Source organism: Dromiciops gliroides, chromosome 6, assembly GCF_019393635.1.
Source record: "Dromiciops gliroides isolate mDroGli1 chromosome 6, mDroGli1.pri, whole genome shotgun sequence".
NCBI classification, from domain to species: Eukaryota; Metazoa; Chordata; class Mammalia; order Microbiotheria; family Microbiotheriidae; genus Dromiciops; species Dromiciops gliroides.
Window position 1 is genome coordinate 6908055 of NC_057866.1, and position 113012 is coordinate 7021066.

The 113012-nt window shown below is 48.4% G+C and overlaps 1 protein-coding gene and 1 non-coding gene across 10 annotated transcripts; one reads left to right on the forward strand and one right to left on the reverse strand.

Moving 5' to 3' along the window:
* Window positions 1–4274: 4274 nt before the first annotated feature.
* Window positions 4275–104995, reverse strand: PPP6R3 (protein phosphatase 6 regulatory subunit 3). Of its 9 annotated transcripts, XM_043973400.1 has the most exons (28): window positions 104885–104995; window positions 93682–93814; window positions 77020–77224; window positions 69160–69305; window positions 63613–63779; window positions 58987–59216; window positions 56389–56575; window positions 53102–53239; window positions 51080–51145; window positions 48264–48376; window positions 43716–43829; window positions 39669–39798; window positions 36984–37136; window positions 35241–35390; window positions 33892–33956; window positions 32911–33026; window positions 31526–31611; window positions 27067–27153; window positions 23557–23654; window positions 21831–21885; window positions 20881–21011; window positions 19467–19588; window positions 18658–18811; window positions 16522–16628; window positions 15652–15802; window positions 13774–13791; window positions 13402–13524; window positions 4275–9867 (listed from the first exon to the last, which is right to left on the reverse strand). In XM_043973400.1, the coding sequence occupies exons 5-28, from the start codon at window positions 63622–63624 to the stop codon at window positions 9816–9818; spliced, it is 2658 nt and encodes an 885-aa protein (XP_043829335.1). In that variant the 5' UTR covers window positions 63625–63779; window positions 69160–69305; window positions 77020–77224; window positions 93682–93814; window positions 104885–104995; the 3' UTR covers window positions 4275–9815. The 9 variants fall into 9 exon arrangements, with proteins under 9 accessions (XP_043829335.1, XP_043829342.1, XP_043829340.1 ...); XM_043973407.1 differs by lacking the exon at window positions 77020–77224 and having other exon boundaries at window positions 23557–23603; XM_043973405.1 differs by lacking the exon at window positions 77020–77224 and having other exon boundaries at window positions 23557–23636.
* Window positions 104996–105497: 502 nt separating this feature from the next.
* TRNAA-AGC lies at window positions 105498–105570 on the forward strand. The gene has a single exon. It is a non-coding gene; the product is annotated as a tRNA-Ala (tRNA).
* Window positions 105571–113012: the final 7442 nt, after the last annotated feature.

Sequence of the window (113012 nt, forward strand, 5' to 3'; positions counted from 1 at the left end):
AAGTTAAATGAAGTATAGTTTAGGGAGGGAGGGTAGCTCCTAGTAGCTAGTGGGATCATGAAAGGTGTCCTGTAAATGATGCTTGAGCTGAATCTTTTTTTTTTCCCATATAAATATTTTATTATTTTCCAGTTACATTTAGAGATAGTTTTCAACATTTGTTTTTATAAGATTTCTAGTTTCAAAATTTTCTGCCTTCCTCCCCAGGACAGCAAATAATCTGATATAGCTTATATATGTACAATCACAATAAACATATTTCTGCATTAGATATGTTATGAGAAGAATCAGAGCAAAGAGGAAAAACCTCAAAAAAAAAAAAACAAACCCCAACAACAACAACAAAAACAATAGAAATAGTATGGTTTAATCTGCATCCAGATTCAACAGTTGTTTTTTTTCTGGATTTGGAGAGCATTTTCCACCATGAATCCTTTGGAACTATCTTGGACCATTGTATTGCTGAGAAGAATCAAGTCTATCACAGTTGAGCAACACACAATGTGGTTAATACTGTGTACAATGTTCTACTGGTTCTGCTCATCTCAGTCATCATCGGTTCATGCAAGTCCTTCCTGGTTTCTCTGAAATCCGCCTGTTGAGCTGAATCTTGATTCTAAGAGGTAGGACTAGGGATCAAGTACATCCAGGTACAGGGGATGCTGGTGAAAAGGCGGGAGAACAGAGCAGGTGCCATAGGGGTAGCAAAGCAAGCCTAGTCTGGCTGGATAACAAAGAGTGTTAAGTGGAGTAATGTATAACAAGGCTAGAAAGACAGACTGGGGCCAGCTTCTGAAGGGCTTTAAAAAGCCAAGCAGGGACATCACATTTTATTTTAGAGTCAATAGGGAATACCTGGCTTACTTTGTAGGAGTGACATTGTCAAACCTGTACTGAAAGAAAATCACTTCAGCAGCTGTGTACATAATGGGAGAAGTCTTGAAGTCTAGACAGCTGTATGGTAGTGGTTAAAGCACTGGGCCTGGAGTTAAGAAGACCTGAGTTCAAATCTGGCCTCAGATACTTATTAGCTGTAACCCATGGCAAGTCACTTAACCTATCTGCCTGTTTCTTCAACTGAAAGCAGGGATAAGAGCATCAACTTTCCAGGCTTGTTGTGGGAGTCAAATGATCTTTGCAAAGGACTTAGCAGTGACTGGCATGAAGTAGGTGCTATGTTAGCTGTTAGGAGGTGGTTGCAATAGTTCAGGGAAGAAAAGAGAATTGGGTCAGGTTTGGGAGATATGTACACAGAAATGCAAGATCTGGCACCTGATTAGATATGTGGAATGAAAATAAATTGGAAATATGGGACTGGAGCCCCGAAGAGTAGTGGGGAGCAGAGATTGATTTGGGAATATATTTTTTTCTTTGCAACGAACATTAATTTTATTTTTTCCAGTTACATGTAAGGGCAGTTTGCAACATTCATTTTCATAAGATTTAGAGTTCCAAATTTGTCTCCCTCCCTCCCTTTCCTCCCCCCTCCACAAGACATCAACCAGATTATATATGTACAATCCATAAGTGCTTTTTATCAGTTCTTTCTATGGGGGTGGATAGCATGCTTAGCCCCTTGGGATTGTCTTGGATCATTGTATTGCTGAGAGTACTTAAGTCATTCACAATTGCTCATTGAACAATACTGCTGTCACTATGCACAATGTCCTCCCAGTTCTGCTCATTTCACTATACATCAGTTCATGAGTTTTTCTGGTATCATCTTGTTTGTCATTTCCTATAGCCCAATACCATTCCACTACAATCATATACCACAGCTTCTTCAGTCATTCCTCAACTGATGGACATTCCCTTGATTCCCAATTCTTAGCCACCACAAAGAGTTGCTATATTTTTGTACAATTTTCCCTTTTCTCTTTTTCACAATTACTATTGTTAACTGTTTCCCTCCATCCTATTCCCTTCCCCATGATATTTACTCTATTATCTATCTTCTTTCACCCTATCTCCCCCTCTTCAAAAGGGATGTTTGTCCCCTCACCCAATCTGCCCTCCCTTCTTTTGCCCCTCTCTCTTTATCCCCTTCCCCTCCTATTTTCCTGCAGGGTTATATTACTCCACCCAATTGACTGTATATGTTATTCCTTCCATGAGCCAATTCTGATGAGTGTTAGGCTCATTTACAGCCCAGATTAAATAGATTACCCCACCCATTGGGTGTGTGTTTTAATCCCTCCTTGAGGCAATCGATGAGTTTAAGGTCTTTGAGCCTATTCTGGCAAGTGTAAAATTCATTTACTGCCCTGTTCCCCATTTCTTGCCCCATTCCATAAGCCCTTTCCTGTTTTTTTTTTCATGTGGGATTTCATCCCATGCTACCTCTGCCCTTCCCCTTATCCCAGTGCATTCCCATCACCCCTCACTCTAACCCTATAGATGTCATCACGGGGCAGCTAGGTGACACAGTGGACAAAGCATCCACCCTGGACCTAGGGGGATCCCAGCCAAAACCAGGCCTCAGACACAAGACACTCACTGCCCTACCCCAGCCATGTCCCCCAACTTCAAAGTTGCTATTCAGTTCAGGTCTTTTCATCAGGAATACCTGAAAGTCCTCTTTTTCACTGAAGTCCTATTTTTTTCCTCTGAAAGATTATGCTGAGCTTTGCAGGGTAGATTATTCTTGGTTGTAATCCCAATTCCTTTGCCCTCTGGAATATCATATCCCATGCCCTCTAGTCATTTAATGTAGAAGCTGCTAGATCTTGTGCTATCCTGACTGGGGCTCCACAGTACTTGAATTCTTTCTTTTTGGCAGCTTGCAGTATTTCCTCCTTGACCTGAGAGCTCTGGAGTTTGGCTATAATATGCCTAGGAGTTTTCCTTTTGGGATCTCTTTCTGGAGGTGATCAGTGGATTCTTTCAATTTCTATTTTAGCTTCTGCTTCTAGAATATCAGGGCAATTTTCCTTGACAATTTCTTGGAAGATGATGTCTAAGCTCTTTCATTGATCATGGTTTTCAGGCAGACCAGTAATTTTCAAATTCTCTCTCCTGGACCTATTTTCCAGGTCAGCAGTTTTTCCCAGAAGACATTTCACATTACCCTCTATTTTTTTTTTTAATTTATTTGGATTTGCTTTATTGTGTCTTGGTTTCTCATAAAGTCACTGGCTTCCATTTGTTCAGTCCTAATTCTTAGGCAATTATTTTCACCAGAGAGCTTTTGTATCTCCTTTTCCATTTGGCCAATTTGGCTTTTCAAGCTGTTGACGTTTTTCTTATGTCATTCTTGCATCACCCTCATTTCCCTTTCCATTTTTTCCTCTACCTCTCTAACTTTATCCTCAAAGTCCTTTTTGAGCACTTCTATGGCCTGAGACCAATTTGTATTTTTCTTGGAAGCTTTAGATATAGGGGCCCTGATGTTGACATCTTCCTCTGAGGGTGCACCTAGATCTTCCTTGTCACTTTGGATGTTTTTTGGAGCGATCATGTCATGAGTTCGAGAGCTCACTGCCTTTCCTCCACCATCTTGGCTCCACCCCAGAAGTGATTTGGGAATATTCTACAGAGAGCTAATAATCAAAAGCATGGGAGTGGATGAGATCACCTGAGGACAGTAGAGACAGAAGGTGGCCAAGGGGAAAATCTTGGAAAACACCCACATTTCAGAGACAGGAAAGGGAGACAGAAGAGGCTTCAGGGAGGCAGGAGAATGAAAAAAGGCAAGGAACGAAGAGGATGGCCAATAGTGAGATACTACACAAGTCAAGGACAAAGAGCAAAGGGCACTGAAGGAGACTGATCATTAGTGAGCTGCTTTAGTGTGAATGGTGGGGCAAAAAGACAGGCTATGAGTGGTTGAAGAACATGTGCATTGCTCTAAATAGAAATTACAGAGCCTGAGAAGGCTGGCCTCAGAATTCCCAGCCTATGGCTTTATTGTGCCACTCTGGGTGTAGCTGTGAGGAGGAAGTAGCAATTCACCAACTAGAGCTTGGCTTCTGCCAACAAGCAGAAGCCCCCAACTCGAGAGGAGATAAGGAGGTGGAGGATGACTGTTTGCTTCCTTCTACCCTGGGCTGTGTGAGAGAGGGGGCAGGATGGGGACCATTAGGGTGGAGTGGTAATCGAGCACCTTCTTTTATATTGGAATGAGGAGAAAGCATTAATGGTCCTGCCCTAGTTACGCCATGAGGAAATGATAAGGAATGGACTAGATTTTAAAAAAAGAGAAAAAAAAATGGACTAAGATCAAGAGACTAGATTTTGAGTTTGCGCACACCTTAGAAATAATCTTCTACAACCCACGCATTTAACACAATTTTATTTTCAGTTCTGAATTCTCTCCCTCCTCCTCCTCTTCTCCCACCCACTGAGAAGGCAAGAAAAACAAAACCCATTACAAACACAGTCACCCCAAACAAATCCTTGCATTAACCATGCCCCCTAAAAGAATTTTTAAAAAATACAGTTTAGTCTGAGTTCCTAAGTTCTCTATTTGGAGGTGGATAACATGTTTCCTCATGAGTCCTTTGGAATGATGGTTGGTCACTGTATTAAAATTGATTATTCTTCACAATGTTGCTCTTACTCTATAAACTGTTGTCCTGGTTCTGCTTACTTTCCTCTGCATCAATTCATACAAGTCATTCCATCTCAGTCATATACCATAACTTGTTCAGACATTCCACAACTGATGGACATCTCCCATAGGCTCCAATTCTTTGCCACCCCAAACATGTTACCATAAATATTCTGGGTCCATTTCCATTTTCTTCTATCTCTTTGGGGTATAGACTGAGTAGAGGTTATCACTAGATCAAAGAGTATGCAGTTTAATAGTTTGGGGGGGCAGTTCCAAATTGCCTTCCAGTATAGCTGGACTTATTCATACCTCCACCAACAATACATTCATCAGTGCATCTTCTTTTCCACATCCCCTCCAGCATTTGTCATTTTCCTTTTCTGTAACCTTAGCCAATCCAATGGACTTGAAGTTATTTTAATTTGTATTTCCCTAATTATTAGTGATTTAGAACATTTCTCATACAGCGATTGATGGATTTGGCTTCTTCTTTTGAAAACTGCCAGCTCATAACCATTGGCCTTTATTATCAATGACTTATTCTTGCAAGTCTGACTTAATTCTTTATATATCTTAGAAATGAGACCTTTATCAGAGAAACTTGTAAGGAGTTTTTCTTCTAGTTTTCACTGCATTGGTTTTGTTTGTGCAAAAGCCTTTACATTTTATGTAATCAAAACAATCAATACTATTTCCTGTGAACCTACCTCTTCTTTGCCCGCCCCCACCCCCGCCATGCTCCAATAACTTACTGCTTCTGATGTCACTCATCATGTTTAATTCATGTGCCCATTTTGAGCTTATCTTGGTATACAGTGTGAGATGACGGTCTATACCTAGTTTCTACCAGACTGCTTTCTCCTAGGAGTTTTTGTTGAATAGTGAGTTCTTGCCCTAGTAGCTGGAATCATTGCATTCTACAAGTGAAAAGGCAGAGACACAATTAAAACCCAGGTCTTCAGACTCCAAATGTAGCACACCCTCGCTGCCTGGCTTTGAGGGAAGAAACGAGATGGTGGCTGGAGGGGGTGAATGGCTCAAGGGAAGGTGGGTGGGGTTTTTGAAAGATAGGGGACACCCGAGCACATGTATAGACTGAAAGGGGCTACAAGAATAGGAGAGACTGAGGATGCAGGAGAGGTTCATACATTTAGAACTGGAGGAACTTCAAAAGCTTTATCATTTTACTGCCTTATTTTACCAACGAAGAGACAGGCCCATAGGGGAAGGGACGCACAAACATAAAAGTTAAGGTAAAACAGCTGAAGTGGCAGCCTGGGATCCAACTCCAAATCACTTCTTTCCATTGTGATGCCCTGAAAGGACAGTTCATAGAGTCAAGGACGGCAGAGGCATTCTGAAGAACAGGGGGAAGAGAAGAATCTGAAGGCCAGGAAGTCAGTCCAAACACATTTATTAAGTGCCCACTATGGACCAGGCACTGTGCTAAGGCCTAGGAAAACAAAGAAAGTCAAAACAGTCCCTGCTGTCGAGAAGCTCAGCGTCTAACTGGAACAAATAACGTTTCTGCTTCTGTGTAGAGACGAGATACAGACAGGATAAACCAGAGATAATCGAGAGAGGAAAGGAATTAACGGAATTAACCTCGTGCAGTCACTGCTTCCCAAGGGCCCTCCCTTTCAAAGCCTGACTCGGGTATCCGGCTCCATCGTCCTCCACTGGACGTTGTAATCTGCACCAGGTTGGCGTTCAGTGCTCTGTTCCTGCCTCCCCAGAGGCCCGTAGGTAACTTGAGCCCCAAACTCCAACCCAAGAGTCAGGAGCTGAAGCAGAATCCCCTCTAGGCTCACCGACTAACTCACTCCCAACACACGGGCTCTTGGGGCTCCCAGGCTGGACATGCGGTCTCTAGCAACCCGCAGATCAGAGTTCTGAGTAATAAGCTTAACTGGTGCCGTGTCCTCCCAGTATCTTGTTGAGCTCCAGAGGCCCAGAAGCAACCAGAAAAGGCGGGTCAGCAGGAATTCTGCAGAGCAGGTGACCTGAGGGGTGGGCACCGCTGGCCTTCATTAAGAGCCATGATGGTGGCTGGCCGCATGGACACTATGGAAGAAGGCCTGGCTAGGAAAGCCGACTTCTGCTACACGTGGAAAAAATACGCCGGGTCTTCAGGCTCATTTACCTGGCAGGAAGGTGAGGATGCTAAAATATTCTCCTGGGCTAGCTGTGCCGACCCCTGTAATCTACCATGCAGGAAACTTTGTGATTTGTGGTAGTGAGGACTGTTTTAGAGGCAGCAAGGCAGAGGAATGGACGTGGAGTCAGGAAGGCCTGGGTTCAAATCCTAACACTATCTGTGGGACTCTGGGCAAAGCACTTAACCTGTCAGTCTCTCCTTCCTCTACCTGCAAAATGGCAACCCCAGGCGCAAGTACAGTAAGGTGCTACACAAATGTTATACACCAGCAAGGAGCCATTAGCTTTCTCACTCCAAAAGGCATGAGATTCTTTCTAAAAGCATATGACTTATCAAAGGAAGAGCCACCAGCCTGATTCCATCTTGCCTGCTAACAAGCATCAATTGAGCGCTTACTGGATACAAGGCCTGCCTGGCCCAACAACAGAAATGCTTCTGCCGGGAGTTCTGATCTAAATGGGAAGACAAGGGGAACATCCGGAGCAATGAGGAGTCAGATGGTCTTGGGCAAATGGCAAAGAGCCCAGACTATTGGCCCCAGTGGACGGCACCCTGGCAAGAAGAGAGCACAGAGGACAGATAAAACTGGAAACATGGTTATGAAGGCCTGACTTTGGAAGACCCAAGTGCTGGCCTGAGGACTCAGGCAGGTGGACAGAACCACCAAGGCACATGTGGAGTTGTGGGTTCAAGGAAGGGGAGAGCCCAGGGAATGATCGCCTGCCTGCCTGCCTGCAGGAGCCGAGACGCTGAGATATCCCTGTGGTCATCCAGCAAGCCGCCGAGGGTCACACCCCTACCTGGGAGACGGGAAGGAGAGCCAGACAAAGGCTAAGAGGGCAGAGTTCTTGCAGAATTTCACCTCGGACTCTGAAGCAACACACAAAATTACTCAGAAGACTGTCCAGAAGGCTCCGAGGCAAACGATGCTCAGTCCCTGAATGCCGGTTCTCCCCCCTAGCCCCAGAGGCCTTTTCCATGTCCTGCTGTTCCAGTCTGGCTGACCATCATGCAAGGAATGCCAGAACCTCCAGATGAGAAGGCTTCATCTTCTTTCACAAACGCACTTCCTATGACTTCGGTCTCATGACGCAGGATGTTTTCCCAAAGCAGAGAACACGCAGCCATTGAAAAAGAAAACACCAAGCAAGGGGATGAAAACCCGTCCAGCCTCGTACCATCCTGGCGCCTTCTCCTCCTCCTGTCTGACCCTCCACTACACAGGAAAACCCCCAAACTCTGCCTCATGGGGCCACCTCATGGTAAGGGGAAGGAGGGCCCCGGCAGCCTCTCGAGCAAGTCCACAGGCAGCTGTGGAACCCAAAGCAGGATGGGGACGTGTTCCAGCCAGTGAAGGGAGGCACAGAGTCCAGCCCCTCCCCTGGTCACCACAGTCATCCTTCCAAAGGCCTCTGGGCGCACGGATTGGATCGCCTCCAGAGGACAATGGTCACTGTTGAAAGGGCCACTCCCAAGTCCACCTGGGCAGGGGCAATGATGACCCACCCGGCCTAGGGATCTGAGCTCTCAGACTTGAGTCCCTCCATTCCCAGAATGGGTGGGGCTGCTTCTGGACATCCCTGGGTCGTTTCGATATCATTGGAAATGGAAAAAGGAATAAGCAATAAGCCGTCATACATTTGATTTTTTTTTATTTCTGTATGTAATGTAATGTTTAGGCACGCTGCTTGGGAGGCTATTTCTAAAAAATCGTTGGCCATCGTTCAGAGTATCCTTTTGGTTTTAAATACTGGTCAGGAAAAAACAAATGACGTAAAAATAGGTGAAGAACTTTCTATTACAGAAATGAAAAATTGATTTGCATCTAAAAGTGCAAGAGGTAACGTAGGAGTGACCCCTTCACCAGACGGACGACACGGCGACATGCGGCCCATCTCTTCTGCTGTTGGAGAAGGCGGGTGGATTTTTATACTGACATAGAAAATTATAAATTACAATGAATTAGTATCCATAATCACTATATATACACAAACCAGGTCTAAAAAAATACACTGGCTTAGAATTTACGAGTGAAAACTTCACAAGGTACAGGAAAACAATGAACATGCTCAGGTGCCCAATTTTGATTTGTACTTTGAAAATGCTATGCCCAAAAAAAATGAACGCATGCTAATTCCATTAGCAGTGCGTGCACTGACTCCTGTGATTTGCCTAATACGAGTAGAGTACTATAAATATGCAGATTGTTCTGAAATGTTCATTTGTAATGCTTGGTTAACAAGGTACAATTTGGTGAATGAATGGGTTAAAAGGCAGGTGAACTACCAAAAACCAAAAGAACAAACCCAAAACCCCAAACCACAAGCCATACATATCCACTCCAAATAACCTAGTGTTTCATTGGCGTGAGGAATCATTTCAAGCAAACAAGACTGAACAGAACATATGGCTTTACAGTAACATCAATTTGTCAACTAAGTTGTAGCAATAAATACTTAAAATCTCTACCAATAGACTTACATTTTGATCTGTTTTAAACAATACAGAAAACAGTTACCAATTAAAAACTGGTTATAAAAAGAACACCCAAAATTTCTTATTTAAAATCACTTTTGAGAGTCAGAACAACCAAAATAACCCTTAGAGGGCATTTCAATCCTACAACTTCTTGCCAACCTGGAAGAAAAATGAGTTCAGAATTTTGTACAAGGTGAAAAAATGTATGAAAACGGCCTAAAGACTTTGGTCACACTAATTGTCAAATAGTCATGTCTCAAATACAATAGATCTGTGAATTCACTTTTATAAAACTAATCTTACAGCCATTTGAACTCTAGTATTCCTACTATTATTACAAGGGGGGCAAGGTCTTTTTCCACAGGCCACCCAGGATTCCTAACAATACAATATAAACATAGGCAAAAATGCTTGGTATCTGTCAATGTGCAAGATTTTTACACTTCTGAATTTCTCTGTACAATGTCTTCAAATCTAGAATATAAACGTTGCTGGTCCTGATCCCTCGCAAAGTTAGTGCAGCAGTGACTGGCTTGGACAGGCTCTGGATGAAATCCTCAATAAACACGTTTTTAACCCATGGCTATCAGTCTGGAGTCCTCAGTCAACAGCAGGAGACATTACATATCATACAGGGCCGTTAACAGAGGTCTCTCCTAAAAGGCTTGGCTGATCAGTCCTAAAGAACCAAAAGAAAGACATTCAGGGCACTTGAATCAGACCCATTGAGCTGAGCAGAAACATTTACACTTGGAATCATCCATGTGCTGGGGTCTAGGGCCAGGAAGCAGCATCTGGGGAGAACAGGAAGACAGGGGGCCCAGAGGAGGAATGTCACCTAACTCAGTAAGTTGTGGGGACAGTCCCTGCCCCTGAGGAGCACACCCCCAGAGGGAGAGTGGACTGATCCCTTGAAGGACCCAGAAAGGCCTCAGGAGAGGCTGGAAGGGCAGAAGAGGAAGTATCATGTGGAGGGAACAAGGGAAATAAGATGAACTAAGACTACAAAGCCAGATCTGAGGAGAGGAGGATTCCAGCTATTCTCCTAGAGGCAACCAATATGGAGCCACTGGAGACTTCTGAGTCGGAAAGTTCTGCTCTCGGTCCAGCCTCATCTGTGCTACTTGTGAGGCCCCTGGGAGGTCTCTCCCCAGCGGAAGAGGGACTGATGGCTTCGCTGCCTGGCACTGGGGTCACAAATTCCCATGGTACTGGGAGTGTTCTGATTGCTGGGTGAGTCATCTCATCTCCAGGTGAACCTGCCTCCGGTACTGAACTTCAACCTAACATTAAGTCGGGGACGGTGTTCAGTCTGGCTTCTAGAGGCTCCCCCTAGAAGGGTCAATTCTGGAGCCGGAGGAGGACCAGGATCCCTGGAGGGTCCTGAGAGGATAGAATGAGCAGCTGCCAAGCAGCTGAAAGGATTTTCCTTGCCAGCAGCCCGCCACCTCTGTTCAGACATCCGAAGGGAATCCTGATGGACCAAGGACCCGACTGCTTTGAGACTGAACCCAAGCACCATTATGGCTTGGCCCGAAAAGGCTTCATCGAGCCCGCGAGGGAGACCTGCCAACCCTGATTCCAAAGGAGTCATTCTGTGAGTAAGGAAAGCAGGGGGACCCTTCCTGCCATGAGGAAGGACAGGTCCTGCTCCAGCCACTCCTATCCAAAGGGAAACTGAGGGAACCGCTGCTTAGCTCTATACCCTGGGGACTTTGGAGGTGGCTCAGCTCTATCAGTGCCCACCCACAAGAGCCAAAGGCGCTGGGCTTCAAGGTGGGCAACAAAAAGGGCTTGTTGCCCCAGTGGTGCTATAGGAACCTGGTGGGTGCTTGTCCTTCATTCTCCAAGAGAACCATGACATTAGGGGGGATGTCATGACCTGCACTCAACTGGACTGAAGTGAGGGAGGGCTGTGCTAGGACACCCACCTCACTTTCCTCCAGAGCCATCTGGGTCCAGTGGCCAGTTATATAACAAGATGGCTGGAGATGGCCCCAGATGTTTAAGGCCATTGGGGTTAAGTGACTTGCCCAGGATCACACAGCTAGTAAGTGTCTGAGCTGAGATTTGAATTCAGGTCCTCTAAACTTCAGGGCCAGCGCTCTACCCACTGTATCACCTTGCTGCTCTACAGGAACTTAGTATGGGCCAGGGGAAAGGTCATCCCAAAGGTCCCCTGGAGATGCCTTTTGCCACCAAAATTCCACCTTGGGAAAGGGTCACAGAAACCAAACTCCTTAGCTCCTCTTCCTTCCTTCTTCCTCTCAATGATTCTAAGAAAGGAGGATAATGAAGGCCACAGCCCATGCCAAGGACTTGGGGCACGGAAGGCAGTATCCAGACTTCTTCCCCCAAGGGCTCGGCTTGGTCAGGGAGCCGGGAGGGTCAGTGGACTTCAGAGACCCATTGGAAGCTTGTGCACCAGGACGCTAAAGCCCATCCCTCACCAGGGGTCTGAAAGGCCCACAGGAGACAGTGCTCTGCAGAGATGGGAGCTAGTGCTCTTCGCGGGGCCCAGAGGGGTCAGCAAAGGCTGGGAGGAGGCCCTTTCACTGAGTTGCACGGGACAAGACTTACTACTGCTAAACTGGGAGGGCCCCCTCTCCCCAGCTTATCCGCCACTAACACCTTTGGCCTGGTGCAGTATCCCAATAGAACAGAAGGCAGAGTCCGCCGTGTGCTAGCACCCTGCATGCCCAGCACTGTCTCTTGTCTGTGGGCACCGGCTGCACCCGGGTGCCCTGCCTCATGAGGTCAGCACTCCACCTGCCACAGCAGTGTCCAGCCATCAGACATGAAGGAGAGAGCCGGCAAAAGGCCCACGGGCATGAGAAGGAAGAGGAGACAGGCCAGTCCGCTCGGCGTTAGAGGGCAGATGGAGCAAAGTGCAGGGGGGAGAATGGGGTATGGATGAACCCAACCCCTCTGGTTTTTCACAGATGCCCCCAGTATCTGAAGACTGTGTCAACACACCATCATCTACAAATTAAAGCGGCCTTTTTCATCAGTGCTTCCTCCACACCCCCCCAAAAAAACCCTTCCCCTGCCTTGATCCCTCCCTTCAGGAAACAGGGCATGGGGTGGCATTCGATTTGGTAGAGAAAATGCTGGGCTTGGAGCGCCCTCTGGTGTCTGCTCCTGGTCACGTCACCCACTCAAGGTAAAAATGAACTTTTCTCCCAATTTAAGCATCTTCCATGTCATTCTGCTTCTCCAATTACTCCAGCTGGTTAAAGGTCAGTAAATAACTAGAAAACAGGTCTTCAAAGCTCAGACAGGGGATGGGTGTCAGAAAATCGGTTGGTATAAGCGCTACTGACAGCTGACCAAGCAGGAGTGATTCAGACCACTGGGAAACAGAAATTACATCCAAATAAGGCAGAGATGGGATAGACGCGCCACACCCAGGTCAGAGGTCCCTCCCCTGACCCTCCCTCTACCCAGCTCTTAGAGGCCCTCATAGGCATCTCAAACTCCAAAGGAACTGCTCTCCTCTTCCTCCCCCCCACCCCACCCCCCGCCCCGAGGCCACTTCCGCACCAGCCCTGACTCTGCCCTCTGCAGGCTGACCCTTCTCCAGCCAGTTCGTGCCCGGCTCTGTGTGTTCTCCCCTCTCTTGCTCTGCATCGCATCCTCAGTGATCGGCACACAGTCGGTGTTTAATAAATGTTCCCTAACTCCTGGACAAGCCTGGAGCAGCGAGCGCACGTTTCGGGATGCTCTGTGCCGCTCGTGTCTGTGATGCCAGGCTGTGCAGGGAGCAAGGAAGGGCTTGTGAAGGCTGAGCAGCGACCGTGAGGTCAGGCCATGGAGACCAGGAGATCCTTCTGTGGAGCGCAGGTCCCTGAGCTGTCCATCACCACCTCCTCTGTGAGCTTCTCCATCGGTCTCCGGGACATTGGCCAGTGAGGGGACAGTGGTGGCCACTCCTAAAAGCCTCCATGGAGTGTTGCGGCTGTGTCTCTGCTCTGGTAAGCCCCGAAGGCTTTGTCCAGGGATGCTGCCCCTAGACAACCGGCCTGGGCAGAGGTGGGCTTCCTTGTTCTCACCCACGGCTGCGTGTCCTATCAGGGCCACCTATAAACAAGGCTTGGCCTCCCTCCAGGGCTGACAAAAGTATATATGTATAACCAAGAGAAGACGCCTCCCCATAGGCCCACCCTGAGAAGGTAGACGTGGGGTGTGTCTGGCGGCCCCCCCTCCCTCTTACCTCTGCTCTGGGCTCAGCCCGGCTGGCTGGGAAGCAGCAGGACTGGCATCAGCACCTTCCGTCCTCTCCTCCACCACATATTTACAAGAAGCATCTTGAGAGGTAGACAATTTTCCTTCTTCGCTGCAGGAGAGAAGGTAGAGCGGCCATTAGGGCGTCACCCAGACCCAGGAGAGCGAGCGGGGCTCGCGGGACAAGGCCACATGCAATGGCTTGGAGGACGGCTGCCGTGGCAAGTCCAAGCAGCAAGCTCTGCATGCTCGGGGAGGGGACAACAACAAAGGCCACACACAGGCACAGGGAGACGCACGACAAGGAGAACCACGAGGGGGTGATGGGAAGCCGCTGGCTGTCACAGGAGAGCGTACATACCGATAGGATTTCAACACTCTGAAGCCAAGTGTGCAAAATAGAAAAAGAAATGTATAAACATTTCAAAATACTCTCGGAAATTAGGGATTGGGCACAACATATCCTCTACCGTGCATGGGCAAAACGTTATCTTTCTAGAAACAGACGGGTGAAGGTGTTACCTCAATCTGTTTGAAGGAACAAATAGCGGTGGTTAGAGGCGGCCCCCAGCCGCGCCCCAGCTCGGCCCCTGCCGCTCCTGCCACGGGAGGGGGGCCCCAGCACGCCCCAGGAGGGACAGCGAAACTTTCTCTTGAGGGGCGGGGGGGCGCACCTACTCCTCGACCCTCATTCTGTTACCAACAGAACAAACCCACCGAATCAGTCTCTGCCCTCAGCTCAGACAGAGAGAACTCGGCACACGAGAACACAGGCGACAAGAACACCACACGCGTTCACCAAACGCAACGGGCTTCTCAGGGCCGGCATCCGATTGGACAAACACCGGACGTGGCACAGATGGATGACTATAGCAAACGGGGGGGGGGGGGGGGGGGGGGAATTGAGGGGGTTGGGGTGGGGGCAGGAGAGGGTGCGTCATGCACACACAGGGGCTCATCCCCCCCGGAGCCTCCAAGGCTGATGCAGCACGGTCTCTATAAGGAAAAGCTGAGCTGGGAAAATCCACAGGGATCCTGGGGGCCACCCAGCCCAAGCCCGCCCCGGCACATCTTCTCCCCTCCAAGTTGCTGCACCTGATTCCAAGAACCTCCCTCAGAACACCCCACAAAGCCCAGCTATGTCTCCCCAAAGGAACAAAGGCAGCTGTGCCTCCTATACTTTTTCCCTGGGGGCCCCGGGGTTCTAGGCTTGCATCTTGGCTGTGCCAGGTCTCACCTGGGAATCCCCCCGAGCAGCCCCCAAGGCTTTTATCTACATCCGAGATCAAAGGTTCAGGAGCCAAAGGTCGCCTCTGTCCAGGCTAACAGCAAAGCCCCAGCTCCGCCCTCACCCACACTTCTCTAACCCGTCATCACGGGCTTGAAGCGCCCCCCTGCTTCCTCGTCCTCACCCCATCCCCAGCCCTCCCTGGGGTGACACAGCCTAGAAACCTGTGGGGAGTCTAGGTCTTGGGCACAGGTGAAACTGGGCAGACTCTGCCCTCAGGCCAATCCCCTGAAATGGGCAGGAGCGCCCAGGTGGGACCCAGAGGGGCTTTGGAAACAGCAGCAGCCGCTCTCTCTCCTCTCACGCCGGGCTAACCAATCACTACCTCAGTCAAGGATGACCCGAGGCTGGCTATTTTTGAGGAGTGGAACCCCCTTGCCCCCACGGCCCCCAGGAGCCTGCAGTTCACAGTTTACCTCAAAGCTGGCAGGCTGCTTCTCCTCACATGCCATCAGTGAAGGGCCCTAGAGGCCAGCTGAGCCAAGCTGCCTGGCCGGGAACCTTCCCCACCCCCCTGACCGGCATCACCCCCTCAGCTGAGCACACACATCTATACTGTGTTCCTTTCTGGGGGACCTAGTACTACAGGGCTTAATTATTTGGGGGGGGGTGGTCAAGGGGAAAACCTCCACACGACCCCCGGGGTTCCTCCATGCTGCCGGAAGCTGTGACCACCAAGCGACCAGACCGCTCTCCTTAGTTGCTACTTTTGGCTATTTCTGAAATTAAAGCCCCCCCCCCCCCCCCACAGATCCGGCTGGCCCTGCACCTAGAACCCGAGAGATCACCATCCCTGGGCCTGGCAGTGAGCCGTGCTTTCTAGGAGCAGTGCAAGAACGCACTCCCAGAGTGGGCTTCTGGGGGATGCGGAAGGGGCCAAAGAGCTGCCGGTGCCCCGCCCGCTGCCCTCCTCCCTGAGCCCGAGTGCCAGCACACTCCGGGGATGGTTACCTTTTGAAGACGGCAGTTTCAGTTTTAGCATCTACCGTAAGGCTGAGCGTCTCCTTCATGCTGCCGTTCATCACTGTCTCCGTTACCTTGTCGGCACTTTCTGCATCATCTTCTCCATCAGAAGTGGCGTCCATAGCAACACTGCCTGGGGCTAGAGAGAGGATCCGGCTGAGAATGCCATTTCTCTCAGAGGTGCCGGGTGTCCTGTGGCGTGTCCTGTGAGTGGCTCCAAGGGAGCCAGGACCCCACGGGCACCACCCCCCTGGCAACGACGCACACCACAAATAGCAGAGACGGGCTGTGGTGAAGAGATGACCCTGGCCTCTTCACTTGTACGTGGTGCTCCCACCCCTACAGGGCCAGGGGACCTCCTGACGCTGGGCACCCCGTGACAAGAGAGCTCGGTTGTACCGCTCTTGGTCCAATGTAACAGCCACTCCAAAAAATCTGAAAAACTGCACAGTTGAGAGACTAGGGAAGAGTAAATGAATTCTAAGGGAACCTTCTAAAGATACGTTACTAACTCTGAGAGGCAGAAGGGGGCGCCACCTCACACACAGCATGGGGTCTGGAGTCAGGAAGACTTCTCTTCTGCGGTTCAAATCCAGCCTCAGGCACTTCCTAACTGTGTGACCCTGAACAAGTCACCTAACCCTGTCTGCCTCAGTTTCCTGTAAGATGTTCCAGAGAAGGAAATCTCTGCCAAGAAGACCCCAAGAGAGGGTCACGACTGAAAACAGTGGGAGCACAAACACAAACCGGTCAGGTTACACAAGCTGATCAGAACACCTGCTCTGGGAGGAGCTCCCCTCCCTTCCCCAGGTCCCCCTTGAGAACTCTGATGATTCCTAAGGGCTGCCTGGTACTTACCCTCTGGGGGTGCCGTCAGGGCCGCAGCGCTGGCAGTCAAGGGGTCCACTGGTTCAGTATTGGTTTCCATTTCCACTGGAGAATTACTCCTTAAAGAATCCTTTGTACTTTTAAGAAAAAACATGTTTGGGGAATTAGGACACATTCTCCATCAATCACTCCACCACCCACCATTTAGTAAGTGCCCACTGTGTGCCAGGACTCGAGGATACAAAGACCCTGTCCTACAGGCTACAGGGGAGACCACACAGACACAACCTAAGCACATACGAACAGAGGGCTGAGTGGTCCAGGCTGGAAGGGGTCGTGAGAGGCTCATCTCAGGACCGGGGGACCGCCGAGGTCCAAAACGGAGAGATGGCAGTGGCAAAAGCACAAGAAGACTGGCCACCAGCCCCTTCCTGAGGCATGACAAGGGGCTACAGAAGGACTGCTTGACCTCACATGGGAGGGCCCAGGAGAAGTTTCACACAGCCCCTTCAAGCCAGCCCAGGGGACTCAGAAGGACCTAGTCAAGGCCCTGCTTCCAGGGAAGCATTATAACAGACCATCCCGTTCTTACACAGACAGTCAAAAGCAGGCTTTTACCTTCTCGGCACCAGAGATGTGAAGTCCTATTCTGGTAATCTAAGCAATGAGGCCCCAAAATGGGAAATTCAAAACCCAAAGAGAGGTTCCAAATCTCATCAGCGGCCTTCCCCACACAGGTTCACGCTAGATGGGTGCGCAGCAAAGACCAAGCAGACAAAGGACCACCTAAAGGGTCTACAACCCACCCCCAGGAAGCAGACTGTGTGCAGCCCCACGGGAGGAAAGCAACAGTGTCATGTGTCCTCCTTCACAGGGCCGCGGGGAAGAAACACGACACAAGCGGACACACCACACGGGTCTTTTGTCAAATTTGTGTCCTGACCCTCCCTGGGCTTCGCTGCCTCAGTTTCCTGGGGAGGGCTACCTAGTAAGGAAAGACCCCTCTCCCGAGGACCAGTTTTCTTCTTGTCTCACCCACCAGGGATAAGTGATGAAAGTGCTATCTTCCAGATGGCCACAACAGCATTTCCACAAGCAATAAGTGAAAATGATTTCCAGTATTTAGTTAATTACAGAAATTAATTACAGGCAAAATAGTGTTGTAATAAATACATTTGCCAAATCAACTTGCAGGGCAAACGTTGGGCAAACGTTAAGCCCACGAATGGCGCTCAAATTCCCCAAGAACTCAGCAAGAACTCCAAGGCAGAATAAGGTGTGGTATTGGAGAGCCACCAGGATGCCAAGCACTCATCACCCCACTGAGGCCCCCATCTCACAGGTTAGCCAGTGGGGTGAAGTCCATGGAGAACTCAGCACGATACCCATCTGGTCTAACCTTCACAAGGTCTGAATCAATGAGCCTCGAGAAGCCACCAGCCGAGGACAGAACATCAGTGACCACCCCCCCTCCCCCCCTTCAAAGAAGGCCAGAAGGCCAGGACGGGCCATGGTTGTCCCCTCACAGCTCCCTGCTGGAGTCTGCTGCTGCCCAACAGCTGGGTCCCCACATAGGCTGCCACTGTCACTTCCCAGTGGCTGATGGGGGACGTGTTTCCAAAGGGGCCGAGCAGAGATAAACAGGTTCCCTTTTTTCGTTTTAAATCTAGAAGTGTCATTAATACACAAGTGATCCAGGGGGATTTGGGAGCCATATTAAAACACCCACAGAGAATACAGACATCCCCAGCAGCAGTCAGCAAAGTGCGACTTAGAAGGTGTGAGAGAATTCAAGAAAAAACCCGTTTCCATGTTTACCTGTCCCCACATCCCCACAACGCCTGGAGTGTCTACACTGAGCCCTCTTGGTCACGGGGCTCTCTTCCAAACCACCTCGACACAGGCTTTTAGCCTCGGTACTGGCTGCACAACCCAGGATGCTGGTTTTTAAAACCCATCTGATTTCAGGCTCCGGATCCTGGACCCAGGCCCACCTCTAACGCTTCAGTGCAATCCTTTTTGGCTTATTAATGATGCTCTTACCCCCAATTCTCACTTCATGATGACATGAATGGGGAGATGACAAGAAAATACACAGAAACAGTCTAATTGATGAAATAAGCCCCTCCCCCAAAGGAAAACCAGGTGGGTGGCCCACACACTCACCTCAATGGGGATGTGAACTCAGAGAACGAAGCCCAACCAGTCTCTTTAGTTGGCATAGGTTCTTCTGTGTTCCAAACGTCAGACCCCACCGAGTCAAGGCTGGCACCGTGTGCTGTCTCCATGGGCACGTCAAAGTTGGCTGACCAAGTGGGTGCTACGAAAGGGGGCAAAGCCAGCATCAGCAACAAAGGAGAATGGCTGAAGCGCTCCCTGACACCTATGTTGGGTCAGGCCCACATACTCTCCTGGGGTTTGGTGTTCATTGCCGGGTGGCCCCTGGGCTCCTGCACAGACCTCGGCTTGGAAATATGCATGCACCTGCTCCTTAGAAGGGGCCCAGGGAAGGCAGGAGCACAAATGGTGTCGGGCACTGTCAGGACTGACTGTCCATTGATCATGGTCCAGCTGACTTTGGAAACCAAATACGTCAGTTTCTCTCAGTGACATCTCCTTGGACCCATGACCCCGAGGCAGGCACACAGACCCTGTCTGGGGAACATGTTTGTAGGAGACACAAGGACTAAGGCACAGCCCAGCGGGTGAGAACACTGAATGAGACTGACCTCTGGGAACATGACACAGAGAAAACCTGGTGAGTATCCAGGAACCCCAAATCTGACAGTGCTCATCTGAGGGCAGAGAACCCTGGATTTGGGGTGTGGTGGAGACCACGCCTGTATGACTCTGTGCCAGCAGGGGGAAGAGGAAGGAGATGGGGGCCAGCAGCAAGTGGGCATCAGGAAAGGCGGGCAGAACGTTTCCAGAACAGACTCTGCAAGCTCAGGGAGGATAGAATGAAAACCACTCACGTTCGTTCAAATCCACTTCCATTTTGTCCTCTGGGTGGGCATTGCTGGAGTCAAACAAATCGTGTTTCGCTCCATCTTCCTCCTCAGAGTCTGTACTTTCTTCGCTGTCTGTGCTCCCTGAACTGAAGGGAGAAACGTTACGTGCTCAAGGTTCCCGACCGACTGAGTCATTTGCTCAATACAGAAAACTCTTTAAATGACCCCCCCCCCAAGGAAGGCAACAATAAAAAGAAAGGCTTCCCTGCAGCACAACCCTACAAATGATGACACCAGTAAATGAAAAGTCCAAACACAGCTGGTCTGCCATGAAGGGCAAAGACCCCCTGGGGTTCCAGAAAACAAGTATGGACACGGTGTGGGGAGGGGAAGCAGTGGTGTGGAGCACCTTCAAGGCTCCTGGCTAAGGCCACCTGCCGGCTCGATGGTTCCATGTCCCTAGCAATGGGGGCGCTAAGTAACATCTTTAAAAAAAACCAACCTCGGCATCAATAAAAATGTTTCTCGAAGGCTAGGGCACTGAGCAGTAGCACACTAGCTGTCAAGGTCATTCAGGACCAAAGTGTATGCACAGCTGATTCTGGTCATAATGCGAGGTCTGCTGACAATACAAATTGCAAATTTTACTTATCCTGTCATTTTGTTTTGACCAGCATCAGAGTTCCGTGGGATTATAGGAAAATATGGGGTAATAAAAAGAAGAGAGAAAAGGTCCTGCCATCCTGGAAGTTGGCATTCCACTTGGGCAAAGGCAACAGAACTTGAAGGAGAGCCCGGCTCTACAGTGGTGAGCTTCTCTGCAGGGTTCACATTCCTCACTTCTCACAGCGCCCTCATGCACCACACTCCACCCAAGGATGTCAAGTCCCAAGGACCGGGAAAGCCCTTCCATTCCAGCAGCCAGGGTCCAAGCCCAAGCGAAGGTGACTAGGACAAAAGGGAGCTGGCCGGCTCCTGCCCACTCCCTTCCCGTAGACCCTCGAGGAGAGAGCAGCTGTTCACCATCTCTGTGGTGCTTAAGGGAGGATCCCACCAGCAAAACCAGGCATCTGGGAGGCATCTAGATGATGCCCTGCAATCCTGAACTGTGGACCTAACGGTCTAGAAGACAGGCCAGCTCCCCTAGACTCTCATTCACTGTCATGGGGCTGGGACATCAGGGCAAGTTTGATGGAAATCCGGGGTCAGGGGTGACTCAACAGTCACTAACTGTTATTAAGCTGTTAGGAGGCAGGATAACAGAGCAGAAGACCTTACAGGGGAACTGGGGGCCAATCACACCCCAGAGCCTCAAGCTTCCCCATTTGGAGAAGGGGCTGGCTGTGGAAATCACCAGAGTAAGAGCTGGATGGGCAGACTCTCTGAGCTGGGGGGGGGGGGGGGGCGGGGGCGGGGCGCACCAGGCTGCACCTCTCACCTTGACCGTCTCTGGGACTCCGGGGTGAAGGCGACGTGCTTCTCTTCCCAGATATCCTCCTCATCAGAACCCCCATCATCAAACTGCTGTATCCTCTCTTTACAGCACGCTTCAAACAAGGCGATATTTCCCTAAACAGAAACAGGAGAGAGAGATGACGGAGAGGAAGCGCGGAAGCCGTGACATCGCGAGGCGGCTGCTCCTCTCCCCATAAGTGCAGCTCGGTCTGGGGCTGTGTGAAGGGTCATTCGGAGAAGCCCTCACTATGTTCTGAAAAGGCGTCCCTTTTCCTGTCTCCTCCACAACTGAGCCCAGCCCACGCACAACAGGAAGGCAAAGAGCTGACATGGCCTTCCCCGGAAGTCACCGACTAGACTCACAACTAGGAGCCGAGCCCCTTCCTGTCTCCCTTTCATCTAGCAGGATCGTCAACCTCACTCCCAAAAGTGCCCCCCGCCTGAGCCTGAACAAGCCACAGGTGGAGCACAGCGGTACATCACCTGACGCTCTCTTCAAGCCTAGATGGTAAAAACAAGGGGCTGTTCTTCCTTCATGGAGAGCACACGATCCTCCCGAGGTGTGCGGCCTGCAGTGCTGGCTTGCCCCAACTATCCATCTCTGCACACCCTTCGCCACCAGGGGCACACATCAAAAGACAGTCCTCTGTGGTCACAGAGTGTTTCTGTCGGTGCTAACTGGTTCTAGGGGAATGAAATTACTGGCCCTGACCTCACCAATGCTGTTCTGCCCACAGCCCAGGGGGCTCTAATGCAGGACAAACACCCGAGGGCACCCTAGGGGGCAGCCGAGTCCAGGATGCTTGCACAAGAATCTTTCCAATCAGGTGAATGTGAACCGCCTGGCCAGACTGAAAGCCACGTTTTACTTCCCAACTTCCTTCCCTCCCCTCACCATCTCTCATCATGTCTCACAGGAAATGTTCTACTCACACTTTCATTTGTATTGAGGGTAAAGTTGATGTCTGACACCCGATCAAAAGAAACACTGCAAACAAAATACAGGTTTATACATTTGAGTCCCCGTGAACAAGGAGTCATCTTAACTCCACCATATACAGAGTCCTGTTAAAATGCTCACAGTCCAGAGTCACAGAACTGTACCATGCTGCCACACACGCCCCCTTTCTCAACTACGACCTGGCATAACGCCTGCTACGCCTGCCTCCGGATGGTGAGAGGCGAAGGGAAGAGTGTGGCACGCACACAGGGACGGGTTAGCCTCTCTCCTACATTAACTAAGCACGGCTCTGCTACTGTCTGAGACCGAGCAACAATCGGGAGCAGAAGGTACAATCTGAAACTGCTCATACATGCCCAGGTTGCCCGTGGGTCTGCACCCTGACCCATACACCCAGAGACACAAACACGCCCACCCATGAAACTACACGGGGTGAGAAACTCAAACTCCTTAATCACAACTTGCTAATCAAGATGGGGCCCACCACCTCAACCCCTTGTACAAGGATTCCTTAAAAGGTACCTCAGTGCGTGCAAGTGGAGGGGCAGGCCTCTGAGGGAGGCGATGCACTTTAAAGACCAAATCTAGGGAGGGCCCCTGGGGGACAGTGTAAGGGCATGGGGAGGTGCAGAGGCAGCAAGATATCTTCCCCCCCTTCACCCCTGCACTGCTCACACAAATCCCTTCTTGGGCACCACTATGGGCTGTCTGGGGCTCTCATCCAGTGGCCAAGCCACTCCTTCTAGGCTGGTCTGGTTCCATCTCTGCACCAGCCTCCTCAAACTGCTGACCCAGGAGACCCAGGCAGGGTTTCCTTTTTCTTGGGCACCTCCTGGAAACAGTGGGCGGCCCTGATGTCCTCCCTCCGCCCCAGCACACCAGCAGGCTCTCCCCAGCAGACGGGCTAGAGCAGCTCTGAGATAGGCTATGAGGCTTTGAAATAGGGGACTGTGTGTGGCCTGCTTGTGCATGTTCTATTTAATCCCTACGAACTGATGTCCGGGGAAGGTTTAAAAAAGGCTCTTACAGACATCATCTTGTTTGATCCTTACACCAACCCTGGGAGGTACCGCCAGAGATCCTTCTCTTCATTTTACAGGTGCGCTTAGAGTTGGGCAGTGACTTGTCCAGGGTCACTCTGATAGTCAGCACCAGAGAGTGGATTCTGATCCCAGTCTCCTGACCCATTTTCCACCCTCCCCTATCACTCCGTGTGCACACAGCCACCGCCACTGTGGTCGCCTGGTGAAATTAGACAATAGGATGTTGACACACACGGCCCTTTTTGGTTCTGGGCCAGAACTGGGGATTTCTTAGTGGAGAGCATTCCAGTGAAGGGAACATGCTCTCCCACACCAGCCGGCTCTCTGCAGCTCAGCCTCATGGAGCTGCCTCGACACCAAGAGGGTCGACTGACCCATCCAGGTTGAAGCATCTACCCTGTTGTCCAAGGCAGAACTTGAACCCAGATCTTGGGCCCCTCCATACAAACCCTGCTCTCATCGCATGACCTACAAGGAGTGCTTCCTGTTGTGCTCCCCATAAAGAGGGTTTGCAAGGGGGTGAGCAGCACCGGGTGCCCCAAGCAATGCCACCCACGCTGCTCCCGATGAAGCCATGTAGCCACCCAACACCACACCAGGGAAACACAGCAGAGTGCTGCACGAGACAGACACGGACCTTGGGGAGCATACTCACTTGCCAATGTCATCTTGATCTGCAAACTTCTCATCATTGAAGCCAAACTGGTCAATAAAATTGGACGTCATTTGTTGCATCTGATAATCAGAAAAGGCCTGGCAACCCCAGGACCAACGACAGTGACATAATGATTCTAAGAATAATCTCAACACTATTTGCCCATTTCTGCTCCAGAAACACTGAATCTCAACACGGGGATTGTCGTTCTGGAGAGCAGCTTCTTTCCCCTTTAAAGCAGTGCTTATTTCAGACATGGCTGCACAAGGCAGGCTTTGGGATCTGTCCTGTCAGCGTGTAGAGGAGCCAAGGCCCCAACCCACCCCCCAGGAACACTGCCCACATGATGTCTACATCATTCCCCAGCAGCCACGCTCGGCTCGACTGACAGATTCAAACCCCGACGTCTGGGCAATTCCCTGCTCCCCATTACTCTAGACACACCCCGCCTGTCTTCCCCAGACAGCCCACCCCCCATGCAACTATCGCTATAATTCAACATGGGACAAGTCTTTGTAAAAGGGTTAGGAAGCACGCACACAGCAGGAAATGCACGATGTCCATTCCAGCTGCCTCTGAGAGTGGGTCGTGAGGACAGACCAGGACAACGTGGGTGCGTGTGCCTGCATTTGGGGCAAATGCTCTGGGGCTGCCTCAGATCCTCCTGGGGGCCAGGGATCAGACCACTGCTTCAATTGCCTCAGGAGGACAAAGTGACAGAAAGTTTGGGGGGAAGGGGATAATACGGCAGAGATGTTCTCCCCCCCCCCACCTCAGACTAAGGGGATCAGGGACTTCTAAGAGCCACACAACGGAGCTAAGGAGGGAGTTTTAAAGAGGCCCCTCAGGAAGACTCCAAAAAGGTCAAGTGCAGATTCTTCCAGGATGTTCTCTACACACCGCCCTCTGGGAGTGAGGTGCTTAGTGGAACTTTGGCAATCAAGTGTGTCCTAGTCAATGGATCTGGGAAGAGGGAGGGCCAGCCCCCAATAATGGTACCTCAGGTGCCATAGGTGGTCACTAGGGGAAAATGTCACTAGGCCTCCGTCAGTGCCTTCCATGCTAACCACCCAAGGAGCCACCACCTGGGGGCCCTCCACTCTGGCCTGGGGGCCCTCCCAACTGGCTCCGCCTACCCTCCCCCCCCCCGGCCTTTCTGTACTGGGGGAAGGAGCTGGGTTGTTAAATTCACTGACCACTATAGAGACAGGGCTTTGTGAGTTTCTGTTCAATGAGATTTTTCATTGAAGAGAATGGGCTGAAACTAGATCAGCAAAGCACGGTGCTTACGAGCTACTTCTGTTATCAGAAGGAACAAAGAAGCTTGCATGTCTAATATTCAGACGGACATTCTTAGCTCTGTGGTTATCCATTGTGAGAAAGAGAGTGAGCCACAGACGGTCCAAACTAGCAGACAGTGTCCATATTCCTTTTTAGGGAGAATTCACAAAATGGTACGAGGTTTCACTCACCCTCCCATGAACCTGAACTGACCATCCCCTATTTCTCCCTCTCCCGTCTCCTTGGAGTTCCAGTACAGTCTAATTTCCCAAGCTGCCCTCTCACACAGACATGCAGTGACTGGCCCGTGTATGGACAAAGGACAGGGATTATGGGCATCCGGGTTGCTGGGTTGGGAGGGCTAGTTGGCCAGCAAAGGGATTTGGCACAGGAAGCCTTTCTAGAACCCTATTTTCTGACTGAAAAGAGCAGTGACCAAAGCAAATAATCCCTAAGAAGAATAAAAACATTCTCAGACTAGTCACCAGCCACTTGTGGTTGGCTGAAAACCCCCACAATGGAGCTATAATATGGAAACAATTTTACTTAGGATAATTGTGATTTAAACATTATAAACTATTCTCTGTACAGTTAGATACCTTCTACAAACCACATTTAATACTTGATGCCTCACAGAATTGTATGAGCAAAAATAAGGTCTTTTTTCAATCCAAGAATTCTAAGTCTGGAGTTTTGTCAGTTTGAGGTTTGGAAAGAGGCATTCCCAGCCCAAAGGAAGGAAAGAGCAATTACACCCTTCTGTGCACCTTTGCTATAGAGTCTAGGGCTGGAAAACCAGCACTGCTCTCAAAGATTTATTATCATTTATAAAGAGCTTATTAACAAATATAACGTGGAAAAGCCATAAGAAATTGCTACAAACTACAAACAGGTAGGGATAAAATAAAAAATGAGTCTGGGACTGAAATTCAAAGCCCAGAACACGAGAAAATATGACTCTTTTGTAGTGGGAGGAATAGGAAGTGCCCTGTGCGACAAATCAGCAGTCACCACAGTGACAATCTCCTAAGAGCTCACAGCCACGGACAGTACTGCTGGGCGAGGTGAGCTTTGATGGCCTGTCAAATTGGGCTGGGGATCCACCAAAGCTAAGAAGCAAGATGCTGCTTGGGCTGTAAAGAGTCCACAAGGAACCAAGACTTCATGCACTGAGCAGTGAGACAAATGGAAAAGGGACTCAGAATGGACAAGAGGGCGGTGCCACACACTGTTCTTGGGCCATGCTGAAGAGAACTGAACTTGAATATTCTCTGGGAAAAGCCGGGCAACCTTCCCACTCAGAAGGAAGCTGACCAGCTTCGGGGCTGAGCTGGAAGCCTGACAGGAAATGAAGATGATGGATTTAAAGTCTAAGCTAGACCCAGCACAATGCTAACAAAGGAGAAGCAGTTTGGAGTCTTGTGATAAGGAAGGATACATAGTTTGGGGTCAGGAGTTCTATAAATGTTGTCTCTGTGCCTTCTCTAGGTGTAAACGTGTGAGAGAAAAGCAAAAGTCATGCCACAAAAGAGGGAGGTTTGGGGACAGTTTCCTCACCATTCCATGGGGTGTCTGCTCAGACGGGTGCAAGGGCGTCTGTCACGAGTTCTTCACGTTTGGGGCCCAAACTAGACTTGGCAGCACTGGGCTTAAGTGTGACTGAGATTTAGCATGAGCGCAGACTGTTGGGGGGCTTACCTCCCTCCCAAGATGCTGGCTGGCTGGCTGGCACTAAAGCCACCCTTCATCCATGTGTTCTTTTTTTACAAAAAGAAAGATCTTTATTTTTATGGACTGGGGCAAAGCTGCTGCTCTTTACTTAAACTACTGAGTGGAAGGGAGAGTGAAAAATTTCACTTATGTTTTTTCCTGAAATTTGTTTTACAAGAAGCTTCAGTCATCCTTCATAGCCATCCTTCATCATTCAAAGTAACTTTAAGAAGCATCATCAGGACTTCGGTGAATTGAAGGTCCCATGATTTGTTAACATTGTCTAACAATATTATTTGGAGCTGATCATTTAAAAACATGCCCTCAAACACAATCAAAATAAACATATTCCCTTCAGATACTACCTTGGGTCCCCCTAAGAAATAGCATTATGAAACAGAAGTATTTGCATCGATATTTAAGCGTAACAGATTTATAATCTCATGAAGACATTTCTTAAAAGGTTAACCTGACTTGCCATCCAAAATCCCCAAAGCAAAAACTGCGCACGTCACTCACTTGCTGTAAAGAAGAGTCCTGTGGGAAACCCGTCTCTTTAAAGTCAATTTCATCATCACTGGATGAATGAATATGGCAGGTTGTGACCTACGTGTGAAAATGGACACAGCTATTTAACACCAGGAGTGAAACTGTAATTAGGAAATAGGCACATTAGTTTTTCTATTAAAATATACACAAGAAAATACACAAACAGATGAAACCAAATTAGGGCCTGATGACAGTTGTAGCACCATGAAAAAAAACCTCCCCCCACCGCCCAGTGAACCCAACGATTCTCAGCGGCAGTTTCTGCCCCCACCTTCCTTCCTCTGCCCTGTGCTCTGGCCCCAAGGGCTCATGGCACTCTCATCACCACCTCCAAGAAGCAGACAGAGAAGCCAGAGCACATCTAACTCAAGTTATCTGGATTTGCTCCCAACAGCTGCTCTGTCAGGGAAGGAGCTCAGAACGGTTCAAAGAAAATGATCACATACAGACGGAGGTTGGGTAAAATTGCCCTCTCCATCTCCCGAGCAGGGAGGCCTGACTCAGTCGTTAAATGGCCATGTGGCCTTGAGCCCTGTGTGCACTTGGCCCCAGAGTTTAGAAATGTACTATCAGGGCACAACTGAAGGTCTGGGATGCCAACGATCATGGCCCAAGGGGATGCCTTTGAATCGGGACATCTGCCAAAGGGCTTCTCAAACCCAGCAAGCTTTGCTAGGTCTCTTAAGAACTGAGTGCCCAGGAGCCCTCTCCAGCCAGCCTGCCTCACAGGAAGCTGCTTCCATGGGGCGAGGCCAGGGCGGAACCCACAGAAATGGACTCATTTTGGGTGGGGGTGGGGGTGAATGGGATCCCACCCTGTCTCCATTGGCCTCGATCCCATTTCTCAGGCACAGCATCCTGGCGGTCACACACAAGACCATGGAGCTCTCCCACTTGGGCCAATGCCAGGTAAAGGTTTATTTACCCAGATCTCTTGAGTCTAACAGTCAGATCTCAAGCGTATGACCAATCATCATAATGTTGACTAAACAGGCACTCCAATTAAACTGTATGACGTGCCTGATTTTAAAAGCCCCTCCACTCCTACCCCAACCCTGACAGAAACTCATGCTGACCTCATGAACAATCAACATGAACAAAGAGAGGCGGCTGGTTTTTCCTCCTTAACAACCCGCCTGGTTATCTACCCTCTGTGCCTCGACTGTGTGATGCCGAAGAAGGAGCCAGGTGCCCATGTAGGATGCCTGTGCCCGTCAGATGCTGCTGCTGGGGTGCACATGGTGCACAAGGCGGACCTGTGTGCAAGCCCCTGACTGCACTCTAGCAAGAGCCTCTCCTGACGTCCTATTGATGAAGGCATGTACGGCTCTGTCTCTCCCAGGAACTGCTTGCTCAAATGAAGCCAAAACGCTTTCTCCCCCTTGTTATTTGCTCTTCAGCTTAAAAATTAACTTAACTGGAGCAGCTAGATGGCACATTGGATAGAGCACTGGCCCTGGAGTCAGGAGGTCCTGAGTTCAAATCCAGCCTCAGACACTTAACACTTACTAGCTGTGTGACCCTAGGCAAGTCACTCAACCCCAATTGCCTCACCAAAAAAAAAAAAAAAAAAATTTAACAACTCTCTAAAATAAAAACTTGTCACTAACTCGATGGAGGAAAATCCTAAGCAGATCATCATGATGAATCTCAAATCTGAGCCTCTGAACAGCTGGGGCAAAGGGCTCATGGTGGGCACCCCCTCACTGGCATCACCATGTGCTGAAGCATGAGATCAGTGAGCCCACTCAAGCCTCCCCACTTTTTCCCACCATCCCTATCAGGAGGCCAAAACGACTCCCTTTTAAATATCCTATCTGCATCTTCCAGAGGCAATAACAAAGGTGTTGGGAAGCTTCACCACTTCACCTGACAAGTGACTACAGAAAGGCCTGGGGCGTCAGCATCTCAATAAAAGGCAACTAAACATAGCTTTCCTGGCAACAAGGGCCTGCCTGGGGGCAGCCAAATACCACCATGAAAAAGGGGTCCTGAGTGAACATGATGGGCTGGCTGATCCAGGACCTCAGGCAGGGTCACTCATGCTTGCTGGAGGGGGCCCCTAGTGGTGCCCCTGGGCCTCATTTTCTCCCAGCAACTCTAAAGGAACTCTGCAGGACAGCTAAAGGATGTCATTCTAAGTGGAAAATCTAAACTTCCCTGGCTTTAGGCTATATTACCTAATTTTTACACAATTCTGGGGGAAAGCCTATTAATTCGAGCTTTACTGGAAATCCTTTTTGTTTCAGATGATGTTAAAATCAGTTTACATTCTCACCAAACCTATGCTGGAGGAAAGAAACTCTGCTCCTTCCCCAGCCAAACACTGGGCAGAGACCTGAACATAGGGAACCAATGGCCCCTAAAAATGGAAGAGAAGTCCAGACCTGCATTGACAGCTCCTGCCTCAAGATCACAGAACACAAGAGGACAGAGTTTTGTTTTGGGAACATTTGGAGATGAAAGCTCCATTTGTTTAAAGGCTTAATTTCATTCAATCAAGCAAGTGTTTATTGAGCACCGACTGTGTGCCCAGGACGTGTCAGGTCAGTTGCACTGTTTAAGGTGGACTATTTACAATGTTCCGGTATGAGTGCACAATAGAGGGAGCGCCCTCCCAGCTGGGAAAGACTATCTCCCATCCGTCCTTTATGGGGGAGGAGATCAGAGGGGTCACTGACCATTGACTAAACTCTTACTTGTGTGTGTATACAGACAAAGCTATCACACATACAAAATTATACTACAGGATTACCTTGTGGTCAAAGAAAAAATACTTTGGAAACGATATCCTGCTAGGGTTGCAAGGGAAGTCATCTTGTGCAGAGATGAACACAAAACCCAAGAAAAGTCCCCTTTGCCAAGTTCCCTACGCTCTTCCAGAAGAAATCGAGATTTTCATCCATTTCCCACAGACCATAAACTGACCTTCCTCACAACCTCCATTTTCTGCAGCCCCAGGCATTGGCCCAAACCTTTTTTGAATGAAGAGGAGCCTTCCCCTCCCACCTGACCCCCGACTTGCCTGCCTTCTCCCCCAGAACACCCTGAAGGGCTCGGTGTCCTCCACAAAGCTGGTCACTGTCCTAGGGAGGATCGGCATCTTTGACTGTGACACAGGAATGCTTTTGGGAATTACTGGGGAGAGGAGCTGCCACGTTTGCTTCATGACAGGCTCTCTAGCTACCAGGGCACTACCCACCCACCTGCCCATCTCTTAGCTCCTGCTTCTAACCCACCAGGAGAGAGAAAGAGTCAAGGCAAGCTCTGGGGAGGGCCCACAGAGATCTCCTGCTTCCCAAGGGGATCCACACTGCATTTGGAATTGGGGGAGCTGAGGAATAGTGGAGATCTCGACTTGAGGAGGCAGAGACAGAGAAGAGAACTTGGAAACGTCTCTTCCAGCTTTCACGTTGTGGTTGGGTTGCCTGAATTCAGGGTGGCAAATGGTGGTCCTGCCCCTGCTCTAGGCATCCAGGCTCACTGTAGGCTGGCACGTGCTCTCAGGGAACACAACTTCATCAAAAATCACATCAAGTGAAACCCATGCCGGGGTCAAAATGGCTAATGGTACATTCTATAGAACACCACAAATGATGACTTTTTTAAAGTCGGGCACTCTTCCTAAACAAAGCTAACAGAGGTGCCAACATCAGTGGTTTCACCCAATTCATGCTTCCTCTGAATACTATACTTTAAGGAAGCTCCAGGGAATTCTGGGATGTAGCTGCTATCCTCAAGAAAAGCCAATGGAGCTGCTCTGGAAAGTCCAGGAAGGGCCTGCCTCGCCTCACTGTCCTGCTCTGGTTTGGGGCCAGGAAGATGGCAGGAACCAAACAAAGCACAGAGACACAGCCACAAGGATGTCTGCACTCAAACCTCCCCACCTGGGAGAGATCCAAAGTTAAAAATAGCTGACAGGAGGCTTAAGGACAGAATGGATGCACCACTCCCCGATAAACCAGAGGATTGTTAGCATCTTAAAAGTTTAAAAAAAAAAAAAGGACATAAGACAGAGAAGAACAGGTGCTTTCTTCCTTCCCCTTTTAACCAATCCATCCTTGGTTTAAAAATATTATCAGGGGGGCTGCTAGGTGGCACAGTGAATATAGCACCAGCCCTGGATTCAGGAGTACCTGAGTTCAAATCTGGCCTCAGACACTGACTGGGTGTGGGACCCTAGGCAAGTCACTTCACCACTGTTTGCCTCAGTTTCCTCAACTGTAAACCAGGGATAAGATTAGCATCTACTTTGTAGGGTTGTTGTGGGGATCAATTGAGATGATATTTGTAAAGTGCTTAGCCCGGTGCAGGGCACAGAGCAGGTGCTATACGAATACAGGCCATTCCTGCTGCTGGGATCATCCATCCCCCAGATGTGAATGAATGACCCCTCGACTCAGCTGCCACACTGCCTCATCCAACCTACCAGGTCTACTGTGTTCCGTTTGTTTGTCTCCCCTAAAGAGCTGCTGCAGAAGGTTTCCCATCGTTCTCTGGTGTCATCTGGAAGCTCTGTGAAATGGAGAGAGGAAAGTAGCTGCATCACCGGGCAGCCCCACTGCGTGCACACATGCAGGCTGCAGAAAGAGCCGATGATTGCCCAGATCGGCTACTTCCAGGAGGAGAGCATAGCCTCACCCGAGCTCCTGCCTTGGCACTGGCTGTCCTTGCTACGCTAAGGATACCAAGACTCCAGTGTAACAGAAAGACTTGAAGGGACAGATGAGGCTGCTAGGGGGCACTACAGTGCACAGGGCTTGGAGTCAGGAAAACCCAAGTTCTAATCTAGTCTCAGACACTGAGCAGCTGGGGAAGCCAGGACAATTCACCCAACCTCTGCCTACCTTGGTTTCATCTCTAAAATGGGTGTACTGACAGCACCTCCCTCCCCGGGTTATGGTGAGAATCCAATGGGGTCCTATTTGTAACGGACCTAGCAGGGGCTCAATAAACACTTGTTCCTGACCCCTCCAATGGTACAGCATAAACTGGGGACAAGCCCCTGAATCTGAGGGCAGGAGGGGCCTCTGCAGTCCCACAGGCCTGGATGAGCCCCACTCCTGGTTCGCCCCTTGTGGGAGAGTCCTCCTGAAGTGTCCAGGACCAAGTTCCCTGGTGCCCTTTTCACAGAGACCCTCCAAAAGGTGAATGACAGGCTGGCCAGTCGCTGGGCAGATAACGCACTGACCTCTCTACAAGACAGACTGACTTTCTATCTTGGAAAAAAAAAAAAAACAACAACCCTGGCCACAGCTATCAGGGCGATGTGTGAGGTGACTCAAAGCTACAAAACAGTTAACGCCAAATTACCTCAGGAGAGAACAACCAGAGGGACCCTGAGAGAGGTCTGAAGGCTAACTAAAGAGGACAGATTCCCCCCCCCCTCCCCCAGGCCAGCTAGGGACAAGCAGAGAGGGCAAGGGAAACCCAGACATTCATCTGGGAGCAATCATGGAGCTGGACTCCTTTGGAAGCCTGGTGAGACCTAGGCCCACCTCAGAATAATGTGTACCGGGGATCCCAAAAGATCCTGAGAAGAAAAAGAGTTCTCAAGATGCTGGGTTCTTTTTTTCTGAAGGGCCAAGAAGAAGCCCTGCCCTAGCCTGAGCTGCCTGACACCAGACCAATGATCACCTCCCACAGCAGATTCCCCAGGACAGTCACCGGAGCAGCCCAAATCCGAAGCTGTGTGCTCAAAATGGGAATGCAACTGAGAAAGAAAGCACCCAAACAATGGGAGAGCAGGACTGTAACACCAACTTCCCCCAGCCCACGCTCGGCTCTGAGCGATGCGGGCTGTTGCAGACTTGCCTTTGAGCAGCTGCTGCACTAACGTGCTGTTTGGCCCCTTGTCCGTGCTGTGCACAATACAGTTAGCGATCCTCGTTAAGTGGCCCATGTAACCGTGGCGTCTTCCTCCTTCAGCCCTGGAAGAGAGAGGACGATGAGTCTTGTGTCTATTAAAGCCGAGCAGGGAAACAATGGGTGAAATTAAGAAATGATAACGTTTTTAGAGAGAAGGTGATGTGGGACACGATGAGGGAAAGTCACATGGACAGAGGGGAAGGGCTGGGGAGGGAAGCCCCTTCATCCTTCTGATTCAATGCATTTTCAATGTGTTAAACCGCCTTCATGAGTTAGGGTTTATATGGTGAAAAGATCCTCAATGCTCAATGATGTACTTTTCTTTGGGTTAAGCTACTGATTCAAGTTTAACCAGACCAGAGAAAAAACTCTGAGCAGGCTCTAAGCAGCTCAAGGCAGATTCAAAGTGTACCTATATTTTCTAAATGTCCTTCCAGCAAGTTTGTGCAATGTTTTTCCAAAGCTAAGGAAGGAAAGTTCTTGTTTTCTATTAAAGCCAATTCAAGCATCAAGTAACAAACAATAAAGATAAATGTGGGTACCGAGACCAGAAAAGTCCCCAGTATCTGCCTTTCCCTGTAATCCCAGGGACTGTTGGAGGCAGAAGAATCACTGCCCTGGCATGCCTGACCTCAAGTCAACCTCACATCTGAAAGTCACCCTACATGAACCCAGGCCCACCTGATCTTTCCACATGTGAGCAGAGGGTAACTGTTCCCTTCTGCCTCCCCCAGAATCCTCCCAGGTCTACCTCTCCCTATTCTTCAAGCTTCAGTGCCTCACCTATGGACCCCCAAGTGTGTGGGGGCCATCCACAGCCTTTAGGCCCAGTTTCAGATACTGAGAGCTTTCTGGAGCTTACAACTTACTGCCTAATTAACTCACAATCTAAATCCAATTCCAAGAGAGAAGAATGGGATTACTCACTGTTTCTTCTCATTCATTTCCCAGGCTTCAAGGATTCGTTCCACTAACTGGCACTTAAGAAACAGCTGGATTTTTTAAAGAAAGAAAACAAATTCCAGTTAAGATTGAGATGTTTTCTCCATAAAACTACACTGCTTGTGAATAAAGCAGTTTTAGTCACAATACCATGTCTAATTGAAACATCTAACAAAGGAGAGAACACACCCTTTAAGCAAAACTGACATGACTATAAGCAACATAAACCATTCCCAGACCACGACACACAGAGGGGCAAATACAGGCCTTCATTTCAGAGCTCCACCAGCAATGCATGTGCCTGTCTTCCCCAAAGCCATCATCATGGACAAATCCCACGTGCTTTCATTTTGGCCAGTTCAGAGGGTGTGCGCTGAGACATTGGGGGTGTTCTGATCAGCAATTCTTTATTATTAGTGGCTTGGAGCATTAGTTCACGGGATTGGCAATAGTGTACAATGCTTCCTTGGGGAAGCACTTCTTTATAGTCTTTAACCACTTATCAAGGGGGGAAGAGCTTTTACTGCTACATATGTAAACATATGGATGCAGTGACACCCACATACATACATATATGTCTATATTCCCCCCAGGAGAACATTTCCCTTCTATTGCAAGTGCATTAATTGTGTTTGTGCAGATGTTCAGTTTCATATAATCAAAGTTATGTATTTAATCTTTTGCAACTGCAATAGCATCCTACTTTGTGGCTGAAACCTTCCAGATAGATTGTCTCCACCATTAGAACGTGAGGGCTTTGAGATCAGGGACCGTCTGGCTTTTCTATTTCTATCTCCAGCGCCTATCATAATGCTTTGTATAATAGTAGGCACTTAATAAATGTTTAATTTATTCATTCAAATACAGGGCTTCTCATTTCAGCAAGTCCAACCCACCTGGAAGTTCATAGAGAAAAGACTTGCTTCTTTGGAACTGAGATCAACTGAGAAAATCAAGCCAAGAAGGAGACTGACCAAAACACTTGTTTTTAAAGGGAAACGGGCTGTGGCAATAAATGAAAAACGACAGCCCAAGCCTGAACTTCTTTCAGAGAAGGAATGCTAAGTAAGCCAAGCCAACGAGGGCTACAGAGAAGCTGACCCACTACAGGTGAGAGGCAGATTTAGAAACAAACTGCTCTGGGTGAGGGCTCAGCCCCCCTGGGACCAGAAAGCAAGCACTGGAAAGAACCCTCAGAGGCCGACCCCTACCCAGACATGGCAGCCAAGGCTTGGGAAGATGAGGGAATCTGCCCGAACAAAGGGAGGCTCCCTCCCGGTCATCCCCTCATGGAATCCCCACAAAAAGGACGCATGGGAAGAGAGGGGTCTTACGTGTCTCAGTAAAAGATTGTCACCAATGGGATCTTGATCAGTAACAGTGCCATTTTCTGGGCTTTCCAAAGGACTCGCAAGAATCAGGGCAATACAGATTTCTACTTGAGTATGTAGAAAGTTATTCCACGTATATTTGAAGAACATGTCCTGCCAAAGAAAGAGCTTTCTTTTACAACCCCTAGTCCACCATGCAAACGATGAATGTAAAACACAGTTTCACTACAGGAAATCCAATCAGCAGCCATGGGATGTCTACGAAGTGAGAATGGAGGGTCTCAGCATAAATCACACTTGAATGAACAATCAGCCTGGAAGGTAGAGAAGGTCTGTCCACGTGAGGGGCCCATGAGTCTTTTCACAGAATCTCAGAGGAGGAGCATGAAGCATCCGGCGATGATAAGCTCCCGACGGGAGGGGTTTTCAATGAGAGGTGCACACGGTACACATGCACACAACACACATCGCGCCATCGCAGCGGCCAGCCCTGCTGAGCAGTGTGATCGCTCCCCACAGAGCTTCTGGTCTGCAAAACTTGCAGCATCAGCCAAAGGCATGTGACAAAGGAACCTGGGGAACACCTTGCCTGTTCACAGACAGCCTGGGAGCCATGCTCTGGGGGCGGGGGCTGACCCAAAGAATAAAGCCTCAGTCAAATTCTGACATTCCAATCAGGGACTGAAAACAATCCTACCAATAGGACCACCATCAGCCCGAATTGAATGACGTTTGTCTTCTGTGTGCTGAGCAGCCAGAATTCTGTGGGCTCTGGCTACAGACAATACTAATTAGAATGAGAGAAGAAACCAAGTCAGAGAACAAAGGTACGGTTGCCTCTTCCCGACTCCCCCCAGTGGGGAGAGGTGGAGAAAAAGTCACTGCTCTTCCCCCTTCAGCAAGCTGGGGTCTATGTAAGGCACAGCTTACTTTGGGGGTCCTTGTGTTGGCTGTTTGTTTTTGCCAAAATGCTGCTGAGAATAAGAGCATATAAACGCCTTCTTTTCACTATCCCTCGTATCAATATTAGATCATCTGAAAGAAGCCATGACGTTTCTCAAGCTCTTGAGTCGAGCAACGAAAACAAGTCAACAGACGATGCCCATGTGAATTTCCCTGGCCTGAGCAATCAGCCAGGCAACCAACCAAAGGCAGAGAGGAGGCAGCCCTGACATCAAGGAACCGATACTCTGTGGAGGGAGTCCACGTGTCTACATATAAGTGCATGCGTGTCCGCACACCAGTACATACACGCTACTCCCTAGCAGGGGAGGAAAGGCCTCATGCTGGAGATGGTCCTTGGGCTAAACTTCACGGGGAACAACCAGTGAAAGGGCACGGTGATGGGGGGTTATGGGTAAGCCACCAAGAAGGCCACTGCAGCTGGGCCACCAAGCGTGTGAAGCACTGACCTGGTCAGATTAGAGATTCAGAAAGAATTCGTTGGCTGTGTGGAAGGTGGAGTGGACAAGGGAGAGACTAGAGTCAGGGAGGCCCAGAAGTGCACATAAGACCTCGTGGCCGTGAGTAGAAAGAAGATGCCTGGGGGAACTTCACAGTTCAAGGCACACCCTCCCCAGCCTCCCAGCAAAGGCTGTGGACAGAACAGCCCCCGTGAACATGGACAAACGGACAGACGGGCTGTTGGGGAGAAAGCGTTCTTCAGAAGCGCTCTCCAGTAGAGCCAAGAGCAGAGTGGCATTAAGTCGTGTGGGCCAAGGGGAAGAGAAGATGACCAGCCCTTACCAGTATCACACCAATGCTGTTGAGTTCCATGAGGTCCACATTGACACTGTTTGTGTTGGTCTGTAGGAGGCTCGAGATCAGTCGGATCACATTTAAGCGAGTGTTCCCCACAGGAGGGTCCAACACGCCCCACGTGGTCTTCATAACACTTTTCTAAAGAGAAAAAAACACTACTGACCGCAACTCAATGTATCACTTTCCATAAACTAACTGGTGCATAAACTGGTTCTAATCTTTCAGGGCAAAAAATTTAATCTCTGGGCCAGCATTAGCAGCCCAGATTGATTTCCACTAAGCTCATTCACAGGGCCACACAGACATTAACTTAGGAGTGACCACAGGGTTGTTAAATCAAGACAAGCAAAAAACTGTTCTCTTGTTCAAAGGACTTGGGGCTGAAAGGGCTTAAAAGTCAGCAAATCCAATCCCTTCCTTTTGCAGATGGAACATGGGGCACATTTTCTATAAGCCCAGCCTCAAAGTTACAAACAGAAATCTAGAAATTGTACAGATAAACTGGTTAAAAAAAAAAAGTTAACTCTTCACACCCCATCCTATCAGCAAGCTCTGTTCCACCTCCTTGCCACTCGCCATTCTTTGTACCAGTAAACTTCTTTCCCCTTTTCTATGTGCCCACTCCCCCTTTTATATTCAGTGTATACCAGCTTACAACAGAATCTGGAGGCTTTCAAAATAATGAACAGCTAACCACCTTACGCTAGAGGCCAGGGAAATTCTTAAGAGGAGGAACTTGGTTGGGAACAAACTGACACCTTTATTTCAAGGGGACCCCATGTATTTTATTCTGGGCAGATAGAAATCTTGCTTCTGAGAAGGCATCCACAGACTTCTTGGGGCTGGGCCCAAGGGGTCTAGGCCACCAAACAGGTAAAGAGCCTGTGCTTCACAAAAACACCCCCACCTACTAATGGACTCTGTTCCCTCGCAGGAGACGGGAGGAGCCACTGACTGGGGCAGCCAGCCTTCTTTCAGGAGCACAGCCCCACAGCACAAGGCCCAGAAGGCCGTCTCTATCAAAATCCCTGGAAGCCATCCAAAAAGCATATCACACAAGACTAGTTCAGACCAAAGTAACTTTCTGCCCTGTCTCAGAGAGGCAGCTGTGTGCTCAAAAGAAAACCCCTAACACAAGGATTTGGGCTGGGATGACAAGGGCTGCTTCCCTACCGACCCTTCAGAAGGGTCACGGATCCCCCTTGGGACATTCCCATTTAACAGCAACACCCTGTGGCTCGCAATCAAACCACTTTAAGGAGGCATGTCAGTCACTGCTACTTTGAGCTTACCCTCGCTGTTCATTCAAAAAGGACTTAGACAGATGAAAGATGAAAACTTCAAGAAGTCTCATACAACTGATGATGAGTGAAATGAGCAGAACCAGGAGAACATTGTACACAGTATCATCAACATTATGTATCAATCAACTGTGACAGACTTGATTCTTCTCAGCAATACAACAGTATAAGATAGTTCCAAAGGACTCATGAGGGAAAATGCTCTCCACATCCAGAAAAAAAAAGAACTGTGGAATATGGATGCTGATTGAACTATACTATTTCTTTTGTTTTTGGTGGTGTTTTTCTTTTTTGAGATAGTCCCTTTTTTACTCTGATTCTTCTTTCACAGCAAGACTAATGCAGAAATATGTTTAATGTGATTGTATATATATAAAACCTATATAAGGTTGCTTTATGTCTTGGGGAGAGGGGAAGGGAGAAAAATTTGAAACTAGAAATCTTATGAAAACAAATGTTGAAAACTATCTCCATATGTAACTGGAAAGTAATAAAATACATTTATCATTTTAAATTTTTATAATTTTTTTTAAAAGAAGAAGAAAACTGAGTCAAAGAACAGAAAGTTCCACTTGTGGCATTTTCTACACTAGCTAAAGAAGCACAGTCATTCAAAAGAGCCTTGTTATCATGGGTTCTATCATTAAAGTTGTTTAAAAATGTCAGTAATGGGGGCAGCTAGGTGGCACAGTGGATAAAGCACTGGCCCTGGATTCAGGAGCACCTGAGTTCAAATCCGGCTTCAGACACTTGACACTTACTAGCCGTGTGACTCTGGGCAAGTCATTTAACCCCCACTGCCCCGCAAAAAAAAAAAAAAAAAAAAAGTCAGTAATGTATCACAAAATACATAAATAAACCATTTGAAAAAAAAAAAAAGAAGTCTCATACAGTCCCTGACAATTTCTTGCTCCCTCAATAAGGGACCTTTGAGGCAATTATGGCTACCCCCATCCTTATTACAGCATACGCCTCCTCAAAGACTGTCCATTTCTGAATGACAGTCTCAGAGATGAGAAGTGAATGCACCAAAATAGGGTAAGAATTATTTTTGAGGCATTATCACATTTATAATCCAAAGATTGGTTCTTGGAGAGGAAACCTCCCTTTCTCCTCCCCTAAGTCTCTCCAATTCCACCAACGAAAGTAATATACAGTTCATCAAACAGCTGATCAGAAATTAGGGAGTTTTGTGTCAGGAGTAATCAGAATAGCAACTGTCAGGGTGTCCCTCATGCTCCGGAGCTAGATTATTTTTAGCATGTTTACTCACAGCTAAGTGCAGGAAAGCAAAGGAGCTTATGAAAACAAGATTTACCCACAGAGATCAGCACAAGCAGACCAATGTCTCTGAAGTACATGGACTTACCTTGGGTGGCTCAAGCAGGAGTTCATGGAAAGCCGAAAGTCTTCCTCTTATGGCTTCTAAAACACTTTTGTTGACTGAATATGCTGAGTGACTCATGCCTGGTGGGCAGATTTCTATATGGCCTTCAAATCTTGAAATAAAGCAAATTCATTTGTCTACTAATATTTCAAATCAAATCATTAAGTTCTTTGAAAAAAAAATTAAAATATGACCAACGTCCTTCTAGATATGACCTTGAAATATTACGTCATAATTTTGGGATGAAGAAAGATTAGTATAGTAGACACAGACTAGTAGACATTCAAGGCCTCCCAACAGGGAGGGAACCAAGAGCTCTTTCTAATCTGCCAAATGTGGCTGGGGCTACACCAGATGGATATTCTGGCTCTGAGGCGCTAGGAGCCAATCAATCAATAAGCATTTATTTAGCACCTACTATGCGCCAGGTATTGGGTGCTGGAGGTACAGAAAGAAATGAAACAACCCCTATTCCCAATGACTTACATTCTAAAACATTCTACAAATATTCATCTCAAAGGTACAAATTAGTGAGAGAGGGGAAAAAAGTTCTTGGCTATCAAGCAGTTTATCAGCTAATGGAGCTGGCGGGTTTAACAGGACCCCAGCTGTAGGAGGCTGAAGGAGGGCTTCTTGTAGGGAATGCCCCCAGTCCACCTATTCTATCAGAGCAGGCAGACAGCTGACTCACTAAATTGCTGAGTCCAACCTCCAGCCTTCCCCAGGCTCCCTGCTAGGAAACACTGCAGGGGCAGGAAGGGCTACTGAGTCACTCCTCAGGGAATCTCGGCCAGCCCCGTGCTGATGGCTGAGAAGCATCAATGCCACAGGGTGCGTGAGAAGCACAACTACATCATACTATTTCTTAGTCAGTAATGTTCATCAACACTTTAGACATCTTACAAAGTGATAAGAGAGGGTCATTTTTCATATTTCTAAACTATCCCCAGTAAGCGCTAATGGTATCCAGCCACAATCTCCTCCTCTCAGGATGACCCAGACAGCTAATGAGACTTGGGCACCACCATCATCACACTGTTAGAAAATCGCAGAGACAGGCTGTGAAAGCTCTCAGCTTCTCAAAAGCCCACATAAATCACGAGCACTTCCACAGATCACCAACAAAACCCAGTAGAAGAGCTAGAAAGAAAAATCCCATTCAAAATAACTGAAGACAGTAGGAAATTCTGAAAGTTCTTTGAAAGCCTGCTTACCAAGGCATACATAGAAACTCCATGAACACAATTACAAAACACTCTTTACACAAATAAAAACAGATGTAAATAACTGGAGAAAAATGACTTGCTCATGGATAGACCAAGCCAATATAATAAAATGGCAATACCAACTATATTAATTTACTTATTCAAATGTCACACCAATCAAACTATTTCCAAATTATTTTACAGAGATAGAAAAAAAGTCACAAAATTCATGTGGAAGAACAAAAGGCCAAGAATATCAAGGGAATCCATTTTTAAAATGGGAAGGAATGAGGGTCTAGCACTAGCAGTTTTCAAATTATGCTCCAAAGTTTTAATCATCAAAATAATCTGGTCCTGAGTTAAGAAACAGAGAAGTTGATCAATGGAACAGATTAGCTACACAATATACAGAAACAAATGAGGATAGTAACATAATGTTTGATAAAACCAAATATTCTAGCTATTTGAGCAAAAACCTACTATTAGACAAAAACTGTTGTGAAAAGACAGAAACTGTATATAAAACAACATCTCACACCATATACAGAGAAAATATTCAAATGACTTAGAATAAAAGAATAACATCATAACCAAACTAGAGTAGCATGGAAGAAATTACCTGGGAGATTCATGCTGGGGTCGAGTTCATGACCAAATAAGAGATCGAGAAGTTCACAGAAGGTAAAATAGATAACTTTGATTACATAAAATATAAAAGGTGTTGCACAAACCAACCCAGCTAAAATGGGAAGACAGGAAACTGGGGAAAAAACCATTTACAGTGTTTCTCTAATAAAGGTCACATTTCTTGAATATATAAGGAACTCCATCAAATTTATAAGAATAAGAATCATTCTCCAGTTGATAAATGATAAGGAATATGGACAAGCCGTTTTCAGAGAAGAAACCCAAAATATCAATAGCCATGTGGAAAAACTGCTCTACATCACTCATTAGATAAATATAAAATAAAACAACTCTGAGATACAATCTCATGTCCATCAAATTGACTAAAACGACAGAAAAAGAAAATGACAAATGCTAAAGAAGATATGGGAAAATAGGTATACTACTGCACAGCTGTTGGAGCTGTGAACTGGTCCGACCACTCAAGAGAACAATCTGGAACAAGCCCCCAAAGCTATTAAATTGTGCATACCCTTTGGCCCAGCAAAACCACCACAACTATGTCTGTATCTCAAGGAGATCAAAGAAAAAGGAAAAGCACCCGTATGTACAAAAATACTGATAGCAGCTCTTTTTGTGGTAACAAAGCATTGGAAATTAAAGAGATGCCCATCAACTGGGGAATGGCTGAATAAGTTGTGATCTATGATTGCGATGAAATACTATCGTGCTCTAAGAAATGATGAGCTGGATGGTTTCAGAAAAACCTAGAAAGACATGCATGAACTGATGCAAAGTGAACAGAGCCAGGAGAATATCCTACCAGGAACAGCAACGTTGTAACAATGATCCCCCATGAAAGACCTGGCTACCCTGATCAATACAATGATTCATGATCATTTCAAAGGACAAATCTTTAAACAGGAATAGAAATAGCACCTATGTTAAAACAGCTACCTAAATAAGAGTCCTTCCGACTGAACAATTAAAGAAGAAACAGGCGTGTTTCTGTCATCTTTGTCACCAGCCCAAACACTTCTCAAATTGCAAGTCAGAAAGTCCTTTAAGAGAAATGATTTGTAACCAAACAAGGAATCGAGGTGAAAGAGAAGACAGATGACTCTGAGCCCATTAAATTGAAAAGCCTTTATGTAAATAAAAGTGATGTAATCAGAGTCCAAAATACATAGTATTCCAGAACTAAGAAAAAATTTCATTCCACAATGGGTGGGAAGTGAAAAGATATTCTCAATAGAACTTCTACTGGGAACTGTACAAAAACGATTCATGGAAACCTTTAATAATCATGTAGAAAAGAGTGCTCTAATCAATAAGAGAAATACAAACTGAAACCACTGCATCTATTGCAAATTGGCAAAAATGACAAAAGATAAGAAAAGTCAATGTTGGAGGGATTGTGGAAAGACAGACACAGCAGCGCCCTGTTGACAGAACTGTGAACTGATCCACCTATTCTGAAACACAATTTGAAAACATGCAAAGAAAGTACCTAAAAGGTCCCCTTGAGTCAGAAATCCCATTACTAAGTCTATCTCCCAAGGAGGTCAATGCCACAAAGGTCAGACTCAACAAACTATTTATAATAGTTGAATTAGAACAAATAAAGCCTATGGTCAACTATTGTGGGGTGGCATCTAGGTAGCGCAGTGGATAGAGCACTGGCCCTGGATTCAGGAGGACCCGAGTTCAAATCCAGCCTCAGACACTTGACACTTACTAGCTGTATGATCCTGGGCAAGTCACTTAACCCTCATTGCCCCGACCCCTGCCCCCCCCCCCATTGTGGACAGCCTTAACACAAAGTCCCCAGGGAAAAGCAGCAGCAGAGAAAAAGTGAACTCACCCCCCTAAGATCACCACTGTTCTTCCAAAGACCAGGCAAAGCTAATGCCCACGTAGTGTCATTCACCCAAAACTAACAATAAACTAAGAGGTGTTCAAGAAGAAAAACCCTGAACAGCAGCTGAAAAGAAGGGCCCTAATGAGCAGCATCCAGACAACTAATGGGGATGCTGGGGACGACCCCCAGAGGTGAAGGACTGTTTTTTCTCTTTTGGCTGAGTGGGGTAGGAAACAAGTGACTGAAAACAAAACATTACCAATAAAGATGAAGGTGAAAGGCAGAATGCAAAAAAGGGCATCAAACAGACCCTCTGGAAAGGCAAAGCAGTCTTACGTTGGCCGCCTGGTCTCCAGCAAAGTCAGCAGTATCTGGATCGCACTGACAATCGCCGATTCGTTTTTTTCCTTGTGAAAAATATTTGACAGAAGCTGTTCGATAATCTCTTGCCTAGGAACAGAAAGAGCAGGGAAGCACTTTAAGTACCATGCAGCACGAGCCACCTTGAAAGAAAGCAGAGAACACGTTCGAAGGGGGCCTGGGTCGGTGCAGCAGCAGTGGAGGGAGGTCTGGAGGCAGAAGGTGCAAAGAGGAGTTAGAGGGCCGCCCAGGCTTTTGGCGTCAGCTTACCAAGCCCAGAGTGGCACGGATGAGCAGGTCGGCACCTCCTGCATCCCCCAGGGGATGGAATGAGAAGAGGCTGGTGCAGGTTTCTTTCATAAAATGCAATTTCTTTTAGCTACTGAATGTCTCATACCTTTTCAGAGCACATGTAAAGAATAAAATAAGGGGGGCAGCTAGGGGGCGCAGTGGATAAATCACCAACCCTGGATTCAGGAGGACCTGGGTTCAAATACAGCCTTAGACACTTGACACTAGCTGTGTGACCCTGGGCAAGTCACTTAACCCTCACTGCCCCTCCTCCCCCAAAGAATAAAATAAGGACTGGATGTATCCTGCATGTGGATAAAAGGCTCAAAGTCTTTTATTTCTCACTGTTGGCAGGGTGGAGATCAATTTTTTTTTTTTAACTCATTACAAAAAAACACCTAAAAGGGCTATAATCTAAATGCCTCATTTCACCAAAACCCGAAAGCCTCTAAGGTACAGCGTGGCCCTCCTCCAAGTTCTCCAGCTTTCCAGCATGACTGGCCCTGTCTAAAGCAGAGGGGAGAGGGGGGAGTGGCAGCAAGACTTAGGCTCAGATCCTGCCTCTGGCCACCAACAAGATTCCTCATCTATAAAAGGGAGACAATCCCATTGTCTCATAGGGTCATCATGAGATCCTACAAAATGGAGTCTCTCAGGCTTGACCATTGTTATGTTAAGAGCTGTCAGACACTGCCTCTGATTTCTTATTAGCCTTGTCTCTTGCCAGGCACCTGAGCAGAGACCCCAGAAGGCTTATTCCAGGCCATGGTCGCACCACACCCCACTTTTAATGAATGGGCAGCAGGCAATCAACCTTGCCTAATACCGTCTCATCCCTGGCCCTGTCTGCACTTCTCTAACTTACAGGGATAAACAGGAACCAGTATAGAAAGACACCTGCTCGGTCCCATCTCCTGGAATGAGTCAGCTGACCAAAGTCCTCAGATGGCTGTTTAATTCAACCCCCCTCTCTCCTAGGAGCAAACCTCCCTCCAAACCACTTCAGTTTCCTATCTAAAACCAAATACATCTGTCTTGCGCAGCCTTGAAAGCAACCCTGCCCTCTCCTGCCAGGCCATTCACCCACCCAGGGCCGTCTGGTCTGGCTGCCTCATTCAGGGGCATTCTCCACCTACAGCAGAGCATCCAAGACGGGAGTGAGTCGAGTGACCTTCACCGTAACTGTGGCACTTCTCAAAAAACGTCAATGGCACCTACTAAAAGTAAGGGGGGCCTCATGGTAAACAGGCACAGCTCAAAGTCTGAGACATTTAAGAGCTATCCAAGGGAAAAACTCGAGTCACCTGACTCAGCCCCCCCCTCGGAATGCCAACCACCTCCACTGATGGTCGAGAAAAGACCCAGAGGCAGAAGAAATCATGTTCTGACAGGGCTCCAAGAGTGTTACTGTTATAGACAAATTTCCCAAGATTTTTATCGAGAGACTAACAGCATTTCTGAGCTGATTCTTGTGAGAAGGATGGAGGGACATAGGCTGTTCCAGACACAGACAGAGCTGGTTCCAGGTCTACACCCAAAGAGGAATCACTGATTGACTGGTGCTACCATGAAGGAGGACTCTGGTGGGGCTCAGGGGCCGCAGGCTTTGAGATAAAAGGGGCCTGAGATGTCACAGAGTCCCCTCTCCACCTTTCACCAGGAGGTAACTAGCTGAAAGCCTGAGGCAAAGTGACAAAACCAAGTTTAGAAATGACTACACAGTAGGTAGGGTTCAGTTGGGATGGGAACCCAGGTCAGGCCTCTCTTCACTGCTCTCCCTTGGCTCAAGACACAGATGGAAGATTGACCAACTGTGTCCTCTAACCCACGAGCCGTCGGTTCTGGCTTTGGGTCACTGACAGTCGGGACCTCACGGGACACTTAAGGACATGAAGCTTCACACACTTCCCTCATACAAAAGCGAGAGCACAGCTAGAGGATAATTCACCAGGGAGGAATCTGCGACTTCAGTGGACCAGGCTCCAGGAGGCAGTGGCGGCATTCTGTGGTGCAAGGGGCTCTTGTGAGCCTGGCCTCCAGCGGAGCAGCACAAAGTCTGGGGCAGGGGGTGGATGCTAGGGTGGGGAAGGCTCCTCCTCAGGGGACTCAAGACTGCATCTGGTGAGGAGCAGCCGCAGGAAGCAGGAAGCAGATGACAGCCACGCCCGAATCCCTGAAGAGCTGACAGGGATTAGGTTTGCTCGGCCTGGCCACAAAGGGCCCAACTAGGAACAATGGTGGAGAGTGAGAGGAGGAAAATATAACTGAGTAGAAGGAAAAATATGCCTGCAGAGCAAGCTGCCCACCTTAAAGCGGCGTGTGCTGTCCAGGGAGTGGAGGTGACCCTGACCCTTGTCCCTGCTCAGATCGAGTGATTCTGAACCCAGGGTACACTGAGTTTCTGAGAGGGAGAGATGGGGGGGTGGGCACAGGAGGGGGGCAGCTGGGTGGTGGTGGATAGAGTGCCGGGACTCAAGTCAGAAAGGCTCATCTTCCTGAGCTCAAATCCAGCCTCAAATGCTTCCCAGCTATGGGACCCTGGGCAAGTCACTTAACCTTGCTTGCCTCAGTTTCCTCATCTGGAAAATGAGCAGAAGGAAAAAATGGCAAAACCTGCAGCATCCCTGCCAAGAAAACCCCAAACGAGGTCATGAAGAGCTGGGCCTGACTGCACGTGTTTGTGCATGCGTGCGCGTGAGTGTATATGTACATACACTGTTTAACTTTTTGTCCCTGTGAGAAAACAAATGTTTTCTCAGCAAAGACCAGGAGCCCCAGACACTAGGGGCTTTTCAGCCTCATTCAGTAGCGTAAGCATTTGTTCAGCCTCGCCAGGGCTGGGGAAGCACTCGCCCCACACAGCCCCTCCTCCCCCATCTTTAAACCCTGTGCCTCTCTGGCTTCCTGAGGGGGCTCCCTGGCACCAAGGGCCGACTGTTGTTCTCAGTCCAAGTCCCCTCTTGGCGGCCGGCCTCTGGAGTGCTTCGGAGACTCTCCTGGGGAGATGCTACAGGGACTAATCACTACACAGCAGTTAAGCCTGTGGAGCCCAGACCCAGCCACAGCGGCTCCTGAAGCACAGAGAAAGGAGCCGCTGGGCAGAAACTCGGGGAGAGCAGGGGCTCCAGCAAAGGTTTACTCTCCTCAGTCTGATCTCCTAACCCAAAGAATGAACACTCCAGGAGCAAACAGAGCCAGCCACACTCGGCAAACTTTCCTCACTTTGCCTCCTGACCTGGGGGGGGCGGGGGGGGGGGGGGAGCCTGCTGACCTGGGCCTTCCCTAGTGTTGGGAACTCCCTAGTAAGGAAACGGCTCTGGGAGAGAAGCTCAAGAGGGTCAAACGAATCTGGGGTCAGAGGTGGAGCAAGCAAGCAGGCCCTCCTGGCCCAGAGGCCTGCTTTCCACAGGCCAGAATGCCTTCCTGGTGCCTTCTCGCAGGAGAGATTAACATCACTTTGTCTCTGAGGGTTTTCTCCCTCAAGCCACCCTCGATATTAGGGCTGTGACCCACTTTAAAGAAAAACAAGGCCTGTACTTTAGAAATCCCTAGGTAGCCAAGGTGAGCTAACGGGGCAGCCTCCACCTTTCCACTCTAACTCCCCTCAAGCTAGCAGTTGCCAGGGGATCCGTCCAAGTGATGCTGCCTCGCAGGTGAGCTCCCAAGGCCCCCAGGACACCCAGGGGCAGACCGGCTACAGCACAGATCACAGGAGTTTATCTTTCTCCAACCTGAATCAATCAAACATGTCACTTTGATAATGAAGGTCACTGGGAAAAATCAAAGGGAAAAACCAGTGCTTTACAAGTTTAAAAAGGGCTTTCGGGGACATGGGAAGAATGAACTACAAAAGCCCCAGCCCAGAAAAGCAGAACCTCTGAGAGTCAGATTTAAAAATGATCAAAGAATGGAAAATGGCACTGGCCACAAGCCATGTGCCATAAGCAGGAAAGTCTGCTGGACAAAACTTCTGTCCCAAAGCTCCCCCACATTCCCACAGGAGGCCAGGCCACTCACACTGATGAGGCAACCTGTGTGAAGTCAGTGTGCTGACTTACCAAGGAGGAGCGCCAGGGGCCTCAGAAGACAGGCTCTTTAGGAGGTCTTCCTCAGCCCCACAAATTTAACTCTTCAACAAGGTATATGAAAAAATAAAGAGTAAACAAAAGCACAGCCCCCCCCCCCCTGTTGTCTCTGGGGCAGCAAGAAGGACACACAACACAGAGAACGTACTTTTCTAGAGTGGCAAGCAGGGGATCTGGTTCTGGGCTGTTCTGGACTTGTAACATCTGGTCTCTGCTCAGACGGATAATTTCACAGAGCGACTGCGAGGCGTTGGAATGCCGCTAAGGAGAAAAGCACAGTTTTTAGCACCCTCCCCCTGAGAGGAGGGAATTCACAACATGTGTGAGGGGGGAGAGGGGGCATGCACAGTCAATCATTCCGTTGAACCCTGACCGCAGCCCTAAGGAGGAGAGAGGCCAGGCCGAGAATGCCCCACTGCAGAACTCTCTGGGAGGTAACCATCAGTCACTGACATCACCCAGTGGCCCAAGGAATGGCAAGATGGGCTGTTATGAAGGGTCTTTGAACCAGGGCCCGCCCCTCCCAGAATATACTCCTTGTGATATGACCAGCACTCTCCCCAAGTCATACGTTCAGACAATGGCTGGAGCCCAAAGCCTCAGGGCACAAATCTACCCTCAGTCACCCAATACAGGCACAACGACGACAATCCAGTGTAGCAGAGACAACGTTTGCACATCTCAAAACTGAGACAGTCTAGCACAAAAAACAAATGGAAAGCCACCCCAAGTAACCATCCACCTTTTCATGTTAAGCTTCTTTGGAGTCAGAGAACCATCCACAAGGAGAGCTGGTCCTCTCCTTGGACAGTTGCCAGGACCCAGAATTTACCCACTGGTCTGGTGAACAATCACCTTCTTCTGCTCAAAACTATCAAACAAATGGCCCCCAGCCCCATCACTCTCCATGGCCCCCATGGCCCAGGCTCCCAAAGTGAACTCTTCCCAGGGGCAATGAATGGTCAGAGTGACCCGGGGTCGGCACCTTCCAAATTGAACTGCAAGCTGAGGGGGATATTGGGGCTTCTGCTTTCTTTATAGCATATGCACCCCTAACCCCCAAATACCAAGTGATTGCACTCAGCAAATATTCGATGGCAAAAATTAAAGTTATAATTCACTCATGTTATGCTACCCTGTCCCTTACAAATATTTATAATTTATAATAGACAGAATGTAAAATACCCACTGCTGGTGCTATATTACTGGGGCGGGGGAATCTAATCCCAGAAGCACTGATTAAGTAGCAGAGTCAAGAAGAATGCTGCATTTGAAATCCTTAAAAGCTGAATTCAAATCCAGCCCCAGACCTTACCAGCTGAGTGACCTTGGGCAAGTCAATTAACCTATATGCCTTGGTTTCTTTGTAAAACGGTAACTAATGGCACCTCCTCTCCCTAGGACTGTTGTGAGGATAAAATGGGAGAATATAGTCATCTCTTCTGCATTGTGGGGGTTAGGAATATGCTGCCCTTGCGATCTGGAAAATACCCATAAAATTTTGGGCCCTCCCTCTCTTCACACCAGAGAAAAAGTCTGAATTTTTTTTTCTTTTGTGGGGTGCTGACAGAACCTTATTGTAAAGTTAAGGGTGCTATTCTACATGTATTTTATGCATTTTTGAGTTTCTAAACTTTTTGTGCTGTCTCTTGGACTTTGCATGTTGTCTGGGGCTTCCACAAGCTCCCTGCCAAGTCCCCTTTAATTTATTTTGCTGCCCCTCGATCTATCAAAAGCACGCAAGAAAAGTCGCCATGTGGAAAGATAATGGTGTGAAATGCCTGCAAACCTCCAGGTCCCACGTAAATACCAGCTACTTCCAGCACCTACCATGGTTGTGAAACAGAGATTTTTCTTTTTACTTGTTTCCAGTTCTCAATTCCCTCCCTAAGTGCCCACTGTGTTGAAGACACTGGAGAAGCTGCACCAATACAGCCCATGATTGACTGCCCCAGGCAAAGGCTGCTCTTTGTTAGTCCTTCTGGAAACCACAGTTGGCACCAGGGCCACATTCAGGCCTCCCATCTCACCGGGCCCCACAAGCCACGCATACCTTTCAGGCGCTAGGAAAGGCCCCTCTGAAGAACCCATTCCTAACACCCGCTGGTCAGACCCTTGCCCTTTTCCCTCCCTATGCCCATATGCCACTCATCCAAACATTCTGTTTTTTTTTGGGGGTTTTTTTTTTTTTTTAAAGGACATTTTATTGCATGATTGCTGACGTTTTGGGGGGTTTTTTTGGTTAGGCAATTGGGGTTAAGTGACTTGCCCAGGATCACACAGCTAGTAAGCGTGTGTTAAGTGTCTGAGGCCGGATTTGAACTCAGGTACTCCTGACTCCAGGGCCGGTACTCTATCCACTTCGCCACCTAGCTGCCCCATGAATACATTTTTAAAAGAGTTGCATAAGGCTCTTCTGTCAGCAGGACAGAGGTGTCAATCTACCTGGGCATCTCTAGTCACTGTCACAACCCTAAGAGGCTGAACACTGCATGCCATGGGAGCCGAAGGACAATGTAGTTCAGCAGCGATCGAGAGGAAGATATTTTATGCTCTGTCACCTGCCTGCTGAGTCACGTTTCAGGACATTCCCTGATCACTGGAAACCACCCCCCCCCTCCCGCTTTAGGTCTTCCTCTGGTTTCACCAGGGCCTGGGGATGACCTAAGATGATCCCAAAGCTGTCAGGTTCTACAGAACTGGAAAGGTTTTGGAAACAGGTCTAGTCATTGATCGCATACACTTTTTGTCCAAGAATAACAAAGTTCAGAGAGATCAAGTACCAGGTTGTTTTCAAGGAAAGGCCCTGAAGGCCCACATCAAAGACCTATGTTAACACTGTGACACGTCCAAGAAGCTGCGGGCTTCTGCAATACTGAATGACCTATGTTCTACCTGTACCAGCAGGAACAAGGTCATTTGTAAAGACAAAGCTCTGCACGCTCACAGAACAGGAACACTTACATCTTCTTCTTGACATGGATGGACGATTCCCACAAGCCTCTGGATAATTTTCTCCTCGTTTAACCACTGTAAAACACATGATATAAAATTTGGTCATCATAGTAAGGAAGGGCTCTTGGTCAAAACCCAATGAAGAGAAAGCATATTTGAAAATACTCATCCATCAGATGTAAGCATATTCCATGACTGCCCACAAGGGTTCCCCAAAGAAAATGCCAGTGAACACATCACTATCAGCCCCAAGAACTCCCCCGAGTCTAACCCCAATTATCAAAACGTTACAACTGGACACAAGCATCATGGGATCGCTCACATAACTAGAATATAGATTAGAATCCACCAGAAAGGCTACTGTGAAATAACAAGGGGGGGAGGACCCTGGAAGAATGCATACATCTGTGGGACCTTCAGTAAGAAGAACAAGCAAAAACAGCATCACATCCCAAGGTTAAATGGTTAAAAGAAACTACCTTTTGTAAAACTTTATAGTTAAAGAAAACTGAGTCATGTGGTAAGTATTTTTAGACATCGACTTCAAGAAAAGGCTATTAAAAAAAAATAAAGCAGGAAGAAAGTTCTAGCATCATGTAGTCCTGGGCTGAAACATTTAGGAAGTTGGTTGGACAAATCACCTACATAATCCTTTGTTCAGGAGGTGTTTATCTGAGTGAAATGGGTATCCTTGGAATCACTTCTTTTAACCTTATTTTATTTACCCATGAGAAAACTGAGGCCTTTGCTTCTTGCTTTGATTATGACAAATTTGTTAGAATTTAGGATTTATAAAATAACGATAAACTTAGGGAAATATAAACTGGGGATGGGGGTGGGAGGGGGGAGATGATTCCAAGCAAGGAAGGGAGACAGCTTAGAAATGAAGAAAATATAAATTTCATGGGAGAGCTTATTTAGGGGAAGCAAAGGCCCGTGCCACAGAGCTATAAGGGAAAAGGAATAGTGCACTAGAATCACTAAGTGCTGGGTTTGAGTTCTGCTTCTGGACCACCCTGGCTCTCTCACTGTCCCATGCTTCTCAAGTGCTCTAAGCTGTCTTGGTAGAGGGAGGCATGTTACAAGGACTTTCCTAGACCTGTTTAGTCACAGCCAGGTCCCAAGCTCCCCTCTAAGGTGGGAAAGCAGGAGAACCCCAACAGCTGTCGTTGAACAAGAACAGTTAAGGGTGATGAGATAAGCGAGCTGGTCCAGCCAGCAGGGATGGCAGGCAGGCTGGAGAGGGCACACGTTTGGCAGCTGGAGGGCTTTAGGGTTAGCATCATCAGGCCCTTTATAGGGAATGAGGGAGTTCGGTCTTTATGGTTTTCTCTAGCTCCAAATTTTGTGACCCTAAAATATAAGCAGTGCACATAACTACGAAAGCCCAAAGCCTTGTACAACCTATGGGAGCCTGCTGCAGTTGGCTATAAAAGGAAAGGAGGGGGAAGACAAAATAGGGTTAGACTTCTGTTCCTGAAGGGGAAAGCATGAGCCAAAATGATTAATGGACCGAATGCCACAAAAGCAAATGTTCCTTCAGCCCAGGGACCCGTCAGGTACATGGAACATGTAATGCAGAGGTCTGACCACAGAATGTCCACAAAGACAAACTGCTCAGGCCGCAGGCATCGGAGGCTTTCTACAATCCGGCTCCTGCTGGCCCTGACAGCATGATCCTCCCCCTTTCTCATGTCTGTTCCTGTCAAACTGGACCATTCATTGATGCTGGCTCTGGGGCCTTTGCCTCCACCTGCATGACACTGCCTAAGTCAAACATTTCTGAGCCTCCATCTTTTGAATGGAGGCATTTGAATGGCTGGCCTCCCACAAGGAGATAGCAACTTTTCCAAAAGACCACCAGAAGCTCCCTGGGCCTGGGGTAAACACCTCAGCCTGGTGCCAAGATCCCACCTTTCCACCTCCCCAGGGCCTTCTGGGCCTGAGACATCTGGCCATCATCATCATCTCCTCACACGTGGTGTTGCCCTCCCCCGACGAGCAAGATGCATCTTGCACAACTGTACTCACATTCAACACGTCTTGCCTGGGCTGTGGTGGCTCGATACAAGTCAGCAGCCTGAGCAATAAGTCCATGATAGCCGACGTCCCGATGTGTTTTATGATGAGGTCTACAAAGTCGTGCTTCTTCTTTAAGAAATCCACAATCTGAGAGAAAGGGGAAGAACCAAACCACAGACGTGACTGACCCACTCTCAGGTCAGTTGGAAGAGACAAAGAACCACAAACTGGCCAGTGCCCGGGCACACCTCATGCAGGCACACGTCTACTCTAACTGGCTCACAACTGGCCCAGGCCAAATGCTGGCATCAGCTTGGGACAGGAGTCGGCCTTCAGATGGGGAAGGGACAGCGTAAGCGGCAGAGGCACTCACTGCTCTCCTATATCACAATTCAGTAGAAATTAATCTATGCCAGGAATGCAAACAATGGAGAGCATGAGAGTAAACGTAGGCAGCCTGACAACCCAGCCAGGGGTTCGTGACCTTGTCAACTCACTGCCTGACAGGAAGAGCACAGTGGTTGGTCACGTATGTGCCCCTTGGGAGCAAGGAGACCGCTAGGCCGGCTTCCTGGAAGCTACAGCTTCTGTGCAGGGGGGCCAAGTCCTCTGCCCTGGGACTGGCTTGAGCTGAAGGTTTTAGCTAAGAGAGACAAAGGGAGCAGCCCCTCAGTGCCCATGAATCACTTCATATTTCTGAGCCAAAGATACTCTTTTAACAGGTTTATTTTATTTATTTTTGGGGGGGGGAGGGCAAGTGGAGTTAAGTGACTTGCCCAGGGTCACACAGCTAATAAGTGTTAAATGTCTGAGCCTGGATTTGAACTCAGGTCCTCCTGAATCTAGGGCCAGTGCTCTATCCACTGCGCCACCTAGCTGCCCCTAAAGATACTCAAAGTACAAAAAGACAGGTTTTCACCATCTGTTACATGATGGCTTAAAACCTGGTGAATCTACAGATGGACAATTCCAGGGAGGTGGGTGGCTCAGATCTTTCCAACTGGACAGTCAGCTTCATGTGGGGAAGGTTAGAGGCTCTTGAGAATGTAAGATTAGCAGTGAAGGTCGGGAGAAGTTTGATGGGAAGGGGCACTGACATTTCCTAGGATTTCCTAGCACAGTCTGAGAAACAAAGGCCATGGGATGCACTGAATGAGAGAAAGGAGCTCACTAGAGGTGGATTTGGGAGGAGTACCACAAGGCACATGCTAACCTACAGCCCAGAAGGAAGAGTGAGGAGTGGGGCTATGAAGACACACTCGCCTTCATTTTCTGCAACACCTTTTCTCTAATAGCACATTAATGGGTCCTTTTTCAATAGAAGAGGCACAAGGGGTGTCCAATATGCTGTAAGACGGGCCTACCTGGTGGGCCCAGGAAGGGAAGGGAACCCTGGCCTGCTCTGGGAACAGGTGTCACCCCTAGATCCAATACCCTCCCTACCCCACCCCCCATCTCTTCTAAAAGGCTCGTGTCTAGATGTGCTTGGTGATGCCCAAGAAACAGGAGAGGGTGCAAGCATTTCTGAGCAGAAAAGATCGCAGCTCATCCATGGGGTTTGATTTACCTTCCAGATAAACCTCAAGCAATCCTCTGGTGGAAATGAACTCAACTCCATCTTTGGTTTGAAAGCTAATCCGATCTAAGTCCCCAGAACCTAATTCAAAATAAGCCAAAGGGGTGAAGGACGGGCTCAAAGTCTGAGCAAGTTTCTTAAGGGCCCTTTAGACAGGAATGACAAAGCCAATGCTCCCAAACAACTTCTCCGTCACCACAAAGCTAAAGAGATCTTCCTAGACTGAGGCGCCAGTCACTGGTTCTTCTTCCCAAACAGGGACCAAATGGGAATCCAGGAAGACAATGTCAAACACGTGAGCCAGCTTCTTCTCCAGCCTGAATCTGGTGCCCCCTCTGGCTTTCTCAAGGCCACCACTTCCTGAGGTTCACTTGACTCCCTACCCCCCCCAACTGAACAGCTCCCTCCTTCAGTAAAGTCCCCTCCCACAACACAAAACTTCAAATCCATCAAACAGATCACCGACTCCCACTTCAGGGAAGCGACCACCTCATACTGCAGGCACGGGAGGGGCTGCCAAGACCAGCTGTGGCTGATGGGGGGGGGGGGGGGGGGAGGAAATCACCAGCTGCAGCTTCGTTCTGGAGGTCTGGGCACCGTGGGGTTGGCCTCACCCTAACATCATGCAGTGAAGGTTCTGGGTCTGAGTCAGTAGCTGAGCGCTTCCCAGCAATCTTTTCCACAGCTAGCTGTTCTCTCTTCTCTCTAGCCCACAGAGACTCCCAAAGCTCCATATCACGGGGGCTCGTCCTCACAAACATGGCTGCGCACTATGGGCACCGAAAGGAGGCTGGGGGCTTTGGGAACAAATCACCAACCCCACCCCCTTTGAGGAGGTGCTAGGGACACCAATGAGGACATGACAGCTAGAAGGCAGAACAGGAGCCCTCGAATGTCCAACAAAATGGGGAATGGGAATGAGCTGCCTTTGGAAGCACATAGCCTCACATTTCAAATCAAGCATGTTCACTCACTAAAAACAGTCCTTAACTCCAGTGACCTTTAGGAACTTGACCTTGTTAATAATAAGCAGCAAGGCCTGGAGAGGAGCACCCCGGTGGTGCAGACACATTTTGGTGAGCTCGGAAGGGGATGGAGGAGAGCAGTGCACCCTCCCTGCCCACTAGCTCCAGCACCAGCATATTGCCATCAGGCGTCACGATCACAGAACGGATGTCACGGCATTTTCGGACAGTCTGACGATACAGTCTGTTCCCCGAGTCTGTATGGCCTAAATCAGAAGCTTAAGCAGACCCATCTGGAGGCCTTCTTTCTAGAGAGTTCCTGAAGCACAAGGCTCCTGTTCTCTGTCCAAATGTCATAGGGGCAATGCAGCAACAAATACCCAAATTTTACTTCTGGTCCATGAGATACTGCAATTGCTCTCTGCAATGACAGCTTTCCGAAGCTCCACTCAGTCACCATCCAGTATCCTCACAAAGAGAAACTCTCCCTCAAACCTGCACACACCGTTCTCCACCCAAGCATCTGATATCTCCAGGTTCAGGTGTGCTTTATCACCCAGTGGAAAGGGTTATGCTAATAACCTAAGTGAGAAGTGCCGGTCTTAGAATAAGCAGTGAACTCAAGCATAAATGATCAGGTGTTTCTATAGAGGATTATTTAAATTTTCATCAAAACCAAAGACAGATTTAGAAGACTAAAGCAAACAAGCCAACTTGCTGGCAAAGTCACTTACCTTTGGGAAAAGAATATTTACCTGTTCTGGTTTTCGGCTAATAAGGATACTGAGCACCTTGCTGAAGAAACTGGCAAGTAACGGGTTCAAAGGGGAATCATTCAGGAGGAAGCCGTACAGCTTCATTAGCAAAGATTCATCTTCTCCCAATCTATCATTCATCTGAGAGACATCGGAAGTGAGCAATTCACAAGCTAGATTTGGGTACCTAGGAGAACAGAACACTCCTATCATCAGATAGTCACAGCTCAGTGGCACACACAAGCACACACAATAATACAAGTTGGAAAGGTTTTCTCAAAGTTTCTGTAACCATTCAAACCTCAGTTTGCAATCTGAGCAAAAGTTAAGATACAACACATTCCCGTGGACATTAGACTGCAAGTCACTTTGTATGACGTGGGCCTTCTGAAGCAGTGCACCAAAGAATCAAAGCTTCTGAGGTCCAGGAATCCACCACGAGATACAGTGCTTTAAGCTAACCAGCAGTGGCCAAACCGGGTCCTGGTGGTTGGCAAGAAATGACACTGGCACTACAGGGGTGACTCCCAACGTCTCTTAGAAGGCCTCTGGATGCCCCCTAGACCCCGAGGTCTCCTTTCAGAATTCTTGGGGCCAGCTCCCACCCTGACAGATTTGAACATCAGTAAAGTAGGAAGTTTTAGAGGAGGTGCATGAAGTACTCAGTGAACATTAGGTCTCAAGTAAACCAAATTTCAGTGTCCCGCTCAAAGGCAGGGACTGCCCCAAACTTCAGTGGGTGCTCAGGGGCTCTGCTCTCCCTTGTTCCCATCCCTCGAGGAGGGTACAGAAGTGAATGGCCACCCCCTTGCACAGTAACTGCTCACACTCACACCCCGTGCAACTTTCCATCCAGACACCAACCTAAAATAAACAGTACGGAAGGCACTGTCTCTATCCTGCAGGTGAGGAAACCAAAGTTCAGAAGCGTTCAGAGAAACACTGCCGACACCCATGCTCACGCCAAGGCCTTGTGTCCTTCCTCTTACCATATACCCCTGCCTACTTGGCAAAGAACATGGAGTCTACACTCAATTCCCACACAGTGCTGGGTATTCAGAGTCGATTATGTCTCTCCTTTCCCAAACACAAGTCACACTCTCCTCAACCGAGAGGCCAGGAAACAGCTATGTCAGCTGCTGCATTGAGCACGGGGTAAACACATCTGGGTGGCTCAGAGCCCAAGAACTCCATTTTAAACTGAGGAGGTGGAAACAAAGTCTCTTCTCGCTGCTCATAACCCCCTGAAAGACAAGTCTCTTTGTTTTGTTTTTGGTGTGTTTTGGTTTTGCAGGGCAATGAGGATTAAGTGAGTGACTTGCCCAGGGTCACACAGCTAGTAAGTGTCAAGTGTCTGAGGCCGGATTTGAACTCAGGTCCTCCTGAATCCAGGGCCGGTGCTCTATCCACTGTGCCACCTAGCTGCCCCCAAGACTTGTCTTAACAAAAACAAACAAAAAAGAGGGCAGTTAGGTGGCACAGTGGATAGAGCACCGGCCCTGGATTCAGGAGGATCTGAGTTCAAATCTGACCTCAGATACTTGACACTAGCTGTATGACCCTGGGCAAGTCACTTAACCCTCACTGCCCCACTGCCCCCCCCCCAAAGAATTATCCATCACCTAAAAATGTAAGCCCAACTTCCTAACCCTTGTAAGCCCATCCCCCTGTCTAAGCTACTCAGATTTCCATTTAGGTTTTATGGCAAAGATAACAAAGTTTTTGAGAGGCCACCTTCCTCAATGGCACTGGCCCCCACTTAGACAGGAATGTTCTCCTCCATCCCCGGGGGGAACGCCCCATGATGCTCCAGCCCCACAGCTTGCTGGCCAAATTGGAAAGGAGCTTCATAAAGTACCAACTCTGACCTTTCAGCTCCCCGAGTCCATCCTACTGCCCCTGGACAAAGTGGTTCTAAACACCAATGGCACGAGGCAGGGACACCTGTGTTTCATTATCTTCCTGCCTATAGGCATAACAAAAGTCCGCTTAATGTTTCATGATAAATATTCAGTTGTAGAGGGATTCACATCCATGCAATTACCTGCTTCAGTCTGCTTAATCTAGTCTTCCCTTAAAGCTCTGAATGGTTCTGACTCAATCTCTCCAGTTAGTTAAAGGCCAGAGTCTATTCTACTTGGTTCTAAGTCTTTAGAGCTCAGGACTAGACAGAAAAGCATCCAAATTCTGGCTTAGATTTGTGCTGTGTGGTCTCGGGTACTCATTTAACTTCCATCTCCCCACCTGCAAAGCGGGGAAAAGATTTGAGTAGCCTTAGCATGTGGCTATCTGTTTCAGTGTCTACACAGCCCTCTGCCCTCCCAGGACCCCCTTAGAACCAGATTTGAGAACACTTCCGTTTTGGTTCATGACTCCCACGGACTTTGTTTTAAACATGAAACTTGCACCCCACCTCTACGCCTCAAATTAAGATTCTCAATCTCTGCAGTGGGGCCTGAGCCCATATACGACCCACAGGAGAGCTGTGAAAGCACTCCAGGAGCAGCTCCCCAACACTCTCTCTACAAATAAATTCTCAAGGATCATGTGGCTTCATCCCTTCTCTTTCCACTCCAAAGCGAAGATAGATTTTCTTACTTGTATCTGATCTTTTCATCCATGTCTTGAGGTGGTTCTTCTATAATGAATGAGACTAAATCTTCAAGACATTCTGCCTTCAACAGAAACTCAATAAGTTTGCGGTTCTGAGCTTTACATTCTTGCAAAACGTCTTCCTCATCCATTAATTCCTTCAGTGTTACATCTTCTCTCTCTAGAAGTGTGTCTATGTGGGATGACGAGTGAAGGTCAAATTTCCAAAACATGGTCTGAAGAAATGGAAAAATATTTCACAAAATAACTCCAACTATTACAATGTTCCCACCTTTCACACAATCAGTTCAGTTTTACAGCCCCAAATGCCAATGCATTACATATAAAATAAACTTTTAATCCAAGTTAAAACAATATATTTAATAGATGAATTGGATCTCCCACCCCAGGCCCTTCTCTCCCCAAAGTAGATTTTTATTTTTTAAACTCTTTGAACTTAAAAAAAAAATCTGAATGTGGATGAACCAAGCATGACATGTTTTTATATGCAAGTTCAAGGCTATAAATATAACAGGAAAAATATGCCATTAGCTGACTCCAGCTATGGCATGCCTTCCCTCAGTATAGCAACCACATGCTGCTAATTTAGGCATGAGATTTAAAACAAAACTCTTCAGGTCCCTTGTTTGAAGGCATACTTGTTTCTACCTAGGCCATGTTTTCTGCAAGTGTACCCTCAGACAAGTGTTCACTGAGCTCAGGGCTAGGCACAAAGGGACAGAAGAGAAACGGGACAAAAGCCCCTGTACTCAACCACTCTAACTCTGCCCAAGGGATTTTGGAATATTATGGAATTCCTGAAAATAGTTCAATTTTCAATCAGAGAAACCATCAAGATACCATCTTTTGTGATTTTTTTCAGTACTGTTTCTCAGTGAATATGAAGAAGTCATTTTTTCCTCCATTCTTGAGACAACCCAAGCAGCAAACCTAAAAAACAAGCCATTCCTCAGCCCCAAAACAGCCTTCACTGAACAGTTCACTGCTACAAAGATGGGGGAGGATAGATATCTACTGGAGACAACTTCAAATCACACACTAAAGTAAGAAGTCCTTATTTCCCCTAAAATGAGCTCTATGAATCATCCTCACAAGTAAGACGTGAATAAAGCAGCTTGCCTTGATAACCTTGGAATCTCAACGACCAACTAGGGCCCCGAGGTCTTTAAACAAAGAACCAAAGAAGGGAGAATGACAAATCATCCCCCCTCGAACTATATTAAGGACAGAACCTTCCATCACCCCTGGGTAGTAACAGCTCTAAGATGGTGACTATTTCCTAGAAGGCACAATCTCTCCCAGCTAAAGACATCACCCCAAAGGCAATGAGACTGCCATCGGCGGGTCCCTTCATCCATTTGGTTCGACTGCCTCACCAGGCTTACCTGGGGCAATGCACAGACAGCTGATTCACAAGGAACTGTGACGGGACAAGCCAAGACCCCCACTTCCAATCCTTAAATCAAAGGGCCTGTGAGTCCCCATCTGGCTACAAGGATGCTTCTTGGGACATTTGGTTGTTACAAGCCCTGCTTGGGAGCTCACACAGAGAACTAAGGTCCTCTGCTTGGGGAAGGGACAGAATAAAGACATAAAAGGGGCAGAGAGAGAGAGAAGTTAAACATTCAAATGCTTGTTTGAAAGAAAAGAAAAAGAAAGAAAACCCAGCAACCAGTCTCTAGCTGACAATATAATTCATATAAAATGAAGGCAACCAACGTATCCCCATTCTCTCTCTCAAGAATACAAACACAAGCACACACATGGGCATTTGTACGTGTGTGCGCGCGCACACACACACAGGAAAAGATAAAACAGGTAAGAGAATAAACTCTTTCCCTAAATTCCTTTATATCACTAACATACTAATTACTGTTTTATTGTTTAAGATTATTTTCTGATGTCTCTAAGTGCTACATAAATGGTAGGCACAGAGGGCAGGCCCAATGCTAGGACTGAGGTCCTTCACAGATTAGGAGATGCTGAATGCCAATGCCGGGGCCAGAGGATGTGAGGTTTGGCCACAGCAACTGTAGAAGACAACCGTGATAGAGAGGCCTTATTAATGCCTTGTTTTTTAAATAACCATAAAAAGATCTATTCTTGATGTCAAGTTACAGACAAACTCGATTTTTTAAGTGATTCGGATTAAAACGGCACATTCAGGCCATTTCCACATTTGGAAGGAGCTGCTGAAAACCTTCCTGCAGAGTTTTCCACCGTCCTTTCCTTTTTACATAATAACACTGATCTGTTCCTCAAAAGTTGACAACACAATCTGTGATAAAGGAATCACTTTCTCAAAGGGAAATGAAGCCTGTAAGGCTGTCTTTAAATGAGGACAAGGGCTCTGCTTTTCTCAAGACAGGGATATTCACTGACTTTTAACACCGGCAGCTTAGAAAGACAAAAGGTCTTCTCAGTGAGCTGCAGGTTCTCAATTTAAATTTTCACAGTTAAGAATCTGGACCATTATTATGGAGGACACAGAGAAACAGTAACCTGTCCATGGTCACACAGCCCCTATACCTGCCTGTCAGAGGGCCTCTGAGCCTGGCACCCTGGCTGCCCCTCACTTGGTTTAACTACTGGATCCTTGATGAGGGCTGTTAACAGAGTTGTCTTTCACATATATCTAGAGAAGCCCTGCTAGCCTCAAGTTAGCAGGGTCTCTACTTTTCCCACTCTGTTCTATTATAGAAAGGGAACTTCTAGGCTTCCTTATCAAGTGAGATGGCACTGATCAGGCCAGAGGGGCCCCAGAGCCACTTCTGCCACCCAGCCTCCAGGGGCTCAAGGCAACAACATCAAAGGCTCAATGGCAGTCGCTAACCTGCCTTGGAAGAAGGCATTTTATCCTTGAGATCGCAGAGGACTACGGTACTTGGAACCAAAGGCTTGGGAGATGGACCCGGAAGCAGGCCAATTACAAACTTCCTCTGCCTCAGCTTCCATTTTGATCTTTGCATTATGGTGGGTCTGAACCTCTGACACCAAGCGACTCCAGAAAGACAGCACCAAGTACCATCCTTCCCAAGTGTCTCTCAAGGGGAAAGAAAAGAGGGATTAACCTGAAATGGTATCAGACCTTCACATACATTCATTTAATTGTTCTAAAAGAGTTACAAGCAACATCTCCCCCTAATTCAAAAAGCACCGAGCCACAAAACAGCCTCTCTCAGGGGAGGGGAAGGGGAAGACAGCTTCTCTGGGAACCGTGACAGCCAAGAAACAGAAATAAAATACTGATGAATTACAGGCAAAGAACACAGCAGGTCTTCAGAGCTGTTTTGCTGTTGCATGCTTCTGGGCTAGCAAAGGCTCCTTCCACCAAGTCCCATGGCTGGAAAGGTGAGCCAACAGCCTCAGTTTTCTTTCTTTCTTTCTTTTTTTATTGGGGGGGGGGGTGAGAAGAGATTGACCCCATAGCTTCATGTCCCTTCCTACTCAATATGTTTTTGGTTTTTTTTAGTGAGGCAATTGGGGTTAAGTGACTTGCCCAGGGTCACACAGCTAGTAAGTGTTAAGCGTTTGAGGCTGGATTTGAACTCAGGTACTCCTGACTCAAGGGCCAGTGCTCTATCCACTGCGCCATCTAGCTGCCCCCCTACTCAATATGTTACCCCATACTCCTGGGAAATGTTTTCTTCCCCATTCAGAGACAGACAGACAAACAGGCAGGCAGAAAGGCAAACAGACGCAGGCAGGCAAGAAGACAGACAGATGTGCAGGATGACAGGCAGGCAGATTTTTTAAAGGGTTCTGGAGACAGCATGGACTAAAGCAGGGCTTCTTAAACCTTTTCCGCCTGTGAACCCTCTTCACCTGAGAAATGTTTAAATGACCCTGGGTATCTAAGCATATAAACTAGGTATACACAACCTTTAACTGTTGCCCAGTTTTTGGTGACACCCACAGTTTAAGAAAGTAGGGCCTAGAGGAAGGTCCTGGGCCTTCACTACACACACCCACACCTCTCTTCCCTAAGGCTCACCTGTGGATCTTTGGGGGAAAGTTACTTTAGGGAGCAATCTTAGGTAAAGGAAGACAAAAGAAATATAAAGACCTCACCTAAGCATAGATGGTAGCCGTCACCAATGACTATCATCCTGGGTTGGCACGTTCTTCTAGAGAGAGCTCTCCATGCCACAGAACTATTGGATGCAGAAAATTCAATTCCTCCTGGCCTCGAAAAGGCTACTATCAAAGAAGCCTTTGGGGGTTCACGGCCCTGAGAGCCATCAGGACCAGAACTCTGACCAGACCCTCCCACACTAGAGAGCAGAATGTACACACACAGCCACATGTGAACACGCACACACGGCTGCCTGCACCGGTGCACAAGCACCGGTGCAGGCCCATACACAAATGCACACATTCACGGCACACACAGCAACGGGATAATTTGTTTTCATTGGATAAACCTTTTTTTTTAATATCAAATAATAAAGCTGGTAGGAGACTCGATTCCCTGATGTGAAGGTATTTATGATAGACGCCTGTCCACCATTAAAATAAATGAAAATGACAGAATTGTGTATTTGTACACTAAGTGAACAAAGACATTTCCAAGGAAATGTAAAAGAAAAATTAAATAATGAAGAAGCATACTACTGCAAACATGTCCCTGAGTTCTTTCAGAAACTCCCTCCCGGGCGAGCTGCCATTAAGGGCTCTCTCTCTCTCTGTCTCTTTGTCAGCGGGCCGGGGCCAGGCCGGGCCGGGGCCAGGTGCAGAGTTCAGTTTATTCCGTCACTTTTCAACAGGAGCCCAGGTCCCTTCGAATAAGGAAAAATAACACCATAAAATGTGCTAGAGGAAGCTGTTAGAATCCTGGTGGCACAATGACTACTGTAGCAATGGGGAGGGGAAAATATCTTAAAAGCAGAACTGAGGGGCAGCTAGGTGGTGCAGTGGATAAAGCACCAGCCCTGTATTCAGAAGGGCCTGAGTTCAAATCAGACCTCAGACATTTAACATGTACTAGCAGCTGTGTGACCTTGGGCAAGTCACTTAACCTTCACTTCCCTGCCCTCCCCCAAAAGTTTCTTATCCTTCAGGGGCAGCTAGGTGGCACAGTGGATAAAGCACTGGCCCTGGGTTCAGGAGGACCCAAGTTCAAATCCGACCTCAGACACTTGCTAGCTGTGTGACTGACCCTGGGCAAGTCACTTATTCCTCACTGCCCCACGGGGAAAAAAACAAAAAAAACCCAGAAAAACAACAAAAGCAAAACTGAAATTCAACCCCATGCCTGTTCTAACCATAACCTGTACTTTGCACAATAAAGATGAAGATGGCAATATCCTTTCTAGCAACATTTCATCAATGACTCAGTGGGTTTGACAATGAGAATTCTCATCCGTGCTTCCAGCTCAAAGGAAATGAAACAGTGAATGAAATGTAACAATGATGATGGTGATGCTAACAGCTAACACTGACCTAGCACTTACTCAGAGCCAGGCACTGTGCCAAGTGCTTTACAAACATTAACTCACCAGACCCTTACAACAACCCTGTGAGGTAGGTACCAGAATTAGTCCCCTCTTACAGAAGAGGAAACAGGCAAACCAGGTGAAGTGACTTGCCTAGGGTCACACCACCAGTGATTTGAACTTGGGTCTGTCCACCTTGCTGCCTGGAGAGGATATGACCATAGTAAATATGCAAATCAGAGGAGCCACAGCTTCTGCAGTAGAGTTTGCTGTCAGCAAGGAAAACTTCTGCCAATGAGAAACCACCCGGGTGTAGCCCAAGCTTTAGCATGACTCAGACAACACTTGCTCCCACCAAGTCCACTCCCAGGCCAAGTCAGGGTGACAGGCAGGGAGCCCCATTCCTTGGTCTAGCCCAAAGAAGGCTCATCCCTGCTTGCCTCCCCAGCATCCTTCAGTGGTGGTCTTTCCTGGCTGCTGCAGCCCTCCAAAGCTTGCTAGTCCCAAATGCCCCTCCCTTGTCCTATGTAGAATGGGTGAGCCATCAGCCTCCCTGTCCCAGTCACCCAGGAAGTCAGGGTTACAGGGCGGGTTCCCAGAAAGATAGGGAGCTCAGCCATTCAGCTCCTCACTACTTCTGGTTACGAACATGGCTCAGAGAACCCCCGGGAGCTGCCCATGCTCCGTGGAAGGAGCTAGGGAGGGTCTATAGGGTGAAATCAGAAAGAAGGTCTCAGGACGCTGTGACCCAGCAACCTTTGCACTAAGCTCCTATTCAGTGTAGGGAGGGGAGTTTTTCCCAAGGTTTCACCTCAGTGAAAAAGAATTTCCATCTGAGAAGCACAGTCACTATTCATCTTAGCTCCTCACGCTTAAGTGACAACTGGGCTTTCCGACCCTCCACTGAGCCTGAAGTAGGCCTGGGCTGAAGAGGGAGGTAGGCACAGAAGCTGTGCCAAGGCACCTGTGGAGACTGGCATGGTGTGCCACATCCCTGCGCAGGCCCCTGGCGTCTCAGTCCTTCTCCACAGGATTTGTTTTGTCACTGGACAATCTCCAAGGGAAATAAAACACAGACTCATCTCGCTCAAGAAGACTGGGTGAGTTTACTGCAGAAGTTACTAAAAAGGACAAAAGGAAGGAAATCTACACATAGAAGTAGCTGCAGCTCTGACGAGAGGCCCTTCTCCATAAAGGAAGCTGAGCATGGATTCTAGCCCTACCTTCTCCCCCAGACTCAGCCTGCAGAGGCCAAACACCACCAGCTTTTCTTACACAGATCACAGGAATCATGCCTTCCAATGCCAAGCCATCTCTGAGGGCAAGAATAACCGAGGAGCAGCCACAGAGGTCTACAGCTCCGCCTGTCTAGGGGAGCCTCTTTTGAGAGGCGGACAGAGGAATCTGAGCTGCCAAAGACTAGGGGCCTGCCCTCAAGCAATGGATCATCAACAGTGTAACAGCCCCAAGGGGTGACTCAGCCTCATTAAACATGGCAAACCCAACAATGTGTGTTGTGGCTAGTCCGGAGCTAATGGTGTCCGTTCTTCCAATGAGCAGAGGCTCATTCTGTGGCCCCCAGCCCAGGGTCCGAGACAGACCCAAGCACAAGTCTCGATTCCCCTTCTAGCCCTGCTTTCCACCCCATCACATAAGCGTGCAAACAGTGAGAGAAAGCACCATTAATCTAAGCTTTCAAAGTCCGTGACACAAGCTATAGGGAGGAGTTCAGAGAAGACAGAATACTGGGATGAGTGCTGGAGCTATGTGGCCCAGGGCCAGGCCTCAGTTTTCACAACTGCAAAATGGGGATTATAACAGCCCCCCCCCCCCCCCCCCCGGCTGTTGGGAGGAGCTCTCTAAATGTGGGGCGGGGTTAAGGTTAGACCATCAGGCCAGACCTCAGCCTAACCCTAACAGTCTCTGATGGCTGAAGGGGAAATAGAGGATACAAGCAGGATGGTGTGTATCCAAAAGAAGAGAGCCCAGCCAACCTGCCACTACAGAGACTAGGCCAGGGTCAGCGCACCAGAGGTTTTCAGATCCAGTCCCTGTCTAAGACAAACATGGGGTAACCAAAGGACACGGTCAGCACAGCGGAGATGGGAATGATGTGAGAGAGACAGAAGAGGAAGGTTAATATGCTCAGGGGAAAGCTTCACAGCTCAAGCAGAATTTTATCTGTGCTATAAAGCAGAAGTGTTGGCGCGTGCCCCACGACGCTCTCGAGTACAGCCTCAACTTGATTAAAAGGTAACCAGGAAACAATGAACAGAACAAATAAACATGTAACAGAAGCCAGATGGCACCCGCAGGGACCCTCCTGTGTGACAGCAGGGGCCAGTGGCAAGGCCAGGCCTAAAAGGAAGGGCTGAGGGGAGAGGAGAAGCTGGCCAGTCGGGCACACAGCATCAGGGCCCATGACTCTAGGTGTTCTCCACACACCATGAAGGAGGGAAAGGAGAGGAGAGAGAGCTGGACTGTACGAAAGAGGTCTGGTCTGAACATAAGGCCCTAGGAAAGAGGGAATAACGGAGACACTTCTGAGCAGTGGGAGGCCACAACAACATCTCCCAAGGAAACAGCCAAGTTGGGCGGGATCACAAAAGATGGCAGGGAGGGGAGAGAGTGGGGCCAACTGCTAGCATCAAGTTAGAAGACCTGACCAAGGGGCTGCCACTGCCCACCTGATTCTGGCTGTCCCTGGTGGAGACAGTGGGGAGTAAGTGACCAAGCACTCACTTCCCCAGAACTGAGGAGGGGCACTCAAGCCAGAGGATGGAGGGAGGGCAGGACTGAACACACACCTGTCAGAATAGGGCCCAAGAGAAAGCCCAAGGCAAAGCCCCAGGTTACCAGGTCAGTCAAAGGGCATCCAGGAGGAGGAGCACATAGAGCGAGGCCTGAGAACGTGAGCCTTTAGATTTCACAGCCTTTGAGCTGAGCAGTGGTGCAGGAAGCCAGTGACAAAGACGGAGGAAAGGGTGGAAGGGGAGCCAACAGCAACGTGGACAACTTTCTGGGTGTTTGGCTGCCAGAGAGCTTTAGGCCATAAGCTCAGGGGACAGCAGGCTGCAGTCAAGATTCTTTCTCAAGCAAGGGAGAAACCTAGGCACATCTGTAAGACAAGTAGGAAAGGGGGGGACAATTCATGGGACAAGGTTCCCAAGGAGATGATGGACAAGCTCAAGACTTGGCAAGGAGGAGTGACCCATTCCCCAGAGATTAGAGCAAAGAAGGAAGAGGGGGGGGATGATGCCGAGGGGCTGGGGGCAAACAACAAAAGGGAAGAAGGATGAGGTGAACATCTCTGCTGAAAGAGAAGGGGGCTTGAAGAAAGAAGCCCTGTGGACCGGCTGCTGTGGGGCATGGTGAAGAGATGAGGAGGAGCCGACAAGGAGCCAGCAAGTGAGACTAATCTCATTTGATTTGTTTTTATGGTTTTGTCGATCACTAGACTGATTGCTCAGGAAATGGGGCAGAGACCGGCTGCCTCAACAGGGGCAAAGTCCGCAGAGTGCCACAGGGCTGGGCCACAGAACAACTGCAGAACTGGGTGGATCTGGGCCTGGCTGAATGGCCTGACCCCAAAGAGCTGCCCTTCTAGGCTAGATTTCGCTCAGAAAGTCCTGAGTGGAGTGTGTCAGGGATGTACACTTGGCCCCATGCTCTCGAACATTTCTGGCAGGATCCAGAAAGGGCCCCTCTGGGACAGGCCACAACACTGGGCTTCAAATAAAGTACCAAGAAACCGAACAAGGAACGTCAAGGCTTCCAATGGGTGTCAAAACTCAGGTCAGCAGCGGCTCTAAGCAGCACTGCCGTCTTGAAGCACCTGCATTAAGGGGCTGCACTAAGTGAACAAACAAATCGTCTTCCTTCCCAAGTACAAGGTCGGGGAGGGCAGCCACCCACCAGGCAAAGAGCTGGGACCAAGAGGGACACAAGCCATCCCAGGAGGCATCCACAGAGGGGGCCGGGCCTAGGACAGGGAAAGGACCCCAGCCACTGTGTTTCAGGAAGTTTTTGCCAAGAGACAGATACATGGGATGGAGTGGGGAAGCCAGAAAGGCCTCGGCCCTGGTGGTACCAGGAGGCCAGGGCAGGATGTCACAACCAATGGGATCCAGAAAGGAAAGGAAGAAGTCCCGAACGACTCCAGTCAGTTTGGAACCTGGCTGGTCAGCAGCCAAACATTATTTAGGGCAGGAGAAGAAGGGGAAAAACATGATTTTGCAGAAAAGGCAACTGGTTTCTAACCCTCCTTAGGAGAACTATACCGTAAAATACAAAGTGTTCTTGCATAGAAACAGACACACCTAACACTGCAAAGAAAAAATTAATCACCCAAACAAGGTCAAACAAACCAAACATGCAAAGTGAAATAATAATGAACTGACTGACAATAAAACTGAGTTCAGAAAGTAGAACTCAGGGCTCCAGGGCCGTCATGCAGACAAGGAGCCTACGAGCCAAATTCTCTCAAAGACAGTCCCACATCTGAGGCCAGCTTCCTGCTATAAGGGCTTCTGGTCCTCACTGTGAACACTGAAGGGGCTCCAGAGAACAGAGCAATCCCAGCTGAGGGCAGACTTCCCCTTCACTTCCTGTGCCCTACAGCCACCAGCAAGATCACAGGGACCTGAGGACTTCTATACATGCCCCCCTCCCCCAAGGACTGGGAGACAGTTAAAGGAACTGAGAATAGAAAAGGCCTCCTTACCTTTCAAACCAAAGCTTAAAAATTAAAAGAAAAATGTTCTTCTCGGTGGCTCCTTGCCCATTACAGGGTATCCTGGGAACAGCAATCTTCCAATTTACTGCATTAGCAGATTAGCAGGGGCGAAGACACAGGGACACAGGGTTCAACTATAAGAAAAAAAGTGACAATTCTAATTTGTTTTGTTTAATTTCCAGTTGTTTTGTCTTAAGATCACCAGCAGAAAACCAAATTAAGTTAGACTTCTGGATCAGGAAGGGAAAGAAATATTCAACTTATCAACCTGCATCTCAGCAGCCAATCTCAGCTAAATGGATTTTATGTTGCTAAATGTGCCAATGGGAGAAAAAAGGCACAATTCATCTTTCACCTAAACAATAATCTAGAAACAAGTTATAGATAAGTTACGGTTAATATAGAAAAAGTCACTGAGATGTAAAGTAAAAAAAAATGAACAGCCAGCATCAATATACCCGAAGACACTGAGGAGGGTCTGGCTATATTCCAATATAGGCCATCACTGCAAAATCTCCAAAACATCACCACCACCAAAAAAAAGTTGCCTCTAATTGCTCCCCCATGTTTCTTGGTGTCCAAAGTAGCATGTAACAGCTATGCAATGCAGAGCTTTCACAGAACTGAGAGAGGAATATTCAAGTGATAAAAGGGATGGTGTTCAGTCACATCTGCCTCTGTGACCCACCTGGGGTTTTCTTAGCAGAGACAGGGGAGGGCTTTGCCATTTCCTCCTCCAGCTTATTTTACAAAAGAGGAAACTGAGGCAAAGAGTGAAGTGACTTGCCCAGAGTCACATAGCTAGTAAGTATCTGAGGCCCCACTGGAACTCAGGAAAATGGGTCTTCCTGACTCCAGGGGCTCTATCCGCTGTGATGCCACCATAGCTGCCCCAATAATGGCAATAGCCAAATGCAAAGTGAAATAAATGCAAATAGGATAAACACTAAGTGCCTACCATGTGCCAGGCACTAGGCTAAGGGCTGGCAAAAGGACAGTCCCTGCCCCGAAGGAGCTCAGGCTAATGAGGAAAACATCATGCAAACAAACCACTGTGTACAAGCAGGCTCCACACAGGGTAGATGGGGAACAGGAGAGGGCAGGCACTGGCATGAAAGAGGAGCGGGAAAGGCTTCCTGAGAAGGGAGGGTCTGGCTGGGGCCTGCAGAGTGACAGGAAGGCGGGGAGGGAGAGATGAGCATGGAAGAGGTGCCCCCAGCCATGGGGGGTGGCCAGCCACAGAGAATGCCTGGAGTTGAGCAAAGGGACAGCCAGGAGGCTGGTGTCCTTGGGGAGAAAGTAGCAAGAAGACTGGAAAGCTAACAGAAGGCAGCTTATCCAGGGCCCTGAATGCCCAGCAGAGTTTGTGGATTTGCCCCTAAAGGTGACAGGAGCTACAGGAGATGACACAGCTGGACCTGAGCTTGAGGGAAACCGCGCTGGCAGCCAAACAGAGGACGGCCTGGATCCCCACCCCCACCCCAGCAGCCACTGCAATAGTCCAGGTGGGAGGTAATGAGGACTTGCACCAGGGGTGACAGTGGCAGCGAAGAGAAAGGCGTGCATTCACGGGGTGCTGCCAAGGTGAAAACGACAGGCTGTGGCAACAGACTGGATATGGAATGAGAAAGTGAGGGGTCAGGAAGGACTCCTGGGCTGTGACCCTGAAGGACTGGGAGGAAGGTGCTTCCTTCCACTTTAAGAGAGCAGGTGCAAGCAAGGGTTTGGGGGGACAGATAAGGAGTTGGGTTTTGGACAGGCTGGGTTTAAGATATCAACTGGACATCCAGTTTGAGACAGTAGCTGGAGATGTAAGTTTGAAGGTCAAGAAAGAGGTCAGGGCTGGATAAGCAGCTTTGAGACTCATCAGCACAGCTCCACAGGGCACCGATCGCCAGGCCTGGAGTCAGGAAGACTCATCCTCCTGAATTCAAGTCTGGCCCCAGAGGCCGAGTACGTCACTTTACTGCTGGCCTCTGTCTCCCCATCTGTAAAATGGGCTGGAGAAGGAAATGGCTGAGCTCTCTAGTACCTCTGCACAGAGAACTCTGATGGGGTCATGAAAAGGACTGAACAAAAGAAGAGGAAAAGATCCAGACAGAGGGCTGTGGAGCATCGACGAAAACCCAACAAGAGACAGAATCTCTATGTCCCAGCATACCCTGAGAAGCCACTTTAAATATTTTTACAAATAAGGACCATTTCCAGATGCTGCCTTTGGCAATTTTGTAAGAAGTTAACACAGCCCAGCCTCAAACTCAAAAGAGCTGAGCTATGTTCATGAGAAACACTGTAAGAAAAATGTAGGGATGACACAGGGCAGGTCTGTAAGAAATGTTATTGATGGATGGATTCTAACAAATATAAGACGTACCCCTCTCTCCATCAAGAGAGCTAGGAGGGGGGCAGCTAGGTGGCGCAGTGGATAAAGCACCGGCCTTGGAGTCAGGAGTACCTGAGTTCAAATCCAGCCTCAGACACTTAACACTTACTAGCTGTGTGACCCTGGGAAAGTCATTTAATCCCAATTGCCTCACTTTAAAAAAAAAAAAAGAGAGAGAGAGAGAGAGAGAGAGCTAGGAGGCCCTTTAAGAGAAGGCTTCCACGGTCCTGCTGCTTCTGGACCTCACTCACCCCTCACAATCACCCTAAGGCACAGAAGCAAAGTGATCAAAAGGGGCCTGAGGTCAGGAAGGCCTAAGTTCAAATCCAGCCGTAGGTTATTATTAGCTGTGTGACTCTGGACAAGTCATTTAGCCTTGTTTGCCTCAGTTTCTTCAACTATACAATGAGGACAATAATAGCATCTCCTTCCCATGGTGGTTGTGAGGATCGAATGAGGTAAGTGCTTAGCACAAGACCTGGCACAGAGCAGGCATTTAATAAATGCTTGTCTCCTCCCTTCCTTCGTCCCTCCTTCCATCCTCTTCAATTTACAGAAAAGGGAACCAAAGACCAGAGAGAACCAGGTGAGTTTCCCACGGTTTCACAGCAGGTGTAGTAGGCAAAAGTCAGACCCAGGTATGTTTTCCCTCCAGCCTAGCGTGTCCTACCCACTTTGTCCTGCTCCTCTCTCTCTCACTGCTTCTTCCCATACCACATAATGGGGTTCTACTACCTCCTCAGTAAGCTCAGGCAGCAGATCCAAAGTGGCAGAGTTATCATGTCCAAGTCTCACCCCAAAGAAGAGAGGTGAGGGCGCACCTTCTTGCTGGCAAACACTGTAGGACCTGAAAATTGGAGGGGTTAGTTTTACAGAACTGTGTTTCCCCTTTATTTTTTATTCTATGTTAAAAGAAAAGATAGAAGAAAAAAAAAAGAACCTTTTAGGGAGCTGCTAAGTGGCGCAATGCATAAAGCACCGGCCCTGGATTCAGGAGGACCTGAGTTCCAACCTGACCTCAGACACTTGACACTTACTAGCTGTGTGACCCTGGGCAAGTCACTTAACCCTCATTGCCCTGCATTAAAAAGAAAGAAAGAAAGAAAGAAAAAGAAAAGGCTGGTTGGGGAAAAAAAGAAAGACTATATTCAGAAATGAAGATTAAAAAAGAACCAAAAACAAAAGGACTGATCATCACTGGTCCCTCCAAACAACTCTTCTTTTTATGGCTTCAGAATTTCTTTCTTGGGAGTATCCAAGCCCCCCTTGCACTGACTTCTTACCTTTCCTTTCCCTGAATCCTAAGAAACCGAGAGGCCTCACTTTCCCCACCCACCTCAACTTCTCTATCCCAGTTCTGAGCCAAGTGGTCAGCCACACCAAGGCCTCTCCCCAACCCGACGATTTCTTCCATAGTCACCAAGTGAGCAAGTCCTCAACAGCAACTCCCCATCACTTCCTCTACATTTAGAAGCTAACTCAAGTAAGCAAAGCAAGAATGTGTGAGGTGCTGGGATTTTGGCAGTGAGAGAGGCCAGCATATGCATCAGATCTCCCAAATCTCCACTGCTGGGGCACCACACAATAGCAATCGTCCTGAACTTTTCCATTTCTTCAACAAAACCACCTCTAATTTCTGCCTCAACTGATCTTCCCAGAGCCATGTTCAACACAACATGCCCAAAGGGGAAAGGGAAAAGGATGCCCATTTATGGAGCGCCCACACTGTGCTAAGAGCTTGACAATTACCTCATTTGATCCTCACAACAATCCTGGGAAGAAGGTGCTGCTATGACTGCCACTTTACAGTTGAGAAAACTAAGGCAACAGAGGTGAAGTGACTTGCCCAGGGTCACACAGCCAGTAAGTGTCTAAAGTCAAATTTGAACGCCAGTATTCCTGACTCACGATCTGGTGTTCTGGGCATGATGATGACCCCTATTATTAACCATAGTTAATAAAAACTCAACTCACTGTCCTTCCCCTTAAATCTTGACCGGTTCCAGCTTCCCAGGCTCCCAACTTCAGCTCCTCACACTCCCTCACACCCCACGGCCAACCTCATGCCAAATCACGCCTCAACAACACATCTCTGCTCATCCCCGACCACCTTCTCACCTCATCTCTCCAGGCCAGTCCCTCCCACTTTCTGCCACCTGAGCACACATATGTCCACATGACTCCTTACTCAACCAACTCCTGTGACATTCTCTGCCTCTTCTTTTTTGCTGGCCTCAGCCTGCCTCTCTGGCCTCACTGGACATTACTCCCCTCCTCCCTTACTTTCCCATCCAATTAAAATGGACTTCTCGGGGCACCCAGACGGCGCACTGGACAGAGCACCGGCCCTGGAGTCAAGAGGACCTGAGTTCAAATCCGGCCTCAGACACTTAACACTTACTAGCTGTGTGACCCTGGGCAAGTCACTTAACCCCAACTGCCTCTCTCTCTCTCTCTCTCACACACACACACACACACACACACACACACACACACTAAATAAAATGGATTTCTCTCTGTTCCTCACACCGTACCCTGTTTCCCATGACCAGGCCTTCCTACTGGCCATCCTCTGAGACTGGAAAGAAATCCACTTTTACCCAATTCCCCAGCATGAGGCTGACCCCCCACTGCTGGTGATCTTCCCAAGCTACCTTGCATTAACTCTTCTGTATACATTTCTATTGACTCCCTCCCTCCATGCTGTATTTTTAGATGTCCTCACTGTTTCTCCTTTTCATACGTAAGCACACTAAGAATAGGGACTGCTTCACTTTTTGTACTTGTACTGCCTGTGCACATGGACCGGACTGACTGGTAACAGCCCCGGCGGCCACAGCTTTCACAGCTGGCTCCTTTCCTCCATCCTGGATCTGGAGGACCTCGGGTCTCTCCATCACTCTCTATTCTCACTCAGTGGCTGCACACGGGCAGTTTACAGCATAAAGCTCTTCTGAGCAGATCTGAGGGACTTCAGGGACAAGTCAGTTATTGTGGGTGCAATCCCTGTCAAGCTCCAATGGGAGACTGCTTATAAAGCACTTCTCAAGCCTCCAAGTCTTGTGCAGGGTGTCCCAAAAGTCTCAGGGCAGCTCTAAGCTGGCCAAGCCCTCCTGATGTCCATTGTCTGTGCTGTGCTTAATCTGTGGCACCATCTCTGGTGCAGCTCCCTGGGGGCGTGAGGGGGCTCGTCCCAATGACTAGCCTCTGGAGAAAAATGATCATTGTCACTGTCACCATAAAGAGCAAAGCAGGGGGGAGCGGGCTGTATGCTTAGACACTTGTGTGGGTAAATCCCTCAGGGAAATTCCATGCCCTGTGTCCTAGGGAAAACTTGGAGTTCAGTGGCTAGCTGAAAGTCCACTGGGTTTTCTGTCTGCTGCTCTTACTAGTTCTTGTCTTCAACAAAGGGGAAGGAAGCTCTCTTTTCACTTTTAGCCAACGTTTGCCCAGCGCTTGAGAATCCGCCAAGTGTTTTACATACATGATCTGATTTGACCCTCCCAACAACCCTATGAGTTATAACACATCCAGCCACAGTCATGGTTCCATTCCTTGCCCTGAGACTGGTGGAAGCCCTCAGCTGTCCCACCCCCCAAGCCCAGCGTTCCCTCCAACACCCACAACCTACAGCTACCTCTCTCATTCTCTCTGTGCCATGAAAAGGGGAGTTCACTCAGGACTCTCTTTCCCAGCCACCCCACAAGGTGACTAGGTTAACAGAGGTCCCAAACAGACACTGCAAGTGGACCCCAACCCAGGCACAAACTCAAATGTGAGGAAGAGAGTGGCCTGGGTTAGACTGGGGAAATGCCACAGATCTTCCAAAGATCCCACAATGCCTGGTTAAAGCAGATCATCTAAAATCAATTTCTTCCAAAACAACATAAAGCGGATTTGAAAGAAAAGTTTCAGCCAACACAGTATAGAAACATCAAAGGAACATACTGACTAGATTAATGGAAGTGAGTCAAGTCCAAATCCTATGGTAAGGTTCTCTCAAGACAATCAGAGGAAGGAATAGCTTGTGTGCTGGGGGGGATGGAGGCCAACCTCAGGGCATAAAGGTCATCTATTTGCTGTGGGTAATCTAAACCCCAACCTACAACCTAGCAAGGCCCTCAAACTCTGTGCTCCATGCAACTCCTTAAGACCCGTGCCACTGTTCAGTCAAGGATGTTTTGATCAAAGTGTTCCTCCTACCCCAAGGAAATCAGAGGTTCAATCTTTTTTAAAAAGTTACGTAGGGGGCGGCTAGGTGGTGCAATGGATAAAGCACCAGCCTTGGATTCAGGAGTACTTGAGTTCAAATCCAGCCTCAGACACTTGACACTTACTAGTTGTGTGACTCGTGGCAAGTCACTTAACCCCCATCACCCCGCAAAAAAAAAAAAGTTAAGTAGTTCAAATTAAGGTACAGTATAGCCTCAGAAGATTCAACACTGTAGCCAACACAAAGGGCAAGAGAAAGATGGATTCTCATATATACCACAGCCTGTACTCAGCCCTGATTGGTGTTAAAAAAAAAGAGGAGGAGAAACAAGCTTTCATCAACGATATACAGAGATGACTAGAGAAGAGGCAGGCAACCGAGTTTAGCAGCAGGAGACAGGGAGGTTAGACAGCCAGGCTGAGCGCTGTCCTGGCAGCCACAAAACAGTCAAGAGCAGAAAGTCTTCAGGACCATGGGTAGTTCCTCTATAAAGAGGATGAGAAAGAATGGATGGGAGGTGAGGAAGGTGATTTACACCAGTCGCAGGAATTATAACCCTTGTGAAAGATCACAGAGCCAATGTAGTATTAAAAAATAGGGATGCCTCTTCTATTGTCAGAAAAAAAAAAAGCAAAGAAAATGGGGATGATACAGAGATATCTGCAAGCATGAAAGAGGGAGTTTGTATCACCAAAGTTTGGAAATATCTTGGAATAAGTATTAGATTTGGACTGGGTCTTGAGCTGGAATTCCTACCTTTGGAAAAGTGACTTTACCATCTCTAAAATGAGGGAGTGACCTCTCCCTTGAGTTAATAAGTCTAAGAGCTTCTGGTCTCCTCAGTGAGCTAAGAGATGACATCATCTCTTATGAGAGTTAGGACATGGAAATACAATTACAGATTGGAGAAGAGAGAAAGAGGTTTCAAAAGGTCTGTGTGGGGAACGACTCAGAAAGACCAGGAATAAAATAACATTTTCCTGAATGGCAGCAAAGCTCAGCTGAAGATGTGCACCATAAATTCATACTTCTCTCCCCTCGCAAGCTACCACCTTCATTCATGCCCTCAAGGTAAAAAGGTAAAAACTAGCTGAATTTGGTGGCTTTATCCACCAACACAAGTGGTTGGGAACCAGCAAGCATACGCAAAAAAAATCAGATAGTGCCCACTGGTGGAGGTGTGCCTAGTAAGCTTCAAGAGGGACCAAATTCCAGTTCTGACTTCGCTGCTGAGGACTGCCTGGGTCCTTACCTGTAAAATGGGAAAGTTGTAGGAGATGCTCTCCAAAGGCCTGCAACTCCATGTTTGGAATGAGTTGACGCAGTTCTGAGGTGGTCACTGGCTCCTCTTCTACAAGCCTTCTGTCTAAACAGAGACAGGCCAGATACCACCTGGGCTTTCCAGCCAAGAGGATGGAGGTTCCCAAAGCGGCTGAAGGGTTAGCAGCACTTCTCCCCTGTGGGTCCAAGAAGAAGCAGCAGTCCACAATAAGTTAATGAAGCCCGGGTCAGAGCTGGTGCTGTTTCTCCAAAACTGTTCAACTAGACATGAGTTAAGCGTCAGCCTCCAACAGATTAGTAGCTGTGAGGAGCTGGGCCTGCCACTTAATCAAATCCTCCATTTCCTAAGCAGGAAAATGATGCTCACACCTTTAAGCTCTCACTCCTGGAGCATGTACATGCAGAATGTACATAAAACCCCTGCAAACGTTAGAGAATTTCAACTATGGGGCCCAGAATAAAGTTCAACTTTCACCTAATTATCCAAAGACCCTCCAATTTAGGACAGAGCCGAATCTTCTGGCTTCTATGGAGACCATCGGCCAGACCGATCAAAGGCAAGTTGCCTAACTAGGCATTTTCTACCCAAGCCAACAATCAATGGCTTTTAGCTAAGTGACAAGCTGATCATTATGGACATTTCAGCCAAAGCTGTGGCAAAAGAAGTTCCCAGTAAAAACCCCCCAAGTCTGCTACTGCTCCAAGTGCAACATATCCAACATTAATTAATACAACCCCAACCCCTTAAGAGAATGACTGTGGCCGTACCTTAGGCCAAAACAGAGGCACCTAACTGGATGACATCACTGTCTGGCTATGCAACTTCTCATGGCCACGCAAAGCAGCAGCCAGGCAGGAAGTCAATCCCACCTAAGCTGTTGTTCCAAACCCAAGCAAGCCACTGAACAGGAAATCAGCAGCTAGAAAAGACAGGAGATCGCTCTTTTCCTAGCATTTCAGTGGATCCTAACACGGACTTTATTGGGCAACGAGGACAGTGAAACTATAAGATGCTCTTTACCAGACATAGCAAAGCAACAGAGCCAAGGTTTAATGTGCCAGATGGTTGAAATTCTAAAATCCTTAAGGACAAAAATCTAGTGACAACAGCAATACCCAAACAATGAAGGAACAGGGTGACAATTATGGAGATAAAAGAGTGAATACTCGGGGGCCCACGGACCACCATTAACTGAAGACTTGGCATAAACTTCTTATTATTAGCAAAACGGAAATAATAAAAAAGAGCAGGACTCCTACAATCCCTGAGTAGAATGCAGAAAATTTACAGTGAAAACATCTGAGCAAGAGTAGTCCAAGGCCACCACTTGCTCCCCAGTTTCCAACAAAAGGTTCTCTAATTGTTGGCTTCCCACAGTCATTCAATTTTTAGGCCGTCATTAACCTTTGCCCCTGCACTTTACAATGTCAATGTCAAGGGATAAAGGCCCCACCTAACAGAGGTCTAAGGAACACAAAATTATCTGGCTAAGCACAAAATGTACACTCAGGCAACTCATTTATTCTCTCCTGGCCATATATATAGAATGATGCTGAATGAAATTATCTCTCTGATCCCTAGGAGCTCTATGAATCAAACCTAACACCTCCCCAAAAATGTTAAGAGTCTACTGGGGCTACAAAGATGATGAGGATGGTGACAGTCATGGTGGTGGTAAGAAGAGCTAACATTTACATGGCGCTTGCTATGAGAGCACTCTACAACGCTTATCTCATTGGTCCTCACAACAACCCTGGAAAGTGGGTGGTATTATTACTATAAAAATGGAAACAGTCCGTTCCCCCACCATGGAGTTTCCATTCTCCTGACGAGACAACACGGACACAGCTAAATAAACACAAAGCAGATAAAAAGCAATAGAAATCATTCCAAAAGGGAAAGAGGGGAGGAAGGAGGACGGTCAGTCAAGCCTCGTGTTGGAAGTTGGCTGAAGGGATGCCAAGAAATGATGAGGAAGGAGCTGTGTCTGAGGGTTACTTGTGCAGAAGGAGATGAAATCCCCTTGTAGGGATTAGTATGAAAGCAACTAGAGTTAAGTGAAAAAGGCTGCTGGGATCAGGTGGACAAGCTTTAAATGCCAGGCTGGGTTTCTGTACATTACCAACAAAACCCAGCAGGAAAAGATGGAAAAAATAATTACATTCCAAGTAACTACAGAAAGTATAAAATATTTGGAGGCCACCTACTGAGACATACACGTGGAAATATATGAATACAACTACAAAATACTGTACAAATCAAAGGAAGGCCCATCCATTGAGGAATGGCTGAACAAGCTGTGGTATCTGATGGGGATGGAATATTCTTGTGCTCTAAGAAATGACAAGCAGGAGGATTTCAGAAAGGCCTGGGAAGACTTGTATGAACTGATGTGTAGTGAAGAGAGCAGAACCAAGAGAACCTTGTGCAGAGAGACAGCAATGCTATTTGGTGAAGAACTGTCAGTGACTTAACTATTCCCAACAATACAATGATCGGAGACAATCCCAAAGGACTGTCCACCTCCAAAGAAAGAAGTGATATTGATGGAACACATTCTGAAGCCTGGTATTTTTCACTTTCATTTTTTCTTTTATTCACATTTTCTTGTACAAAATGACTAACATGGTAATGTTTTACATAACTGTACATGTATAACCCATATCTGATTGTTTACTGCCTAGAGAAGGGGGAGGGGAAGAAGAAAAGGGATAAAAATTGTAACTCGAAACTATAAATAAAAATGTTTATTACTTTTTAAAAAATACTCTTTACAGAAATAAAGGACCGACCTAAAAAAACTGGAAAAATATTATATGTCTATGGTTGGGTTGTGCCAACATAATAAAAATAAATTACCTAAATTAATTTACTGAGACATGCCAATCAAGCTACCCAAAGAATTACATCCCAGTGCTAGACAAATAATAAATTCATCTAAAAGAACAAAAGATCAAGAATCTCAATAATGAAAAAGTGAAGGAAAGGGATTTAGTAGTTTCGATTTCAAAATATACTACAGAGTAGTAATCATGTGGTACAGATTAGGAGAACAAGACTGAGAAGCAAACATATCAGAAGAGCAGTCCAGACACCCAAAGATCCTACCTACGGAGGCAAAGCCTCATTATTCAACAATTGCTGGGAAACCTGGAAAGCAATCTGGTAGAAATTAATTTTAGACCAATATACCATATGATATAGCACAATAAGCTCCAAATGGATACATGACTGAGCTAGATATAAAAAGGCCACTATATTTAGCAATTACAGGATCACTGGTAACCTTATAAAGAGCCATTTAAAGCCAGAGAGGGGTTTAGGTGCCAGATTACAAGAAAGAAATATGGAAACGGAGACAAGTATAAACGCCCCTTTCTAAGAGTTTGGCCAAGAGAGGGAAGAACAGATCTCCCTCATGTGACGCCCCCCCCCCCCCCATTAGAATGTAAGCTCCTTAAGGGCCATTTCCAGCACTTAGTACAGTGCCTGAACATAGTAGAGCACTCAACGAAACACTTGTTGACCTGAAAAAAGCTGGAGCAAAAGGCAGGGTCTGTTAAGATGAGCTCCATTTGGGGAAAGCCTTGTTAACACAGCTATGTGACTTTGTGCAGCCATCGTGGAGTTAGAGACAGGGCTCAAGTCAACCTCGCACTTTTCCCCCAAGGAGGGCAGTCAGTGCCCGGCTCCGTCCCAACACTCCTCACACTTGGGCACTTCAGCACATGCAGTCCTTGAACATCCTCATCTCTTCTTCCATCACACTTCAAAGCTCTCCTCCCTTCCAGCTCTGCTGCTCTTCAGCCTTGCCCTCCTAACGTGCCAGCTGCACTTCCTAGAATTCTGAATCTCCTCTGTCCTTGCAGATCTCTTTGGGCACGACCTGACCACAACCTCCAACCTAACCCTTCAGCTGACCAGCTCCACCACACACCATCAGCTAGCTTTGCTTATCAAGGATCCTTTGTGAAAGCTCAACCCTGAATGATTCCCCACTGAGGTCTAGGACAGTTAACCTAGAGGCTCCTGAATGACAGTGGTCAAGTGGAGAGGCAGGGATGAGGTAGACAGACATGAGAGTAAGGTAAGAGAAAAGAATATCAGGCCACTGATGACCCTGAAGCACCACAATGTAAGGAGAACAGAAGCTCCAACTCTGCCCACTAACAGAATGAATAAGCTGAGAGTGCCCCCAAAACACAAGAACCATGGCATCCCAGAAAAGGCTCTTTCCAATTAGGAAAGCGGAGCTGGATGGTGCAACCGTCCGTGCATTAAATCCTGTGATTCTAGGTGAAGGTCTTGGAGGAAAGTCAAGTGCTCGAACAGACCCTAGAAACCTGAAACCGTCCTCGGAGTGACTTGCCCAGAGTCCCTTCAATGCCCATAAAAAGCTGACTTAAAAATCCAAGTTTTGTATTGCAAAGAAAGATTGGGAGGCCGGGGATGATGGCTAATTTCTATATAATGCTCTTTTTTTCCCTTGAAGCATTAAATTTTGGGAGACTAAGCAAGCAATCAACTGTCAAAGGAAATCCAGAGTCAAAGCAAGCCTAAAGCTGTATAACGCCAGTGTAGACTTGACTTGGTAAAGCAACTGTGTTGTGTCTGGCTCTTCACAACCCCACTGGGGGTTTTCTTGGCAGAAGTCCTGGAGGGATCAGGCCATTTCCTTCTCCAACTCATTTTACAGATGAGGAACTGAGACAAGCAGGGTGCAGTGACTTGTCCAAGGTCGCACAGCTAGCAAGTATGAGAGACCAGATTTGAACTCAGAATGATGAGTCTTCCTGACTCCAGGTCACCTAGCTGCCCAAACCAACCGTAGAGCTGAAAAAACTCCCCTGGCTTCTGAGGCCCCAAGCATAGATGTAGCCAGCACCTGGGACATCATCATGATGAGGGCACTAGGCCTTTCTTCACACAACCAAGACAGAAGGTAATGGGGCCTACCTTCCCGGCAGGGGCCCTGGAGAGCTGGACACCTAATATTCCATTGAAAGCAAGGCCTGTTTTGCCAGAGCTATGTCTCTGGTCAGGCCCGAGTGACTAGAATTAAGGAGTTGCCTTCAGTCCCCTATTCAGCACAGAGCAGCAGAGTCCATTTAAATGATGGGGGAACATCTGGGAAAGAGACAAATGCAGATCTGTCCATCCGAGTTTGCAGAAGTCCCTGGCTCTTCCTGGAGCCAAGGCGAAAGGAGAGAATGATAGGTTACTGGCCCAGAGCACAGCAGTCACTGCCACAGATCTGGGCACACCTCTCGTTCTTGTGGACTCCTTCCCCTCACCCCACGACTCACATGCACACAGATGTTAGATGCCCGTTTGTCTGGATCCATTTCCCCTGTTTTCAATCATCTTTCCTAACCAGTCCTCCAACCCTGACCCTTCTGTCTTCACAATGCCCTTGTGTATTCTTACATCCTCCGGCACTACTCACATAGTGGCCTCATCATCTCCCACATGAACTATTGCCAGCAGAGCCAGAGAAAGAGCAGACCACAGACCCTGCAGTCATCCAGGGAAGTAACCCCAGGAAGAAGAAGGGGTCAGCCACTCCAGCCAACTTGTCAACCAACTGCTTGCCACCAGTGCCCCACTGAAGTAGCCAAGCACTGTGAGGGAGAGATAGGGCAACATGTGCCAGGACAGCACATCCCCTCTGGCAGGGACAAAAATAGTCCAAGAACTCAAACCCAAGAGCCCTGGGAAGAGCAGTCCTACCCCCCACCCCCACCCCAAGACCACTGGGCCTGCTTCTAGCTCAGCTCCCACAGCCACTGTTGAAGGAAACAATCCACGTAAAGAAAGGCCCACAATTCTTAACACCAGCCACTGCATAGGAGCAGAGAAAGCCCAGGGAGCCCCACCACTCTCACTGCATCCAGGCTAGCCCCTGGGCAGTGACCCTTGTGGAGATGAGCTCTGACAAATGTCCCCGAAGGTCCTTCCCCACTGAGTTCCTTGAGAGGAGTCACTGCCTCCACTTACCTATCTGTATTCCCCAGACCTCAGTGCTCTGAACACAGGCGGCACTTAAGTATAAATGCTCTTGTTCACTCTTCATTCAGCAGCCTCCTAAGGGTCTCTCTCCACATAATCCATCCCCAAGCTGAGAGAGCTAGGCCGAGCTGCCAACCCAACACCTCTAAAACACGTGACCAATAGCAGTGCTCCTACTCCCGGAGCCACAATGGCTCCCCACTGCTCGTAGAAGCGAGTCTTCTCTTCCTTCTAATGGCAGATCCAAGCCCTCGCCCATCCTCATCGCATTTCCCTGGGTATCTCCCACCCCTCTCTCCTAAAAGAGAAAGCCCAGTACGGACATGGGAAGGCCCCGACAGAATCTGGGCCAGCCTAACGAGTCAAAGTCAGCACTTCTCAACAGAGCCCAAGTGCATCAACATGAACATTCTACAGATTCGCACTGAGCTCCCTCAGGGCACCATCAAAAGAGCAGGGAAACTGGGAAAAGAGACAGGTAAAGGAACTAGATGGTAAGACCTGTTTTAGACACATCACGTTCGAGAAGCAAGTAGGACTTTTTGGCAGAGATGGCCATCAAGCAAATGGAAATCTAAGGGGAGAGCTCAGGGTAGAGGCCAGAGCTGAGTATGCAGGAAGATCCCAGTAAGTGACAGCCAAAAGGGAGAGTAGAGAAGACAGCCAAGGACAGAAGCCTGCTAGACACACACTCAGAAGGGTCAAGATGAAGGTTAACCAGCAACGGAGAATGAGAAGGAATAGACAGACATGTAAGAGAACCACTCCAGGACAGCGAGCAGAAGTTAAGGCAAGCAAGAAAATGGAGTTCTACAATAACAGATGTTACTGAAAGGAGAAAAAGTAAGAGGTTTTAAAAAAGTCCTGAGATTTAGCTACTGAGAGTAAGTGGAGTAAATTCAGTCGGCACAGGGACCACAAAATGGATCAAAAGCAAGGACAGGAATATTAACCCCAAGGGCCTCCTCCTCTTTGTGTCAGTGATCAATAACCACTCTGGGGAAGTCCTCTGTAACCAGGCTTGCTTGGGCATTTGTGTCTAAACACACTTCAAAATAAATCCCAAAGTCATGAGTGGGAACAGTGTCCACCAGGGTCGCATGATGATTTCCCCAATATGGGGGAACTCCCAGGGAAGGAAATCGGTACTTTCTCTACAATTAGAGCTGCCTCCAGCACTGGGGTCCAACTCAAGCTGATACCTGTTGTCCCATACTGACTTGGAAAACCACAAATTAACACAATGTTGTGTTGCATCTCTTGTGTTTTCTTAAGCACTGCCCAACTGCCTTTTGGCTGCAGCTGGGACACCTCTGGCTTGGAGTCCCTTAAGTGACTCGGCCAGCATCCCATAGTCCATATAGGCCAGGTCTTCCTGGCTCTGAGGCTATGCACTGTACTGTCATCAGTAAAGGGGGAAAAACTTATTGGAGATCTTGAAGAGAGCCAGATTCCTGGGTGACACTGAGAAGTGAACTGCAGTGTGAGGACATGAGGCAATTAACAGTAAAAGAGAGAGAGAAGACAAAAGGGTGAGGAGCTTTTTTTTAGTCATAGGCAAATACAATAGCTTCAGAGTGGAAAGGGACTGAAGAGATTATTCTAGTTGAAATTCATTTTACAGATAAGGAAAGCAAGGCACAGAGAGGTTAAAGCAAATTGTCCAAGATCACACAAGTGGCAGAACCAGTAACCAAGCTCCAAATTCTTGGTTCCAAGTTCACTGTTCATTATGAAGCTTTTTTCTCTTACAGTCAAAAAACAAATCCCTAGAAAAACGAAGCTATGCTAACTTCCACACTCGCATCCCAACCCTGAAGGCTGGTCGAATCAAGAGCCCTGGATAAGCCAATGAGCAGCCAAAGACAAAAACAAAATGGAAAACATTCCCTGTAAAAAAGAGGAACACAAGAAAAGGGAAGGGAGCATGGTAGTAACTAGGGAGAACAGGACAGGCTTCCAACAGGCAGCAACACAGAGGAAACAAAGGATTCTAAAAGCTAAAATGTTTTTGTTCATCAAAAGCAGAATTGAGAGGTGTTTTTAAGGGGATTTTGTTTGGGAATTTTCACATTTTGTTTTAACCACCCGCCACCCCCAAACAAAGGTTACTGATTGGCTAACATGACAGAAAAGGAAAAAGAGAAATGCTGGAGGGGATGTGGGGAAAGAGGGACACTAACGCACTGTTGGTGGAGTTGTGAATTAGCTCAACCATTGTGGAGAACAATCTGGAGCCACACCAGAGGTCTACCAAACTGTGCATACCCTGTGACCCAAAATATCACTACTAGGGACATGAGAGAAAAGGGAAAGGACCCATCTGCGCAAAATGACTTCTAGCAGCTTTTTTGTGATGGCAACAATTGACTGCGGAATGGCTGAACAAGTTGTGGCACATGATTGTGATGGAATACTACCTACTGTGCTATAAGAACTGATGGGGCGGGAGGGGGGGGGCAGCTAGGTGGCTCAGTGGATAGAGCACTGGCCCTGGATTCAGGAGGACCTGAGTTCAAATCCAGTCTCAGACACTTGATACTTAACTAGCTGTGTGACCCTGGGCAAGTCATTTAACTCTCATTGCCCCGCAAAAAAAAAAAAAAAAAAAAGAACTGATGTAGGGGATAGTTTCAGAAAAACCTGGGAAGCCTTAAATGAAGGGTGCAGAGTGAAGGGCACAGAACCAGGAGAACACGGTGCATAGCAAGAGCAATAATGTAACATAGATCACCTGTGAAGGCCTTGACTGCTCTGAACAAGGATCCACAATGAAAACTCTCCTCTTCCAGAGAACTGAGGCACTCTGAGTTTACATGGAAGCAGACTTTTCTTTCTTTCTTTTTCTTGAGGTTGCTTTTTTTTTTGCAGGATGGGTAATTATGGAAATGTTTTATGTAAGTCCACATGTATAAATGGTACACTGCTTGCCTTCTCAATGGGTAGGAGAGGGGCTAGAGAAAGAGAATTTACAACTAAAAAAAAGAATAATGAAAATAAATTTAAATGGGGGGGGGACAAAGGTTATCAATGACTGAACTGCTAACTGAACACCTTCTCTCTGTCTCCATCATCCTTAACATCACTACTCGCTCCTCCCTGGCTCTGCGCCCACGCTCTCATCCTGCATAATTGGCTATTTCTTACTCCTAAAATTGTCTCCAAGTTCTGTCCGGGGTCTGCTCAACTCCTTCTATTTTCTAGGTGATCTCCATCGGGTTCCATGGACTCCGGCATCTCTACACCAATCGTTCCCAACTCTCATCTCTCCCTTGAACTCCAGGACCACACCTCCAACTCTGGGCTGGATATCACGTGGCCTTGCCACAGTCAGCTGACACTTAATGTGTCTAAAAAGGGAGCCGATTAGCTCACTCTCTAATCTGTGTCTCCCCCCTCCCCACCCCCCTTCCCTAGGCCCAGACACTCTGTCTTGTAATCTGCAAACTCTGCGGCTGCCATATTGTCCAGCTGAATCACATTAAGCTTGCAGTTCACTAAAGGCCTCCGGCTTTTCCATGTGAACTGCAGTCCAGCCCTCCCTCAGCTTTCTGAAAAGCAGTCTGGCAGACACTGCCACAGCTACAAGAACTATTCCTATTTTCACCCTAAATTTCGATCCAATGCTCTAGCTATGCTAGATGCTGCTGATCTTAAGCCCGCCCTTCAATACTTGAATTATCCCTGCCATCTTCCAATATCACGCTCCCTCCATTTTTCCTCAGATTGCATCGCCAACAATCGATAGCTCAAACTCAACATACCCTCTACCCAATCTCCCCCTTTTCTCTTCAGGGCATTGCTAGCCTTCTGCACATACAGGTTTACAAGCTCACTGCTCCTGTGATGCTTCCTCCCTCCAATCAACGGTCAACACCATCTCTCCCACATTCTTCCCCTTCTCTCCATTCACATACTTTGAGTCATGTGGATTTCTTAAAGACCATCCTAAGTGTCCCTGGATCCCCTCCCTCTCCTTTCCAACCAGTCCTCCAGAAACTGCGCAAACCCTCTTCCTAAGGTACAGTCTGACGATGGCACCCTCCCGCTCAAGTCTGCAATGGCTCCACTCCCCCAGGAAGAAATCACACCTGCTCCCCCTAGCATTCAGTCTCCCCAACACAGCTCCAGCCGACCTTCCCAGCCTTACTTCATGCTTTTCTCTGTCAAAACCCAGACTTCCCCCTCTGGTCTCCACAACAGCACATGGGCTCTTTCCCCACAACCTCCATGACTCACTCCACCTGCCCAGGCACCAGCCCTGCCATGAAAATACCCCCATCTCAAAATAACTAGAGGAGCATCAGTCTAGAACCTTCATACATAGACGTCTAGGAGTGTTCTGCTTTTAACAAGTCACCGCTGGTCCATCTTGAGAGTTTTTCCATCAAGAGTATCACTACTAAATTCTATTTTCTTGCTTGCAAAAGCCAACTTTATTAAAACAACAACAAAATACTGAGCTGCGCATATGATGTGCCCAGGTCATCTTGAAAGCTCCCTCTTTATAGGAATTCTTTGCTGTTAACTCTTGGTATGGTCAGAATTCAATACTGCCACAACTACTCCAAAGCTGTTTTGAGTTCATGGGGATCACATGGCTTTTTCTGAATGACATTTTGGTTTCCATCCTATTCAAAGGATGTTAATAGTTCCAAAAAGGAAATGACTTGGGAGATTTCTATAGCTCATACTCATGAAATGGGCAAAAATAATTAAAAGAAACTCAGCGTTAACAAGGTTATGGGAAGAACAGGCACACTTACACGTTGATGGTGGGGCTGCAAATGTATATATTCTTTTTGGAGTGTAATCTGACATTATACATTATAAGTGACAAATGTAATCATACTCTGACTAAATGACTCCATCATTACGAATATACCCAATTATCAAAAACAAAAAACCACCTACACAAAAATTTCAGAGCTGGGCTTTAGTAACTGCAAAAATCTGAAAATCTAAACATCCAGCAATTAATTAAGGAGTATTGAAATTAATGGTGGTACAGAATGTAACTGAATGCTGTAATGGAAACAGCTGACAAGTATAAGCTTGGAAAATTCTTCCCGAATAACGCAAAGCCTAAACAAATGCAAAAGCAGAAGAATGAAGCAAACACAAACTATAACCAAGAGGAAAATGAATGAGAAAAGGCAGGCCAAAGAACCCAGATGGGCTGGAGAGGAATTTGGAACTATGCCCAAAGGGCTATAAAGCTGTGCATGCCCTTTGACCCAGCAATACCACTACTAGGTCTTTTCTCAAAGAGATCATAAAAAAGGGGAAAAGACCCACATGTACAAAAATATTTATAGCTGCTCTTTTTGTGGTGGCAAGGAATTGGAAATGAGAGGATGCCCATCCATTGGGGAATGGCTGAACAAGTTGTGGTATGTGAATGTAATGGAATACTACTGTGCTATAAGAAACGATGAGCAGGAGTTCAGAGAAACCTGGAAAGACTTACAGGAACTGATGCTGACTGAGAGGAGCAGAACCAGGAGAACATTGTACACAGTATCAACAAGATTGTGTGTAGATCAACTGTGATAGACTTGACTCTTCTCAGCAATACAATGGTCCAAGATCATTCCAAGGGGGGCAGCTAGGTGGCACAGTGGACAGAGCACCGGCCCTGGAGTCAGGAGGACCTAAATTCAAATCTGGCCTCAGACACTTGACACTTACTAGCTGTGTGACCCTGGGCAAGTCACTTAACCCCAATTGCCTCACCAAAAAAAAAAGCCAAGATAATTCCAAGAGACTCATGATGGAAAATGCTCTCCAAATCCAGAAAAAATAGAACTGTGGAATCTAGATGAAGATTGAACCATCCTATTTCTACTTTTTTCTTCTTTTTTTGAGGTTTTTCCCTTTTGTTCTGATTCTTCCTTCACAGCATGACTAATGCAGAGGTATGTTTAATATGATTGTACATATATAACCTATATCGGATTGCTTGCTGTCTTGGGGAAGGAAGACAAGGAGGGAGAAAAATTTGGAAGTAGAAATCTTATAAAAAGAAATGTTGAAAACTATCTCTACATGTAACTAGAAAATAATAAAATACTATAATTAAAAAAAAAAGAATCCTGGGGCAGCTAGGTGGCGCAGTGGATAGAGCACCGGCCCTGGAGTCAGGAGTACCTGATTTCAAATCCAGCCTCAGTCACTTAACACTTACTAGCTGTGTGACCCTGGGCAAGTCACTTAACCCCAATTGCCTCACTTTAAAAAAGGAAAAAAAAAAAGAATCCTGATGAGTAACTAACTACTGACTGAAAAATTGCTGAAATACTTCATACACTGAAAATTGATTTGAATGTAAATGGTTAAGCAATTCTAGTTGGTTGTATCTTAAATTCAATGCTAATCTTTTTTTTTTTTTGCAGGGCAATGGGGGTAGTTAAGTGACTTGCCCAGGGTCACACAGCTAGTAAGTGTCAAGTGTCTGAGGCAGGATTTGAACTCAGGTACTCCTGAATCCAGGTCCAGTGCTTTATCCACTGCGCCACCTAGCCACCCCCAATGATAATCTTTTAAGGAAACATTTAAAGCCAAGAAAAACTATGGACATTGAGGTAGCATCCTTCCTAAGAGCCTGGTAATCAAAGCCATGCTTAGTCATCTCAGGGACCACTGTCAACTACCAGACTTTTCCACTCAGTGCCAAGGGAAAGTATCCCAGGGTTCCAAGCCAGATGTATGGCACATCTAAAGTATCAGGACAGGAAGGAGCTTCACCATGACATTGAGCCATCAAGCAATTCTGATGAAGATCTACAACCTTTCAAGGCCCAAACACCCTTTCCCCATGAAAAGTCAATAGAAACTAGGAGGGTCTTGAGCTAAGAGAGTCAGTTTCATGGGGCCGCCCTAAGAACTTTCTGAAGAAGTCTAAAGCAAAGAAAGAGCTGCAAGGAAGGTCTCATTCTTCCAGTTTGGCCCCAGGAGTGCACTCCACAATAAGCACCAATCCCCAAGCCCCCTTCCTTTGCTCCTAGAAATCTTTGTTGAATAGAACTGACCCTCCAGATACGCAAGACAAATTCGGACCACAACTCTGCTAGAGCAAGGATCACAAAGGAGCAATTTTCTCCCAAATTTTAAAGTAACAGATCCCTTCTGCAGAGCGAAAGACTCCATGTTCCATGAATCCATTTGCTATTCCAAAAAAAGCAAAAACCACCTTATCAGGAAAGGGAGAAAAAAACCAATCAAGACCAAAGTCAGTGAGGAAGCCACAGAAGGAACAAAAGTTCATATCACTGAATCCTAAACCCTAGAGCTGAATGATCACTTTTTGCAGAAGATATGATGGTGTACTTAGAGAAGCCTGTCTTTGACTAAAAAGTGACTGAAGCAATAATCAGCCAAGTGATGGATCTAAAATAAAGCCATGTAAAAATCAGCATTTCTGGAAAGGGATGCAGTATATGATTGTGACGGAACACTATTGTATTGTAAGAAATGACAAGCAGGAGGATCTCAGAAGAAAACCTGGAAAGACCCACATAAACTGATGCAAAGTGAACTGAGCAGAACTAGGAAAACATTGTGCAAAGTGACAGCAACATTGTTTCATGAAGAACTGTAAATGACTGAGCTACTCTTGACAATAAAGGGATCCAAGACAATCCCAAAGGGTCCATGATTAAACATGCTACCTGCCTCCAGAGAAAGAACTGATATTGTTTAAACAGAAACTGAAGCATGCTCTTTTACTTTCCTTCATTTTTTTAAATAGTCTTATACAAAATGACTAATACTGAAATGTTTTACATGATTGCGCATGTATAACTTATATAGGATTGCTTACCATCTCAAGGAAGGGGGAGGGGAAGGAAGGATAAAATTTGGAATTCAAAACTTTTTTTAAAAAAGTTAAAAATTGTTTTAACATGTAATGGGGGGAATTTTTATTGTTTAAAAAATAACATTTCTGGGGCAGCTAGGTGGCGCAATGGATAGAGCACCAGCCCTGGAGTCAGGAGGGCCTGAGTTCAAATCCTGCCTCAGACACTTGACACTTACTAGCTGTGTGACCTTGGGCAAGTCACTTAACCCCCATTGCCTCACCCTCTCTCCCAAAAAATTTTAAAAATAACATTTCTGTCTGCTGCCAACAAAATGTATCAGGAAAAGATTAAAAGGGAAATTCCATTTAAAGCAACTACAGAATGTATAAAATACTTGGGAGTCTTCCTGACAAGACACATAGGAACTATAGAAATACAACTTCAAAACACTATGAAAATAAAGAACTAAATGACAGAAAAAATGGTAACTCCTCATGGGTTGGTCAAGCCAATATAATAAAAATACAATACTACTTAAATTACATATTCAGTGTCATACCACACTACCAAAGGAATATGTTACAGGATGAGAAAAAACAAATTCGTCTGAAGGAACAAAAGTTTAAGAATCTCAAAGAAAATAATGAAAAAGTAGGAAGGAAAGGGCTTATCTTACAAAGCTGTAATCAAAGTAGCTCAATGTCCCCTAAACCCCAAGATCCCAGCTCCTTGTGAAGAAACTTTCCTATCAGAGACTAACAACTGGCCTAGGCTGGGCTGGGCAGCGTCTGACTGAAATTAGACTGAGAAGACGCCTCCCTCCACACTCCAAGATAGGCCCCAAAGGAATCCATGACCTTGATATAAATGGTCACAGCATAAGCAAATGAGAAGACTAAGGGAGAAATAAACTTTCACATCTGGAGGGCACAGAGTGGGGGGGTCTGACCAAGCAAACACTTGAGAGGATCACAGAAAAAGAAAATACACACCTTTTATAACAGACAATTTTAAGTTTTACACAAATAGATCCATTGAAGCTAACAGAAGAACTGGGGGGGAAATCTTTACAGCAAATTTCTCTGGCAAAGGCCACGTTTATATATATATATATACATATACATATATATACATATACATATATATATATATATACATATATATATATATGGATCTGATTCAAATTTAAAAGTGCCGCTCCCTGATTAACGTCCAAAGAATAGGAAAAGGCAGATCTCAAGAAAAGCATCCAAATTATTTATAGCCATGTGAAAAAAAGTTACAAATCATTAATGATCAGACAAATGCAAATTAAAACAACTCTGTGGTTCCACTTGACATCCAACAGACTGGCCAAGTTGACAAAGAAAAACAGCAAATGTTGGTGGGGCCTGGAGAAAATGGGCACAAGGGTACAGTGACAGAGGAGGTCAAAACAGGCCCGGCCATTCTGGAAAGCAATTTGGAACCATTCCCCACAGTTACTGACCTGTGCATATTTCTTTTACCCAGAGACACCACAACTAGGCCTACGACCGAAAAAGAGCTAAGAAAGAGGGGGAAACCCCGACAAAACTCAATGCTATGTAATTACAATGAGTAAGAAGAGTTGGAAAAATACCCATCTCCCTTCTCAGCAAAGAGGAAGGAGCACAGGTGCAGAATATTGCACACACGGTCCTGGTTCACTGTAGGTTTAGGATTTTTTTTTCCCCTTTTTGAAAAATTCTTTGTTACAAGAGACAGCTCATTGTTACAGCTCACTGTTAAGAGGGAGAAGCGGGGGGCCGGGGGCTAGGTGGCACAGTGGATAAAGCACCGGCCCTGGATTCAGGAGTTCCTGAGTTTAAATCCAGCCTTAGACACTTGAAACTTACTGGCTGTGTGACCCATGGCAAGTCACTTAACCCCCATTGTCCTGCCCCCCCCCCCAAAAAGAGGGAGAAAGGGTAGATATGGTCATATAAAAACAAAAGCAGAATTTTCCTACAAGGCACTTTATAAATTAGTAGATTCACTTATTTACATAGAATTTTAACAAGCTAGATTATCTAGTTTCAAAAATAGATTAGAAACTGTAAATAAGGAAGGACTGAGAAGAGTCCAGGGCAGTGAGCCTGCAGCAGAGAAGAACGAAGCCAGCAACACAAAAAGCCCAAGTGTTTGGGGTGGCTTCCTATAGGGACAAGTCCAGATGAGCCCCTGGCCACCCTACACCTACCCCCCCACACACCAGGGCATTTCTCCTTCGGGGGGTCATCTCTCCTTTCAGCCAGAGCAATCACTGAGGCTCCTAAGGAGGCCCCTGCAAAACTAGAAGTGGTGAAATTGTCTTCCACGGGAGTGTCTACTCCAGGCCTGTGCAGGTGCCTCCTCTTGGCAGAGAGGTGACCCCAGCAACTCCCTGAGGAGCGCATGCTCTGGCAGGCCCTGACAAACCGGAAAGGCCCCTTCAGGGACAGGCTTGGCTCCAGTGATTGCAAGCCCAGCCCAAAGGGGCAGCACCACATGGTTGGTCAGCAGGTCATTCATTTCTCATGAAAACTCACGTAACCATCTGCTGAAGTGTTTGTGTTCTAATCCGGGGCTGGTGGGCAGGGGCAGAGAATGATGTCGGCGATACCCAGAGCTAGGGATCACGGGGCTTTTGAAACATGGAAATGCATAGAGCCAGATCTCCAACCATGCAGCAGAATGTCTCAGCCAAAACAGAGAACTCTGAGGAAAGTGAGCTTCAGATATACGGACCACTCTCTTGTACAGAGCCAGGCAGAGCACTGGGCCTGAGCTTCTCCCAAGAGGGGAAGCAAGAAGCACCTACCTTCCTTCATTGCAGAAGCAGGGGACGAGGGGTGCAGAGTCAAACACGTGCTGGCTCAGGTGACCAAGGCAGGACGTGGCTGGCAGGAGAACTCCTTTTCTACTTCTTTAAGCTTGTTCAAAAGGATAGCTTGCTGGGGAGGGAGGGAAGGAAGCAGGCAAATATTCAGAAATGAATGAGGCACATGAACAAACAGTATCCATCAATCAAGATGTTTTTAAATGGAAGTTGTAAAAACAACATGTATTCGGTCCTTTTATCATCTTTCATCTTAGGCACCTCAAGAGGTTCCTAATTCAATACCCTTTGGGCTGACATTCTGTGGTTCTTAAACCAATTTAAAAGTTGCTCCTTGGGTGATTTTTTATTCAGTCCCCAAAAGGCACCAGAGGCTGGAGAGAGAACACTCTCCCTACACCCCAGTGGCTACTTTAAATTCATCAGTTCTCTCATTGGGCCTGTGACAGAGGCAAACTGAAACGCAGACTGAGATCTGATCCTAGTAAATATTGAAGGCAGAGTTTGAACCCAAGTCTTGCTGACCCTGCTAACATAACAGTGGCTGTCTCTCTAGGCCCTCAGCTCTTCTCTCTTTCACGCATTCACCTGGTGACCTCATCCGCTCCCATGTTTACTGGCCATCTCCATGCTGAGGATTCCCACATCTGCCTCTCCTGCCCCAAGCTCTCTGCTGACCGCCAGCTGCCTTGCAGATGTCCAGTAGACATATTACACTAAACTTGTCCAAAATGGAACCCATCCTCTTCCCTCTCCCTGACACTATCAGGCTTCCTACCTAAGAGTCCTCCTGCCCCCCCACCCCCCAACCCACCCCAGGACAGATGCCTATCACTTCAGGCCTGGACTAGAGCCATAACTGCTGGGGGTGGGGTGGGGGTGCTTATCTCCTTTGAGTCTCACAACAATCTGGGAGGTAAGTGCTATTATCATCATCCCTTTTTTACAGATGGAGAAACTGAGGAAAACAGGGGTTAAGTGCTTAGTTCAGGGTCACATGGTTAGCAAGCCTTTGAGATGGGATTGGAATTCAGGTCTTCATGTCCCCACCCAAAAAAATGTACTGAACTCTAGTGGCTTCCCATGACCCCCAGGATTAAATCTCAAACCCTGCTTGGCTTTCATAACCAGTCCTTCCTTCCTTTCCAGGCTCCTTACAACTGACACCCTCCCCATTCCCCCAATATCTTCTTCCTGGCCTGACTATTCCTGCTACAAGATGCCCCATCTTCCAGCTGTCCCCTAGGCCTCAGACACTCTTCCTCCTCATCTCTTCCTTCTGGCTTCCTATAAGTCTCCGCTAAAGTCCTACTTTCCCGAGTCCCTTCCCTCTGAGACTACCCTACTCTATCCTCTCTATATCCTGGTTTGGAGCTGCTACATGGTGTCACAGTGGACAGAGCCCCAGGCCTGGAATCAAGAAGACCAGAGTTCAAATGTAGCTTCACACTGACTAGCTGTGTGACTCTGAGCAAGTCACTTAAACCATGTTTGTCTCTGTTTTCTCATCTGCAAAACGAGCTAGAGAAGGAAATGGCAAACCACTCCATGGGGTCACAGAGAGTCAGGCACAACTGAAGAACAAAAAGCTTCCATTTTACATGTGAAGAAACCAAGGCCCAAATAGAGTGACTTAACCAGGGTTGTAGTAAGGGTCAGAGCAGGATGTAGAATTGAGCCCGGGCCTCCACCACTCAGACTCCAGGGTTTCCTGCATGACACCACATTACCTCTCACTCCTAAACTGCTGGGAGAAAGAGAGAAGTTCTGGATGAGCTGAGTGCCAGGAAAGGGAAAAGGAGGAAGAGGGGGACGACCCTCACTATACTTGTTCCCTTGGCAGGCAGATGGTAGCAAAGTGGGTAGAGTGTTAAACCTGAATCGGGGCACAAAGAGTCGGACGGACACACCTGAAAAACCGAGTGAACCACAGTATCTTGTTTGTATTTATTTGTTTGCATGTCATCCCCCCCCCCCCCCCACCAGACGACAGCTCCTTGACAGCAAGGGCTGCTTTTTGTCTTCTTTGTAATCCTTGGAGCTTAGCATGGTGTCTGGCACATAGTAGGCACTTACTTGATTATGCTCGCTGACTGCCCTTAGTAAAGTCTCATTAATTCAAGCAAAATGGAGAACACCAGCATTACTAAAGAAGCTGAAATACAAGACAAGCAGACATGTTCCCAAGCCAGTTCAAGAGGCATTTTTAAACTACCTCCTTTGCACATGTGCTAAGTACTGGAGACACAAAGACAAAGGGAAAACTAGTCCCTGCTTTCCAGGCACTTCTGGGGCTGAGCCAAGATACCAACATCTAAAAACACACACACACACACACACTCTCTCTCTCTCTCTCTCTCTCTCTCTCTCTCTCTCTTTCTCCCCCCCTCTCCCTCTCCCTCCTCTCCCCCTCCTTCCCTCCCTCCCTCTCATTTGAGGAAGGAGAGGACACAAAACAAGTAAATTGATCATCAGTAAGAGTTTTCTGCAGGAGGCAGCAAACGAGCTCTGTTCTCAAGGAAAGGAGAGTTTTCATGAGGTGGAGGTGAAAAGGAGAGCTTGTGTCAAGCCTGGGGACCATCCTGGGTACAAAGGGCCAGAGAAGGGGTGCCAAGTTCAGGGAACAGCACGCTAGACTGTCTGGCTACTACAGAAGCAGCAGCATACAGAGCATTTTAAAGGTCAAGTGAGGAATTTCTTGTACATCCTCAGTTCCAAAGAAACCACTAAGGTTTCTGGAGCACAAACATTTTGGGGGTCAGTCTGAACCTCGTTTTGGCAGCTAAAAAGTGAACGAGGAGACTAGAAACCCGAAGTTCAGGTGGTAAAGAGTGTTGTGGACATCAAACTGACAAGACTCAGCAACTGATTGCTTGGGGACAAAAAGTACGGCTGGAGACAACAGAGGCCCTGACCTGGAGTGGTGGACAGGGGAGGGGATGACCCTTCAAAGAAGATGCCTCCAGGCTATCTGGGCACTGCTAATGTCTAGCAGACAGCTCAGGAGAGAAACAGAGCAGGGTGTCAACCTGGGAGTCACCTGCAGAGAAAAGTGAACTCAAGGTAGTTCATGAGGTCACTAAGAGGGTAAAGAGAAAGGAGGAAGAGGAGAAGGCATGAACAATGAGGCAGGAAAAGACCCAGAAGGGAAAGTCAGGCTAGTCGTGAAAACCCAGGGAGGAGAAAAAAACGTATCCAGAAGGGAGGCTATCAGTGTCAGGTCAGGTTAGTCAGTCAACAAACATTTCTGAAGGGAGTACTATGTGCCGGGCCCTCAAGGAGATTACATTCTAATGGGGGAGACAACATGAAAGTAAGCACGTACCCAGAAGATACACAGGTGCAAGTGGAAGGGCGCATCAGAGGGAAGGCACTTGGGGAGGGGAAGGGGGAGAAGAGGGAGAGGCTTCCACTACAAGGCAGGAGCTGAGGCCTTTCAAACTGTCTCTTGGATTGGGTTGGAAACGGTCTTTTCTTGTGTTTTAATTCAGTTGCTTTAGCTCTGCTTGTGTTCTCGTTTTTGTTTGAAGGAAGCCAAGAAAGCTCAGCTGCCTGAGAGGGGAGAGCCTTCAGACACAGGGGACCACGTGAGAAGGCACAGGAAGGAGACACCAGCCATGCTCCTGGACCAGAGTCCAAGGAAGGAGGGAAGTCAAGGGTCTGAAGACTGGAAAGCTAGGAGAGGCCCAGGCTGTGAAGGGCTTTCTAGGGCAGGGACCAGGGACCCACTGATGTTTCAGGGTTTCATGAGAAATCCCTTTGGCAACTGAGTGGAGAATGGAATGACGGCAGAATTAAGCACAGAGACTGTAAGAAAGATGCTGAGCGGCCAGGATGGAAGATGGATGGGTGTGAGTTGTTTTGGACCTCCGGAGGCTGAGATGCCTCCCCAACACCTGGCAGATGTCCAAAAGACAGCTGGTAATGGAAGGGGCATTCAAGAGAGAATCACTGGTACCAAAGTGAGAGCTGGATGGAGCAGAGGAGATCACCAATCAAGATAAGAAAGAGGAAAAAGAGAAGGGGGGGGGGGGGAGACGACACACAAGTCTGCTGGGTGTGGGCCAGAGGAAGAGCCAGCAAAGGAGAAGCAGCAGAGACAGATATTAGGAGGATCCTGGAAGATCGGGATGAGGAGACCTCCAGAGACTGGAGAGAGAACAGAGAGAAGGGGACGCCTTGACTGACAACCTGGGAGCAGTCACAAGACAGAAGGGGTGGAGAGATGAGTAAGAAGAAAAGAAACACCCAAAAAAGGAGGAGAGGAACAAAGCTATGCCTTGAGGGAACAGCAGGGTCAAATGAAGGTTCTTTAAGGAGATCAGAGACCTGGGCACCTTCACCAGCAGTTTGTTCGTACATAAAGATCAAAAATTAAACCCTTATCACCAAGTGATAAATGGTCAAAGGATATGAACAAGCAGTTTTCAGATGAAGAAATTAAAGCTATCCAGTAATATGAAAAAATTATTTAAATCACTATTGATTAGAGAAATGCAAATCAAAACAACATGGTACCACCTCAAACCTATCAGATTGGCTAATATGACAGAAAAGGAAAATGATAAATGTTGGAGATGTAGGATAGGAAAATGGGAACACTGGTGCATTGTTGGTGGAGTTGTGAACTGATCCAACCATTCTGGAGAGCATTTGGAACTATGCCCAAAAGGCTATAAACTCTGCATAGCCTTTGACCCAGCAATAGCACTACAGTCTAATGGAGTAGATACAGACCTAAGTATCTCAAAGAGATCATAAAAAAGGGAAAAGGACCCACATGTACACAAATATTTTTAGAAGCTCTTTTTGTGGTGGCAAAGAATTAGAAATTATGGGGATGCCCAATGATTGGGGAATGGCTGAACAAGCTGTGATAGATGAACGTAATAGAATACTATTGTGCTGTAAGAAATGATAAGCAGGGGCAGCTAGGTGGCGCCATGGATAGCACACCGGCCCTGGATTCAGGAGGACCTGAGTTCAAATCCAGCCTCAGACACTTAACACTTACTTACTAGATGTGTGACCCTGTGCAAGTCACTTAACCCCAAATGCCTCACTTAAAAAAAAAAAAAGGAAGAAATGATAAGCAGGCGGATTTCAGAAAACCTGGAAAAACTTAAGTGGACTGATGCTGAATGAAGTGAGCAGAACCAAGAGAACATTGTACACAGTATCAACAACATTGTGCAATGACCATCTGTGATAGACTTAGCTCTTCCTAGCAATGCAGTGATCCAAGACAATTCCAAGAGACTAATGATGGAAAATGCTCTCCATGTCCAGGAAAAAAAACTATGGAGTCTGAATGCTGATAGAAGCAGACTATTTTCACTTTTTTTCTTGTTTTTTCTTTCTTGTGGTTTTTCCCTTTTGTTCTGATTCTTCTCTCACAACATGACTAATGTGGAAATATGTTTAACTTGATTGAACTGTATTGCTTGCTGGTTTAGGGAGGGATGAGGTAAGGAGGAAAATTTGGAACTCAAAATCTTACAAAAATGAATGCTGAAAACTATTTACATGTAATTATAAAATACCATTAAGATAGGGAAAAGAGAATAAATGGGCACAGAAATTTTTTTTTTTAAAGAAAAAAATTAACCCCCTGCTTGCAAACATAGGCACAAAGAGATGCTAATGTCAGGGCAATGGCTCGCTCTCAGAAAAAAGAGAGGGAACAAGTCTTTCAGTGCTCAGTGCAGGCTGGGCCCTGTGCTCAGGACTTCACAAGTATTGTCTCATTTGATTCTCATATAACAGCCTTGAGAGGTAGATGTGATCACTCCCATTTTATAGCTGAGGGAACTGAGGCAGACAGAGGTTCAGTAACTTGCTCTGGGTCACAAAGCTAACCAAAGGTCTGAGTCCAGATTGGAACTCAGGTCTTCCTGACTCCTGGCCTAGCAGTCTAACCACTGAGCCACTTGGCTGGACTAGGCCTCAGTGACATAGAAACTACCAGGTCAGGAAAGCTCTTCCACCAGGGCAGGCTGGCTCTTCACATTTTCTGTCACAGCCCCTTGGGCAGTCTGATGAAGTCAGTATTCTTAGATGTATAAAACAAGGGACACAGAATTACATGGGAAACCAATAACATTGGAATAACCATGAAATCATTTTCTTCTTTTAGGTTCACAACCTCTCAGAGCAAGCAAGTCAAGAGGCAGAACTCAAAGCCAGTTCTTCCTGTCTCCGAGACAAACTCTCTAACCACTACACCACATTGTCTAATTGGTAATAAGCACATTCATTTCTGTACAAACGAAAACTATTAAATTGGCTTTAAGAAAACTCAATTTGGCTTACTCTTCATATCCCCAAGTTTTATACCAGCTGTCTTCCTGAACATCAAGTTACATGTCAGTCCTCCTACCATTATCACTTCTCATGGTCTGGATCTTTTGAGATGAGATACAGCACTGCTCAAAAGATCCAAGTTCAAATCCTGCCTCCGCCAGGTACTAGCTTGTGTGACCCTGGGCAAGTCCTCTATCCTCTAGCTAAGCTTTCTCACCTTTAAAATGGGAATAACAATAAGCACCTGCCTCACAGGATTGTGTGCTCTAGAAATGCTAGCTGGCTAGTAAATTAATGAGATTTTAATTCTACTTCCTTGTTTATTCTAGCCCAGTGGAAATTCAAAAAAATACTCTCTGAATTCTTAACCACTGCTACCTTTTCCCCAGAAAGTGTGGCCCAGGGAAGTGATGGCCAGAAATGCTCAGCTCTGCTCCCAGCTCTCCATCTTTCTGAAAGGGCAGCAGCTTGATCCATTTCCAGTACAGAAGGAGGAGGCAAACATTTCAAAGCTGCGCCGTCACCTTCGTCAAGTCATTTTACTACTGGGTTTGGTTTGGGTCTCATTATTCGCCACAGTGTGACAGATTGGACAAGGAGCTGACTGTGGTGTCAAGGCCTGGAGCTCAGTGCCTGCTTCTGACCCTTCTCTGGGTGACTCTGGTTCAGTCCCAGCCTCTCGAAGGTTCAGCTTCCTCAAAGCTAATATCTCTAAGGTCCCTCCAAATTCCAAAATCCTCCTCGGAGTTCCCAGATCAGACTCTCCAGTACAAGGCATTTCCAGGAAACAAAAAAGGTGCCCTGAGCTCCCTGCAATATGGGAAGCAAACCATCAGCTATTTATAGGAAAATACAAGTCTTCCTGGGTACTTTCAAAGTACAAGTGGTTGTAATCCAAAGACATGAGTCGTCAGCAAATAAACAACAGCTAGATGTCCACGTGCTCACGAGCAGCATGCTTCTTTGGGATGCACTGTGCCCAAACAGTCAGTGCTTCACTGGAATTGAGGAAAGAAGGCCTGCTGGAAGAATTTACAACTTCAGGTCCAGACAAAGTGTCCCACAAAAATATGGGACAACCAACTTACTGACTCAACTCCCTATCTATCACAACTAATTACTGCAGTAAGGTTGAGCATGTGTTAAGTCCTGGCCCATTCTGTGTGCCACACCTAAAGACACAGAGTTAGAGCTTCCAGATTCCTACTAACACATTTTTTACAGTAATATTAACAGGTCAAATCTAATGTTCAATGACCATTCGATATAGTCAAGATTGCTTTAAATAAATCACTAAATGGCAAACACATGTTTGATGGCTAGCCGTGATTGGAGCTCAGGCAAAAGTGACCTCGGAATGAAGACACTGGGGAACTTTCCCCACCATGTCCCAAACTGTGGCCAGATCAAGAGACAAACCGGGAATCGCTTATCTAATCGGGGCCAGGAAATCAACATTTAGCGAGAACTAGCGCAGTCCAAAGCACGAGGATGGAGCTGGGTTTCTTAACTCGATGACTTCTCACCAGCCTCCATAAACAAGGGAATTCAGCTGCTAAGAGTCAGGACTCAAGTCCAGGAAACTCCCGATAAATCTCCTGCTGTGTGAACCAGAAAACAGCACTCACTACTCATCATCCAGCCGTAGCCCAAGCAGAGTCATCGAGGAGCAGCAGCACCTCAGCACTTTGGGTACGAAGAAAAAGCCCCAAATCAGCCGTGAATGGGCTGAAGATGGGCATATTTAAAATCTCAAGTCCACAATCACCAGAAGCCAAAGCCAAGTCTACACTAAATGAGCAAAGAAAAAAAGAAAAAACCCCATAGAATCTTCAGATCTGAACTCTAATGCACCAGCCTAAGCATGTGCCTCCCCCTTTCCAAACCCTTCTCCAGCCTCCGCCTTCCAGGGCTCTCCAATCAAATACACATTGCTCTGCTGTGGTCTTCAAAGCCCCTCCACTCTAGAGACCCAACTTACTCCTCCAGCACTCCCCACTGTAAGCCAATGGGACCACTACACTAGCCACTCTCCTAGTACCTTCCCACTGTCCCCTGCAGGCAGCCTGTGAGCTGGTCAATCAATGAATAAACATTTATTCAGTGCCTACTATGTGCCAGGCATTGGGAATACAAAAATCGGCAAAAGACTCTAGCCTTAAGGGGCTCACCATTTAAGGGGGGAGACAAGCAGCAAACAAATACCTAAAAATATGGACAGTACCAAAAGGAAATCATGACCAGAGGGAGGGCACTGCAATGAAGAGGGGGTGGGAAGGCTTCCTGGAGGAGGTGAGGTTTTATTTGGGCCTTAAAGGAAGCCAGGGAGGTCAGTATGCAAAGAGGGGGAAAAGTCTTCCCCACCACCAGGAAAACTGGCTGGAGCTGACTGTGGGAGAGTCCTGTGCAGGACAACAAGGGTCACTGGATCCAGAGGACTCATGGGGAGAGAGGGGTAAGAAGCCTAGAAAGGTGGGAGGGAGCCCGGCTGGGAAGGGCTTTGAATGCCACGCAGAGGATCGCTATTTGATCCTGGAAACCACAGGGAGCCAATGGAGTTCACTGAATAGGAAAAGGCCCTTGGTGCCTAAATGGAGGCTAGTCTGTAGTGAAGAGACTTGAGGCAGGCAGACCCACCAGCAGCTAGTGCAGTAGTCCAGGAGTGGCTGATGAGGGCCTGTACATAAGAGGTGCTTAATAAATGCTTGCTGACCACTCCAGTCTCCATGGCCTCCCTCAGGCTGCTCTCATGCCTCCAGTGCCTGGGTCCCTCATGATCACCTCCTTTGAAGGCTCAGGCTGGGTACCCCCCCTCCTCCAAGAAATGTTCTCTCCTCAAATTTTCCCAAAGCATTTTATCTGTGCCCCCTCTTTGCCGTCAATACATCCTTACCCAGAGAGAGGATGAAGAGCTATCTAGGCAGCCAGTGGGCAGGGTAGAGCATGCTGGGCATAGAGTGAGGGAGACCTAAGTTCAAATCCAGCCTCAGACACTTACTAGTGACCCTGGGCAAGTCACCTAACACCAACTGGTCTGACTCTGTTTCCTCACATGTAAAATGGGAACAAAAAGAATTCCTGCTTTGTAGAGTTGTCATGAGGATAAAATGAGGCATGTGTAAGGCAGTCGTTTATTATCCCGTTTATCTGTGTCTATCTTGCATCCTTGCCCACCCTGACACAGAAAGATACTGTGAGAGGGCAGATTCACACAGAGTGCCACCGACGGGACTTCTCTGGGCACCCTCCTGGAGTGAGCTCCAAGGGCAGAGCACTTCCCTCCCTCCCTCTACGGACACCCATAGTTCCCGACAGACTCTCCCCAGTGCCCGGCCCTGGCGCTTCCTAAGTGTCTGCTGAAGCGCACTGAATCCAAACCCGCCTTTCTGCCTCTTCCAGGACACTGGAATTGAGCAAACCCAGCAGGGAGGTCCCGTCATTGCTGCCTTTTCTCAGGCTTCTGTGGCTGGGGCCCAGTTCGACCCCTCCTCCCAGTTACTGCCCAGTGGAGGGAGCAGCAGGACCCAGGGAGCCAGATGCCCGGGCTCCTACCAACTCCACTGCTCAGAGGCCAGCGGCCAAGTCAGCCGAGCTCTCCGGACCCACCTGGGCGAAGGGGAAGAAAACTGGCTAAGGAAAGCGGAAGGGTCTCCCTCCCGAGGTAGGGCTCCAAGCCAGCCTGACCCTCTGTGGGTGACACTGCCTGCTCAGGGAAAGGCTGGACTCGGGCCCTCTGCGGGCCCTTTCAACGGGGACTCTTTCGAGAGGCCACAGGATGGGCACAAGCCCGAGGGCCGCCTGGGCAGTGCCAGGCTCCGAGCCCTCCCACATCCAAAGCTCCCTTTGCAACCCTGGAGGGCCACATAAAACGAGCATTACCGGGCTGACTCAACACCGGCCTGTGGTCCTCTAACTGGGGGGAAGGAACCGGCCTCCCCCGACCTCCCCGGACAGAAGCGGAGGCCAAGCCCGGGGGCCAGCGAGGAGCCGGGGAGAGGCCAGGGCGGGTGAGGCGCCAGGACCCCCGAGCCCCATCGGGGGTTCTCTGGGGGCCAGAGGAGAGGGGACTCGGCCACTGCCAGTGGTCAGCCACCCTCCCTGCTCTTTGTCCAGCTCCCGCCCCCCGAGCGCAGCCGGGCTCCCGCAGGGAGGTCCGGGCCACGGCCTGGCACCTCTGTGTCCACGTCCCCTCCCCGGCAGACCCCTCCCCAAAGCGGGGCAGTCGGAAGACCCGAGGGCCGGCCCCGGGCCTCAGTTTCCTCATCTGTAACGCGAGCACAGGAGAAGCGCCGCCCCGCCGCCAGTCAGGTGCGGGGGCTCCAGAGGGGGCGGCCCGCAGACTTCGGGGACCCCGGGGAAACCCCGGAGCGGCGGCCCCGCCCCCTCCCCGCACGCGAAGACCCGGCCCCGGGGGCGTCAGGGGGCGGGGCCTCGGCGCCCCCCACCGCCCTCCCCGGCCCGGTAAAGTCGGCCTTACCCGCGCCCTGACCCGGGGCGCTCGGGGGGGAGAGGGGGCGGGGAGGGGGGAGAGGGGGCGGGGCGGGGGGAGAGGGGGCGGGGAGGGGGCGCCCCCGATGCCGCGAAGTATTCGTAGAGATGACCGACGGGGAGGCCCGCTCCGCCCCCCGCCTCCCCGCGGGCCCTGCCGGCCCTCCTCCGAGGCGAGGCGGCGGCGCCTTCCCTCCTCCGAGGCGGGCCCGGCCCGGCCTCCCGCTCCCCCCGCGCCCCGCGCTCCCGGCCCGGCTCGGCCTCCGGGGCTGCCGCCCGCCCGGGCTGACTGACGGGGCGGCCCCGGCGGCGGCGGCCGGTCCCGCGCCCTCCCGCCCCCGCCCTGACCCGGCCTGGCCCCGCCGCGCGCGCCCCGGCCCGTCCGCCCGCTCACCCGGCCCTGCCGCTGGCTGCGTTCAGGCGCGAAGCGCGCTCGCCGATCCCATCCGCGAAGCGCCCAAAATGGCGGAGTCCCCAGCCAGCAGGCCTGAAGCTCCCCCCCCTGCCCTCCGCCCGCCCCCGAACGGCTTTGGTCCAATCGCCGCGCGGGAGCCGCCCCCAGCCTTGCGCGCATTGGAAGGAATCTCCTACCCGTAGTTCCCATTGGGTCTTCCGGAGGTTCCAGAAACCTGTCGGCCATTGGACAAGAGAGTCAATCAATCGAGCGCTCCGAGCGCATTCTTTTCCTAAGGACTTGACGGATCCGGAAGCTCCGGCTCCTCGGGTCGGAAAGCAGCAAATGAGAAGTAGGAAGAAGACTCTCGAGTTCCCCTTCCGCCTTAGCAACAGCGGAGCCCCGACTTGACAGACGGATTAAGCATCCAATGGGTGCGGACGCTGCTTTTTAAAAATAAATCGAGTCCGGCCAATCCCGGCAGCCAAGCAGGGTGCCCAGGACAGCCAATGGAGGCCTGGGGGGCGGAGGCGGGCGGGCCTCGGGAAGCCACGCCGGGGCCGCGATGACGTTATCCCAATGTGTTCGATCGCGCGAAGCCGCTCCCCGGCGCGGGGAATTAGCTCAAATGGTAGAGCGCTCGCTTAGCATGCGAGAGGTAGCGGGATCGATGCCCGCATTCTCCACTTTCGCTTTTGGTGGCTTCCCCCTAACCCCCTCTACAGCTGGGAAAATGAGGCCCGAGGCGGTGGTCCTTCTTTCCCCTTTTACGGAAGGGGTCCCAGCCTCCTGGCCGGCGGCATCCCCGGAGGACAGTCCACTACTCCTGGGAAACCCCCGAGGGTCTGGGGTTTCCCAGCGCCCGCATTCCCGACCCCATACCCGCTTGTGACTCAGTCTGATCTAGACCGGATGCACGTGGTGTCCAGCCGAGGGGGGGGGGGCGCGTGGCCTGGGGCCCTCCAGCTGAGAATGCGGCTGTGGCAAAGGGGTCGCTCGAGGGTCCTGGTCGGGTGCACATCCCTTTGGCCCTTCGGGGCTTCTTTACAAAGCCGCCCGTGGGCGTCCAGCTCTTTTGGGAGCTCTGGTAGTCAGTTGTGTCCACCTCTTCCTGACCCTGTCTGGGGTTTTCTTGGCAGAGACACTGGAGATATTGGCCATTTTCTTCTCCGGCTCAGTTTGCAGATAAAGAAACTGAGACCAAGAGGGTGAAGTGACTTGCCCAGGGTCACACAGCGAGGAAGGGTTTGAGGCCAGATTTGAACTCGTCTTCCTGAGTCGAGGCCTAGCACTCTATCCACTATGATGCCACCTAGCCACCACCAGGACCCTCCCACCGCCGCCTCTGATGGGAGGTCCAAATGGGAGGTCAAGGCGCAGCTGTCTCCTTACCCCCCAAGGTCCCCTCTCAAAGGTTTGGCGGGACCTGCCTGCCATCAAAGGCTAGATCCCTGACTGTCTCTCCAGCCCCAGGTGGGGCTGACACTGCCTAAGCAATCTATGCCCACTCCTCGGCCAGCTTCAAGGGATTAAGCACTCCAAAGAGGCTCCCACTTACTTTACACCTTTGATGGATTGACCAGAGGATTCTCTAGCTGAGAGACCATCAGGGCTAGACCTTGTTCCATGTGCCAGGGTGAGAGTGACTGACTCATTCAACGGGCGTGGGGGACAACCCCCCAACACACCTACACTGATCTATAAAGATACCACCATGTAGGGGCTGCTCCACCGCCCATGGTGGCCACCTGCTCCCCCCTCCCTGTGGCTACAAAAAGTTGCAGCATGCCCATTGGCCACGCCCCTCCAGGCAGACAGGCTGAAGCAGGTGAAGGGCAGCCAACAGGCCTGTTGGTGAGTTGGGGGATGTCCACCCCAAGCCTATGAAGACTTCTTCCAGCAGCAGTTCATTCCAAGGGCCCTGAAGGCAGCTGAAGCAGGTGCTGGGGAGTGCCCAGAGCTTGGAAGAGGAAGCTACCAAGGTCATGGCTGCATCCCGGGGCCATTGTCATCCTCCTGACTGTTGTCCCGCCCCTGGACTCCGATGACTCAGGAAGAAAGAGCAGGACAACGACTCTGTGAGATGTCGGGACCTCACCCAGATATCCCGAAGGGTGAGAGCAAACAAATACAAGGTCACTGGGAGCACCCCAAACCTGGAGGAAGGACCTGAAAGCTGCTTGGAATGGAGGGGGGTAAAGCTGAATCATGCAGATGCCTTTTAGCTTTCCAGCAGCGGGGAGCCCCCCACTATGTGCCAAGCACCAGGCATTCCCCTAAGTTGTCCCCATCCCTGGCAGGCACTCCACCCCTCCGACCCCTCGCCTTCCTCCAGGACCATCAGACAAGGCCTTTCCTGATGAACCATTTACAGCTTGTCAGCTCCTCAAGATCAGTTTCACTTGGGGGTTTGGGGGCCTAGCGTCAGGCCCTCTGCCTGGTACCCAACACGTGATTAATAAGTGCTGGTAATTCAGGCGCTGGCCCAGAGAGGGGACAGAAAGCCAGACACGGATCTCTTACCTAGGTGGAGAAGAACTGGGAAGCGTGAGAAAATAATGGTTTGGAGACTCCCAGAGGCTGCTGGGGGGGTGATGTCAGGATTGATTGGATAGACTTTGCTGATTAACTCACTTCAAGTTGACTTGCTTGAAACCATACCTACCTGAGAGCCTGGCCCTGGGGGTGTCTCTGAACTCTGACCTCTGCTCACGGACCGCCCTCAAGTCCAGTGAACGAATGGATTTGGGGGATGCTAGCCAATTAGCTTGAAGCAGTGTGTTAAGCCGGCCTCTCCTCCAGACTGAAGGGAAGTCTCCCCTTGGCTCTGGAAGGATGACTTGAAGGAAGAAGCAGGCCAGGCTGAGCTCTTATCTCTCCTCTAGGGTAGATAAGCTTCTTAACTTTCTGAGCCACGTGTTCTCTCCTTACTAATATTTGGTAGGCTTTCATAAATGCTTGATGCCCAAAACTAGTGCTAAAGCTTCTCATTTATAAGTAACCATATATTAGAAACCCCAGCTAAGTTTCCCCAAACTTGAGACAGAAATAAGGCGAACACATATAATTTTACACACCACAGAAGGAACCTCCCAAACTGGGTGGGGGGACCCCCACAGGGTTCCTCCGTGAGCTTTCACCTGCCTGGGACCCTGGGGTTTTCAGACACCAGCCATTCCCTCCTTTCTGCTAGTGGATAAATCTGGAAGACAGAAGAGACTGTAAAGGTCATCTAGCCCCTCCCCTTCTTTTGACAGTTGGGGAAACTGAGCCCCAGGGAGGGGGAGGGGCCAAGATCTAAACCCGATGTCTTCCCAGCCTGCCCAACCTGAGGTTCCCGTTCCCAGGTCTCTGCCTCTGCCTCTGCCCCCTGAAAACAGCCCTTCTCAGGTGTGTGTTTGAACAGCCTTCTCCACTACAGACTACAAAAGGATGATGTAATCCAAGGCCTCTAAGAGGGAAATCCTTAGCCTGGGATAGTTTTCATCCTGCTAGCTGAGACAACAGCAGGTGATCCTTCTAGGCTGGATGTCAGAGAGCCCTGGGTTCTGGAGTCTCTAGCCATTAGACCACACGGCCTCAGAAAGCGAGAGCCAGGGTCCGACAGAGCTGTGCCTTGGAGGGGTAGACTGAAGGAGGGCAGGCTCAAGGGGAAGTGGAGAGGTGGGGAAGGGTGCCCATGCTTCCAGAGTCCAGAAGGGAAGTCCAGGCTCTCCTGAACTGTGAGAGGGACATGGCTGGCCCGAGAGAAGTGCCCCCTTCCCACCTGCCATTCCTCCCTTCCAAGCCATTAAGTGCTGCCACCTCGGTCCCTCCCCCTGCCTTGTAGCCAAGGGGCTGGAATGGGGAGTTTTGGCCACTGGATGCCAGCTGGCACCAGGAACCCAGCCCAGCTGTTCTTGGGGCTGGGCCCAGCTAACTGGGTGTGGAGCTGAGGGTGAGAGCAGGGGGGCACCGGCCCTCCTCCAGGGCCTGCCCACCCCTGACCTAGACCCATGGGTGGTGGCATGGATAGCAAAAGCTGAGGATCCATGCTAGAGCTGGGCAGGGACCTTGAAGGTGGGGAGGGGTTGGAACCACCTGGAACCGGCTGGAGAGCTGCTTGTTAAACTTTCAGAAACTAGTGAAAAGGACAAGCCTGGGTTTAACAGGTTGTCTAGATTTCAGAAACTGATGGAGGGGATGTTGGGGCTGATCTAACCAAAAGGTGTGGGCCGGATGCAGTCCTTTTTTCCAGAGAACTGTTGGCCAATCATTTGCCAGGATCCCCCTGCTCAGAGGTCATCTGCTGACCACCCCTGATTTTAAAGAGGGGACTGAAGCTTCCTTGTCTCAGACCATGCAGCAGCCCTGGGGGCTTAGAGAATTCCACAGCCAAGACAGACCAGCGCTTCATTAAGGCAGAATTTGGTCTTTCCCAAGCCTAATCCAAGACATTCAGGGGCTGGAGGGGCTCAGGGCAAGGCAAAGGATGCTCCCAAATCCCAGTCTCTGGGGATACAAGAAGGCAAGCTCCCAGGGCCCATGACTAGGGACCTAGGAGGCCGCCTCCTGGAACCAGGACCCCTCCCTCACCCCTGCTTACACCAGGCTCCCTTCTCTCACACCTCAGGGATGCTAGAAAACACTGGCAGAAACCAAGGTGCATACAGGCAAGAGTGAGGTCTCCGGGGCAGCTAGGTGGCTCAGTGGATAGAGCACCGGCCTTGGAGTCAGGAGTACCTGAATTCAAATCCGGCCTCAGACACTAAACACTTACTAGCTGTGTGACCCTGGTCAAGTCACTTAACCCCAATTGCCTCACTAAAAAAAAAAAAGAGTGAGGTCTCCATCAGGGCATGTCTGGCTGTTTTCCCCCACGCAGTAGCTGGCAGGCAGGCTTCCGGGCACAGCCATGGGGTACCTGCTGGAGATGTCTTCAACTCCAAAATGCCAAATGTGAAGGGTTCTAGTGAAAGAGCAGACAAGGGATGATGGGGAGAAGGCTGTCTTCTAGAGTAGAAACAGCATGGCCCACAACATCAGGGCAGGGCTTCCACATGTCTGTAAGCTGAAGCCCTGGGGAGGATCACTGGACTGGGCACCGCTCGAATTTGGCCCTGAGAACCTCCACACAGCAAGGATCTTTCCAGCTCATCTCGCCTGCCAAGCAGAATCAACTCTCCTAGAGAAAGAGACTCAGAGCTGACTTTCCTTTACAAAGATGGCCAGGGGCAGCTAGGTGGCGCAGTGGTTAGAGCACCGGCCCTGGAGTCAGGAGGACCTGAGTTCAAATCTGGCCTCAGACACTAAACACTTACTAGCTGTGTGACCCTGGACAAGTCACTCAATGTCCTGCAAATAAATAAGAAAGAAAGAAAGAATAGCTCAGATGTCACCTCCAATATATTGGGCCTTTCCTCTCCCCTTAAAAAAAGGGGGGGGGGAGGTGGCTAGGTGGTGCAGTGGATAGAGCATGGGCCCTGAAGTCAGGAGTACCTGAGTTCAAATCTGGCCTCAGAAACTTAACACTTACTAGCTGCGTGACCCTGGGCAAGTCACTTAACCCCAACTGCCTCACTAAAACAAAACAAAACAAAGATGGCCAAGTAGAACTTGAGAGGATGCCCATCCACTGGGGAATGGCTGGACAAACTATGGTAGATGGAGGTGCTATAAGAAACGATGAGCAGGCAGAGTTCAGAGAAACCTGGGAAGACTTAGAGCAGAACCAGGAGAACATTATACACAGGAACGGCAACACTGTGTGGTGACCAACGGAATATACTTGTCACTTCTCAGTGGTGCAATGACCCGAGACAAATGCAAAGAACTCATGATGGAAAACGCTCTCCATGTCCCCAGAAAGAACAGATGGATTCTGAATGCAGAACAAAGCTGACTTTTTTCACTTACTTTATCCTTTGTCATGGTTTTTTCCCCTTTTGATCTGTTTCTTCTTTTGCAACTGTGATTAATATGGAAATATGTTTTACACAATGTATAACCTATATCAAAATGCCTACCATTTTAGGAAGAGGGGAAGGGGGAAGGGAGAAAAATTTGGAAGTCGAAATCTTGTAAAAATGAATGCTAAAGGGGGCACCTAGGTGGCGCAGTGGATAAAGCACCAGCCCTGGATTCAGGAGGACCTGAGTTCAAATCCAGCCTCAGACACTTGACACTTACTAGCTGTGTGACCCTGGGCAAGTCACTCAATGTCCTGCAAATAAATAAGAAAGAAAGAAAGAATAGCTCAGATGTCACCTCCAATATATTGGGCCTTTCCTCTCCCCTTAAAAAAAGGGGGGGCAGCTAGGTGGTGCAGTGGATAGAGCACGGGCCCTGGAGTCAGGAGTACCTGAATTCAAATCTGGCCTCAGACACTTGACACTTTACTAGCTGTGTGACCCTGGGCAAGTCACTTAACCCCAATTGCCTCACCAGAAAAAAGAGAGAGAGAGAGAGAAAAGAAAAAAATAACATACTATTAAAAAAAACAGATAGCCAAGGGCCCTCTTGGGGTGATCTCCCTTGAACCCCACAGCTCACCAGTCTAGGGGCAGTTACCACATGCGTCAGCGTCCTCACTTGACTGATGGGGAACTAGGGCTTATAGAGTCAATGGTAAGATTTCCAACCACAGCTTCCTGCCCTACTGCCTCTCAAAACAATGCATCACACGTTAAGTATTTAGTAAGCACCTACTGTGTACCACTCTACTAGACAAGGGAGACAGGAGCACAAAAAATGAAACGATCCCTGCTGTCCAGAAGTGGACAGTCCAATGGGGAGGGGTGGTAGCAAGGATATTAGAGAACGCAAGCTACAGCACAAATATGTAATAGAGACAGGACCACCAGGTGGCGCCATAGTGCATAGAGCCAGGGCCCTGGAGTCAGTAAAACCAGAGCCCGAATCTGGCCTCTGACTCTTCCTAGCTGGGTGACTCCGGGCAAGTCACTTCACCCTGTTGGCCTCAGTTTCATCTGTAAAACGGGCTGGAAATAGAAATGACAAACCGCTCCAGGATCTCTGCCAATAAAACCCCAAAGGGGGTCACAGAGAGTCGGACACGACTGAACCACCACAAAGAGACCTGGTTGTTCGGGGGTCAGGGCACCAGCAGCACTTGGGGGTGGCGGGGGATAAGGAAAGGCTTCATGCAGGAGACGACACAGGAACTTCATCTTAAAGGAAAAACAGGGCTCAGAGGCAGAGGAGGGGAGCATGGGGGGACAGCCAGCGCAAGGGCATCAGAACAGAGAGGAGGCTGGATCACGCAGGGACGGAGGGGGAGCGATGTCCGAGGAGTAGAGGCCTTTGGACGCTGAGTGGGGGCTTGGTCTGGTCCTAAAGGCGACAAGAAGCGGCTAGAGTTGGCTGGACAATCACCTGATCGCGCGCAGGTAGACAGACCTAAGGAAGCTCCTTTGGCGGCAGCGTGGGGTAGCCTGGAGTGGGGAGACCCGTCCGAGGGTCCAGTGAGAGGGGAGGAGCGACCCCGCCCCCTGCTCTTCTGGACCGGGCGGTCCTCTGTTGGATACTGGGGAGATCGGAGACCTCTGTGCTTCTGCCCAAAGAACCCCGTCTAGAATCCTCATTCCTAGCGGAGTGGTGGGAAGTCAGGGGCTCTAATCCGTCAAGTCTATGCATTGTCCATCTGTGGGTCAGGTGAGATGAAGTGCGAGCAGGAGGAGGAATTGTAGAGCCGGAACACGAGGGGCTGAGGCCTGACTTGCAAACCAAACCACAATGGAGAGCCGAATATTTGGAGAGATTGTTTCTTTTACTTTTTCCACCATGACCTCTCCGGCAGGATGCCTGAACTTTGGCTTCAGGTTCTGCTGCTGGTGTGTTGTGTGACCTTGGGCAACTTACTCACCCTCTCTGGGCCTGGGCAAAATGAGAGGATTGGACAAGAGTCTCGTGCTGGAAAGGGGGCGGGGTGTGAGCCCGAAGATCTGGGCCTGAATCCCCACCGTGCTCCTCAGCCCCAGAGTGACCTTGGGAGAATCTCTTCACTCCTCTGAGCCGTTGAGCCGTTACTGTGCACAGTGATGTCCCAACTCTTCTCACTTCACTTTGCATCGGTGCATACAGATCTTGCCATGTATTTCTAAAACCACCCCCCTCATCATTTCCCACA

Bases quoted from the DNA above. Each gene is read 5' to 3' on its own strand.
- PPP6R3 (XM_043973399.1), bottom strand. The intron at 43,830-48,263 runs GTACGTTCTCTG...TTCTGTTCCTAG, and splicing joins CTGCTTGCCACTCTAGAAAA to GCAAGAGATTATCGAACAGC. The intron at 35,391-36,983 runs GTAAGGGCTGGT...TTTCTTTGGCAG, and splicing joins ACAGCATTGGTGTGATACTG to GACATGTTCTTCAAATATAC.